General features: G+C 38.3%; 2 long non-coding RNA genes across 2 annotated transcripts; one reads left to right on the forward strand and one right to left on the reverse strand.

Annotated features, from left to right (window-relative positions):
* Positions 1-16,718: 16,718 nt before the first annotated feature.
* On the reverse strand, positions 16,719-110,308 carry LOC140845027 (uncharacterized). The gene is made up of 3 exons (XR_012123637.1): positions 110,223-110,308; positions 99,884-99,955; positions 16,719-16,908 (listed from the first exon to the last, which is right to left on the reverse strand). It is a non-coding gene; the product is annotated as an uncharacterized lncRNA (long non-coding RNA).
* On the forward strand, positions 109,864-111,506 carry LOC118972421 (uncharacterized). The gene is made up of 3 exons (XR_005061387.2): positions 109,864-109,988; positions 110,178-110,438; positions 111,228-111,506. It is a non-coding gene; the product is annotated as an uncharacterized lncRNA (long non-coding RNA).
* Positions 111,507-144,179: the final 32,673 nt, after the last annotated feature.

Here is a 144,179-nt window from a genome sequence, read left to right on the forward strand (position 1 = left end):
GAGTAGCACCTGCTTGAAGTTCAGTCTTAAGTGACTTTCATAAACCCTAGCTGCTGGCTAAAGAACAAGAATTATATATTTGTGACTGGAATCAATGGGAAGCAAGGTGTGTGCACAAACTAACAATCCTTTCATGGCAAATCCTTCCTTTTCAGATATTTTTGAAAGGCCGATTTACTTATAAAGTTGAATTTCCTCCAGATTAGTGGTCATGTCAGCACCTAACATGCTAGCAGAGGGAAGGAATCAGTATCACATTTGTCTTTAAAATGGGAGACGTAGGGCACCTGGCCCTCTGTTAATACTGGGACACTGTACAAGAGTCACCTGGGGCACAATGCAGTTCTTATTCTGAATTGGAATCCATCTGTACTCTACAGTAGGAAGACAAAAGAGGATTGTTAGCACTTAGAGGCACCTTGACAGAGTCATACTGCTTGACTCTTTTATTAATTGCCCCATCTGCTAAGTGAGAGCTCTCCGACATAGGTTGGTGCAGAACTCTGAAAGCCCTTAGTCTGCTTCCTATTGGTTCCACATGTGTTTGTATTTGTTCTCAGTAGGCAGAGATTCCAGAGAGAAAATGAACCGCTGCAGATCGATTGCAGTATCAGTCATGCAGAAGACGTGGTGAAGCGTGCCATTTGATTTTGATCTCATTTTAACCCTTGCAAGTGAGAAGCCAGTTACCCTAGCTTCTTGGCTTTTGTTTGCCTCGGTTTGTGTTTGAAGTCCCAGACGCCCAAGGTAGGAGAAAAGGCAGCATGATGTCCTTGCTAAGGGAAATACACCATTTCCCCTTTAAGTCATTTGGTCCTGAAAACCTTTCAGTCTCTGTCTGGGACAGAGCAGTAGAAGAGCCAGGAAGCATTAATGTGGGGTGTGTGTGTGTGTTACTGCTGCCATGAAAAGATATGCCTTGTTTATGTAGTCAATGATATTTCCCAACAAAAGTACATTGACAGCTCAGGCAGAGTCTGGGTCTAAGCTGACAAAAGACAGACCAACTGAACTCCATGGTTTACTTAGGCAACCATTCTCCCGTTATGATTTGTCTGTGTCCTTTCCTTTCTTACGTTGTTTTGGAGATTCAACAAGATAGAGTTAAGGATGCGGTGTCCATTTCAGCCTCAGCTTTGCAGTTTCCAAATTTAGCCTGGATTGTGTTACAGCCATCATGATGCGGGGATATTTTTCTATGTACAACTTGGAGAGAAAGAGAGAAACAAGAAAGGCGTAGTGTCTCCTCTCAAAGTTCCTTTATCCTTTAGGTCTGGAGGATGCATGGGTGTGTGTGTGTGTGTGTGTGTGTGTGTGTGTGTGTGAGAGAGAGAGAGAGAGGGAGAGGGAGGGAGAGAGAGAAGAGGAAAAGGAGAGACAGTGCTGTGCAAATAAAACAAAGCTTTTGCCCCTCCATTGTGTTCTCCTCCATTGTGTTCCTTATCAGTAAGGATATTTGAGCTCCCTGCTTGTTTCTTGAAACTCCAAGAATCAAAATGTGGAGACATCGGAGAGAGGAATGAGCCTTCATCTCACTATAGAGTGGAGAGCTCAAGGTTCTGGAATGACCAAGCACAGCTTTCGTTTTGGCCCTGCAATCTCATTTTCTGCCCTCTGCTCCTCTTTAAGACTCTAAGCCTTGCAGGCCTTTCCCTCTCCCATCTTGTCTTCCCTGGAAGGGAGAACTGTATCCCTTGGAACTTTTGCTGTCTGAACCAATAGTCCGAATTGACTTGCATGAAAAAGTGCTTTGTAAATTCACATAAAACTGGGAGTAGGGATTGAATTGGCTTTTGTCGTGGCTGAATTGGAGGACTCAAAAGTCTTCAGGAGCTGGTCCATTTCCATCTTTGGCCTATCTCTGCATTTCAAAAGTCTGGCTTCTTAGACTCCATATGTGTGTATGATGATTGCAGTAGTTCCTTCCAATTTCATGTCTGGGTGGAAAGAGAACCTGTCTTTCTCCATGTAGGCCCCAGAAATGTCTCACCAGACCTGGCTTAGATAAGTTCACATGCACAGCCATGATTCAGCCCTGTGTCCAGTGGAATGCTGTACTGTGGCCAAGACTGAAGATACCATGTTCTTGAAGCTGGGGAAGAAGTCAGACTAAAGTTCATTGGATTGAAGGTTGTTTCAAAGAAGGAAATCTAGATACTATTATCAAAGTAAGTGGGAGCAGAGGCTGCCCATTCAAACAACAGCTCCAAAATTGTCCATTCTGAGAGGTCTTAGATACTTGAAGGAAAAAAGTGGTAGTTTGGTCAATCAACTCCATAAAGTATGTATATATGCATCTCTAAGTACATGTGTGTGTGTGCCTGAACATGTGGGCAAGTATATGTGTGCTGGTCAGAATGCTGGTCTAACACACTAACTTTGTAATCAGATGTTCTGGATTCAAATCCTTATTCTAGCAGTAACTCATTCTTTGACTTTTTGAAAAGTTAGACTTTTGGATTGGTTTAGATTTATACTACAAACATTTGGGGCTGGGTTAACTTGGCATAATTCTAAAATAATAAATAACTAGTGTTTTTAATAACTTTGTTCTTGCTTCTGCCACAAATGAAAGTAATATTTCATTGTAATTTAATAATTGCTTAAAAACACTTGATATACTTTTAGCTAGTATCTTGAGAGTTGCCCCACATTCTACTTTTCTAAGTTACCCCTGTGTTTCAGGAGGAAAAACTGCTTTTCCTTCCCAAAGATGTATTCTCCACTATCAAAGACCCTTCTTGGGAGAATAAGTTTTGCTTAAGTGTGCCCAGAATGACTGTGGATATGTGAAGAATGAGATAATTTGTGTTTTCAGTGAAAACATCTTTTGTTGCATGAAGCTTATGCCCTGCCACAGGCATCTATTAGTCCACAAAACTTTCACCTTCCCACAAATGTTTCAACAGCTGGGATGCAAAGTCTCATTCAGAGCCAAATGTGTGCACCACATTTACAGTCTGAAATTCAATCTTCAAGCATCACTTGATTAAAATGAACATTACGGTACATTGTAATTCTTTTCATTTAAATAGCAGCCGATAAATTTATACCATAACCCATTCTCCATCCCAAAAGCATATTCAAAAAGGTTTCAATTAATGCCATTTTAACTAACTGATGTCTAAATATTTACTGAACTCTTAGGGCACCTAAGGCAAGTATATCCCAGTATTTATAAAGATGGTATACACACACACACACATACACACATGCACATAGAGGTCACACACATACACTCTTGCGGCAGTTATAAACACATTTCTGATTCTGTTCTTAAAGTGCTTCAGTAGGGTCCCTCTATTTCAAGCACCATCTCTTCTGGGAGTTCATCTCTCCTAAGCAATTATCACAGTGCCAGTCACATAGTAGGAGCTCAAAAATGTGAACTGTATTAAAATGATTAAATTTATATGATTTTAATTATCAAACAGTATCTTTGCTAATGTTAATTTTATTGGGCTTCTTTTTTTTTCCTGACCTGGGACATATGTGGGTCTCACCCATATTTAGATCAACCACTCAGGTCATCTCCCTGAGTCAAAGACACTGAATACGTTTATTATTATTCCTGCAAATTAATTTAGAATAAATACATATACCTTGTGGACATTCACAAACTTCCTTCCCTGCAAGTTCCATATACTCCAGCGAATGTACGTTTTAGCAAAGTGTGGATCTCGATGAATGGATAGCTCTCCTTCTCCAGCTCTGCTGAGGACAATCCTGGTCCTACCTGCTCTTCTTTTCCTCTTTTACAAAGGTTATATCACTGACGTACCAAACCATTGCCTTTATTGATCATGTGATCATGTGTATCATTCTTTGTAGGCCTCTTCCTAGAAGAATGTGAGCTCCATGAAGGCAGGCTTCTCTGTCCTCATTGTTGACTGATATATCCCAGGCACCTTGAGCACCATTTCTATCCCAAATAACATTTTTTTTTTTGATGAAATGGTACAGGTTTATAGTGTCTGATAAGAGCAACTCTATTTCAGGTAAGAGAGGGACTGAAATGTTGACCTTGGCCAACCTTCCTATGGCCATGCTGTGCCTCCTATGAACCTTTTCCTACCTTGCTGCATTTGGGAATGGACAGCTGTTCTGACCTGGTATTTGTGGAATTCAGACTACAGAATGAGAAGACTAACTGTGCAAATTCCTGTGATTTAAAAACTCCCTAGTGTGTTGGTTGTTTAGTGGGCACTGAATGGACAAAAGAGGGAAAAATGCTATCGTGTCTTTAATCACACAGACACCAGAGTTCTCTGATGTTTCCTTTCCTGAATCCTCCCTGTACTAATTTACAAGTGTAGCAACTGACTTGCATGTGAGAAAACTCCAAAATAATGGTCACTTAGTCAAGATAATAGCTTACTTTTTTGATATAAAAACAGAGCAAAGATTGGAGGGTAGATATGGTGGCACCATGGGGACATCAGGGATGCAGTCATCTGTTAGCTCTACTAGGTCTGTTGTGTGGCCCTTGTCTGCATGATTCAAGATGGTCCTGAATGTGAGTCTTCACATCTGTGCTCCAGGCTGGAAGTACTATAAAGGGCAAGGAAGAGGAGCTCCCACAGAACACGTCGGCTATAACTTAATGACCAGAATGTAGTCTTATGGTCATAGCAATCTGCAGTGGAGGTCCAGAAATGTAGCTTTTATTTTGGATGGCCATGCAATCAGAAAATTGGGGCTGTTTCTATTACTTAGAATGAGAGAATGGATGCTCAGGTAGGCAATTAGTATTCTCAGCCCAAAGCACCTTTATAATTCTCTAAGTAAATAAATACTATAAACTAAAGCTTAGATTATTACCATCACTTACTAAGTGCCTCTACTTTCCTTTCCACAAGTTTAGAATGTCAGCTTAGTTGTTTTGAAGTATATTCTCTGCAGTTCATTCTATAGCTCAAATACTTTAAATAGTTCCCAACTAATAATTGGATAAAGTCAAGCCTCACTAGCCCGAAATTTCAGGCATTGTATGACAGAGAATTAGGCTTAAGAGCCCTGATCCCCAAAATAAGAATCATCACTTCTCATGGTCCTGTGTGTGGGCTGGGTGGGTCCTCCACTGGTTTCACCTGGGCTTAGTCATGGAGCTGCATCAGCTGGACAGAGGGCCGGACTGGGGAGTCCCAGATGTCCTCACTCCTCTCTGGTGGTTACGCTGGCTCTTGGCATCCTCCAGCAGCGAGGCCAATACCCCAGGCCTCATACTGTAGTCTTAGGGTAACGTTTCCATGGACAGAACCAAAGGTCTCTTATGACCTAGCCCTGGGAGTCATGTAATGTCACTCCTGCCATATTTCTGTCACAAGTCCAGCCCTAACTCAAGGGATGGAGAAATAGACTACACTTTTTTTTTTTGGAAGCAGAGATAAAGACATATTGAAAAGAGGAATGCTTTCCAGGTCAGGAGGTATTTGTGGCCACTTTTTGCAATTTACCACAGCAACTATAAAATCTTTGACAAACCACTTACCACAGCTGAAACCTCAGCTTCCTCACTTGGAAAAGAGGGATAATAACCACCTCTAGAGTGTTTGAGAACCAAGTGATACCAGGGCTATACATTGCCTAGAGCAAAGACATTTAGTAAATATTGATTCTGCCTCCCATCAAAGCTCTCCCAGATCCTACCATACATCCCTCTGACTGAACATGGCCCTCCTGTTAATCTCTTCATGCTCTCTGACACCCCACCCCACCTCCACTGATGTTCCCATTCAGTGGTTTGGCCATTTTCTATACCTGAAGCATTCTTTCCCTTCCCTTCTTAGAAGTCTACAAAACTTTATCCCTATTTCAGGATATCAAGTCCCTCATCAAGACTTAACTCCCCTGGCCACCATGTTTTCTTGGCTTTTTAACTTCTAGCAGCCCTTGTGATTAATGTCACTACTTAGCCATTTGGTATGGGTTCCTGTGACTTTTGCACTGCCTTATGCAGTTACTTGATATTAAAAATCCTTACCTTTTTAACTGCATGTCACCAAGTATATATCCTAAAGGATGGATCTGTAAGAGCTATACCTAAAGAATGGTAAGAAACAAAAACGCTTAAAAAATGAGTCCCCAGTTTTACCTTTAAGTGCTTACAAGCAAATCACTTAACTTTTCTGAACCTCAGTTTCAAAATCACTAAAGTGATCATATTCTGGGCCTGTTTAGAAATATTGTCATAAGGATTAGATAAGATTATAAATGGGAACATTCTTTAACTGCTTAAAGTACTCCATAAATATTTGACCTGTTGTGATATTTTTAATGAACATTTGTTGAATGAATATTTAATAAATATGAAATATAGGAAACTATATCTATGGAGCTTATTTGATCAGGAAATGGATATTCTTTAAATTTACCCCCCAAAAGGAAGCCAGAATAACAGGAATATCATGGTTTTGGCAACATCAATTTGATGAGTTCCAATTGAATGACTCCAAACCATATCCAATTATAATTCCAGTTTTCAATATAGTTCAGAAGACATGGGTGGAAGTCCAGCATTATTCAAAAATACTTTCTGTTACAAAGTTTTTTTAAGAGGGAACATTATGGTGGAACCTAAATGTTCACCAAGTGTTTCATAAATGAGATGTTAGTGTGGTTAAAATTGAGTTACCCCAAACACATCAGGAAGAAATTTTGTTTTGCTCACAGCCCTACCTGAAGGATGACCATCCTAGCTCCAACTCTAGTAGATTAATTTGGTCAGAGTGGTGTTGGAATTGCAAGATTATAACTTGTCAGGCTCCATATGAAACTATTACATAAGGGCTCTAAAAGAGTTGCCTGTTTATATTAGTTTTAAGTATTTCCAGGAATAGAGTGCTGTGAACTTTCAGTGTCTATCACATTTATCTTCAAGAAGGTTGTCTTGTTGAACACCAGCTCTCACTGCGACGTGAGACATTATTTTCTTGTTTAGTCCTAAATGGGGATGCCGAACAGCTGGTCAACGTCATTTTGACAACAATCTTCATATACTTGAATTCAGTTGATAAGTTGTCTCTCTGATATTCCTTCTTTTCTCAGCTTTCTTAATCTTCTTAGAGAGGTCCTGTTTTCCTTTCTGAAACCCATTTTTATCACCATTTGCAGGGCTTCAGAATTCAGGCCTCAAACTGGACAGGAAAATCAAGTCCTGGCCAGTGTTTGTAATGATTATCTTGCCTTTCCTTTGTGACACTGATTGTAATAAGTCCTGTCATCATATATTTCATTGTTGATTCAAATTTTTGTCATGGACTGTAGCATAATTCTTTTTTTAAACAATGATTCTTCAATATATTTCTTTTTATATCTTAAAAGTAATGCACATTCATTGTTTGATATGTGGCATATATGAACAAGCACATAAGAAAAAAGTAAAAATTACACACAATCTCTCTACTTGGCAATAGCCTCCCATTAAGATTTTGACTTCACAGTCTTCAGGGCTGAAAAGGTTGGCCTTCTCATGACTCTTTGATAGGGTTGCCTTTTTTCTGTCAGAGTTCTTTCTCCCACAGAAAACTCATGGTGATGAGATTCAGCCATGGCTCTTGGTAGTGGAAGAGTGGACTGACCAGGAATCAGGTATTCCTAAAATAGTAGTTAAATTCTCCAAATGTCAGAAAATGAATATCTCTACTGAGGGATCTCACTAGTAAATGAGAATGTAGATATATATTGCATGTAATTATTAGAAATGTGTTGGGAATAAACTAACAGCTGAATGAATGTAAGTGGTTAACTACTATTATTTCAGTTGCAATAGTTCTCCTGCTGCTGTTGTCATTGTAGTCTTTGTCCTCATTACCATTAACTGCTTCCTGTGGGCTGGGGCTGGCTCTAGGCCCTGGGACACCACAGTAGATCCCTGCCTTCTAGCACTCCTTGGTTTAGTAGGAGTGACAGACATGTAGACTCCAGCAGATCTAACACAGAACAAAACAATACCCAAACTACCCCTTTACCTCTTTTAACTTCTTAGCTTGCCTAAAATACCTACCTTCAGTGTGACCTGTGGACCACTTTTAAGCTGCTCTTCAGTCAGTGTCTGCCTACTTACAATAATTTACCCACTCCATATTTCATTATCTCATTATTTCATCACCGTTGAACATTTCCATAAAGAGAGCTATTCATTGTCCATGTTTTTAATGTTCTCTGTTATCAAGTTCTTCACTCACCCATTCAAGGAGGCTCTTCTCTTCTTGACCCACTTCTGAGGCTATAATTAAGAAATGTTCCATGACTCTCATGGTATTTGCAAGCTAGCGTTTGTTATTTTACAACATTGAAACAAATAGTCAACCTTGTTAAACCAGTGAAATAAATTAATGAGGTTGGCTGTCAACTTTAAGACCTACTTTGCATTGTCATCTTTGATTTCGCATCCCCCAGATTTCCCCATGTAGTTTGGTAGATCTCTTTTGAGAATTTTCTTTATTTTAAACCATTTCTATTCTTACAGATACTTGAAAATTTATACAGTTTGATGGAAATTGGCATAGTGTTCTTTCTGTCCTTCCTCCAGCTGATAGTTGTATCAGCTATCACATAGTATAAATTAGTAAAGGAAGGGCCTTGATCTTCAGGGATGCAGTTGAAGAACTGAAATGAAATCCACATGTACTTAATAGTAAACTCTTCTCTCTTATTCTCTCTAACTCTCGCTTTCCCTTGGGGTATGTCTGTGTTTGTATTTTTTGTTGTTTTTTTATCTCATAATTTTTTTATTTATTAAGGTATTATTGATATACAATCTTATGAAGGTTTCTCATGAGCAATATTGTGGTTACTACATTCACCCATATTATCAAGTCCCCCCACACACCACATTGCAGTCACTTTTTATCAGTGTAGTAAGATGCTATAGAGTCACTTGTCTTCTATGTGCTGTACTGTCTTCCCTGTGACCCCCCTATATTATGTGTGCTAATCATAGTGCCCCTTAGTTACCTTCTCTCTCCCTCCAAACCTCTCCTCCCCTGTCTCTTTCCTTTGGTAACTGCTACTATCTTATTGTGGTCTGTGAATCTGCTGCTGTTTTGTTCCTTCAGTTTTGCTTTGTTGTTCTACTCCACAAATGAGTGAAATCATCTGGTACCTGTCTTTCTCTGTCTGGCTTATTTCACTGAGCATAATACTCTCTACCTCCATCCATGTTGTTGCAAATGGTAGGATTTGTTTTCTTCTTATGGCTGAATAATATTCCACTGTGTATATGTACCACATCTTCTTTATCCATTCATCTACTGATGGACACTTAGGTTGCTTCCATGTCTTGGCTATTGTAAATAGTGCTGTGATAAACATAAGGGTGCATATGTCTTTTTGAATCTGGGATCTTGTTTTCTTTGGGTAAATTCCTAGGAGTAGAATTCCTGGGTCAAATGGTATTTCTATTTTAGTTTTTTGAGGAACCTCCATGCTGCTTTCCACAATGGTTGAAATAATTTACATTTCCACCAGCAGTGTAGGTGGGTTCCCCTTTCTTCACATCCTCACCAGCATTTGTTGTTCCTTGTTTTTTGGATGTTGGCCATCCTAGCTGGCATGAGGTGATATCTCATTGTGGTTTTAATTTGCATTTCCCTGATGATTAGTGATGTGTAGCATCTTTTCATGTGCCTGTTGGCCACTTGAATTTCTTCTTTTGAGAAGTGTCTGTTCAGATCCTCTGCCCATTTTTTAATTGCATTATTTGCTTTTTGGGTGTTGAGAATTGTGAGTTCTTTATATATTTTGGATGTTAACTTCTTGTTGAATATATCATTTATGAATATATTCTCCCATACTGTAGGATGCCTTTTTTTTTTCTGCTGATGGTGTCTTTTGCTGTACAGAAGCTTTTTAGTTTGATGTAGTCCCATTTGTTCATTTTTGCTTTTGTTTCACTTGCCCAGGAGATGTGTTCAGGAAAAAGTTGCTCATGTTTATATTCAAGAGATTTTGCCTATATTTTCTTCTAAGAGTTATGTGGTTTCATGACTTTCATTGAGTTTACTTTTGTATATGGAGTTAGACAGTAATCCATTTTCATTCTCTTAGATGTAGCTGTCCAGCTTTGCCAACACCAGTTGTTGAAGAGGCTATCATTTCCCTATTATATATCCATGGCTCCTTTGTCCTTGTCCTATATTAGTAGGCCATTTATGCATAGGTTTATATCTGGGCTCTCTATTCTATTCCATTACCTATGGGTCTGTTATTATGGCAGTACCAAATTGTTTGATTACTGTGGCTTTGTCATAGAGCTTGAAGTGAAGTTGGGGAGTGTATTCCCACTGCTTTATTCTTCCTTCTCAGGATTGCTTTGGCTATTTGGGATATTTTGTGGTTCCATATGAATTTTAGCAGTTTTTCTGCTAGTTCGTTAGAGAATGCTGTTGGTATTTTGATAGGGGTTGCACTGAATCTGTAAATTGCTTTAGGCAGGATGGCCATTTTGACAATATTAATTCTTCCTATCCATGAGCATGGGATGTATTTCCATTTATTGGTACCTTCTTTCATTTCTTCCATGAATGTCTTGTAGTCTTCAGGGTATAGGTCTTTCATGTCCTTGTTTAGGTTTATTCCTGATTTCTCTCTGCTAGTTCATCATTAGTATAAAGGAATGCAACAGATTTCTGTATTTGAATTTTGTATCCTGTAACTTTGCTGAATTCAGTTATTCTAGTAGTTTTGGGGTGAATTCTTTAGGGTTTTTTATGTACAATATCATGTCATCTGTAAACAGTGACAGCTTAACTTCTTCCTTACCCATCTGGATGCCTTTTATTTCTTTGTGCTGATTGCCATGGCTCGGGCCCCCAGTACTATGTTGAATAAAAGTGGGGAGAGTAGGCATCTTTATCTTATTCTTGATCTTAGAGGAACAGCTTTCAGCTTTTTATTATTAAATATGATGTTGCCTGTGGTATGTGGCCTTCATTATGTTGCAGTACTAGCCCTCTATACCCATTTTGTTGAGAATTATTTTTACCATGAATGGGTGTTGAATTTTATCAAATGCAATTTAAGCATCTACAGATATAATCATCTGATTTTTGTCCTTTTTTTGTTGATGTGGTGTATGATGTTGATGGATTTTCTAATATTGTACCATCCTTGCATTCCTTTAATAAATCCTACTTGATCATGATGAATGATCTTTTTGATGTATTTTTGAATTTGGTTTGTGAATATTTTGTTGAGGATTTTTGCATATGTGTTCATCAGGGATATTGGTCTGTAATTTTCTTTTTTTGTGGTGTCTTTGTTTGGTTTTGGTATTATAGTGATGCTGGCCTCATAGAATGAGTTTGGAAGTATTCCCTCCTCTTCTATTTTTTGGAAAACTTTAAAGAGAATGGGTACTAATTCTTCTCTAAATATTTGATAACATTCATTAGTGAAGCCATCTGGTCCAAGAATTTTGTTCTTTGATACTTTTTTTATTACAAGTTCAATTTATTTGCTGGTAACTTATCTGTTTGGATTTTCTGTTTCTTCCTGGGTCAGTCTTGGAAGGTTGTATTTTTCTAGAAAGTTGTCCCTTTCATAGTATTCTCTCATAATTCTTTTTATTTCCATGGTGTCTGTAGTGATTTTTCATTTTTCATTTCTGATTCTGTTTATGTGTGCAGGCTCTCTTTTTTTCTTGCTAAGTCTGGCTAGGGATCTATCTATTTTGTTTATTTTCTCAAAGATCCAGCTCCTGGTTTCATTGATTCTTTCTATTTTTTTATTCTTCTCAATTTTATTGATTTCTGCTCTGATCTTTATTATGTCCATCCTTCTATTGACTTTGGGTCTCATTTGTTCTTCTTTTTCTAGTTTCATTAATTGTTTGTTTAGACTGTTCATTTGGGTTTGTTCTTCTTTCTTGAGGTGAGCCTGTATTACTATATACTTTCCTCTTAGAACAGCCTTTGCTGTGTCACACAGATTTTGGGGTGTTCAGTAATTGTTTTCATTTGTCTTCATATATTGATCTCTGTTTTTATTTGTTCATTGATTTATTGATGATTTAGAAGCATGTTATTATGCCTCCATGTGTTTGTGGCCTTTTTCATTTTCTTTGCATAATTTATTTCTAGTTTAATACCTTTGTGGTCTGAGAAGCTGCTTGGTACAATTTCAATCCTTCTGAATTTACGGAGGCTCTTTTTGTGGCCTAGTATATGGTCTATTCTTGAAAGTGTTTCATGTGTACTTGAGAAGAATATCTATCCTGTTGCTTTTGGGTGGAGTGTTCTGTAGTTGTCTGTCAGGTCCATCTGTTCTAATGTGTTGTTCAGTGCCTCTGTCTCCTTATTTTCTGTCTGGTTTATCTGTCCTTTGGAGCGAGTGGTGTGTTAAAGTCTCCTAAAATGAATGCATTGCATTCTACTTCCCCCTTTAGTTCTGTTAGTATTTATTGTACATATTTGGGTGCTCTTATGTTGGGTACAGAGACATTTGTAATGGTTATATCCTCTTGTTGGTCTGACCCCTTTATCACTATGTAGTGTCCTTCTTTGTCTCTTGTTACTTTCTTTGTTTTGAAGTCTATTTTGTCTGATACAAGTACTGCAATCCTGCTTTTTTCTCTCTACTAGTTTCATGAAATATCTTTTTCCTTTCCTTCACTTTAGTCTGTGTATGTCTTTGGGTTTGAGTTGAGTCTCTTATAGGCAGCAGATAGATGGGTCTTGCTTTTTAACCTTTCTGAAACTCTATGTCTTTGATAGGTGCATTCAGTCCATTTACAATTAGAGTGATTATTGATATGTACATACTTATGGCCATTGCAGGCTTTGGATTTGTGGTTACTAAAGGTTCAAGGGCAACTTCTTTACTATCTAACAGTCTAACTTAATTAGCTCATTAGGCTATTTCAAACACAATATATAGGTTTTATTTCTCCCTTCTTTTTTCTCCTCCTCCACTCTTTATATATTAGGTGTCATATTCTGTACTCTTGGTGTTTCCCTTGGCTGACTTTTGGTACTTGATTTTTGCATTTGCTTAGTAATTAATTGGTCTACTTCTTTTACTGTGGTTTTATTTTCTCTGGTGACAGCTACTTAGTCTTACATCTTAGCAGTCTATTATACTAATATACGATTTATGTTAAGCCTCTGTGTTTATGGACAACATTTACATCATAGTATACTTGCATCTATTACATTTTACTTACATCTGTAGTGGTCCCTTTAAAATACAATGTAGAGACAGTTTGTGGGAGGTAAATTCCCTCAACTTTTGCTTATCTGGAAATTGTTTAATCCCTGCTTTAAATTTAAATGATAGTCTTTCCAGATAGAGTATTCTTGGTTTGAGGCCCTTCTATTTCATTGCATTAAATACATCATGCCACTCCCTTCTGACCTGTAAAGTTTCTGATGAGAAGTCTGATGATAGCCTGATGGGTTTTCCTTTGTAGGTGATATTTTTTATCTCTCTGGCTGCATTTAATACTCTGTCCTTTTCCTTGATCTTTGCTATTTTAATTATTGTATGTCTTGGTGTTCTCTTCCTTTGTTCCCTTGTGTTGGAAGATCTGTGCCCTTCCATGTCCTGAGAGACTATTTCCTTCCCCAGATTGGGGAAGTTTTCAGCAACTACCTCCTCAAAGATACTTTCTATCCCTTTCTCTCTCTCTTCTTCTTCTGGTACCCCTATAATGCGAATATTGTTCTATTTGGATTGGTTGCATTGTTCTCTTACCATTCTTTCATTCCTATAGATCCTTTTTTCTCTCCGTGCCTCAGCTTCTCTGTATTCTTGTTCTCTAATTTCTATTCCATTTACTGTCTCCTCTACCTCTTCTAATCTGCTTTTAAATCCATTCATGGTATATTTCATTTCAGATACTGTATTTTTCAAAGTTTCTCTCTTTCTTGAAGGTTCCCCTGAGGTCTTGAATATTTTTTCTATAGCTCCATGAGCATGTTCATAATTTTTATTTTGAAATCGTTATCAAGAAAACTGGTGATTTCAGTTTCACTGATCCCTCTTTCTGGTATTTGAGGGATTTTGGTTTGTACCAGATTGTTTTGTCATTTCATGTTTCTAAGGATTACAATGGAATAATAACTTTGTGTAGGTGGCACTGTCTAGTGCCCAGAAGCTCTACTCTCTGGAGCTGCCCAGCACCTGGAGCAATTGTGGGGGTTGCTGGCAAGTGGCAACAGTGCCTGCTTGCTCCTGGCTGTAGTACCTGCCTCCACTGCCTGGGCCAATGGGCTGAGCATGTGGGGAGGAGCCTTTGTGTTTTGCCCTTGTAGCTGCTGTAGGCTGGGCTGCCCTTTGGCTGGCCTGGCACAGTGGCAGGGGCAGTAGGCTTACAAACCTGTGCAGGCTGGGAAGAAGGAGTAGCAGGCTGTGTATGGCAGTGGGGGGCCACAGCATACATTACCAGGCAGGGGGGATGGAGCATATGAAGGTCCTGTAAGCTCCCAACCTGCTGGGCTGAGTGTGCTGGGATAATTTTGTCCACCTGTCCTTTCTCCTAAACAGCAAGCTCTGTCTAATACTTGCCCCTTTAGTGCCCCTCTCACTATTGGGAAGTCTTTCTAAGTGCCCACCTTTCTTTTGTTCTGGAGTGGCTAGTTGTGGGTACCTGTTCTCTATAAGCAGCTGGAATCTCAGTCTCTCTGATTTTTCTTCCTATCTTTGTTCTCCAACCCCAGTAATCTCAAGAGCTCCATGTAATGTGGGTTCATGCTCTGGAGCAGATCTCCAGGGGTGGGTGTTCAACAGACCTGTGCTTCTGCTCCCTTCCTGCTCCATTTCTCTTCCTCCCACCTGTGAGCTGGGGTCGGGGGAGGTCTCAGGTCTCTATGGATGGGGCTTTGCTGCTTTACAGTTTTCTGTGAGGTCTTCTCTTTTCCCCAGATTTAGGCAGTCTCTCACAGTCTTCTTTCCAGTCATTCTTTCACTATTAGTTGTATTTGCTGTATTTTCATATTATACATGGTTTTGGAAGGAGGTTTCTACCTCACTTCTCATGCCACCGTCTTTTCTTTCTGTATGTTTGTGAAGATTGGCTGAGACAGAGAGTGGAATGAAGAGTGGTAGAATGGGTAGGCAGAGAATAGATAAGAACTTAAATGTATTTAATTAAATATATATGTAATTATATATTCAGATACTTATATTATTACTTCTGATTCTCTACCAATTTTTAGTGAATAATATTTGAACCCCATTTTGGAAATGAAAACACTTAGATGGAAGAGGGTGATTTACTTGCCCATGTCACACAGCTGCTCTGTGGAAGTACCCAAGTCAGAACCACATTTGTCTTTTTTTTACAGTGGCTCCTTTTCTAGAAAGCAAAGCCCAAATCTTATAGAAGGTTCCATCTTGTGCTTTCTCTAGTGTGGTGTGTTGTTCATAGAGGTGTTATGAAGATGTTCATGAAATTACTTTAAAGAAAGAATAGGGGAAATAATTTTAAAAGATACCCATTGATGAAGTGTCCTGGAAATTGAGAAACCCAATACCATGGGTGGGAAAGTCAAAGCAATTACATCTGTGAGTGCTAAAAATGTGTTGTGTGCTTTCTTTCTCTGCTGAAGGAGAAGGCTGTTTACATTATGGGAGATTGTTCCTGGCTGTACAAGGAGCTTGTTAAGAGTGACAGACAGCTTTGTTGCATGAATGTGCACTCCAAATTAGATGAATGGTGAAATTATGAAGCAATCAAATGGCAAAGCTTTTAGCAGACTACAGTACATTGCCCTTTTTGGCTACTCCTAGGCCTGTTAGCATAAAAGAGGCTATAAAGATAAAGTGCACAATATTATTCAAGTCTCTGAGTTCAACAAAAATGGGCAGCCAGCACTTTATGGCAAACATCCTCAGGATTGCTCAAAGCCCTTCACCTTGCCCACATGCTGAGTGAGCCTCGCTTCTCTCCCTGCCAGCACAATATTCAGGGTCTAGTGCCAGTTAGCAAGAGGAGAGAGAAACACCTGGCTCCTTCTGAACTTCCCTCCCTTCCCCTTCTCCCCAGTCCCCAGGGGAAGGAGAGAGGGATGTGATAAATCTCACCCTGGCATGGAGGAGTGAGTGAGAGGGGTGGTTTGTGTGTACGTCCATTGCGTACACCAGGAAGGAGAATGGCATGGCTTCTCTCCATCGGGAACAGAAAGGAAAGGGCTTTTTCTCATTATTCCTGGGCTGTGCCTCAGGGTATAAAGGGGAAGTAGTTAGCACCAAAAGGATGTCTAAGTGGTTGTTGGCCCAAACCTTTCATTTTGGAAGTGAGGTACAGAGGTGGTAAGTGACTTGTCTGAGGCTGTCCAGATTCTTATATTTAGCTCTATGCTGTTCCCTCCACAAGCATTTTGGACAGGGCTGTGAGGGTGATATCTATGTATGTTCTTGCATGGGGTATAACTCAGAAGCCCAATATGTAAAAGAGAAAGTAGCAAAGATTCTCTGGTTGATGGAGCTAGTACGTGTGTATGAGGAGGTACTGGAATGTGACCCTCTCAACGTCTTTGCTCCTGTGGTCTTGGAAGACAGGTTTTGAAAACCTCAGGGTTCGGGGGAAAACTTCAGCACCAGAACACCAGAATATCGTTTTTTTTTCTTTTTTTGCCAATGCACTGAAGGTATTTATTTAATTTTTTCCTAAAGCTTCTCATTTTACACAATTCAAACACATTCCTTTTTATTAATGCTGCCTCTGCAGGGGCTGGTGCCACACTAATGGCTGAGCAGCCTTTGTTGACCTCAATCTTGTTATCCTGGCCTGACAGAAACTAAGAGTTTGAGAGGTTAAGCGACATCGGGGCTGGGATCTGACACCAAATCTGTGTGATCCAGGATCCGTGCTCTTCTCTTAACTGTGATATCCCACTTCCAGCACAGAAGGATTGGTCTGCAGTTTTGAAAGTTGTCTGCTCTGCATCTTTGGAGATTTTATTCCTGGAGGAGAGGAAATGATGATATTAGTCAGGATGAGGTCTAAGGCCCTTTCTACTCTAATGTTCTTCAGTTCAGTATAGTTTATGGTTTAAGCTAATAGCTCACCTAAAAAGAAGGGAGATTATTCTCCTCCCAATATGCATGTATGGTTTGGAAACTGAGATTCTGGAGGCCATGGCCCATCTGTAGGAATTTTTACATGATTATTCTTTTTACAGATCACTTATAATACATAACCATGTGGAGGCTCTTTTGTTCTTTCATAATCTGTTCATATCCTGCTCTCTTTCCCAAATCCATCCACTTTACAAATTTGGTCTGTGGCTGTTCAGGGTTTGGTTTATAGGCTTTATTAGAAATAACAATTTGCAGTAGCATATCATATGGTTAACAATGGAGCCATCCCAACTACTCCCTTCTGAACAGCAGGGATGGGTGCTTCCTGATACCACACTATCCCAGGAAAAGGGAATAATTCAGTCCATCATACTGATGTTTGGTCCATTTAGCAACAAACTCCAGGATAGTTGGAAACATCTGTCTTTTGTAAGTCCTCTCCCACTCCTCTGTTGTCTCCATTTCACAAATCTGCATTTAGAACACACTTTGATAGGCGTAGTTGAAAGTGTGGGAGATGATGGAGTTTAGGGCCCAGTAACTTCCCCCACCTCTCCCCTCCTCGCAGTGGATGGAGGAGAGGCATGCTTATTACTGTTGAACTGAGCTATTTGCTCCTAAAAAACAGTGATTCATTTTATAAAACTGTGTGATTTCTCTTAGACAAAAAAGCAAAACCAAACCCAATTGCTATTTTTAGAGACCTTTTTTAAATGAAAGGGCCATGAAAGTAAGCCTACCCTGCCAGGAAGACTGTGAGCTTTCCAAATCTGTCCACTAAAGTAGGAATTTGAAAGCCCCACCACAAATTGCTTTTCACTTCAACCAGGATACTTATTATGATCCCCTGGCTCCACTTTGCTCTCCTATTACTTACGCATGAATTTACTTACCCTGTATTTTAATTACATGTGTAGAGCAAGTTTTATGTTCTCGTCTCTGACTACTCATAAACTTCACAGAGATCACCAAAAACCATACTGTTCTTAAAATAGCCTTTGCCTCCTATCCTTGCAGTGATACCAAATGACACACTAGACCGAATGACACTCGACCCAGCCCTGGTTTGTATAAGTGCGTTAAGATCCTGGCAGTCATGCTCTTCCAAACCACAGCGTAGTTCGAGTTAAACTTGTCCCTGGGTCATGGAATGCTCTGCCTAAAACACATCAGAGACATGTGATCAGCAACAAACCCAAACTGGATTTCAATGGCATCATTCAAACCCACATGTTACCAGTGTTTGAGTGAACACCATGGGCATCAGGAGTCGTGGTGATTTTGCATGTTAACTATGGTGATAAAAACAAGAGGATTTCACATGCTCCCATCCTCCAGGTATCTTTCCCCTTCTGTTCCATGCCATCATTTTGTAGTTTGAAATCCACAGGACGTACCTTTTGTAATTAAGTGAGAGTTGTTCATTTGGCTTACTTAGAAGTCCAGCCACAATATTAAGTGTCACTCAGAACCTTGCATTGAGCAAGTAACTGTTTAAAGAGAATGTTCTATGTTTTACAAGTGAGGTTGTACTGTTACAATTACCCTTCCCCCCTTTTTGCTCAAGATAATTTGAATGCAATGGGAAGCAATATAATATAAACATAATTCAGTGCCTTGTCATATAATAACTGCTCAAGTCTTCTTCTTGCTCTCATAAAAATACAGAAGATTATCATCTCCTCAGCAGATTGTTGATAAATCAGACACTAACAGTAATATTTTGGGGACATGATCATAAAATATGAGTCCTGAATGCTTTCCTTCCTTGAAATTTCAATAATTGTAACATAATTCACCAACACAATGTTTTTTTAAAAATTCACATAAACAGACCCACTCAAAAGGCTGTTTTAATAAAGGAGTAATATCACATCCCTATATTTTTTTAGAAAGCAAGTATTATTGACCCAGCTGAGTGTCATTGGTGAATAAGGGGCTAGAGATCTGGACACCGGGGTTCTGAAGTGTTTCTCTAATTCACTGTAGCTCTCTGGAGGATGAACATAGTGATTTATATCTCACATAACCCAAGGGCCATAAAAAAAATAATTTTAAACTGATAGTGAATCTTGGAGTTTTTCCTTACATCATTATACAATTGGATAGGAAGAGGCAAATCCAGTGGGTCCTTTTAACTTTTGGTGTTTCTAAGGCCAGATCATCAGCACGACTGATTTGTAACCTCCTCTCCTTCACCCGCTAATCCATGGCTTTGACAAATTGTTTGGGTTTTGCATATGAGTTTATGAATATTTTCAAATTCTTGGGTCTTCAATGGTAATTCTCACTGATGAAACTTCTTGAGGAAAAGGAATTCACAATGGATACAGATGTTTTAAAATTCATGTATTTGACAATAATTTTTCTTTAAAATAACAATAAAGTCCATAGCTCAATGTCAGGGATGCTCCTATCAGTGGCTCTGATGAAAAACACGTGGGTATTTCGAGTGTAGTGTATCATGGCAGCAGAACTGTTGATGACACCCTAATAATATGAGTTGAGTTATGGCCCTTAGTTAAGTGACTGGTTATCTAGTTTTCTTTTTCTCTGAGATTTGTTGAAAAGTCTCAGTTAAAGGAGCATGGAAGTTTCCAGGTATGCATGTGAGGTATGTGAAGATTGCCCACTGTTCAGAGAGCTGCAGACTGGAGACCATATGTGCAGGGAAGCCTGGGCTCCTGCAGTATTCTTGGCTGAAAATTCTGGGTCAGGACCGAAAGTTGTTCCAGAGCCTTTTCCTCTTGTGGTTGGTTGGTTTCTAATTTTGGTTTCTAATTGTACCAGCCGTATTACCACAGACCACAGCTGTAGGTGGCACTTGGACAAAAAGAAATAAGCCTGTTAGTTACCTCCCCTTCCTGTTAGATAGATTAAATGACTAAGTTACATGTGAACCATTCTGATTTTTAACTTGGGGAGGAATTTGCATGCCGTCTCTAATCTCCCCTGGTTCCCTTCCATACTGCTCCTCAACTCAAACACCCAAATATCATGAATGAGGAAATAATTCAAAGAATCATAACTATCTGTGCAAGTTGAAACAAGTAATTTTTTCTTTTATTTTTCGTATTATGCCGGAAAGAAGAGTAGTCAAGATCAGTTCTTACTACAAAGGATTGGGAGCTAGAAGGTACAGTTCAAGTGGTTTCTCAGGGTTTTGGTTTCCTCACATGTAGGAAGAAGACTAGAGAATACTGGGGATCTCTTCTAGCACTTAGAGTCTGTGGTTCTTTGCTTGAGGTCTGAGAAAACCAAACTGAACTGGCAAGAAAAGCCAAAACATGTAAGCAAGGGATAACTGTATTAAAGTAACAAATCTTAATGGATGAGAATGAAGATCGACCTGCAAGTGAAACCCTGAGGTGAGCTTTTTAAAATGATATGAAACTCAGGAAAAGTTGGTTTGATTCTTTGCCTCACAAAATGGTGAGAAACAATTATGAAGATATTTTAGGGAAGAACTGAAGACATGGAATAAAAAAAAATTTATTAGGAGCTTGATGAATAGGAATTAAGAATTTTTTTTAGGTCCTAAGTTGGAAATATAGACATAATTTTGCTAGGGTGAAATTTTTAATTTTTCAACAGCTTCTTAGAACTTCTATTTAAAAACATTGGAAGTACCAGATGATATATGGCTTAATTCAGATATGATAAGTGACTACAAGGGCATTTCTTGGTGTTATCATTGGAATGATGATGAAAAGTTTGATCCTTGAAAATGAATTGCTAAAGTTGTTTATAAAATTTATAGAAAGAGTTATATATGCCTTATTTTACATGCTGGCCAGCCAAACACTGGAGTACATAGGAAGACAGGTGCCTCATATCCATTCCTTTCCCACTGCAGTCACACACTCTGGTTCTGTGTACGGTATGGCACCAATGAAGTCAGAGAATAAAGTAAAACAGGGATGTATATTACCAACATAGTGATCAATAGGAAGCTCAAAACACTCTAAATTATGACAAAATCCAAATACGTAGTTGACTTTACCCATGAGACAGATTTGCCTAAATCAGTCTATCCTTTTCCTACCTTGCTCTTACAGTGCCTGACCTAATATTTTGCTACAAGTTTGGAATGGGCTGATATGCATAACTTTGCAAACCTTACCCCATACAAACCTTATCCCAATAGTTTTGTGTGAAGGAAGATCTTGGTCATCTGTCATGTATAGTCTCTCTACTTCAGCCTTTACTTATGTTAATTACTTACCATTTACAATAATTTGTTAGCTAGGTATCATTTCCATTTTATTGACAGAGGAACTGAGGCTCAGAGAGTTAATGTTGCTCATGGTACTAGCCCACTAAAGTTTGAATCAGAATGTGCATGACTCCAAAATATTTAACTTTGTAAGTTACCAAAAAAGTCAGGAAAGACCTTGAATCTGATATCAACCATTTTTAAGGTGTTGAAAACATTTCCAGTCAAAACTAACTTGTCTCTGAAGTCACTTTTCAGGAAACTCTTCATAGCTGGATGTCCAAGAAAGATTTTACTTCCACTAAAATAATTTCTTCAATGTCCTCATGTCAACAAAACCATACAAATGAATATGGCCCTATTGACTTAGAAGAGTGCTCCAAAATGTTTTGAATCCATTAATTACTACGTATGTGCTAATAGGAATGTTTAGAAGGATAAACAATTAAAAGCCATAAGAGTTACTTTCTTGACTTGTGGTTAAAATCAGTAACATCACCACCTCAAGAAAACCTCTTAAATTGCTGTTAGTATAACCAGAAGGAATAGTGTTCAATCTTGTGTATATTCATTTTAAGTAAGGAGCAAAATTTAAAAGCAGAATGCATGTAAATTGCATTTTCTGTTGAGGTTCTGTACCCCAAAGATGACAAGGAGGGATCTAAGGAAATAATAGGTTGATAGGTACTGCCTATGCATTCACAGATTGTATACTGTACACAGAACCACTTCAGGAAGCATGGGTGATAAGATTTTCTAACAAACCCTATGTTTCTCTAAAATAAAAAATAATTTCTCTAAAAAAAAAGTAATAATTTTGCAGGAAAAAATAACCTTAAATGATTTATAAATTGGAGGGCTTTGCCTCCAAATTAGAACTCTGTCACAGGTTGTTTCCTGTAACTTGGAAATACAAACCCTCCATTTTCTCAATGACCTTCACAGGCATTTTGTTGTATGTTAGGAGTCCATGCATTTGCTACGATAATTCCTTCAGTAGTGGAGAAACTCAGGAAAGAGCAAAAAACATAACATGTGTGTCTCTGGCTTCACAGCCTGACCTCAGACCATAAGTAGCTATAGTTGGAAGGAACTCTCCCAGCTCACTCCCTCATTTTAGAAATAAGTCCTGGAGAGGTAAATCAACTTTCTCAAAGCAATAGTTAGTTTATGGAAGAAATGGGACTAGAAGCCAGAACTAATGGAGGCTCCATTGAGTGTTCATTGGATTAGCATGGTGGTAGCAATCCAGGGAAAGGAAGCTTGGGGAGGGAGTACAAGGAGCCTGCGATTTGAAAGCCGATCTAAAACAGATGCAGCTGAACGAATGAGTTTATAAACAACTTTCAGTGCTGCTCAATTAGAAGGGTCTAAGTCATTAACCTTGCAAACAGAAACTTATAAGCATTGACTAAACTTGACCTTAAACCAGTCATGTCTTTCCATTTCCCAGCATCCCAAGAACACACTCACATACACATGCACACGTGCATGCAGAGCACCATACTGCAGGAAGGATGGATGATAAGATTTTCTAACAAACCCTATGTTTCTCCAAAATAAAAAATAATTTTATATAATCATTTTGCAGGAAAAAATAACCTTAAGTGATTTATAAATAGGAGGGCTTTGCCTCCAAATTAGAACTCCGTCACAGGTTGTCTCCTGTAGCTTGGAAATATAAACCCTTCATTTTCTCAAAGGCAGTGCTGCTTCCTGATGCTCACAGTGCCCCTCCCTTCCTGGGCACATGGGAGGATTGACTCACTGCCTTCTGAAGTTAGGCTTGGCCGTCATAGGACCCCCCATGGATGATAGAGCGAAAGAGGACGTAGTCTGTGTCACTTCTCGGTTACCTAAGAGCTGGTGTGCGAGTTTCTATTCATTCCCTTCCCTGCTGCATGGATCAACGGCTGCTTCATTTGCCCAAGACACATGCAGTTGATAGGACACAGAGCAGAGCATCGGTCACCACGGAGTTGACATCAAATATGAGAGAGGAGTAACGCTTTGTGTTTTTAGCCACGCAGATTTTGGGGTTGTTTGTTACCATAATAAAGTTTAGGTTATCTTGACTAAGGGAGTATTGCTGAGAGGCTCACACTTTCAATAATAATGACTTTTTCTGTAAATGTCTAATGACGAATGGGAGTTTGCACCTATCTGTTGAAAGATGGGGCGAGGTCAAGAGTTGGTTCTCTCTTTGTGCCCCCCCAAATTACATAATCACATCTTCTTCTCTTTGGATGGTGCTTTAATTTTTAAAGCCCTTTATCATCTTCAGTATACATCTGTGAGATAGATTGGGTTATATCGCCATTTTTTTCCTGGAGGGAACTAAGATTTGGAGAGTTCAAATGACATGCTTATGATTGGGAAGGTACAAGAGACTTGTGTTGCATTCACTACAATATTCTGCCTCTGGTCTTCAAACAGGGTGAGACATTTTCTTCAGTTAATTTTCCTTGTGGGATGGTGGAAGTTTGGGGGAAGTAGCCAAGAGCAAATATATTGTACCTTAGGGAAGGCGAGTGAATTTTATATAACCCCACCTGCCTGGTGCCCATCATAATGACTAGTAGAAGGTAGAACTCTATAAACACGGCTATGTTTTCACTTTTACCACGAGTCATATCCTTGCCCTCCTCCTTCCCACATTATTTCCTACTGCACCACCTAACTTCTGCCTTCATCAGATAAGCTTGAAATTCCTTCCAAAGTGGGCAGAAACTAGCCTCCCACAATTAAAATGAACACCTGCTGTGTTGTGATCTGAGTGTATGTGTTCCCTACAAATCCACTTACTGAAATCGTAATACTTCTGTGATGGTATTAGGAGGTAGGGCCTTCTGGGAGGTGATTGATGAAAAATATTAATGCCCTTATAAAAGAGGCTTGAATGAGCTCCCTTGCCCTTCTACTGTGTGAAGATACAATGATAAGTCTGCAGCCCAGAGAAGGGCCCTTACCCAAACATGCTGGTACCTTGATCCTGAACTTTCAGCCTTCAGAACTGTGGAAAATAAATTTCTACTGTTTATAAGCTGCCCAGTCTGTGGTATTTTGTTATAGCAGTGTGAATGGACTGAGATGCCTGATGAACACTAACATCTAAAATTCATACTAGTGTGTAAATGATAGCTGTGGTAGGCAATCTCTAAGATAACTTCCAGTGGTCCCTTCCTTCTGGTATTCACACTTCCAATGGTCCCTGCCCTCTGGTATACTGTTGTGTAATTCCCTTCCCTCGAGTGTGAGCTGATCTGTTAATCTGATTGTAACACATAGAATATGGCAGAAGGTGATGAAATCTCACTCTCAAGGATAGGTATCAAACGAGGCTTCTGTCTTGGGCATCTCTGGCTCTCCGTCACTTAGACCAGCAGCTTCCATGTCACAAGGATACTCAGCTAGCCTGTGGGCAAGTACATGTAACAGGAAGCTGAGCCTGGCAACAGCCAAATGCGTGAGCTTGGAAGCAGATTCTTCAGCTTCAGTTATTCCTGATGTGATAGCTGCCCTGGCCAACAGCTTGACTACATCATGAGAGACCCTGAAAGAGAGGTGCTTAGCTTTGTTGTGCTCAGATTCTTGACTCACAGAAATTATGAGACTCTTTTTGTGGTTTTAAGCCACTACGTTTTGGAGTAATTTGTTATGCAGCAATTGATAAATAATAAAAAACCAGAACCTAATTAAAGGGCCGGTTTTGATGGACAAGGACCTCATGCAGGGCAGGGCATGCTCCAGAACAGAATTAGTTTCTTTATGTTGACTTAATTGTTACTTCTTTTAAATGAGTTTTTATCTAGTATCCAAAAAATTAGCAACTCCCTCAAAACAACAGCCTCCGAAATCATATCAATCCAGATAAAATTATGCTGAATCCTCTTCGTTCTAGTCTTCCAGTTGGAGGGGCCATTGAAAATTTTTCATTTAGGATGTTGAGGTGAAGCTTAAGGCCTCTTATCTGGGAATATATCTGAAAGGCAAGAAGAAGCAGGCTGTGAGTTCTGAGGTGTGCTTGAAAATAATTTTTGCAAACCAGTGGGTCTTGTTTGTAGGGCCCTGCCTGTCTTCTGATACAGTGAGTGTATAATGACAGGAGATGAAAAAATTAAAAGACTGGGAAAAACCTACAAAATAGGCAAACAGCAGAACACTTCTGAAAAATCCTGAAAAGGGGGAGAAAGGAGGTGAGGAAGAAACTAGCATTTCTTGAATGCAACTTACACTAGATATATTCAGTTTTATTTCATCTCCATCCCAGTGAGTTGGATAATGCTAAACATATCTTGCCGATGAAGAAGCTGAAGCTCAAAGAGGTTAAGTAATGGCCACCAGGAAGGGAAGCACTCTTAGCTGGGATCCAAACAAGGCTTCCCCTGCTTATTCAGAAGCCCATGGACTCTCCAGTCTGCTGCCAGTTAACTCTGCCTCTACTGCTGGTAGCCTTGACTGACTGTCTTTACCAAACTGCAGAGTTAGTTCTAAGGAGCCACTGGTAAGTCAGATTAGTACTGAAAAATGGCCATGAAAATGTTGCTGTTATATTGTGGTGGGGGGTGGAGAGTGGAACACACGGGCTGAAAGAAAGAAAGAAGGAAAAACCTACAGAAATCACAAGAGACTGAGTCAGAGAAAAGCCTTTAAGCTTTTGAAAAAGTGTAGAAAGAAGAAAATGGTACTTTTCAGGTGTGTATTTTCCAAGGGATAGGTTTCTGATTCTAATAATCCTATTAAAAAGCAGAGGAAAACTCCAGGAGATCTCAGACACTCTGTTTTTTAAAGATGGCCACTTTTCTCCTTTTGTCATTCCCACCCAGCTCTCTTTCCTTTGCTCAGGGTCACTGGTTTGGGACCTTTCTGCTTTCCCTGAACCATGAGTTAGTCTTTGACTTTTCGCCTCATTTTTTTTAAAAAGTAGTCTTGGGAAGATCAAATTGCCCAAGATTTTTAGGTCAGTGGTCACTGAATGCTGACCCACAGGTGGAACATGGACCTTGACAGGGTTGTCAGTGCCCTGTGATGGAGTGAGGAGTACTGGATAACCCAGTAGCCTTGTATAATGCCAAGTGCATTCAATACTGACTTTCATTCTGAGATTATGTTCTTTCTTGCTTGATGTTTCAGTGTTTCGTGTTGTATGACATGATTCCTCTTAAGTACCTTAAAAAAATCTAAATGGTCTGTGAAATCCTTTCACAGTCAATTTCAGGTACCAATTTGAGAGGCAAGCCTAGTTCATTGGAAAGAATCTGGTGATAGATACTGATTAAGACTCAGAAAAACATCTCAGGGGGAGAGCTGTTAATATATTTGGTAGAAGAGTTCACAGGTTGTTTTAAATTAGATTATATGTCAAAGTTCCTATGTCAGTATCCAGCATATTGTTGGTGTTCTTTTTCTTCTCCCTCAACTCCTTTCTTTGGGACAGGTCTGTGAATCACTTGACTTTAAACCTTAGTAGTTATGGCCTACTAAATACCAGTAGTAACCCCCAGTTTTAGTTTTGATAACAAAAAGACCCTCACAATTTTATCAAGCTTTCCAGTGGGGTGGTATCATCTTCTGAATGAGAACTACTGAGGGCCTGTGTGGCATTCCTTAGAGCAGCTTATGATGACCTATCACTATTCCCCACTCCCATCATAGATACAAAAACACATGCAGAGACAAATGATATTGCCCAATTTCGGTCATCCAGTGTTCACTACAGTTCTAAACCTTACCCAGCTGATACCCATGACACCCTTAAAATAAGAAGGAACATGTGAATCAGGCTGGGTCATTTTTCTCATAAAATGTTTAAAAATACATCCAGCTTTGCTACCTTTTAATGTCATAACTAGTTAATGGTCTTTCTTTTAGGAATTGTTTGTACTGTGAGTCCTCCCTTGACAGAGTCAACCATTTCCTCTCCTGTCCTACAGAGCCATATGTATTAGAATGTGCTGAAGTATATGTGACACCTGGTACAGTGTCTGGCACATGGTAGTTGCTCAGTACATTTTACTGGATAACTAGGTGAATGGCAACTGCTCTGTATCAGATCTGTTGTACTGGGGAATGTCCAAAGGATGCTCAAGAGGATGCAAGAGAAGAATTCAGACTCATTAATGTACCCTTCATCCATAATTCCCCACACCATCTCCAGGACTAAGAAGGTAGATTTACTTCTTCTCCACATAGTTCTTTAGTTGAATGTTATATCTTTGCTTGTTTGTTTGATCTTATTTTCCCTCTTTATACTCAAACTGATTCTGTTTTGAGCCAGTTTTGCCTGTACCTGGGATTTTTCTGGAAGAAGAAAGCATACATTAATTTCCTTTTCCTTGAACTCCTTAAGAGTTGATCCTTTCCTGTCCTGAGCCTAAATCCTTTTTACCATTTTCCTTTTCTAGGTTGAGGCCAGGGGTGTGAGCATTGAGGAGAAATAATTTCTGAGGACCTGAAACTTTCTCCTCCCTCCAGCCCAAAGTCCATATACACATTCATGAGTTTGGTTCAAAGGTATTTTTTTAAACAGTCTCTCATTCTGTCTGCAAAGAAATCTGGGGTGTTATCATGGGAAAGTAGAGGAGAGGGAAGCTGAAGACTAGCTTTCATTGAAACAATGCAACTAGCCCTTGTTGGCAAGCAATTTTCTACATACTTTTTTGTAACTTTGTGACTCTCAGAGGCATTTATATGATACTCATTTTACAGATGTGGAAACAGAAACTCTGAGGGGTTGAATCTCTCATGCAAGATCCCCCAAAATGGAGAAGGCCAGGTTCTGAACCCCATTTGCTGGCTTCTGCACTTTTAACTGTATGTTTTACATGCTTACATAACCCTTTGGTAGTAAAGTAGGGAGGGATTAACCTGTGTTCATCCATGTCGCCCTCCCCCAGAAGTCCAACTCCTCTCAGCCCTCAGTCTTCCTTTCAAAGGTACTGGAGTGGCAGGAAAGACAAGTGTTGTCCATAGGGCTGGCTCTGCTCTGGTGCCACTTAGTAAGTCCTAGGGAAGTGGCTGACCCATAATTCCTTGAAAGTGGAATTTGGGGAATTTTACTGTTAGGTGCTCAGCTGGGGCCTTAGTTAAAATGCAAAGACAGCAGGTAAAGTCCTATTTGACATCATGATACATATTAATAACAAATACCAACTTTCACATATACAACATCATCAGCCACATAGGTAGCAACAGTCATAATGCTTCAGTGAAGTTCTATAGTTTTTTGTTCTTTACCCACCTTTTAAAAGTTTGTTTTCCTTCATTTAAGGATTTTAGTTGCAATTTAGAAATGGAGAAGACTCCTTCCATTATATCACATTAACAAAAACACGTTTTCTTTTTTTGATAAGCCACTTCAACCAACTGACAATGTTTCTCAAGAAAATAGAAATAAAGTATAGACCTAAGAACTTCTTATTCTGAAATACCATCAGTCAACATGGCCAGATTTCATTCCCTTATGATTTCTCGAAAACTAGATTAAAAATTCCTCAAATGTCTGGAGCCATGTCTTATCTGTCTTTGCATTTCTGGTAGCTAACACAATGTCTGACACCTTACAGTTGTTCAAAAATCATTTGTTCTCTGGTTCCGTTTCTATTTTTACCATTTGAAGTGCCTGGCCCGATGTTGTGTATATAGTAAGTGCTGAGCATTTTTATTGTTGAAATATTGTAGCGTCCCTTGGCCTCATTTTTCAGGTTGCTTTAAGAAAAAAAGAGTTCATTTAGAGAATGGGCCATTTAGTTTGAACCACATTTCTCAAAACTTTGCTTTCTTTGCACCAGTGCCAGAACATTATCACAGGAAGAGTCTTGACTAGGGCTCAGAAAATGAGCTTCACACCTCAGTCCCTTTTAGAGACCCCTTGGATGCCAGTGCTCCTGTCGAGGCAGCCATTGGAATGTTCACGTTTATGAACTTTTGTGCGCATGCTCCCTCCCTGTTGCGTGCCTTGCCCTCCTGTAGCTCTCCAAGCCTGTGGCTCTCCCAGGTGGGCTACGGCCTGGTCGGGAGTCAGGCGCAGGACTTCGGCTGGACTCATAAATGTGGAAATAACAAAATGTGTTCCCTGAAGCTTTGCAGCATTGTCAGGAAATGGGCTGCTTGCATGCTGCACTTCCACAGATCTGGAAATTCTGCAGAGCTTGGGTTGACTCCAGAAAGAAAAGTTTACAAGTGTTTGGGGAAGAGAGGAATTAAAGCGGGCCATTAGTTGGAGACCCCAGCGCCCCTGCCGAGTCTGTGTCTTGGCCGGCTGTTTGGCAGGGGGCGACGCTGGAGCGTGTGTTGTGTACTGTGGCGACGACGTTTGCTTTTCTAAGGATCGGGGCTTGGCGGAAACTTTCCTTCCCACATTTTTCATATCTCAGAAATCCTCATGTTACCCTTGGGAAGGAGTCGGGGGTAGTTATACAGAGAGGTCTGAACTCCTAATTCCTCCAGGATGAGTTTTGTATCTTCACCATCTTAGGTTCCAGCTTGTCCCAGGCCCTCAATAAATGTGCATGGAATAATGAACTGGGTAAAAGGGATTTCTATAATGCTTCGCGCGCCAAAGCCAGGACCTGAGATCAGCGTTTGGACTCTATGGGTGCCCTGAGCTGTACAAAACGTTCATTCCATGAAGGATGGAGCTCAGCACCGGTTTTCTTTGGTTGTGTTGCTGACACCAATCTTTCTCATTGTTCTAAACTCAGAAGCAATTTTCCGGTATTTGAAAAGGTTTAAATTGCATTTCTAGTCGTGCAATGGAGCTGTCATACTAGAGAGATGGAGTTTTGGTTGGAGGAACGTAAAGTTCCAGGATTTTTCCTTCTTGATGGCTTTGTCTCTGTGCTTCTGGACCAGCAGCGAGTGCTGTGATAGCCGGAAGGTAGGCCTTGTAAGGGCAGTGGCCCTGAGGCATAGTGGTTTCAAGTCCCTGCCCTAATTCAGGCCCTAAGATGATGAGGTAAAAAGGCTGACTAGTCACCTGGGAGAGCACAGCTAATTCTGGGCAGTGGGTGTTGTTTGTGTCAGCTACCCCTGGGAACATTCCTGGGATACTAGAAAGGAATTTGATCACCATTCGAGTAAAAAAAAGAAGTGACTAGAGTTTAGGCTTATTTTAAATGTATTTCATTATTTTTCCCATGATGCAATTTGGGGAGGATTTTTTATTTTTCTTTTTGATGGGGGTGGTGGTAGTGGTAAGGGTGTTCTTTTCCCCACTGTCCCAATAATCTTCTACTGTGAATGTCTTTTGATCTACAATACCTGTGTTCAAATTTTGGCTCTGCCAGTCACATGCTATGTGATCTTGGGCAACTGACTTGACCTTTCTGAGTTTTAGCTTCCTGAAATAGAAAGCAGGGGTGGGAGGGGGATGATGATAGAACTTAAGTCTAGATTTATTAGGAGGAGGAGGCTTTAATGAATTAATGCACATAAAGCTTTTAAAAGAGTGATGTGCTAGATACAATTGTTGTCATTTTGCCTAAGCACCATCAATCACTAAATTTGACACTGGGGCCAAAACAGATATTTTTCATAAGTGACTCTGTCTGATAAAAGAGTCCAGTCTGGAGGCTAGAAAATGAACTGGTTGAACTCTCAAGGTTTTCCTTACAAATAATAGGATCCTGTGAAAATTCTGATTTCAATCTTCATTACTTTCACAAGTAGTTATTGAACTATTCTTGAACTATTCTTTACAAATTCTTTGTAAAGCATACTGTACTAGTTTTCCATATGCATTTTAGGACAATGTGAGTATGTTGGTTAATGTTTTTGAAATCTTAAAATGAAAGCCTCTAAATGTCTTTTCAAGCACACACCTCCATGTACCTCTTCTGCTTTGAGCTCCAGTTATGAAATTGAAGCTGGGATTAAACTGTAAAATGTCAGTGAATGGTTTGGAGTCTTCTGGAATAAATTCTTGCACTGTAAGCACTTCATTACTTGTCTCTAAATTATTAAGAAAAAAAATAGTGGGAGGGAGCTGGCTCAGATCACCTAGGCAAAGCGATTTTCCATGAGCACTGCTATCCCAGTGCACAACAGGAAACTTATTGAAAACCTAGCGGGTTGGAGAAAAACAGTAGCTAGCTCAACAAAGAGTGTCAAGAGAAAATAGGGAAAGAATGAAGAGGGCACAAAATTACCCCAAAGTGCCCTGAGAGCTGAACATAGCTTTCTGTAAGGAAAACTTTCCATAAAGTCATGCCTGGGAGTGTCTATAACTCTTTAGTGGGTGGGGAAGTTCATGTATACACACACATAAAAACACATACGCCCACATGCACAGACACATCTGGCCCTTGAATTGCAGATAACCTAGCATGACACTAACCTTGGCATAGCTACAGAAGTAATATTTTTACCGGGATGAACTGTGTTGAACAATTTCTCCAATGCATTAGTCATGCTTTAACTTTAGATATGCAGGTTTTCTTTCTTTTTAATTCATTTTAATGCATACTTTCTGACTTGGTCTAAGAAAGAGTATTATCATTTCTGAACACCATAGTTATTCATGCAGTCATACAAAAGCAATCAAATATCACCTGTATCAAGGGACTATAGTAGAAAAGGTGAACCTATCTCTTTCATGAGTACCATTAAATCACCAGAATTGGGAAATCACAGAATTACCTGTAGAAACGGGAATATAGTGCAATGGTGAAGTCAGCATATTGTTTTTCATAAACAACAAGTCGCTGTTCTGCCTGCCAAATCTATGATTTACTGAATAAAATAGGAATTAAAGTACATCTGATATTGTTATTTTATCCTTACTTTCATTAGAATTCCTTTTGAAGACCTGTAAGTAATTTTGCATTTACCCATATAATTTCAATAGATAATGAAATAATGATGACTTTTGGGGGTGAGGCTACTATGCCAGCCATTATATTTAGTGATTTAACAACAATATTAAACAGTAGTTCTCAAAGTTGGTGCCCCTGGATGCGTCAACACCACCTGAGAACTTGTTAGAAATTCAAATTCTCAGGCCTCATTTCAGATCTGCTGAATCAGAAACTGTGGATGGGACCTAGTAATCTGCATTTTAATAAGTCTTCTAGGCAATTCTAATGCATGCTAAAGTTTGAAAACTAGTAGGTTAGAGTAACTAATTATTCTGAATAATCGATAACTAATGACTTTAACTACTGAAGTAGGCGAGGTTAGTCTGCTTCAACAGATTTAACAAGTATATATCACCTTATTTAAATCTTGCCCAAATGAATGGCAAAGGATCATGACACCCATTTTATAGCTGAGAATACTGAGACTTAAAGAGATTAAATTCACAAAGCTGGATTCCATTCCAAGGTAACCTGCCTTCAAAGCCTATCTCCTTTCCCACTAGTCTGTGAGACCAACTGTAGCCCTTCTCTGCAGACAAGTTTCATTTTAAAATGGTCTACAAAGATTCTTAGATTTGGAGGTGATCAAGATCAGAACTGGATACACCATTTGCCTTCAATCTCAAGAATCTGTTTCTTTCATATTTGCTATATGAACTCAGCAAATCACTTAAGAATTTTACTTTTCTCATTTGAAACAGGATAATGGTGCATTTCATTATGTGTCTGGTGAGAATAAAGGAAATGGTTTCAGGGGACTTGGAGCTCCACAGAAAGGACTGTCATTCAGATGTACTTTACTAAATGCATAACCACCTGAAAAGTGAGGTGAAAATATGATTTTCTCAGTGAGGCTTACTTTAAATATACCAGGGAAATCTCAATGTAAAATATTACAATCCCTAATTGAAGTAAAAATAACATTTTTGTGATGCAAACCATATCCTGAATTCAGTATGTTTTGTCAAGGAACAATAGGAGAACCCTCTGGAAAACCTGCTTCACAGAACACTGCTTCGATGGGAAAAGAAAACGGATTAAGGATTATGTATTTCAGAGGCACAATAACAAACCTATTACTATTATTTTTGGTCCAGGAATTTCAATGCTATAGGTCTTTTACAGCTGTAAGTATATAGCTGTAACACCTTAGCATCGCTGACTGTATCCAATGCTTGATTACAGTGAGTTTTTTCCTACAAATAACAGTCTTTATTTTCCAAACATAGCCAGAGCTATTATTAATACAGGCTCTTTCTTACAAACTTTCAATCAACTTTTTAACCCTTTGTTACACACAATAAAGCACAATGCTCTTCAAACTAGATGCTAAGCTGTGTATATTTAAAATGTCTTTTTCTACTTCCGTGTTAGTTTCCCAAAGAGAATCACTTTAAACAGTTATGTTACTTTTTTTCAATCAATTGGATTAAAATCAATTAGGTAGGTGAAACCTTGTATTGCAGATAAAAAAAAAAAGACCTAAATACGTTTATGGTTAGAATCTGCATTATTAAGTGCTATACACCTGTGTTTTAAGGCTATGGTTGTATATAGGGATACTTTGAATTTTTTAAAGTATACAAGGTAAATATTGGGACTCAGATTTCCTGAGGTTCTCTGACTGAAGCCGCTTAGCTGTTGTTTTTTGTTTTCATTTGCAACTTAGCCCTTAGTGAGCTCAGAGAAATGGTGCTTTCAGAGGCACAGGGGAGAGAAATACTGGAGAAAGGAAGCTGCCCACCCAGAGGCCCATGGAGGCTAGGGAGCTCAATGTGTGATGTGGGCTGAGTGAAAATAATGGAGTGTGGTGGGGACTGTGGCCAAGCCAAGAGGGCTCGTAGGGAATTTTGCATCTCAGCTCCAACTGATTTTTGCCATGTGGCATGCCTGCCAAGTGTTGCCAGATTTTTTTTTTAAAGAAGAGCTAAAAATGTGAATTTCTTTGTGATGTCTCCTAATTTTCAAATGTCAATTAAAAGGCTTTTATAACAATAGGATCTCTAAAATACAAACCAAGCAAAGTTCATCTGTGGGCTGAGTTTGTGTAATGTCCAGCCAATTTGTACCCTCTGAGGAGTAGAGATGGTGTGTGTGTGTGTGTGGTGTGTGTATGTGAAGGAGAGAGAGAGAGAGAGCAGGAGAGAGCAAGAGCAAGCTAGGGTAGTGATAGTGACCAGGTTATATTTACCAAATAGGTTAAATATGTTTGTTAATAGCTTTAATGACTGGAAGCAAATATGACATGGCCTTGAGTGTCACTGTGATTTTAGGAGTGGGTATCTAAATTCCAACTCACCACTCTTGTGATATATTCCCATGGAGTCCCAAAAGAGGTGGGTTGGGCCATTCTTCATTGTTTTGGCTGACTAATCGGGGTCATATCAGTTGCCAGCATTTAACCACAAATGAAGCCCCAAAAGCTTAGCCAAAGTCTAAGTACATTTAAACTGGTTTCAAGTTACACTGATAATGTTAGCAACTGTAGGTGCAACCACTACTTTGTATTTATGATTGAACTGTCCAGCAGACATCATTACTTTATCATGAGAAGTGAAAGTGGGGACAAAATACCCATTTAATTTTCACTCTGCTGGGGAGACCTACATAACTGAGTCATGGCCATGTTCTACTCCTTGTGGTTGATGTGGTTCCATATGCTCATAAAAATAAAAACCATTTCGACAGTCTCTTCAACAGATGGTGCTGGCAAAACTGGACAGCTACATGTAGGAGAATGAAACTGGACCATTGTCTAACCCCATATACAAAGGTAAACTCAAAATGGATCAAAGACCTGAATGTAAGTCATGAAACCATTAAACTCTTGGAAAAAAACATAGGCAAAAACTTCTTAGACATAAACATGAGTGATCTCTTCTTGAACATATCTCTCCGGGCAAGGAAAACAACAGCAAAAATGAGCAAGTGGGACTACATTAAGCTGAAAAGCTTCTGTACAGCGAAAGACACCATCAATAGAACAAAAAGGAACCCTACAATATGGGAGAATATATTTGAAAATGACAGATCCGATAAAGGCTTGACGTCCAGAATATATAAAGAGCTCACATGCCTCAACAAACAAAAAACAAATAACCCAATTAAAAAATGGGCAGAGGAACTGAACAGACAGTTCTCCAAAAAGAAATACAGATGGCCAAGAGACACATGAAAAGATGCTCCACATCACTAATTATCAGAGAAATGCAAATTAAAACTACAATGAGGTATCACCTCACACCAGTAAGGATAGCTGCCATCCAAAAGACAAACAACAACAAATGTTGGCGAGGCTATGGAGAAAGGGGAACCCTCCTACACTGCTGGTGGGAATGTAAATTAGTTCAACCATTGTGGAAAGCAGTATGAAGGTGCATCAAAATGCTCAAAACAGACCTACCATTTGACCCAGGAATTCCACTCCTAGGAATTTACCCTAAGAACGCAGCAATCAAGTTTGAGAAAGACAGATGCACTCCTATGTTTATCGCAGCACTATTTACAATAGCCAAGAATTGGAAGCAACCTAAATGTCCATCGGTAGATGAATGGATAAAGAAGATGTGGTACATATACACAATGGAATACTACTCAGCCATAAGAAGTGGAAAAATCCAACCATTTGCAGCAACATGGATGCAGCTGGAGAGTATTATGCTCAGTGAAATAAGCCAAGTGGAGAAAGAGAAATACCAAATGATTTCACTCATCTGAGGAGTATAGGAACAAAGGAAAAACTGAAGGAACAAAACAGCAGCAGAATTACAGAACCCAAAAATGGACTAACAGGTACCAAAGGGAAAGGAACTGGGGAGGATGGGTGGGCAGGGAGGGATAAGGGGGGGAAGAAGAAGGGGGGTATTAAGATTAGCATGCATGGGGGGAGGGAGAAAGGGGAGGGTGGGCTGCACAACACAGAGAGGACAAGTAGTGACTCTACAACATTTTGCTAAGCTGAGGGACAGTAACCATAATGTGGTTGTTAGGGGGGACCTGATATAGGGGAGAGCATAGTAAACATAGTATTCTTCATGTAAGTGTAGATTAAAAATTAAAAAAAAAAAAGAAGAAAGAAAGAAAGAAAAGGGGGATTACTCCTTAACAGGATAAAACTATTGGTAAATCAAAGATCAACGCATGCTTTAAATATCCTTAATGTTGATCACTTAAAGGGTGTCAGATGATCAGCTATGGAGGTACTCTTTTCTGATAATATTCCTTTCTCTTAATTAAAAAAAAAAAAAAAAAAAGCAGTTACTGTGTGCTGACCTCCAATGAGTTCTGCACAGTGGTATAGAGGGCATGTGAAAGTGTGGGCAAAGGGTCTGTTTGTTTCTATGCAGAAGATCAAGGCCTAGCTTGGATACCCAGAAAATGAACTAAGATACGATATGAGGAGGAGCTTCCGGCATCAGCACTCTCTGGAGGACTTGTGCCGGGGGATGATCATCAAAAAGCCTCCACAGGGATCCGGACGATGCTGCGGTTGTGGCTGCATCCAGCCCACCATCTCCTGGACTTGCCATAGGAATGAGGAGGGAGATGTCTAGGCTGGCATGTGCATACAGTGAGACAACGAATTTGACCGGATCTGTACTGTTGGAACTCAACCAGGAGTTGGGAGGGGTGCAAGTTGTAGCACTCCAAAATCTCATGACTATAGACTATCTATGGTTAAAAGAACATATGGGATGTGAACAGATCCCAGAAATGGGCTGCTTTAATTTGTCTAATGGTTCAAGTACAGTTGGACAATATCCATCATATCATAGATAAATTTTCACAAATGCCTAGGGTGCCTAAATGGTTTTCTTGTCTTCACTGGAGATGGATGGTAATTATAGATTTGCTTTGTTTATGTCACCGTATTCCTATTATGTTAATATGTGTGTGCAAATTAGTTAGTAGTTTAAAACCTATACATACTTAAGGTACTATACAAGAAGATATGTCAAAGAAATAATCAATCCTCCCATGTTTCCTTCATATGCTACATCTATAGCTTTTCTTCTTCCTTCCTAATTACAACCCTTAAATAGAATTCGTGCCTCATATCGAATTTACCGAGTATCATAATTCCTCCAGGGGTAAAGATACCTCGAGACAAGTGCTGGGCATAGAAGCCACAAGGCATAAATCTGCCAAGAAGTAAAAAGCTAACCTTTGCAAACAATATGGCTTCTCTCTCACTTACCAACTTTACATTTCCCTGTATGGCCCCGGAAGATGACTGGTTAGCCAGAGACGGGTAAGATTCCTCAAGGGAGGAACAACCTAAGACAGGCACAGTCGCAGGGGGGCCATCAGGTGAGAATTTGGGGATCAACAGAGGTTAGGCTCAGAACCTCACCCCCCCTGCTTTGAGAGAAATCTTCTGCATCCGTGGATGTCTTGCTGCCCTTGTCTAGCCTGGATTAATACTTGGGCCATAGGCACACACCTGATCATCTGATCATCTACATTTGCCTTCTTACAGCACTAAACTATGTTTTCTACCTTTATCTTGCATCTACCTACCACTTCAGCATTTTATTAAAAATAAAAATAATAATAATAATAGGAGAAATGTGGGATCAACATATAAATCAAGTACAAAAATCAAACGAATATTCATATTTGACCTGATTGTTTATAGGTCATATTGCATGATCAAAACCGAAAGTTTCTGTGATGAATGCCCTTGTACTGTTCACCATGTAAGAATTTATTCACTATGTAAGAATTCGTTCACCATGTAAGAACTTGTTCGTTATGCTTCAGAAGATTGGAGACTGACGAGAATTAGGCTTGAGATGGATTAATGATTGTACATTGAGCGTTGACACCCCTATACTGAATTTTATTGTTGTTAACAACCATTTGATCAATAAATATGAGAGATGCCCTCTAAAAAAAAAAAAAAAAATTCTTTCACCTTAGAGAAAACTTTGCAAATGGTCAACTCAAGCCACAGACCCTGCTAACAATCCTGGGAAAAGCAGTTAATAAGGGGAGCCTTGGCATCTAGCTGGTGACAGAGTGACAGAGTACCACCCTAGAGGGGCTCCTGTTAGAGAGCTCTAGACCAGTGTGAATGGGCCAGACAGATGGTATCTGGTTGAGGAGCCCTGTGTGTTAATTGGTTATTATTTGTAATTAGCATTATCTTTACTTAAGCTGTCAAATGCATTTTTAAATCTTCGTTCTTTGCAGTTAGTCACCAACATAGGCTAGAGATTCCCTGACCTTTTGGAAATTGCAGTAACTTCAATAGCTCTCCCCATTCTCCATCCTCAAGCTTAATCAAAAACCTACTCAATTAAATGTGGGATTCACATATAAATCAAGTATAAAAATCAAACAAATAATCATATTTGACCTGATTGTTTATAGTTCATGATGCGTGATCAAAACTGAAAGTTTCTGTGATGACTGCCCTTGCACTGTTCACCATGTAAGAACTTATTCACTATGTAAGAACTTGTTCACCATGCAAGAACTTGTTTGTTATGCTTCAGAAGATTGGAGACTGTTGAGAATTAGGCTTGGGGTTGATTAATGATTCTGCATTGAGTCCCCTATACAGAATTTTATTGTTGTTAACAACCATATGATCAATAAATATGAGAGATGCCCTCTCAAAAAAAAAAAAACTACTCAAAAAAATAAATAAATAAAATAAAAAATAAAAAATAAAAACCATTTCACGTCATCTCTCCTTGATTGTCTTGTAAATGTAAATCAAAGAAGGGAAAAAAAGCTTAATGCAAACACAAATACCCACCAGATAGGCTAAGAAATAATGGACTGGGATTATTCCTTAACATATTTAAGTCCAGTGCTTTGCATAACAGCTACACATCTCCTTAGGCAATAGATGGATTCCTGAAAAGTTACTTGTAAATCAATTTTGCAAAACGAAATCACATTTTAAAAGCATTAGATGAGTTTACTATTTGAAGAAAAGCTAGCATGAATCTTTTTGGAAGGCAAGAAATATATTTTTTAAATGAAATCTCAGTTCTAATATATTTTGGCTCCATGTTCATGAGCCACTGAGTAAATTTGTTTCAACCGGCAATCCTCATCTTGGGTATTTCTCCAGTACAAAGCAAGACCTCAAAAACCTCTGCAAGGAATGGGTTTGGAGTATTGCTTTTAGACCCAGCTTTGATTTACATATCCACAAGGACTAGAATCAAATACAGAAATGCTTAATATGTTTGAAAATCAAATGAATTTACAGGCAGGGGAGAGGCTATCTCTGAATCAAGGTTCTTGGTGTTGCTCACATAAGGCAGAGTTCAGTGGGTTCTAATAAAATGGTCTTAAGTCCCTGTTTCACACTATGTAGAAGTTTAGACCAAGAGATCATGCTCACTACCTGGGTTCCTGCTCCCTCATAGTTAATTCTATACCATAATAAACAGGTGTGAAACTCAGCCCATTGCTTGATCTCTAAAAAATCACACATGCAAACAAAGCATGCATGGTATAGAAGACAGGAGGGTGGGGTGTAGGCAAGGGAAGTGTTTGCCTAGCAGCAGCAAACAAAGAATTTCAAACTGAACATTAGCCATCATCATGCTCAAAATGCCTGACAACTCCACCAGGGGATTTTTTCAATGTAGCCTGGAGCCATCTTAGTAACTGTATTTATTCTTTCCTCTGTTTCTTCTCTTTATCCCCTCTCTTAGAGAAGAAAAAAAAAACCCAGGTCTGTGGAGGAGTTAAGCGCTCTCCTTTGTAGCCTGAACACCTGCCGTGTCCTCAGGTCTCACCTTTTAATCCAAGCAGTTCATCAAGGTATTTTCCAAAACAAAGACAATTTCCTCTTTGGAAATTTTCAAATAAAACTTTCACCTCCATGTCAAAAGAAACAACAGTATCCACCCCCTCTCAATTTAACAAGTAGGATTAATAAAACCTTAGAAGTTTTGATTAGATCAGAGGGAAATCTCCCTGAACATAAAAGTATAGGAAGAATGGTCCCCAAAGGGCTGGAGGGAGAGCTGGAATGAAGTCCTCTGGTCTTTTCTTGCTCCTTCTGAGGACGCCTGCCTCTTGTATTATATTCTCTATTGAGACTTCCTCCCTTTTCTCAGTAAACAGGTCATTTCTGTTTCTTTACACACGTAGCTGCTCCACAGCTTCCAAATTCACATAAGCTGCAGACATCATCTCAGGGTTTCCTGCATCCTCAGTTCCCTTCCAAATTCCCTGGTGAGAGAATCTGACTGACAGCCTTGGACCCCATGCCCTTCAGCCATGGGGGATGGGGCACAAGAAAGGGAGTGACTGTGCAAAAAGAAAAGCTGTGTGCACCTACTTTGAAGGGTAGAGAAGGGACAGTTTTTTGATAAAAGGAAGAGCTGGGTTCCTTCTCAAAACAGGAGTCAATTGCAGGTTAAAATTCTAAATACTTATATTGTATTTGGTCTGCAGCTAGTATTAAAGTATTCGTTGCTACAAGATACCCAGTACAGTCCAGAGCATGGTGCATGATGATGGATCCTGAATGTCAGAGAAGGCAAAATGAGAGAAAAAGAACCCTGATTCTTACTAGTGGGCCATGTGAAGGTCGTGTCATTAGAGGAAACAAATTGGAAGTCCAAACGGTAATATGATTTAGGGCAAAAGGAGCTTGGATGCAGACATGAATTAACTGAATCTTAACAGTGAGAAACAGAGGGAATGATGTCTCGTCTGTGTACCTAAGTGTCCTAGGGGATGACGGCTTGTCATGGAATAGTACAGTGTCAGAGGCATGACACGTTGTGGGGAGGGGCCTGGTGGAGGCAGAAGGCTTGAGGAAGCTTTGTGATGACATTTAACCTTTTTCTATCACCTCTTGTATAACCAAAGGAGGAGATAAGCATTGATTGGGGATGAGAAAACATTACTTAACAGTGTAACAAAATAGCCAGAAGTTAATGGCATTTCACCTCTTTAAAAATGGGAGAAATTCTCTTTTGGATTAATGGAAGCCAGAAGAAGCTAAGACAGCTACATGAACTTACACACAGGCTCTGGCCCACCATCTCTTAGTTGACATTAAATCTGTCTTTTCACAAACAGAGTCACCTATCTTGAACAACAAATTTTGGGGACAAAAATTCATAAATTTCTCCTAGAGCTCTCCCTTTGTTGAATATGTTCTTTTAGTAATATTTAAAAGTTCCTTACAAGCCACATTTAATTTTTATGGCAAATGGACTGGTGAGCCCTAGGAAAATAACGTAGTCCTCATTTTACTCCACCGGGGATTCTGCCTGGTGTATCTGAACTTGAATGTTGTCTGGGCTCAGGTCACATGAAGACATTATCATCACCTAATTGTTCAAAGCAACCGGCCCTAGAACCTGGAGTGTGAACAATTGCTGAGTGACAAATGCCGTAAGCACTGGCCTGGCTTGCCTAATTATACAGCTGTCATGGTGTGCTGGGCAATTTTTCTTTCCAGCGTCTCCTCCCCTCTGCCCAGCTTCAAACCACATAGTAAAGAGAAGAATCCACAGAGCTCTGCATTAGAGCTTTTAGAGCAACCACAATGCGATCAAAGTGTCAGGCTGCAGGAGAGGCAGAAGCCGTTTCTGGAGTGCGGTTGACCCATATGTTGCCTTTGGTTTGTCACAGGGGTCAGCAAGGGTGCTGTTCAGCGGGCCACATGTGAAGATGGTGGTGACTCAAGCTCCCTTGCTCACTTGTTCTGATGTCTCAGTTCCTACTTCTGTCCTCTAGCTCTTTAAATGGGCCAAAGGGAGATTGTGAATCGTGGAGGTCCATCACAGAGCTACTGTGGGGGTGCTCAGATGTGAAGCTCAAGCCCTGAGCTGTCTGGGGGTTGTTGGGGTCAGTGAAGAACGAGATACTTTGATAAGAGTGCAAGGAAGAGTAAATCAAGGGAAGGAGAATAACTTATTTAGAGATAAATTTAACCTGTGTTGTGAAAGTGGATCGTTTGCTGTCATTGGAAACCAGCGTAAATACCTGAGGGGGCTCAAACCATAATCACAGTAAGAAAAGTCCCTACCACTATGTGCAGCATAAAGAGGCCATTGCAGGTAACTTATGCTACAAGGTTACCATTTTTATAGACTCTAGCCAGAAATGACCAGTGGGAAGTAAGCTGACTTTACATTTCTTACACCTTCTCCTTTTCATTGAACTATGTAATATATTGGTTCATGGCTGGCTGTTGGCACTCATCTCAGAAATTTGTTGGAAGAAGATAAGCCTGGTGATAATATTGGCCTTCTGACCATGGTTTTAAAGTGCTCCACAGATGGCCCGATTTTAAGATCCAGGACAGCAATAATTATTCATACATATAAATATATATATAATTTCCATTTACTTGACTATTCATTTAATATAAATTTGCAAGGCTTCTACTTGTACTAGGATTTTTGCTCAAGCCTGGGAGATATTAAGTTGTAAGAAATTACTCTAATATTGAGAATTGGGTTTGACAGAAATTATGTAATACAGCAATTTACATGTATATTAACCAAACTACAATTACTTATGCAGATGTTACACTTATTTAGGGGTCGCCATTTTGTTCCTGCATTAATATATCCAAACACAATTACAAAGGGACCCAGAGAATGGAAGTTTAGTTTTCTTGTGAAACAACAGATTTCCCATCCCTTCTCTTTTCTGCTTCTCTCTCTATTATCTGGTTTTGTTCTGTAGTTTTTAATCCCATGGTAGATCAAAGCCTGTGAATCTCAGAGTCATATACTCTTTTCTTTAACTTTTTATAAAATAAGTTTACCATCCTTAGAACCACTCTTTTTCATATCATCTCTAAGGAATTTTGATGAATCCAGTGTTCTCAGATTCCCTCGTAGCTCAGTGAAGCCAAATAGCTAAGATCAGATCAGTGAGATGTAAGGAGAAGTGAGTGCTGCCTTAGAAAATATACTTTAGAGGGAATGTTCACACAGTTCCTTGATCCCTCCTCCATTCTTCTGCTTGGAACACAGATTTGATGTGTTGAGTCCTAGCATCCAGTTGGGATCATGAGTAGGAACTCTACTTCCTAGGGATGGCAGAGCAATGAGATGAAAGGAACCATCAAATCAGCTTAGAATGCCTACCTCCTGGCTTCTTCATGTGAGGGAGGAATGAACTTTTATCTTTTTAAAGTAACCTTGCTTTGGGTTTTCTGTAACATGCAACTGAACCTAATTCTAACAGGTACTTACTGCCTCCTAATTTATGTTGACATTAATATTTAGATATCCCTCTGTGGAAAAGACATAGAAAATTTTAAAATTCATGAAAAAAGGTGTTCTTCAGCACTGACAGCTGGGAGATGGAACTACTCAAATGCCAAAAACCGTAAGAAATTCTTACTGGATTCAATGGAGGTCAAAACAAAAGACCTCCCACCTCTCTGCTACCCACCCACCCCTGGGGTGGAATACTATCTGCATGGGAATTTTGTGCTTTGTGAGAAGCAAGAGGAAGAAGTATCATACCTTATGAGCAACTTTTGAACTTGGAGAGACCAGAGTGGAGACAGAGGAGGGTGTAGGATGATAGAGAAAGCAGCATTTGGAGTCCCTTTCCCACCCACTGTCAGCAGAACTGAGGTGAGAGTTTCGGGTGACTGGATGAACTGAGCAGAGAAGTCTGCAGAAGCACTGGTGACAGCAGCTCTGGAAAAGTGATTTCCTGAGGCTGAAATGATCATCATTATTGCAGCAGGGAGTGGTCTGGAGAAATCTGACCTGTAGGCCCATCAACATGCCAGCTTCTGCAGTAGCAGTAGTTATAGAGGAGCAGACCCCTGGGAAAGCATACTTCTCCGATGTACTGGGGAGATGCTGGGGAGACTTGGGCCTGGGAACTTCAGGGTGTTGGAAGCAGAGAGGCAATGGTAAAGAAACTCTCCTTGAACAGTTAGGGAGATTATTCCTACTCCTGGAAGGAAGCCACCCTGCTGCTGGTCTAACCAGGGAAGAGCAGCTCTACTAGGAATGTATGTAGAAGAAATTTCTGTGTTGAGACCCCATCGCCCCTCCGCACCATCGTTTCCAGACCTGTCTCTCTTCCTATGTCTTTCAGGCTCATCACTTTGAAATCTGAAAGGTGTCCTCTAACAGCAAGCTTTTGAAGAATCTCCCACCCTATTCCTGAGGGAAATACCAGTCCTGAATTACCATTTCAATTTGAGAAAAATAGAAAAAGAAATAGAGCCTGTGAATAGTTTTCAGAATCGTAAAGAAAAGAGCATATAGTGTAAATAATCTGAAAGAACATATTTTCAGTCTGTTCCTTCATTTTCCCATATTGTAAATTGAAATTTATATTTTTATCAAAATAATGTATTTAGTAATACTTTAAAAAGTCAGCTGAAAGACTTAGAATGTGAATCTCCTTTCCTCATTACCAGTTCTCATTCCTCTAAGGCTATCCTTTAGTAGCTACTTCTGAATGTAGCTGATAAATTCTGTTGTTAATTTGTTAGGTGTAGATATTATTGCCTATTATAGGAAATAGGTTCTTTCCCCCACATCTCTCATGTAATCAAATCAACACTTTATTAATTGGTATTTGCATTATAATGATTATGTAAATAAATAATGTTCACAGTTGAGCTACTTCTGTATCCTTTGTATTTCCTTTCTTGTATAACTTTTTGTTTTGACTAGAGTTAATATTGCCTCCTCTCTATTTGTTTGCTTGGTTTCTGTGTACTTATTACTATTTCACTGCTAAATTCTCCAAATTAAAAGTAAGTCTTATTACAGCCAAGCCATTTTGGTATAGAGCTCCTGCGTACTCCACTCTCCTGTCTCCATCTAGGCTTCGGCCTGACTGTCGTCTTAAGAGCTCCCTTCACCATTTTTCTAATTTCCCCTGGTCTCTATCTATGTGGGCCCTGCAGTTTCCTGATTTCCATGTTTCCGTCTAATGGCTTATTCCCTTGTTTTGGTGGAACACATCCACAAGTGGCTTCTGCAAAAGGAGTATGTGAAGAACATTTTTTGAGACTTTGACAGCCTGGAACTATCCTTATTTGGCTTTGACATTTGACTTATACTTTGACTGGAATTAAGGTTCTGACTTAGAAATAATTTGGAATTATTTGGGAGACCTTGGCTTACTTGGAAGAATTTGGAAGACCTTGGTCTTTCTATCATTTAGCTTCTGATGTTCTGATGTTGCTAAGTCCAGTGCCATCCTTATGCCCCCTCCCTCTGCAGTCACCTGTTATTTCTCCTGGGAGACCTGTAGTTCTTGTCTTCATCCCTACCATTCTGAAATTTCACAAAGATATTCCTTCTTGTGGATCTGTTCATTATGCTGGGCACATTTTTTATTTTCCTTCTTCTTGAATTCCGATTAGCTTGATGTTGGTCTTCTGGGACCCCTTCTCTGGTTTTAATATTTTTTTCTTCTATTTTTCATCTTCTCTTGTGTGTTTGCTTTACTTTCTGGAGGTTTTCTTAGTTATCTTCCCTTCTTTTTTAACATTTTTATTTAATTGCCCTCTGAAAATACCTTTTTAAAAATGCCAGCATGTTATTATTTCATGAAACAAAAAACTTCTCTGATTACTTTGAGACTATTAATATTATTAAAAAAAATTTTTATACATTTTTCAGCTTGCTACATTGTCTTTGTTTCTTCCAAGTGCATTTTATTTGTTTATTTTGGCCTGACTTTCCTGTTAGAGGCTTTTCTCAAATGTGTGGTGAACTTGGGCCATATGTTCATATTAAAAATGAAGACTATAATTTCTAAGTGCAGAGGCAGGGCCTGTCAGCTGGTTACCTCTGAATGTTGTTATACAAAGGACATTTTTGGGGAACCATTTCTAAAGAGGAAGCCTCCAGTCTCTTGCCTGTGTATTGGGGGAAGATGTCTCATAGTTGAATGTGTTGAGTTTGCCTGGATCCCCAGTATCGTTTTCAGATTGATGTCTCACCTTCACACTTGGCTATATCTGAGGAACCTGACTTGGATTCTCACTGATTTTGTCTTCCCAGGGATATAATCTCCCCAGTAGGGCCCTCTAGGATAGAATAAAGTTATTGGCTGGATAAATGGAGTGTCAGAAGAAAGCCTTGCAAAGATTTTCAACCATTTCTCCAGTTTTTAGCCTTACCTTGCAATTACATTTTTAGAAGCACCTGGAATAATTAGTTTGTCAGACTTTCTAGGGTTGTGTGGTACAAATTATCTTGCTGGTTCATTTTGTTCTTTTCCTTTAGTCCTAGGTTTTAGCTTTTTGAATACATGCATGCACGAGCACACACATACACAACTAGGATCCTATTATTCCTATAGAAAAACATTTAAAAATTATTGACGAAAACAGAATTATCTTTTATAAACTATTTTGTGGTTTTGCCAATATTGGAAAACATGGTAAAGCCTGTAAGATTTGATAAACATATTTGAAATTGGAACAGATTTGAAAGGCAAGCAGAAAAATAACTATTTTAAAGTAAACATTTAAGAGCAGAGTTAAAAAAATACAGTAGGAGTAGAATTAACACCATAGTAAATCAAATCAAGAGTATAGAATATAAATTTGATAAAAATCTCCCAAAAGGCAGACATAATGACAAATAAGGACAATCAGAGATGAGGTAAGTGACTGGGAGAATATATTACTGAGACCCTGCTTATAGAGAATGAGTGTTACTGACGGGGATGTCAGAATAAACAGAAGGGAAGCAGCATTTGAAAATTAAAGAACACTTGGCTAGGCTCGTGAATAAAGTTCTGGATTTGTTAACTTGAAGGAACTCAACAAAGCCCAGAAAGCGTGAGTGAAAAATAACTCAATAAATAGATTTACTCTGATAAAAGTCTTAAACTTCAGGAGGAAAAAAAAAAGCAGTCTGACAGGGAAGCAGACAACAGTCTGCAAAACAACAACAAAACAAGCCACCTTGCCGCAGATTTTTCCTCTGTAACAGGAAGCACCAGAAGACTATGAAGTCTTTTCCCAAGAGTTTTAAAGGGGAGAAAAAATTGTAATTCACTTCTATACTATGAATTTCTATAATACACACATACACACTCAAGAATAGGGAAATAATAGAGAAAGAGGAGCACTGTTATCATAAAAATATAAATCTTAATAATAAATTAAGGAAATGATAAAATGTGAATAATTCTACAGCATATATACATATTTTAAAGTGAGATTTGAAATTATCTGAAAGCAAAAAGCTAGACCTCAAATCCTGACTATATTACAAAAACTCATAGGAACAAGTAAAAGTTGTCTTTTTCTCATCTAACTAATCTGTTTCTACCTAAAGTTAATAATTGGAGGAAAATAAATTTTTATATGCACTTAAAAAAATGTAACAAGTGGGAGGTTGATTTCTTATAAATTATAAACTATAAAATTATTAATTTCTTATAAATAATAAACAAGGGGAGGGAGGGAGAAATATAAATTGAATTGAATAAAATAGAAAAAAAAGTAAAACATCAAGAAGGATTGTAAAAGTGGAAAGCATCCAAAGTGGTAAGAGAAAACTGTAGGGAAATGTGAACTTTAGTGGAAAATGATGTCTTTTCTCCAGAAGCATATCCTTCCAGGTTTTCTAATTCTAGCCTCATTTTTTTAAGTTATTTTACAACTGTAAGTTGTAGCTGTTAGCAGTGCAAATTAATTCCTATTTATAAACATGCAAATTCTGTTCTGACCCCATCAGTTGAACTACCTCCCTACCGCCCACCTCTCACCGCCCAAAAACAGTTTGCCTCTGGTTTTTGACCATTTGACCATTCAAGTCAATATTCCAGATCCTCTTTTGAACTGGTCATGACATCTGTCTAGTTCCCTTATGAGTTAAATAACATCTTTAACATGTGTTCATTTCTATATTTGTATGAGAGTCATTATTGAACTTCTCTGGAATTTTTCTTTTAGCAAAACTGATCAGTTTTGGTTAGTGTAATGAGTTAAATCCTGAGCAGAAGAAAAAAACCAAAGAGATCAGATAGAATTAAAGCAGTATAATAGTTTCTACTGTATTATAAGAGCTCAAAAAAAAAATGTTTGGGCAACAATATCTTGGGCAAATTCAGAGATATTAATATATGACTGAGTAGAATTTATGTCAAGTAAAATAAATTGGACAAAGAAAGTCACTGTAAGTATTTGAAATTTCAATCTGCAATGGACTTATAATAGATTCTAAATACATCATTAAAATAAATAATGCATAAAATATCAGAAAACAAGGAAAAATTGTCAGGTCCAGAGTAGTAAGAATCTCTATCAGGTCTCTCCTTTCTGCTTGACACATGGGGCAGGCAAAGTAAATAAATAAGTAACTAATTAAACAAACAAATAAATATTCAAGTAATATAATTGACAATATTAATTTATTGGTTCTACATTGAACTTTGCACCTTATAACTGGGTAGATGACATAACTATTAACATTTTCCTCTTGCAGAATAGGTTTGTAGTCTCAGAAAGTTTAATGTGGCCAGAACAGACCATTAATTTCATTAAAAAAGAGAAGAAAAATATACTCAGCAGACATCCTCATCATATCCTTGAATCTTACTTTGTCCTTGGGCTTTTACTTTTAACACACAAAGCTGGACCTCCAGTGAAGCCTGCTTAAATGATTGCTACACTGATAAATAAATACAATAGACTCTGAAAAAAAGAAAACAGACAAATTCCTAGATAATTCAATAAAAATAAAAATTGAAATAATCTAATTCAAGAACAGGTTATTGTATTGAATTTTATATTTATTTAATCAACTCCTTTCCACCATTAAGAAAAATATTGTAGAGTGATACTTAATAACAGAAAACATTCACAGTAGGTTATTAAGAGGGAAAAAATGACAGCAGACAAAATGCAGAGAATAATTTTATATTTATACAGAGTGTAAATATTTGTATAACATATATGAAAAATATGTACCAAAGTATTTAAAATCTATTTTTTTCTGAGTAGAGATTAGAGATTAGAAATTTTTTTCTTTATGCCCAGCTAACTTTAGATTGTAAAGATGTATGATGGAAAAGTTTAAAATTTTGATATCTTCCTTAGGAATGTCTTCTGTCTTCTCCCTGCCCCACTCCCCTTTCCCCAGGTGGCTGCCCAGGCAGCTCATGAACGAGGGAGTGGGCACTAAGGTCACCTTGTGGAGTCAACAGCTGACAGGGTCAGAGGGACACCTAGGCTCCAAGCCGGTCTCATTAGATCCTCTCTCATGAGAATTCTAAGTCATCAAGTGGGATTCCGAATCACCAGTCAGTTAACGGAGAGAACAAGAATCATGCAAACAGACACACCTGAGGAGCTGGAGGCTGTCATTTGAGTGTGGCTTGAAAAGAGAATTACCAGTAATAACAATGTAAGCCGTATATTGTGAGCTCATTACGTGACAGGCATTCATCTAAGCACTGTATATGAATGAATGCGTTCATAGGCACACAGAATGTTTAATACTATCATTTTCCTTATTTTAAGTGTGAGGAAATCAAGGCACAGAAAGATGAGATGAACTGAAGAACAGTGCATAGGGCAGAGAGATGAATGACCACATGGTCTCAGAGAGACCGAGGAGAGTCACTCCCTTGGGCCTCAGGGCTTTGTAGATCCTTGTTTGAGGCCCTGGTGGCACCCAATTCTATTTCCTGCCAGTTGTTTCCAGGAGATTACTCTGACTCCTTAAGCTAAATTCCTTGTCCTTCATAAGCTTGAATGGGAAACAGTTTATTGCAGTCAACCCATGGCTAAGAAGGAATAAATGCAATGGGTGGCTACATATAAGTGTCTTTGATATCTTTGAATTTTTTCATGTTATTGAAAAGCAGTCCAGCCCAACAGAGGGAATAAAATATTGTTGAAATTCATCCTATACAATCCCATACAATGTGTGGCATCTATTCTCCCAACTCACAAATAATATTAGAAAATATTAAAAACATGTCCATTAAGGAGAAGGTGCTCATTGAAAATAATCCTTAAAAGATTAAGGACGTTTCTAGGCACTCTTTCTCCTTCCCACAAAATGTATATCTATGTAAATGTTAATTAACAATTTCAGGGAGAGATCACATGTTTTAGTGTGGCTACAAACTTCTGGATTAGAGGCTGTTGTTTTAAAAAAATAATTGCATTTTCTTGACATATTGGAATAGTTTTGAGTTAATGTTATCAATGCAGAGTATTGAATGCCTTAATATAACCACTTCTTAGACTAACTTTCCAGTCTTTGGAGGCAAGAAAATTGGTGGGGGCCAAAAGAGCATTTCTGGGATAGGAATGCAAAGACAGGAGCCTCCAAAAGACTTTCAGTGGCAACAACAATACTTCTGTAAGGTGTGGAAACTAGATAGGAACTTCCTTCTCTGAGATACAGTACTTGAATTCTTCCTGGATTTTAAAATATATTGGGTTGCAAAGTTTTTTTAATGAAAAGATTTTCCTCTGGGAAGTGAAATTATTGAAAAATTATTAACAATTATTTAAAAACTATCAGGATTTGCCTTGGAGCTATAAGATGTGTTTCCCCCTTATTTTGGCATAGTAATGGCTGTGAAAAAGAGTCAGATGGGTATTTTTACCCAGAGGAATCAAAGAAAATTCAGTGAGTGGTCAAACATCCTGATGAAGAGAGAAGCATTCAGTTTATCATCTGGATGTTTTGTCTACATGAGGAAGAATCTGTGGATGTTTCCAAATATTTGAAAAAAAAAAATATTTTGGAACATCCAGATGTTTGGCTTTATGCAGCTCAAACAGCCAGATGTAGGACCCCATTTCCCCTTTTCCCAGCAAGATGTTTTGGCATCACATCGCCCCAGCCATGGTTCTAGTAATTCCCAATTGTTAACTAGTGTCATGGAAAATTATTTGAGGGAAATCCATGACACACCAAAGTGTGAAGGTTATAGGTGATCATAAACATTGCAAGTGGGGAAAAAAGGAGGGGCGTGACCACTGACCAATCAGGTTGAGTCATTGCTATTAAAATTTGCATATCATAGTGGTCTCTTGCAGAGGGCTTAATAATTAGGAATAATAAACAGAATCTGGTGGCCTTTACTGATTAAAAGGAAACCAGTAGCCCTTGCAGTGTTTTTACAAAACGTGAAAGATGGGGCAGGGGACATCCTCTGCTTTGAAACAAGTCGAAAATTCTGAACTGCATGGAAAGGGCTTCAGAGAGTTCAGTTTCCTCTTCTTATTTTATTGGGCTCAGTCTAATGTGACCCCGAAGTGTCTCCAATTACAATGTTCTTAAACTTGTGGGAAGCAGCCTAATAAAAATACTGCAAAGAAATACAGCTCATCCCACAGCTGTGGGCCGGCTGTGTTGATTACCACGGTGCAGGAGCTAGGGTCGACCTCCAGAGAGCAGATTCCATTTTTCTACATGGCAGTAACATGAACTTGAATGGAGGCATCAAATGAGAAGACAATGTTTTGATTCTGATTAAGATTCTAAAATCTGATTTTTAGCCAACTTGTTGTTGGCGAAGAACAGCAATCCCATAAATAAAATAGCCACAGATGGGTCTGGATATCTGTTATGAACAATGATAAAAAAAATGCTTTTATTTTAATTGATTGATATTGAACAAAAGTGGTACTAGCCAAAACCTTATTTTGAGTCCTGTTATAATTATTTTTTTAACTAGTTCGCCACTGCCTTGCAGGGGAATGTCAAGACCTCCTACAGAGGGTGCCTGGTACAACGTCTCCACCCTGACGTTTGGCTTTGCATACCACGCCTGAAATTGTTCAAGAAATTAATCTCTTTCTTACTTGCAAAAGCATAGCTTGTTGAAAAGTGACCTCCATGTGGTCTGGGTTTCTCTTAAAGTTAACGATCTTCAGAGAACCTGGGTTGAAGTCAGGAATAACATGGGCTGCTGTTATTTGTAGGATGGGAATGACTGTTTGAATGCCAATGCCGACTTTCCAAGGAATTTATCCTGAGAAAGGAGGAAGAAGAAGCAAGCCTTAAAATCTGAAGAAGGATTTCATATTTTTAATTACTTTCTGAAGAATTAAACTCTGGCTGAATTTGAGAAAGCATCTCAAATATTCTTCATACTAGAGGAAAAGTTACCCAAGTATGTTCCAATTTTATATATATGTATATAAAATTGGAACATACTTTTTTTTCCTTGAGCAAACAAAACCACTTAAATCAGACAAGGAAACCTTAGTAATAGCTTATTTTGCAAGACTAACTTGCCCTGGGCCATTTCTGGCTTTTGCCTTTGTAAACCATAAGCAAAACTTGAAGTTTCCCAAAGTTGATATGAGGTAACCATTTTTTAATTCCCTATCATTCAAGAAAATTCTAATATTATAACCAATCACTGTAAAGAATAAACAGTCACTGCTTTCTCATTATATAAAATACTATATATATATATAATATCAATGATAGCACCCAGTATTGCTCGGTTTTGATAAAAAAATATAACTTTGGCTCTGAAAATGTTTTCAAGGCAGGTGGAGGAGGAAATATAATTACTATACAAATTGTATGGAACCAAGTGAGGAGCCAGCCATGATTTCTTCCTCTGAAGAGAGTGATAATTTACACCTTTACATGCAAATCAACAAAAAGAATTCCTATAATGGTATTTGGAAATAATCAGTATCAATTAGAGAAATCATGAGCATCACCAGGAATGCATATTTGTAGTGGATAAGAGCAAATTAGAGGCAGATGGCTTGGGTGATAATCTGAGTTTTATCTCTTCTAGCTGAGCTCATGGAAGATACATATAAGCTTTCTATGCCTCAGTTCCCCATCTGCAAAATGGGGATGATAATAGCAGCCCTAGTGCCTAGGTGTATAACCAGGATTACATAAGGGAGTATATGTATAAGATCAGTGTCTCTTATGCAAATAACCTTTGAAGCCAAATTACATGAACCAAGAAGCATTGAATCAAAAGGTGCATGAAGCTTCGAGATGGGAATGGGAACTAAAGAAGCCATATGATAACATGCTGCGATCAGAAATAAAATGAGACATGTTTTGACACTTAATGACATTCTCAAAGATTGGGTGGAAGCAAGATGTACACATGTGTCTGCAGAAAATGTGTTGAGGAGGTGGGGGCTGGGCAAGGGAGATCAATCTCACAGCTCTCAATTAGGATCCTGTGGGCGGAGAAGACTGGGGTTCACAGGGAAGGAACTGGCTGATATTATTATTATTTTTTTTTACTGCAGCATTCCAGAAAACATAATCAGTGGCACCCGTCCAGTTCCCATTTAGTAACCAAAGAACTAGCTGCAGCTGTTTTTTATGCCTGGTGGTGCCAGTTTGATAGTGTATAATCATATTTGCATAAAGATAAAAAGGAAGGTGTTATAGAACACAGTTAAGCCTATGGTTTCACCATGAATTAAAGGTAATTTCAGACTAATTAGGTATAATTTGTTAAGGAATTCTTCCCAGCAATGATGACTCTGATTTTGTAATTACAGGACAATGCTTACTGTGGCTTTCAAGGCAGGAGAAAGCACACCCGAGGGGGTCGTGTCCCACACTCGGCAGAGCTAATGGTGCCACAAAAGACAGGTGTTTTGTCAGATTTCAGCCACACACTTTCACACCTGCAACGCATTAACTACAGCAGCAATGTTAATGAAGACCAGGTGCCTGTTTTCCAACTTAAATGAGGAACTGGCATGAGGGTGGCTGTTTGCTACCTGACGTCTTCCTCTGCGTCTGTGAACATCAGGCCTCAGGTTGATGGAGAAGCTGAGCACGGTGAGTAGGCCATGGGGCAGCGTTGCCTGGTCCTTTTATGAGTGGAAGGATGGAGGTGGCCTTCGGCATTATGGTGGTTATCTCTTTATGCACCCTTGGAGCCCCCAGTTATCACCCTGAAACAGTTGGGGAAAAAGGTTTCTAGCACAAAGTATCGCGAGGCTTTCTGTGCTGCCACCCGTTTTGTGCAGAGTTCAGCCTCTAAGATCCCAAAAAGAGCTGAGCTGCCCAATCTACAGAATGAATTTCTGGAAAGTGCTGTGCTGTCAGCTGCTACCAGGGAAAGTTTGATTGTAACTACTTGAGTCTTTTCAAACTTGAAGTTTTGCCATTCTATCCGGAAATGAGTAATGGAGGCCTTGAGCAAGCTTTTTCATTTTAATAACACACAAGGTTTTCATTGTGTGTGGCTACAGCGTTGTAATGCTCTGTTATGAAATACAAAATCCTTTTCTCCCATCCTTAAGAAAAAAAGAAAAACCTCAACGGTGGAGCTTTTCCTCCTTTTTTTTCCCTCCTTTCCTTTGTTTCACCACTTTGAGCTGCAGTCATCTGCTCCGTTTCCGGCAGTTATGTAAAAAGTTAATATTGTCTCAGGATTAAAAAAAAAAAACCAAAACACAATAACTCCGCACCCCACACAGACACTGGAACTGAAAGTGGGGAAAAGACTGACTGGGCAGATCTAGGTTTTCGGCAACAGGAGTCCAACTATTGCACTCGGCACCGGTGACTTTAGTGGGTGAGAGTCCCTGAACAAAACTGTGTCTTTACCCTGGAAGATGGATGGATGGACAAATATCCAAATGTTTGATGCTGTATTTAAACTCCCAGCCCTAATTGGGTTAGAAAAGAATGGAATCATACACTTTTAGAGTAGCAGATGTAAGTCTGGCAGTGGGAAGTGCTCTCCAGTCTAGAGTTCTTTAACTCTTAAGTCCCTGAAATGAAAGCATTGGTACCCCAAGCCAAACTTTCAAAGACCAGCCATTGACGCGATCTGCCAGGAACACAGATCCAAATCATTCATCCCGTGTGGTTTTGAAATGTCTTCGTAGGTACATTCACAGTGAGCTTCAGAAAGTTTTTCAAGAGGCACCCCTGGGGTACCAGTATGGCTTGGGAGGGGTCTTCCAGAAAGGTGGGATTCTGGTTTTCCCTCTCCACATTTCCCCACCCACAATAAAAGAATTTGAATTTTTGATTTATTTATTTGTAAGACTATTTTTTTAGAGTGGTTTTAGCTTCACAGCAAAATTGAGGGGAAGGTACAGAGATTTCCCATGTGCTCCCTGCCCTCTCCAACCAGCATCACCTCCTTATTATCATCATCCCCCATCAAGGTGGTACATGTGTATTTGGTTGTATTTGATGAACCTCCATTGACACATCAAGATTACCTAAGGTATGTGGTTTATGTTATGGTTCACCCTTGGTGTTGTACATTCTGTGGGTTTAGACAAATACAGAATGACATGTATTGACTATTACGGCATCACAAAGAGCAGTTTCTCTTTTGCCAAATCCTCTGGAAACCACTTTTTTTTTCCTTTTAACTGTCGCCATAGTTTTGTTTTCTCCAGAATGCCACAGAGTTGAAATCATACAGCATGTTGACTTTTCAGACTGGCTTTTTTTACTTAGTAACATGAATTTAAGTTTCCTGCATGTCTTTTAATGAGTTAATAGTTCATTTCTTTTTGGCACTGAATAATATTCCGTGGTCTACATACACCAGTTAATCCACTTACCTTCTAAAGGACTTCTTGGTTGCTTCCAAGTTTTGGCAGTTATGAATAAAGCTGCTAAAGATATCCATGTGCAGGTTTTGGTGTGGACATAAATTTTCAACTTCTTTGGGTAAATACAAAGGAGCACAATTGCTGGATTGTATGGTAAGAGTTTTACGATAAACTTCCAAGCTCTCTTCCAAAAATTTTTCCCTCTTTTCCTTCCTTTCCTTTGTTTCACTGTGTTAAGCTGCAGTTGTCTGCTCCCCACAGTTTCCAGCAGTTATATGAAAAGTTTATGTTGACTCAAAAAAGAAAACCAAACCCCTGAACTCGGAAAACAGACTGGTGGTTGCTATAGACAGAGGTGTGGTGGGGGTAGTGATATGGGTGAAGCTGGCTAGGAAAAAAGTGACCGTATCACTTTGCATTCTCATCAGCAATGAATTAGAGTTCCTGTTGTTCCACATCCTCACCGAATTTGGTATTGTCAGTTTAATTTCCTTTTCTTGTCTAACTGTGTTAGCTAGGACTTCTGGTAAAATGTTTAAAGGAGTGGTGACAGAGGATATCCTTGACTTGTTACTTTATTGATTTTGGCCATCAAAGATTTAATATAAAGAATGGTAATAGCTGCCAAAGAGTAGCTTGAAAATCCTATCATATGGAGGAAAACCCTTGGGCCTGTACTATGTACTCAAGTATTCAAACAAAGCCAAATGCTTCTAATGGATGATGTTGACCATGGGTGTAGTTTCTCCTGAAGGCCATCACATAGGTGCTGAGGCCCTCCCACCCAGCAAGAAATCAAGTCATGGTTTAGTGTTTCTAGCAAGCCTAGTGTCTGAAGCAGATGAGCAAATGATTAATGATTAATTATAAATTAATCTTTTCAATTAATACTAAGAGTTCTAAGAGTTTGGGTGACAGATACTCACCGAAAAGCTCAATTTCAAATGAACTACTCCGTTATTTGATCAAAAGTCTCAAACTGAGAATCGGGAGATTATCTCAGGCCTCATTACTCAATATATGTGTGGTCTGTGGACCAGTAGAAGTGACCTAACTTGTGAACTCTCTAGAAATGCTGAATCTCAGGTGCCACCTCTGACCTCCTGCATCAGAACCTGTATTTTTAGCAAGTTCATCTGTTGTTGAGTTAGTCTGTTAACTCATTTTTCTTTTAAATTTTGACCAACATTGTCTAGGAGACACTGTAACCCCTAAATTGCTCTAGCACAGAAATTTTAAATTTGGGATCTTTTTAAGCCATGGGTTTGCCTTAAGTTTATCAACTCCCTGCACAATTGAAGGCTAAATTAAATCTGTGTGAGGGTGTGTGTATTTGTGTTGCAACAATAAGTCCACTTTCTAGTGAAAAGAGCTCACAATTTTTCAGCTTTTAAAAATATTGCAAACTATGCAAATAAAGAATTGCTGCTTTAGATTTGCAAGCGCTACTCCTATGCTGGCTCTGAAATCCAGACTTATAAATGCTATTATAAAATTATAATTGAATTGAATTTTCTCAGTTTCTGTTGCATGTAGATAAAATGAAATCATTTTGTATCTTCAAATGTTGGTTGTGTGTTGCCAAAGCATGTTCTAATATCGCTTATCAGAGCTTTAGGTCCCTAAAATAAGTTCCCAATTAAATATAATAGTTTTATCAGACAGTGAGTACTGTGCAATTCACTGCTCCTCCCTGCCCGTCCTTTTTATTTATTTCTTAGAATGTTGGAAATTGGAAGGAAGCTCACAAATAAATATGGCACTTAGTTAACAAAACTTTCCGATGGTGAAATTTCTGCCACAGATCTGTGGAATAGTTAATTTTGCACAGAGGCAGGAACAATTGAACTGTGCTTGAAGGGTAAGAATGGTCATCAAGGATGGAAAAGTTAAGGGATGTGTGTAACCAGAAACTAAGAACTGAATCACAAACCTAATGAGGGTTGGGTTCTTTATATCTTCTTGCTGCTCTTTGCCCCAAATCAAGTATAGTACCTGGCTATAGGTGCTTGGTAAATATCTTTTGCCAAACAGACAAATCAGTTACTTATTGGGTGCCAACTGTGTGGTAATGTGGAATTATAATTAAGAAAGTCTTGAGTCAATCTGTCTGGGTCTCAATTCCAGCCACATAGAGCTGCATGATTTTTGGTAAATTTCTTATCCACCCTGTGCCTAGGTATTTTCCAACTATAAAAAAGGGATAATAATGCCACCTAACACATAGTGTTTTGAGGGTTATTTTAGTCAATGCAAACAAGTTCTTAAAACAGTGCCTAGATCATAGCAAAAATTCAATAGTGTCTATTACAATGCAACTGGCACTTTTCTAGGATGTGGGAATATGGTGATACAAATGCCATTACAGTTCTAATAGTTCTTTTATCTTATTAGGAGACAAATGAACTTCAAAATTAACTTCATAAATATTTACCTTAAATTGGGATACATTCTATGAATGGAGAAGCCCTAGGTGATTTAGGAGGACCTGGCCAGGGTTGGGAGGTCAAGAAGGCTTGTTTGGGGTAATGAGTTGGGGTGAAGAGGGTTGGGAAATGGAGAGAGGTCCAGGAGCAGCATCTGGATCCAGCCCAGTGGAGGGTGTTGGCCTTTAGTCTCAGAACAGTGAGGCATCCAAAAATTTTAATCAAGGGTATGAGATTGGGGGGGTTTACTTTTCAATGTATCACTCCAACAGGCATGTGTGGAATGGGATGAAAGTGAAATAAGAGCAATTGTAGAGAGACAAGTTAGGAAACATTTATAGTAAGATGTAAAAAATTGTGACTTTCTGTAGGATGTTGGCAACAAAAGACAGAAGAGGATGATTTGGAGAAATATTTAGATAAAGTTAGGAGGGCTTGGTGATTGATGGATTCCTTATTAAATTGTATTGTGCATTTTCTCTTGAAGAAAAAGCAATTCTAAAGTTACTTAATTCCTAGATTTTCCTTTCAGTCTATAGAAACAGACTCATCTACTCTCACAGGCTTTCCTTTGCCCTATATTTGACCCTAGAGGTCCCCTCATAGATCCCTATATAATTCATACTGTATATACTCCTCCTTATAAGACTACTGTTTATTCAGAAAGAAATTCATTTAGGCTTATAAGACAAAGGTTCTGTTCTTCTCTGTTGACAGCCCTTAAAAACTTTTGAAGTTCTTTGAGGTGTCTGGGGTGGGGCTGGATGAATTCTTTGCTTTCCTTAGAAGGAATACAACATGCAATATATTTTGATGGCTGGGATATACAAACTTCCTTGTTCTCTCCCTCCACCCACTCTTAAACTCTAAGCAGGTGGTGAGGGAGAATAACTAACACCATGTGTGTACAACTTGGCTCTTGTTTGCTCCTGTTGCTGCAAGCAGTGAAGAGCCCAGGTATCTAGGATCCCTAGTTTCTTGCTTTCTACAAAGATTGCAACATATTTCATCTTAATTCAGGCCTTCCTTTTTATTTCATTCTAGAGGGGGTGGCAAAATAACAACTGTTATTTCCCACCAAAGTAAAGGACTGCAGTTATAATAACAAGAGGGGCTTAAACCTTTAAGTGTATTGTACTATTAAGAGTAATAAAATGGTGATGATTGTTTTACAGGTTGCCATTTATTGACCACCTACTAAGTGCCTGGAACTACCTTCTATGTATTATTCCCACTTTCCTAAGAACCAAGACATTCTAATGTTTATTGGCTTTGACCCTAAAGCAGTACCTTCCCCCTAGGCTTTGCAGGGCCCTCCCAGCTCTGCTCCACCCTCCCCCAGAATCCCATGCCTCTTGTGTTTCTTTTTTCTATTTTTAAATATTATCTCTTCCTCTTTCTTCTCCAGACCGTTTTCTTCTGTTCTTTATCCCATTCCTTTGGGCCCTCCTTCTTAAGGTGATAGCCAAGAAATCAGAGAAAGGAGTGAGTGTGAATGGCTCTCTTTTCTTTTGTCTAGGGATTGTCTGGGAATACGCTGAAGGGACCCTAGGATGTACCTCTGACAGGCCGTCTAGCATCTTGGGAAACACAGGAGGGCAACAATGTTTTTCAGACCCAATTACATGAGGCCCTATGAGTGGTACCAACTGGTCAATATGCAGGGTTGTCCATGGCTCAACAATCTGGTTTTACTTTGTTTTCCTTAAGTAAATAAGGTGCAGGCCTTGGGCTCCTGGCCGTCACCCAGATCAGGTTTTCACACCCCTGAAGTCTGAGCTGAATTCTGCCATCTCTCTGGCAACACTTAATTGTTCTTAATTATTTCTCTACTGAAGCTGAACCACCCCTCACCCAGGTCACAGCACAGAACATGGCTCATAAGTTTTATGAGCCACCTTGTGTATCCCATCCATGTGTGCAGCCACCTTTACCAACCATGAGCAATCCATCAGCCAGGCACCCCTGCCTCTGACAGGGTGTGGATGCTCAGAGCAGGAATGGGCTGTTCTTGGTATCAGTGTGTTGATAACCATTGTACTAGAAAGGCTGGGTGCTGGGATGGAGACTTGAATTTCAAATCTCAAGATGGCTTGTTATTTGAAGTGTGAAATAGTCTTTATTTTTCTATCAGACTTGGCCAAACTAATGGGGCTTGGGACTCCCTAAGCCCAGTTCTTCCTCTCCTAAGCAGTGAGTTCTCATTCTGAATTTCTATGGAGAATCTCAGGCACTAGCCTTAGTCCTTATCTGAGCTTTGTAAATACTTGTGAAATAAATGAAAAGTGTAATATTTCTGGGCAGGTTGCATAGCAAGGGTCCTTATATGTGGATTTGGCAGAAACTTTTAGGATCTACAGTGTTTTCCCATTGGCCCTGATCAGTATCTGAGATATGTGTATTCATCCATCAGTCTTCAGAATAAAGCTTAGAGAGGGGAGGTGGGAGGTTGCCAGTGGTATGAGCTGAATGATTTGATGCTGAGAATTTGGACTTTTCTACCTTTCTCCTCTGGATTGACCATGCTGGCATCAGGGAATAGGCAGCTGTTATATGGAAAGGATGCTATTTAAAAGCACAACTAGTGGATATACCTCACCTCAAATAAATTGATTAGAATGGCTAGTTGGCTCAAGTAGGCCCAGATAAGAAGAGTGCTTCCCAAAGAGGGGGACAGTTTTGTAGATGTTAATTAAGATGGCTTTCCGTCCCTGATCAATGCTTTTCTTGTATTTCTCATCTGGTATTTCATACTTTCTTCTATTGTTTGCAAGTGACACTGACTTCTTTTTAATAGTGTTGAAAATTTTCCATTAAAAATGCATGTTTTTAAGTTAAAAATCAAGTTAGTAAAAGAAATACTAAATAATAATTGGCATCAGGGATAACTGAAATGTCAGAAATCATGAAGGACAGTACATAAGTGATTGAATTTTGGGAAATGTTGGGATGGAGGATGAGCTTTGAATGAGGGCTAATATAAAGGAAGCCCTAGGAGCTATAGGTGGAAGGTACCAGGTAGAGGATGTGGGATGGGAATGAGATGCAACAGAAAGATACTGACCCCTGCCAGCACAAGAGATCTAAAGGAGTCCACAGGAGACTGATGTCTGCAAGCATGTTCCCTTCTTGTGGAGTAAAGTTAGTTTCAGAAGGGAGGCAGTCCTGGTGTGATGAGAGAAATCCCTATTCACCTGGACACCCAGAAAATATGCTTGCAGCAGCCTCACAGCACAGGGCCCTAGGACTTTTAGCTGGCTGCTTTCCCATCCTCTCCTCTATTCCACCCTTTGTCATTTCCACCAGAGGTAGAGATTTGTCAAGGCCTCAAGTGCTTGAGATGAAAGGATTTTGACCCCAAATTGCTCTTTGCTTCCATGCAGAGTTGGTACTTGGCCCATTGCCACATCCAGAGACTGGGTGAGTTGTGGCTGGGCCTGAGGAGATCAGTGTAAGCTGGACATTGCACAACAAATGATGTCCTCAGAGCCTCCTCCACCCACTTCCACCTCTAGCCAGCCCCTGAGGGTTTCTATGAAAAATACTCCAACATTTTTACTACATGTGTACTTTTCCTGTTTTATAGTAACAAAACATTTTTTACACTCATAAGACCAGGGAAACTTCATAAAAAATGAAGCATATATTGTTTTGAGCAGATTGAAATGCAGATGAAGTGAATGCAGTTTCCTTTCCTGCAGGTAGTGCACAGTCACACCTGTGGGTGCCTATGCTGGGCCTTAGTTTCACCTGGTGCCAGCGAGGGGCTGGCCCTGGCTCCCTGCAGGCCCACAGGTTAGAATGTTCTCTGGGGATGCAGACTGACAGGTGCCATCTTCATGCTCTCCCTTTGCTGTGCTCCAGAGCACCACTGTTTCCCAGAAGGGAGCCTTTACACACGTCTGGTGCTGCAGTTTTGGGGGCTGCCCCCCAGGGTACACCTCTTGATCATATGGCTCTGAAGCCAGGAGAGCCTGTGTTCTTGGTCATATAAGTCTGCTGTAATCTGTGTCACCCAGAGAGGAGCTCATAACCCTGTCCAGCACCCCGATTTTTGTGATTGTTGCCAGGAATAACTACATTTTCTGGCTCTTGGTGGCTAGTGGGTCTTACACTTGTGGGTCCCACAAGACTAAAACCAGTAGGGAAAGAGTTCATAAGTATCTACAACCTCCAGGGCACAGCAAGAGGCAACAGATCTAGGTGCTTGGTCTTTCTGTGAAGGAGACCTATTAGCTAATTTCATAACTGTGGCCAGAGGTGCAGGCTTCTAATTAAACATGCATCTAGGGGCTGACTGTAATCCTTTCTGGAGATTTAGGAGGGTGGGTGCTATTTTTGTGTTTACTCTCTGCCATGCTCCAGAGCACCAGTGCTCCTGGAGGGGAGCTTTACATGTGTTTAGCGCATGGTTTTTGCAGCAGATACCCAGAGTATGACACTTGATTGCCTAGCTCTGGTTGTCAGATGGTCATGTGTTCTTGGATCCTAAGGGACTTGTAATTAGACAGACTGTTCTTTGCAGGCTACTACCCTTTGGACACTGCATAGACAGTGGACTGAGGCAAACTCCCAGTCCTTCTGTAAAGAAGGTCACATTGGTTATCTTAGAGCTTTGGACTGAGGGGCAGGCTTCAGGTTTGGCACACATCTAGTAGACTATGGAGCTGTTCTTAAGGAAGGCAAACTATGGATGCCATCTTGGCACTCTCCCTCTGCCTTGCTCTAGCTCACCAGTATCTCCCAGAGAGAAGCTTATACACTCACTGGAGCTGTGAGTTTTGCAATTGCCTAGTTTTGATTGTCAGTGGGGCTTCTGGACCCTCAGGGCTGAATATATTTGCATACTTTTAAAAGCTGTTGCCTGAGGGTCTGGCATCCAGTCAGCCTGAATCTAGGTACTGACTAAGATCCTCCCCTTTGGGACACTCACAAGACCTGGCACATCCTCAGCTATTGGGAGCTAGTAAATAATAGGCAACTTGAACAAGCACAGAGGTTTGAGAGATGACCAAGAGCTGGGGCAGGGGTGAATGAAAAGGTTCATCTCTTCATGATGCCACTCCTTCAAGACTGGAAGAGGTGGTTGTTTCACATATTGTATATAAATCAACACAGATTCCTGTTTCATTTTGTTTGACTATGTTCTACATGAAAGAACAAAACCTCAGAAAAAAACCTTCATGAAATGGAGAAAAGTAATTTACCTGATTAAGAGTTTAAAGTAATGGTCATAAAGATGCTTATTAAAGTGGGGAGAGGAATGAATGAGTACAGCGAGAACTTTAAGGGGATGGAAAATACAAGAAAGCACCAACTAGAAGTCATATAGCTGAAGAATACAACAACTGAACTGAAAAATACACTAGATGGATTTAACAACAGACTAGATGAAGCAGAAGAAAGGATCAGTGAACTCAAAGACAAGTCAGGGAAATGCACCCAATTAGAGTAGCAAAAAGAAAAAATAATGGAAAAAAGCATAAAGAAAGCTTGAGGGACTTATAGAATAATATCAAATGGGCTGACTCACATAATAGGGTTCTCAAAAGAAGAGAAAGGAGCAGAAATCTTATTTGAAGAAATAATGGCTGAAGATTTCCCTAATCTGGGGAAGGAAAAAGATCCCTAGATCCAGGAAACCCAGAGAGTTCCAAAATTAATAAACCCAAAGAGACTCACACCAAGACACAGTGTAATTTGTCAAAAGTTAAAGAAAAGAGAATATTGAAATCAACAAGAGAAAAACAACTTGTTATGTACAAAGGAATCCCCAGAAGCGTATTGGCATGTTTTCTTAGTACAAAGGCCAGACCAGAGTGGCATAATATATTCAAAGTGCTGAAGGGAAAAAACTTCCAGCAAAGAATACCCAGCACAGTTATCCCTCAGAATTGAAGAAGACATAAAGAGTTACAGACAAGGACTGCTAAACTGGCCTTACAAGAAATAGTAAAGGGATTTAAGACACCTAAATGCATAGAGCAAATATTAGCAGACCTAAAGGAAATAGACAGTAATACAATAATAGTAGAGGGCTTTAATAACTCACTTACATCAATGAATAGATATCTAGACAGAAAATCAATAAGGAACCTCAGGCTTAAAGAGCATGTTAGACCAGATAGACTTAATGGATACTTACAGAACATTCTATGCAAAAGCAATAGAACACACATTCTTAAGTGCACATGGAATGTCTTTCAAGATAGACTATATGTTAAGCCACAAAAACAAGTCTTAAATTTAAGAGGATTAAAGTATCAAGTATATTTTCCAACCACAATGATATGAAACTAGAAACTAATTACACAAAGAAAATTGGAAAATTCACTAATACTGGAGATTAAACAACATGCAACTGAATGGCCAGTGGGTCAAAGAATAAAAAAAATAACTGAAAGGTTTCTTGAGACAAATGAAAATGAAACTGTAACATATCAAAAGTTATGGATGAAGCAAAAGCAGTTATAAGAGGGATGTTCATAGTGACAAATACCTACCTCAAGAAATAAACATCTTTACACATCAAGGAACTAGAAAAAGAACAAAGACCAAAGTTAGTAGAAGGGAGGAAATAAGATTAGAGCAGAAATAGAGGTTGAAAACACAATAGAAAAGATCAGTGTAATTAAGAGCTGGCTCTTTGCAATGATAAACAAAATTGACAAATCTTTTGACAGACTAACCAAGAAAAAAAAGGACTCGAATGTAATCTCTAATTTCTGATTTTAAATGATACCACAGAAAATCTAAGGATAATATGAGACTACTATTAACAATTATATGACAACAAATTGGACAACTAGATGAAATGGATAAATTCTTGGAAACCTACAACCTACCAGGACTGAATTGTGAAGAAATAGAAAATATTAACAGATAGATTACCAGCATGGAGATTGAATCAGTAATCAAAACCTTCTCAAAAACAAAAGTCCAGGACCAGATGGCTTCACTGGTAAATTCTAACATTCAAAGAATTAAAACCAATCCTTTTCAAACTCTTCCAAAAATGTAGTAGAGGATGGAATGCTTCCAAATGCATTTTATTAAGTCCAGCATTACCCTGATACCAAACCAGACAAGGATGACACAAAAAAAGAAAATTACTAGCCAATATCCCTGATGAACATAGATGGAAAAATGCTTAGCAAAATATTAGCAAGTGAATTCAACAATATATTAAAAGTATCACGCACCATGACCTAGTGGGATTCATTTCAGGGATGGAAGGATGGTTCAGCATCTGCAAATAGGTCAATGTGATTCTCCACATTAACAAAATGAAGGATAAAAATCATACCATCATTTCAATAGATGCAGAAAAGCATCTGACAAAATTTAACGTATTTATGATTAAAACTAAATAACATGAGTATAGAGGGAGGGTACCTCAACATAATAAAGACTGCATATGACAGATCCACAGCTAACATCATCCCCAGCAGTGAAGAGCTGAAAGCTTTTCCTCTAAGATCAGGAACAAGACAAGGAAGTCCCTCGCCACTTTTATTCAATTTAGTACTGGAGGTCCTACCCATGGCAGTTAGACAAGATGAAGAGATAAAAGGCATCCAATTTGGTAAGGAAGAAATTAAACTGTCACTATTTGCAGATGACATGATACATAGAAAACCATAAATACTCTATCAGAAAAACTGTTAGAACTAATAAATGCATTCAGTTAAGAGGCATAATACAAAATTAATATGCAAATATGTTGTGTGTCTTTACACTAATTAACAAACTCAGAGAAATTAAAACAATCCCATTGACAATTACGTCAAAGTAACAAAATAAGAATAAATTTAACCAAGGAGATGAAAGACCTGTATATTGAGAACTACAAGACATTAATGAAAGAAACTGAAGAAAACACAAATGGACACTTGTGCTTATGGATTGAAGGAACTAGTATTATTAAATTGCCCATTTTACCCAAAGTAATAAGCAGATTCAATGCAATCTCTATCAAAATTTCAATGGCATTTTTCCACAGAAATAGAATAATCCTAAAATTTATATGGGAAACATGAAAGGCCCCAAATAGCCAAAACAATCTTTGGAAAGAACAAATTGGAGACATCACACTCCTTAATTTCAAACTATTTTGCAAAGTTGTAGGAATTAATATGGTACTGACACAAATAGAAATATATCAGTGAAATAGAATAGAGACCAGAAATAAACCCATGTTTATATGGCCAATTAATTTATGACAGGAGCCAAGAATGTATAATCGGAAAGGACAGTCTCAATAAATGGTATTGGGAAAAATGGAAAGCTACATACAAAGGAATGAAACTGAACCACTATCTTGCACATGACATGAAAATTAACTCAATCTGGATTAAAGACTTGAATGTAAAACCTGAAACTATAAAACTCCTAGAAGAAAACAAATGGTAAGCTCCTCAATATAAATCTTGATGATGGTTTTGTAAATCTGGCACTAAAAAGCAGTAAAAGCAAGAATATAAAAAAGAAAAAAAAACCCAATCCATTTAAAAACTGGTTAAAAGATCTGAATTGACATTTTTCCAAAGAAGATCTATACCAGGGCAACAGCTACATGAAAAGATGCTCAACATCATTAATCATCAGGGAAGTACAAAGTAAAACCACAATTTGGCTTCACCTCACACCTGCCAGAATGTCTATTATCAAGACAAAATGAACAAGTGTCAGCAAAGATGTGGAGAAAATGGAATCCTTGTGTACTGTTGGTGGGAATTTAAATTAGTCTAACCATTATTGAAAAGAGTATGGAGCTTCCTCAGAAAATTGAAAATAGAACTTCCATATGATCCAAGAATTCCACTTTGCATATTTATCTAAAGAAAATGAAAACACTGACTCCAAAACGCATACACCCCCATGTGTTTATTACAACAGTATTTACAATAGCTAAGATATGGAGACAACCTAAAAGTTCATTGATTGATAAATGGATAAAGGAATTGTAGCATATATACACAATGGAATATTATTTAGCCATAAAAAAAGAATGAGGTCTTGTATTTGTGACAACAGGGACGGACCTTGAGGACATTGCTATGTGAAATAATTTACACAGAGAAAGACAAATACCATGTGATCTTTCTTATATGTGTAATTGAAAAAACAAACAAACGAACCCAAAACAAACCCATCCTCATAAATGAGAACAGATTGGTGGTTGCAAGAGGTGGGGTGGAAATTGGTGAGCTGTTTTTGTTTGTTTTAGCTTGAATAAATCAAATAAAATACCAAAATAGCTCTTTACTCAGCAGCAAATATCCCATCTGCTGGAAATAAGGCCTATTCTAGCTTGCCCCCATTGTCCTTCCAAATGTCACTGACAGAGGGAAGGGACTTGGCAGAAGAATGTGTTCTGTTTTGGCAGCAGCATTCAAAAGCCCTGGTTCCCCTGACTATACAAGCCATGGGAGTGTCCTCTGTCTTTGAGTCCACATGCTTCTGTGGGAGAGAGTGTCTGAGGGTGTGGGTGTGTGTTTGTGTAAGAGGTGAAAAAGAATCTTTGCTGGAATAAAGAAAGGAATGCAACAGGGATCAGTTAGACAGCCAACTTGATGGAGTGGGGGAAGGGAAGACTGCAGCAGACTCCCTTCCAAATCAGTAAATGCATATTGCAGCAGGAGGCTGACCTTTTACTGTAACTGATGTCAGCTGCAACTTGTAACCTCATGCCATTAATTATAACCCAGAGTATCTCTGGAGGGCTCTCGTATTGGCCTTGGTTTCCCTCTTCCTCCCTCCTCACCACTGCCCTCCTCATCCCACACCACCAAAAGGCTCAGGTTGCAGGCTGCACTTGGAGATGAAATGCTTTTAAAAATAATGGGTCTTATAAAGCCAGAATCCATTCCATGCATTTGAATTTTTTTACAAAAGGAGTTTTCCTGTTTTGGTGTCTGAGATGGATTTTTTCCCTCCAAATTAGCAAACACTTAGACAAACCATGTCCATAACAAAAAGTAAAACATTCATCAACTGGGACTGGAATTGAATAAAGCTCCCCTCATTCTCCTTTCAGGAAAAGTTTGCAAGCATGTTACATAATTGGGAACCTGGAAAAATAAAGTTTAAAGGTTGATCTAAAAGGGAAATCTAATCCAGAGAGTCTATGCATAGTATTAGACAGACTTGGATAATAGGTCTGATAGGAATTTTTAAATTCTGGGCCCCTATTTCTGTTCCAGGTTTTTGTAAGAGGTTATTAGGAAATCGGTATTCACTTTGTATGAGAATCGCTGGTTTTTAGCTCAATGTAAAGAATGGAAAACTACAGACAGACATTTTATACAGACATTACTGGCTTCATGGGCATGTGACATGCATTTGCTCAGGGCCCTTTGCCTAGAGGAGCCTTGCGCTCAGTTTAATGCTCTGCTGTCATCATCCTGAAGCTCTGAATAATTTTAAATACAGGGCTCCACATTGTCACTTAGTGCGTCACATAGCCATTCCAATTTAGAATCATCGAGAGTAAAGAATATAAATGGTAGGTGGAGCCAATGCAAAACTTTGACGAGGTTGATGTCTCTTGGGCCAACTGTTTGTGGGAATAGTTGTAATTTTAAATAAAGTGAGTATATGCTGACTCTTCCCCCAAAACCTAAAATTGCATCATTATCTCAGCTGTATTTTGGTACTTAGAATAATTTACTTAGCATATAGTACACTCGATTTTCCAGTTTGTTTACCCTGCCCAAAGCCTTTTAATACTTTTCTATTTTAGTTCATTAGTTTTTCCATTACATACACATTTAGTATGATCAGGATGCTCTTTTAAAATTCCATGGAAATAGCAAAGACTTGAAAATATAGCCATGACCAAACCAAAGAAGGTTTCTCTCTATGGAAAATGAAACATTAAAAAAAAACAAAAAACAGTTATTACAACAGCTGGAAAGACCAAAAAATGCATTAATGAGGTACAGCATAAAGTTTTAAGAAAGCAGAGGAGGGCAAAATCTGATTGGGAGGAGGAGGGATGGCAATGAAAGACACCTAATATCAGTTTACAAAGAAGAAAGCAAAGGACATCCTGAGAACATGGAATGTCTTAGGATGTGGAAGTGAGGGAACAGTTGGTATATCTGAGCAGCAGTGGCTGGAGCAAAGTGAGTGTTGTGTGAGGTGGTGATGGGAGGGAGAGGACTTTGAAAAGGGGGCTGAGGCCCATTGTGAGGCAGGTAGGCAGGCAGTTCAGAGGCAAATGATAGTGGAACCAGGTAATAGAATGGGAGCAATGCTTATATAGGTCAGCTAGCTTAATATAGAGAAAAAAACATATCAGAGATACTGGAAGTGCAGCATTGCCAGGTAATTGACATTATGAACCCAGAGAGACCAAGCAGAGAAAGTGGAAATCCTGACACAGAGTTATGGTGCATTCCTTAGTCGTGAGGATCAGTCCACAGTGTGGTCTTCCTGGGAGGAAGAGAAAGAACTACCTCACAGCCCCTAGGCAATCTTAACATTGACGTTCAATTTAGGACTTTCCCATAGGCGAATAGACCTTAAGAAATGTCCTTAAACATCTCCTTCATTGGTAGCTTTCTCTCTATTCTGGAAATAATATTCCACCTTCTACAGCAACTTCATGTGAGTGGTCATGACAAGAATATGTAAAAAAAAAAAAAAATGCTTAAAGTTGGAAATATATGTGTAATATATTTGTATATAAAACATAAATAGATGGAGAGATGAATTTATGCTGGTAAGAAACAACAAAGTTTTAGCAGTGACATTTTTGGATGCTAAGATTTTTATTTTTGCCTTGATATTAAAAAAATATGGAGATTTGTTGGAAAAGAATACATTACTACTATGGTTAGATTCAAATACCACTTTTTTCCATATATGTGTATAGCATTATATCTATCCTCAAAATGAACTGTTTCAATAAGTATTTGATATTGTAGTGTTTCTTTCCTGAATTTTCAGAGCCATGTGGTACAGTGAGTAGAGATCTGATTATTAGAAAGACCAATAGGTACAACACTGAGTAATGTGGTGTTACTTGGCTAGTGTAGGAATGTGCCCAGAATTTTTTCTCTTTTTTATATTATTTGTTCTACCTGTTAGTTCCGTGAAAATAATTCACACAGTATTCTTTGACAGTGGAATTTCAAATTGTAAAACGTTCCTTCCAAATTTTGGGTATTTTAACGTTGAACATTGCCCCAGGATTACTTGGAAAAGAATGTGTAGAGTTCTGTTTTTCTTATGCAATATATCCAGGGAGATGAATTACTTTTCCATGACATGAACTGAAGTAAAAAGAGAGGTGCAGTATCAGCAATGATGTGACTGCTCATTTGGGGATGAACCCCTCAACCGGCTCAGATAATTTCCTGTGTTGTGTCTTGGGCCAAAAAGCTATTGAAAGGATATTATTTCAAGAATGCGGTGTCTGCTGTGAGAATGTCAACTATTGACAATATATTTAACATGTTTATATACTGATTTGGATTTCATCAGATTCACATACTGTGAACTTGATCTTGATACTCTTAATAGTATTTAATAAGTCGTTTCTAGTTGATTATGTTGAAAAACATGTACATATTGAAAAAACCATGTTGTATTGTTGGTCGTTTAACTTTTAAAAACTTCTCTGGAACTTACTTTGACATACAATCAAGAATTGTTTGCATTCTGTCCCATTCTCTGTATATTTGCACATATATATTCTGAATGTCCTTAAGAACGAGGACATTCTCTTATCATAGTGCCATTAGAAAATTTAACATTGACACAATGCTATTTAATTCACAGTCCAAATTCATATGTTGTCAATTGTCTCAATAATATCCTTTATAACAGCTTTTTTCCTGGCCCAGGATTGAGCCCAGAGTCATGCTCTATTTATATCTGTAGTCTACTTTAATTTCAAATGGTTATTTAGCCTTTCTTTGTCTCTCTTGACCTTGTCATTTTTTTAAAGAGTTCAGGCCAGTTGTTTTGTAGAATGACTTTCAGTTTGGGTGTGTCTGATGTTTCCTTATGATTAGATTCAGGTTTTGCTTTTGTAAGAAATACCACAGAAAAGATATTTTGTCCTTTTCGGCTCCTCCTACCAGGATGCACATGACATACGTTTGTCCCAGTATTGGTGATGTTCGCTTTCATCATCGACTAAGTTGGTATCTACTAAGTTTCTCCACTCTAAAGTCACTCTCTTACCCCTCATAATTAATAAGGAATTTGTGGAGAGATGCTCTGAGACAACCATGTAACAGTCTTGGTCCTCATCAACCTGTCATGCATCCATTGATGACTTTCTAAATCATTCAGCATATCTTTATTGATTGTAATTGTACTGAAAGGAGAGTTTTTCTTCTCCTCCATGTATTCATATATTCATGAATTTGTATAAGCATGGTGTTCAATAAATTTCATATTTCCAAGTGAGAGTTTTATGTGGTTCAACCTGATACGGTGCTATGCTTTTAGGATTGGAGGCATACCATGCTTGTATCTTCACATCCAATTATATTTTCAATAGTTAAAAAATATATATATTCTTCATTGGTAAGTTTAAAATTATTGTACTTTTTCACTCACCTAGTGGCTCTGTCAATCTGTCAACAATTTCACTTATCAATATAGAAATCTCTGCCCATTCCCATAACTCACAATGACACTTTTCATTCAGCCTGTGTTGAAACAGCTGCAAGATGGGACCTTCATTTAGTCTGTATTGAAGGCAATGTGAGTTGCGGATGTAAAAATATGAACAATATTTTTACTGCTCATTCAGATATTTTTTTGTAAGATCTCAGTTTTGTTTTTTTAAAACTTAATAACCAAGAGCTAAGGGAGGCTAGAAATAAGTTGAGCTCATTTGGTAATAAATGTAGAACACAAACTTCTTTAGTCAATTTACCTGCACGTTTACTTTAGATGGTGTTCATTTTTTTTTTTTTAAATAGCAGTGGCAAAGATAGAGCATTGTACTCAATTGTTCACCAGAATTGAATGACTTTGCTTTGAATTCCATTTACCTTTTGTTCTCATGTCTACAATCTAAGTTATTTAAAAATTTTAGAAGCATTTAAGATACTTTTTGAAGATTCTGCACATGGTCTTTAAAGAGATTTCTTCAGAGTTATATATCTTTGATAGAAGGGTTTATGTATTTAAGAAAACAAAGTCAAGGCAAAAATACTCATTCAGGATATGAAGATAATAATAGAGCCTAACTAATAATTTTATAAGGAATAAATGAAGTATTTGAAAGGCATATAGTTCAGTGCTTGATATGCAGCCATAAAATGTTAGCCATTTATTATTATTACTCTCATTCTTAATGTAATAATTTGCTACACATCTCAATTTCTTTTTAAAAGCACCAAAAGGTGATTTTTGTAGTTATTTAATATGGAATTGATATAAATAACTGTTGCATGGACAGTTGAAGGTACATGGAGTTTTGGTGTTACTTTGCGTATTCCACTAATCTAGCCAGGAAAGGTTAACAGACAAGGGAGCCTACGGTGATTATCCTGAATGGAGAAATGAAGCAAAAAGCAGGGAGGAGGTCAGAGAATTAGGAGGGGCAGGGAAAGAAAGAGCAGGGTGTCCTCATCGCTGGCAGTAGGTGGTTCTTACTAACTGTGCTTATGGGAAATTTGCCCTTCACTGAGGTTTTGTGTTAGTCTCATAAATTTCGGTGGTACACTAGCTCCATTTAGAGACTGGCTAAAATTAGACTCTCTGGGACTTCTGAGCCTCAGTTTCCCCAACTGTTTGACTGAGAAAACATCTATTTACAGAACTGTTGTCAAGACTATGTACTTGGTACCTATTAAACACTCCAAAACATTCTTTTCCGCCACCCACTGGAAGTCAATAGCCTGGATGGGTTTTCTGACTCACTGCATTTCCTGACATGGCTGATGTCTTAGCTCAACAAAACACACACGGTTCGGTGTGTTGGTGGGCCCGGTTGTTGCTTGCCCTGGCTGAAGGCAGTTTGCATGGGAAGCAGTGGCATGTGTCCAGGGAAGAAATTGGGAAGGGACAGCAGTGGCATTAGGCAGGAACCTGGATGAGCAGCATGTGAGATTTGGTAGTGGTTTGGCAACAGTCCCTCAAAGGAGGAAAATTCCATTGTTGGGAAGGTCTTTGGAAGATTTAAAGATTATCTGTAAGCTTGTTTGCAACAGTAAAGTGGGATGAAAAGGAGGTAGAAAGATAAGGAGCTGGACAATACAGGAAACATCTTAGAACTGCTGGAGGAAGTTATTGGAGGCAATAAACTAAAGAACAGAATCAAGGAAGAAGAAAAGAGATGGAAACCTCTCTGAGAAGAAAGCTTTAATCTTGGAAATTAATTTATTTCAATTTAACTCCCCAAGCTAGTCCTTATTGAATTCTTAACAGCTGATATTTTAGAGCTTGGGAGGCATTTTATTTAAGTATCTATATTTTCTAAGTACCCAAGTTTTCTATGAAATATGCAAGGCTTCAGTGTCAACATGACAAACAGAGCCAGATCTCATCTATTGGATTTTTTAATGTTAACTTTTTCTATGGCATGGAAATGTATTTTACAAAAAAAATCTTTGTATCTGATTTTTGTCAGATTTTTCTATGAAACTGAAATTTAAAAGAACTTGCTGAGAGTGGAAAAATACTGTCCAGATTGTAGAACTTCTTAATCCCCATTTTTTTTTTCGTTTTCAATGACAAAGTGAAAGGTATTGGGGAAAGACTGAGTATATCTTGGGAGCCAGAAGGACTAGATTTTCGTGCTTGGGCTGTTCCGAACCAGCTGTGAGATTGTGAATGCTCTCCCTTTTGTAAAATGAGGGTGATGACTACAATGTGGAAGACCCTTTCATATCTGATCATTTAAGATCCCATGGCTGTGCTCCTCCTCAGTGAGGATCTGCAGACAAATGTGATAAGCATACTAATATAGGGAATATGCCAGTTAGAGGCTCTGCTCCCTTTGATGCCTCTTTATCAACTTGGGCATTCTATTTATTTTTTATTTTTATTAAGGTATTATTGATATTCACTCTTATGAAGGTCTCACATGAAAAAATGTGGTTACTACATTCACCCATATTGTCTTCTCCCCCCATATCCCATTGCAGTCGCTGCCCATCAGTGTAGTAAGATGCCACAGAGTCACTATTTGCCTTCACTGTGCTACACTGTCTTCCTCATGATCCCCCCACACCATGTGTGCCAATCATAATATCCCTCAATCCCCTTCTCCCTCCCTCCCTACACACCTGCCCTCCCACACCCCTCCCCTTTGGTAACCTCTAGTCCCTTCTTGGGGTCTATGAGTCTGCTGCTGTTTTGTTCCTTCAGTTTTGCTTCATTGTTATACCCCACAAATGAGGGAAATCATTTGGTACTTGTTTTTCTCTGCCTGACTTATTTCACTGAGCATAATATCCTCCAGCTCCATCCATGTTGTTGCAAATGGTAGAATTTGTTTCTTATGGCTGAATAGTATTGTGTATATGTACCATCTCTTTTTTATCCACTCATCTACTGATGGACACTTAGTTGCTTCCATATTTTGACTATTGTAAATAGTGCTGCAATAAACATAAGGGTGCATATGTCTTTTTGAATCTGAGAAATTATATTCTTTGGGCAAATTCCTAGGAGTAGGATTCCTGGGTCAAATGGTATTTCTATTTTTAGTTTTTTGAGGAACCTCCATATTGCTTTCCACAGTGGTTGAACTAACTTATATTCCCACCAGCAGTGTAGGAGGGCTCCCCTTTCTCCGCATCCTCACCAGCATTTGTGGTTCTTAGTCTTCCTGATGCTGGCCATCCTTACTGGTGTGAGGTGATATCTCATTGTGGTTCTTATTTGCATTTCCCTGATAATTAGTGATGTGGAACATCTTTTCTTGTGCCTGTTGGCCATCTGAATTTCTTCTTTTCAGAACTGTCTGTTCATATTCTCCATCCATTTGTTTAATTATTTGCTTTTTGGTTCTTGAGATGAGTGACTTCTTTATATATTTTGGATGTTAACACCTTGTTGGATAGGATATTCTATTAAAAAAATATTTGGGGTAGAAAAATTATTCTCTAGGTGGTCTTATTATCCTTTTCAAGTAAATTTACAACTGTATTGCTCATTATCAGACATCTGAAAAATACACGGTGCAGAGTTTAGGGGTCACGCACACACCACTCACACACTCACTTGTTCACACATACCCTTGCTCCATATTCTGCTTAAATGCTTTAGGGAAATTGGGAAATTTCATTAGAATGAGTCAGAAATGGATGCCTTGGCTTGTCTACTAATTGACAGCTAGTCTAAAAATAAAATTTTAAAGCAGCTGTTTTGAAATATATAATATTTATTGTGATTGATTTTTAAATAAAGGGTATGAAATATCAACACTGAAAAACAATGAAATCTTTAGAAAGCCTGGGGAATTTAGAGATTATCACTTACAGGTATGCACTCAGCATTATGTCACTTTTTCTTTGCAGCAATATACAACCTTTTAGAATTATCTACTTTGCATTAATTAATTTTAACATTATGGTTTCAAAATAACAAGTGAAACAACCACATTCTCCATCTTTAGCTTTTGAACATGATTTTTACTCTCCCAATATTAGTCATTCTTCCTTTGCACAATTTGTTAACTGATGCTGTGTAATGTGGAATGAACTAGCTAGGAGATTCAAAGAGTTGGGTTCTATTTGGACTCTGCTCTATATCTTTGAACAAATCATTTAAATTCTGACTGTCAGCTTTCTTATCTCCAAAATGGTATGATGGAAGAAGATGATATGTATGGTTCCTACTCTTCTGACATCCTATGATTTCAGTAGTCTTTGGCAGTGGACAAATTGAGCAGAGTTTCATAATCAAAAAGGCAATTTAGTCAATATGAATGGCAATCTGGATAATTTATCTCCACATTGCCTTAATTCTTAATAGCATAGTGGAAATTCTTTTTCCTTTTGGTTTCATTGGATAATTGCTTGAATTCTATCCAGGACCATTTCACAGCAGAATTTCAAATTTCAATTTCCACATTATCTAATTGTTTTTCTACTTTGTTAACTGCTAATCCTGGTCTGCAGTCCTCTTTCTCTTTGAATGTAACAGTATTCTGAGTCCATGAACTTGTATGGAATTGGCAACAACCTGAAGAATAAACATGCCCATTCCCTGGTGAGGGTTGGTGCCTGCTTTTAATTGCATGTTAGAAGTCTGTGCCGTCCGAGTCCATTCATGGGACTAGTGTGGAGGATTCTGTGACTGCTTTTAAACCAGCTGTTTCTTTTCCTTCATCTCTTTTCAAATCCATAGGGGAATTTCTTGGCACGTCAAATTTATTTCCCAGATATTCCTGGCATGGGGCAATACTGAAATAGAGTATGCATTCAACTTTCCCAGATGAGGGGAGTAAAACTGTATAATAAGAAAACATTGATACTGTTACGAATAATTTTTTATTGTGGTAAAATATACCACAAGTTTGCCATTTTAGCCATTTTTATGCATTGAGTTCTGTGGTATTAAGTATACACATATTGTTGTACAACCATCACCATCAGGCAGCACCCAAATTTTTCATCTTTCCAAGCTAAACTTTGGGTTCATTAAACAATAACTTCTCAGTCCTCCCTCCTCCAAGCCCTGGAAACCACCACTTTATTTTTTATGTCTGTGAGTCTGACTACTCTAGGTACATTGTGTAAGTGGAATCCTACAGTATTTGTTCTTTTGTGAGTGGCTTATTTCTCTCAGTATAATATCTTCAAGGTTCATCCATGTTTCTACATGTGTCAGATTTCATTTTTTTAAAGTCTGAATAATATTCTACTGTATAGATATACCACATTGTGTTTATCCATTTACTTGTTCATGAGTATATGGGTTGATTCTACCTTTTGGCTATTATAAATAATGCTACTATGAGCATTGTTTTTCAAATACTGTTCGAGTCTCTGCTTTTAATTCTTTTGGGTACATTCCCAGAAATGGAATTTCTGGATCATATGGTAATCCTATGATTTGAACTTTAGAGGAGCTGCCATACTGTTTTCCACAAAAGTTGTACCACTTTAAATTACTACCAGCAATGCACAGGGGTGTGATTATTTTAATTGTTCCTTCACTTCCTCTTTCCTTACCGCCCTCCTCAGTTACCTCCCCACCCTGCTCCCTCTCAGCCAAAGCCGACAAATTACTTACCACTGAATTCAAGAAGCTGAGTTTACTTTTTAGCAGAACTCAACAATAAACTTTTTATGAAAATGGTCAGGAAGGAGAACCCCAGGTTTTGATAAAACTGTGGAATCAGTCCATACCCACTATTTTCATGTGCTCAGTCACTTAGCTAGATCTCAGACTGCGTTAATACTGCAGACCCAGAGAGAGAACAGTTTATAAAGAGCTTCATTAGGGCTATAAGATAGTTTGTTTTACAACCTGAGTATTTAAGTGAGAGTTTTGTACCCAGTACCTTTCAAAATCAGTTACCAGTAAGTTTTGGAGTATCAGTTATTCTGTGTGTACTATCTGTTTTCTCAACAAATGAGAATACTTAACTATGTAAGGAAATCAAACTTTGTGAAAGTGGGAATTCAAGGGAGGGGTTCATGATGACCAATTCCTATAAATAAAAAAAATTCCATCTTGCCGAAGTTTTAAGTGATCTCAGGATGTTGGGCTGAGAGGGGACTTCAGAGACAGCTCAATCCACTCATTTTAAGAATGTAGAAATTGAGACTCAGAATGAGTCTAGTGATAAGAGTTCAAACTTAAGACTCTGCACACTAAGTCCAATGTTTTTTCCTGCCAAAATACTCAAGTTTGAATTAAGAATTCTTATATCAACTATTCATCTCTTTATTATATTAGTACATGACACCTGAAATGTATGGTTCAATGATATATCGAGTGTCTTCCCTTTATAAGGGCAGAAATAGAGAAATCAAGGTGGAAAACTACAACTAGTAGTTACACATGCAAAAGTCTATGGAATTCCCTTGAATCCTGTCAGTGTTAGTCTATATCAGATATTTGATGCTGATGCAGCTGTGTCATGGGAACTTTTCTCCAGGAAAGCTGTACAAATGTAATGATGACTCTGGACTTTGCTCTGCATGGGAATTGCAAAGAGTGCTAGCCTACAGACACAAGCTAGTCAAAGGGTCATATTTCTAGAAGATTTTTGGGAAAATTGCAATGGTATGAAAATAAGAATAGTTTTAGAATGAGGGATTGAGGTAATTAATTTGGTGAGGGTTTTAGGGTAAATTGCTCTTTTAAATGTGATCAATTCCAGTAATGAGTTTTACTTGTGGATTGTGTCTTTAATTCTTGCTTATTTGAAGGAAGCATGATACCCTATTCAATGACTATATTGAATTAGCAATGGTTGGAGCAAGTGGAGAAGGAAGTGCTTATCTAACTAAAAATTTAAAAATAAGAGTGAAATACATTATTGAAAATATCGACAGCTTAATTTAAAAGTTTGTAAGTGATTATAATAAAGCTCGTAATTTTTCCATTCAAATTCAGCCTTCTCAAGACATTAGACATTACTAGTATTTATTCATTAATACTAAAAGGAATCACAGAAACTCAGAAGGAATACCTGGTATCTCCAATAATACTAGCTTCAAATACTATCTAGGCTTATTCTTAGGTGGACAATATTTTAAATAAAAAGATATGCAGGGCATTTGCCTGATACTGCCAATAAAAAGGTAAATCAAACATGGTTTTATAATCAATCAGAAATATCTGTCTCAATACTACAGTTCATTTGTTTTGTTTTTTTAGACCTAGGTGATCTTTAGACAAATCTCCACATATAATTTTTCTTCAACTATGAAAGAGAAATGACAATATTCAATAAAGTTTTCTCATGAGTATGAGTGAATAAATTTAAATCCTTTTTCAGTGTTTTGATAAAAGATGCTAAGAAGCACAGGAAAAGAATCAGTTAAGATTATAACCTGTTTTCCTACCAGAAAGTATCAGCCTTCTAAATTACATTCTTGTTTTGTTCTTGTTTTTACTCTTCTACTTTTCTATTTTCATTTTCTGTGTTACTGATTTTGCCAGTTTTTATTACCACTGATCCAAGAGATCTTACCCAGGTTAATTTTTGCTTCTAACAAAGGTAAACTGAGTCTAGTTTCATTTGCCCACACATTGTTATTTATTTTATGTTAGTCAAATTGCATATTTCTCTTGGTTCTCTCAAGATTTAAGCCACTTTAAATGTCTCAGATCATTTTTCAGAGTAGTCTGTTGATACTATTGATAATAGCCAGAGTGTGAACTTTTTTAATTTAATATAAAAGCGTGTTTCAGTTTTATATTTTTTCCCTGACTTTGAGTTATGATTGACAAATAAAAATTGTATCTATTTTTACATTTTAAAAAGGTGTACAATGTGATGATTTAATATATACACTGTGAAAATATTACCACAGTCAAGTTAACTAAGACCTCCATGTCCTTTTTGTGCATGTATGGTGTGAACACTTACAATCTATTCCCAGTAAATTTCAGGTATGTAATACAGCATTATCAGCTATAATCAACATGTTATAGATTAGATCCCCAGAAATTCATCTTGTAATTTAAAATTTCAGTTTTGTATTTTGTATAATTTATGTAGTCAGGTTTGATGAGTGTTGGTATGTTGAAATTTATGTTTGGTTTAATGACACCATTTGAGGCATGTCCAGTTAACATAACTGATATGGAGAACAAGAAAAACAAAATGTCTACTAATTCAAGTTCCTATAGAAGTAGAGAACTATATGCTTGGGAAAGTAGGAAATGTAGACTATATGGTTGACTATATTTTAAGTATCAGGGGGAAATTAGAATTATTCTTACCATATTTTTCTCCCCAAATCCTCAAAAAAGGTCAACAAGCATAGGAATGTGAATTTGTCACTTGATGTATTTGGTTCATATTACTCTCATGTACACAGTTGACATCATTATAGTTCAATAGATACTCCATCTTTATTGCTGAGATGATTTCTAGTTTCTGTATCCTTAGCCAAACTCACTGGCCATTTTAGATCTTTCTTTCAAAATTTCTACTATGGGCTTTTCTAATGTAATGCTTTCATATATAGCTGACAGTGACTGTAGCTTTCTAAAATTGTATAATAAACAAATAATTTTCCTCCAATATGCTTTTAAAATTCTACAACATCTTCAATATGGGGAGGCAAAGTAACATACCTAGTTTTTTTTTTTTCCTTTTACTGGATATTACTTTTTCTTGGCACTCTCTTATCTATACTTGGCTAGAGTTCCTGAATTTTCTTAACTGCAGAATCAAAATCTCCAAACTGCTTATTCATTCTCCCAGATTCTTTGTTTTTAATATTGTGGGTTTTTTTTAAATTTTATCATTAACCTATTTTTCCTGCTCTGAATTGAAAGCAATACATTCTTCTCTTTATGTAATTTTATTTGGGTTCATACCCTTAACTGTTCTTTATACCTTATTTTATAGCATTCTTGTCACATTTTTGTGTTTCCTCTTATTACATATCAGTGTTCACTGTATTCAGAATATACTGACTCGCTAAAAATGAGTCGTTTGGAAAGCAGGAGCGAATCTACTGTTTCTATCTTGTAAAGCTCTGAAGACTCTATTGAGGCTCGCATTACTAAGAGCTGTTTTAGATTCCTTGAGGATTTTATTTAACCTCATATCATTTATTATGCTTGTCCCCAAGCAGGAAGCCATATAGGAGCACTTATATGGAACAGCTGAAATGTTTATTGTAGCAAGACGGGATGATATTCTTTATTCATGGATGGTGTATCTTGGCAATGAGTATTTTTTTCTCTTTGCATTTTTCTTCACTGTCAATATACTTAGTACCAAATGTAGATCTTAGGCTGGAATATAGTAAGTTCATATCATATCTCTTATTTGGAGTCAGAGCTCTTTATAGGTTAAAAGGAAAGTAATATATAGCATTTCTCATCAAATTAAAGCATCTTTTTAGCACTGCTATTAAGCTGAACATTCGCTCATCCGTTCCTTCAATAAACATGTAGTTTTCCTAGTATGTGAAGGGCTCTACCATAGGCATGGTGACATAGAGAGATTTAGGATATTGTTCTTGTTTTTAAGAATCTTCATAGTCATGCACAAGTACAGTGCAATGCAATGGGATCCCCAAATGGTCAATATAAGCTGTCACAAGAGCATATCTCTGCCCACATATTTTTGCAAAACGCTTCAGAGTATTCTCAACTCACAGGTTCAACTAGGAATTGCCCTGTGGAGCCTCCAGTTTGAATGATTTATGATCTTTTAAATTCTTTATTTCAAAGCTCAGCTAAAGCCAGACAAATGTGGGGGTTTGGAGATTGGTCTGTGGGACTGGATGCCTGTTAGACAGTAGATGTCCTTATTCCTGCTCATGCCTGCAGCCATAACAATTCCCAACCTTGTGTTGACATTGGCTAGAGTTTTGTGTCTGTGGCAGTTGGGCAGACCCCAAGTTGGTTAGGCTTACTTTCAGAGTTTGGGATGATCACAAAGGTGAAGATCTGTCCCTGCAGAAGCCATTAGAGAAGCAGCTAGAAATGCCTGCTTTCCCCCCTGCCAAGTCCACAATTCCCATTTCTCTTGCCACCATTTAGTTAGGGTGACCGCTCCCCCTGCACTTGGCATCCTTGTTAAGTTCCGCTGGCCAATAACTAAATTTTATTGAGGGTCTTCTAGGATGTGGGTTGAGTTTTTATAAATGTGCTGACTTAAGGGTTGGGTTAACCTTTTGTGTCTCAAAGAAAAGCAGCAAAAAAAGAAAAATGGAGTTTTCTTTGAGACAAATGTTTCTGGAGCTTTTCAAAAATGAAGCCCTCTAACTACAGGCAGGCAGAACCATCACTGCTGGCCTCTTCATCCAAAAGGCTAAAGTTTAACTAAATACATCATTTCACTTTGCTGAGTGATAAGAATAATCAAATTTGATTTCATCTTCAAATTGAGTGTAGAAGATCTCTTAAGAAAACTCTACCCCTACCTCCTCCCCTGCTGGTCATTTCACTTCTATTTTTAATTCCAGTGCCAGATAGAGGTTAGTGAGGGACAGTATCATCAGTGAATGGTCTGATCCCATAGAATCACTTAAATTCCAGAGAAAACCAAACAGAAAATATTTGCTCATTTATTTTGGTCAGTAGAGCTATGCTTTGACTCACCTGGCTTTATTCTTCTTGCCATTAGGGATTATGCCTGGAGTGTTTGGGAGATTCTGGGATTCAAACTGAGATACTTTTACTGACATCTTCTCACATGGCCTCATAAGATATATATTTCAATGTGTACACAGGTTATAAAGATTGTAAATTTCATTATATAAGGAGACATTCAACACTACACCAAGCATGGGTTTTCCTGTGAGCCAAGGAAATATTCTGGTTATCAAATCCTTTCACGGAAGGTCTGTCATAGATGCACCACAGTAGCTAATCTAGATTTAGTATGGACAGACTACATATCTCTGTAATGGAATCATTTTTTTAAAATTGTTACTATCTACCATTTGGGAAATCCTGTTACTTGTTTAATGGGATTTATCTCACCCCAGGATTCATCTCCATTGTCCTAGCAATATACAGACTGAACCATATGAAACGGCCAATATTCAGCAAGTGCTGAACTGGGAAAATGGCAACATCATGTGTGTAAAGTTAATACCTGCTGAACTCTGAGCTCATCTGTGTGGTCTGTCCAGAGTAGTGCTCCAGATGTCACACAGAACAGTTCTGCATGGCCACTGATGACTCCACATCCTCCTGGATGGTTGAGATGACAGTGGCCTCTCCTAGCCTGCACCTTTCCAAGGTGTCGCCATCATTGAGAGTTGCAGACATTTGCGTGCTCATGGGTTATGTCCAGCCCCCAGCTGTTGGGACTCTCTCTCTTTCTCACACACATACATATTTCGAGAGCAACTGTTAATTCAGTAATAGAGAGCAAGAGAGACCACCCCATAACTTGAAAGGCAGCTTTTTTCATAAAGAAGTTAGTACCTAACATATTTATGTAGAGCTGTCCTAGTTCCTTATATTCATTTCCTTGCTTTCATAGCCATTCCCTTGGCTACACAAAGGCCCAGCCAAAATGTACAAGCTGATGGATCTGAAGGGAACTGTTTATTATTTTAGACAGGGCCCATCTACCACTCTGATTCCTGTGTGGTGGTGAGGATGAAACTGACTATGGGGATGCCTTCATTACTTCAGTGTGATAATAACTGCTGTTAGCAGTTGCAGTTCAGCAAAGAATTGGTCCAACATAGCAATACATTTTCCCTCCCCATTTATTTCATCAGTTCTTTTCTGTAGTGTGAGCAAGGAGGCTGGTGTTTTAACTTTTTTTTTTTTTTGTCACTAATAAGAGCATATGGCCACATGCAGAGGGCGATTTAGATACTGAGTGAACAGAGGTCCCTAAGTCCCCTTGACTGTATAGCAATGTAAGGACACTTTATCTTAATCGGGAAGGACCATCTGACACAGTACTGAGTTTCTCTGTACACATCCCATCTTTTCACATAACAGAAGCAGCATGGCAAAGTAGAAAACAACTAGACTTGGCATCATAAATTTTCTTTGGGTTCTGATCCTTCTAATTGCTAGCGGCAAAAAGTGAACGATGATTTGCCTCAGTTACTTGACTCATTATGAGGATTAAATGAGAGAATAATAATGTCTAAAATCTGTTGGGCGTCTCCTACTTGTATATTTTGACTCACTGAATCCTCACTCAACCTTATGGAGTAGGTACTCTTATTACCTCCATTTAATGGGTGAGGAATGTGGGGCACAGAGAGTGAATGACTCACCCAGATGAAGGTGAGGGGACCAGGCTTTGACTCTGTATGTCTAGCATTAAAGTCCAGAATTTCACTACTCTATTTTGAGTGAATATAGAGTGTATACCACATGCCATACAACAGATATTAACTTGAGGTATGGACTCTAGCTTAACCACTAATAAGAAGAAACTGAACAAAACAAGAAGCAGCTCACCTTCCAGCTTCCCTTAGTTGTCATCTTCCTTGACAAACTGTCTGACTTCTTAAAATAATTTTCTCCTCTATCAATTTGAAAAACTGGTGTGCTTTCAAAGGTAGTTCTAGGTCAGGGTTTGAGCTTCTAACTCAAGTTCATGTCTGAATTGTTATGACTCAGGTAAAGAGTGCTTTCAACACTACCCTTCCTGTCTTTGGTGCTCAATTCTCAGATGTTCCCAGTGTCCCTTAACCAGTGGCCCTGGACAGTCTAGCTCCCCCAAGGTCCTTTGCATTCTCTTCTCTTTGAAGTCACATTTTCTTGGGAACTGGTCTTGTCATTCATTCTCTCCAACTCTGATGGCTTGCCTACTTGCTTGCTTGTATTGTTTCAAGGCTACATACTTAGGTTCCTAAGTCAGAGAGTCTAAAATGTGGTGGCAGAATTTATACACTTCCAAGCAACTCCTGTGAGCTTGTGAGAAGGCTTGTGAGTAGTGGAAAGAACACAAGCTTTGGAAGCAAAGTTAGGTTCAGGTTCTGTCTCTGCCACTTCCTAGCTCCAAGCCCTGAGGCTGACCACTTAATTTCACTGACTTTCAATTTCCTTATCGGTAAACAGCGGATCATAAGAATAGTGGTGAAGGGGATTAAGATGTACAAACTTCTGGTTACATAATAAGTCACGGGGATGGAAAGTACAGCATAGGGAATATGGTCAATAATATTGTATTAACTTGGTATGGTAACAGATGGTAACTACATTTATTGTGGTATTTCATAATATATATATATATATATATATATATATATATATATATATATATATATATATATATATATATATATATATATATATAACTGTCAAGTCCCTGTTTTATACCTAAAGCTAATGTAATATTCTATGTTGCCTATACTTGAATTAAAAATAAAGAAATAACAGTGGCTCAAGTATACTGAGTATTTGTCAGGAGGTAGGAACTGGCCTATGTATGTAGGTTATTTCATTTTTTCATCACAATATCCTATGCTAGTATAGGTCTAATAAACTGTATTTTTGAATAAACTCAAGATCAAGCCTGAGCTTTTGAGAGGCTAAACATATTTAAGTCTGACAGCCTTTAAACCTTGGAGCTAGAATTCAAACGTAGGTCTATCTGACTGAGAGGTTACATTCTTATCTTTTACTGAATACTTTATTGCCCCCTTTATGTTATATGCACTAATAAGTTCTTGCCTTACTTGTAAAATTTAAATGAAATAATGTATATAATGGATCTAGCATAAAGCTAAGTACATTGTTCTTAAGAAATATCACTTGCCTTTCCTCTGCCCCCTTTCCCGAGGCCCTCCAGTGATGGGAAAATCAGCTTTGGCAGGCAAGATAGGGGAGCTATTTTTGGGTGGGTGAGTGGGGCTGGAGGAGAGGAGAACTGGGATCTTTTCTGCATCTCAAATCAAACCAGGCTGGCAGCTTTCAACTCTGTCTATACATAGGCCTGGCTGGCTGGCCTTGTTGGTTATGTCTGTTTTTAGAATCTCATGTCCCTTTTTGAACCTTGTAACCTGAGAAAGAGTGAACAACTGGAGGAAAAATGAAGAAGATTAATGGATTAAAATATATTTGCAAAAAATTCCTATAGGAATTGGGCTACTTAGCTTATTGAAGAGAAGGCTGGGGGATTCTTTGACTATGTAAAGGATTATATTATTGATAGCGGCAACATGTATTTTTCTAAAGGTGAAGGGTTGGACATGATTAACATCTAAGTCCTTTGAAAATCTAGAATTTCACATCTATGAAAGTAGAGAGTGGAGAGTTAAGATTAGAAGAGAAATTTCAGAACCACAAGGACTTAAGGACAGTGAAAACCTCATACTGAGTTTCCTTGTTCTTTGGGTACTTCAGGCATTATAGGTATTTTCTTCTTCTTGTGATTGCAGCTCAGCTATTCAGGCGGAAAACAGTCATCTATATTGTGTGTTCCATAATTGAGCTGTTTGAATCTTTCACTGATGTAATAAATTCCATGATTGTTTTTTCAGATCAAGCCATACATTTTCCTTTTTAGAATATGAATATCTATTTTGTATTCTGTGAAAAATGGTCACACAGAAATGAACCATTGTAGTCTTTTACACCTTAGCATCCATTAGTTTAACAGCTCTGTTCAGCTGAATAAGCACAGGTTTTAGAGAAAATGAAACAGAAGTATTGTTCCAATAGTATTACTTTGGGAAGACTGGAGGAATTAGTATAATAAAGACAACTTGGGCAGCTAAGTGGCATCGCAGAACAATGGTACCACTCAGGAGAGAAGATAAAAGGAGCTGAGGGGAAGACAGGAGAATACAAAATGGCAATGATGTTTTCCTTTAGTTTATCAGTCATTTAACCAACTGTAACTTTGTACCAAACACTGAGGCAGATGCTAGAAGCACAAAGGTTGGTAAGACATGGTTCCACACTTGACAAGTATATTAATTAGACTAGCTAATTGGCTGTTGCAACAAAGAAAATAAATTTATAAATTTATATATTTATATATATATTTATATATATATATATATAAACACGCACACACACATACATACATACATACATAAATATAAAACTGTTCAAATGCAAAAGTATATTTCTTGCTTTTGTAACGGTCTTAGGTGGATGCTCATAGTTAGTGAACAGCTTCTCCAGGTGGTCCTTGAGGGACCATGTCTCCTTCAAACTTGTGTCTCCACCATCTACTGTGGTACCATCTTCAATGACATTCAGCTGGTTGAAGGGGGATGGGAGGACTTTCCTTTTCCTAAAAGTGACCCACCTCACCATGGCTCATGTTCCATGGTGACAACCAGTTACATGGCCACAGCTAACTGCAGGTGTGGCTAGGAAATGAATCATGTATGTTTGATTATGAAGAAATGGCAACAGAGTTTTGGTGAACCGCTAGCATTCTCTGCTATATAAATGTAGAATAAACATGAGGAAAGGAGTTACCAGTGCTCACGTGAAGTTCCCTCTTTCTACCATGCCTGTTCTACATTCATAAAAAACCCATAATCCCTGTGCAAGGGCATTGTAATATTTCACTTCCCTGCAGATTTACATATTGTACCTTCCTAACCATCACTCTTCCTTTCTGCCTTCCTCTACTCACCTTGCTTGCAGCCCTATGGCTTGGGGCTATTCTCTACCCTCCAAATCCTCTAGGCTAAGAGTCAGCAAAATGTGAGTCCCTAAGGCCAAACCCAGTTTGCCACCTACTTTAGTATACCTCAAAATCTAAGAATTGTTTTTATATTTTTAACAGTTTGAAAAAAATTCCAAAGGGTAGTAAGATTTCATAACATGTTCAAAGTTGCATGAAATTTGAATTTTAGTGTCCATAAATAAAGTTTTATTAGAACACAGCTGTGCTCCTTTGCTTATGTATTGTCTATGGCTCCTTCTGCCTATAGCCACAGAGTAAAGTAGTTATAACCCATAAAACCTAAAATATATACTGTCTGGCCATTACAGATAAAGTTTGCTGCCCACCCATCCAGGTCATAAGACAGTAGAGAGTCTCTGTTGCGGACAAAGGTATAATAAATAAGGTGTAAATATGGTAGAAGAAGAGACAAGAAAAGTTGAGACCAGCCTCTAGATCTCTGATATCAATAATTAAGAGACAAAAAAGAGTAGGAGATAATCAAAGTTAGATGAAGAGACTTGTATTATGTTCAAGGCAGGACAGGAAAAGAGATCAAGAAAAGGGAAAATAAAGAGGGGGTTCCAGAAGAAGTTTAGAGGTGGGACCCAGAAGCTGGAGCCCATTCCTAGTATGTCATCTATGTATCTCTAATCCTTTTTTACTATATATTTGTGTACATGCTTAATCTCCCCAGACTGCATTGTTGTATCTTTTGCAATATCTAGAACAGTGTCTTCTGCTCAATGGCTACTCAGAAAATATTGAGGGGCTGAATGAATGAAAGAAAGGAATCTGGGCTGCTGCTTATTTGTAGGGCACCTTGGTGAAAATTTGGCAAATGCCTTGGCATGCACATGATCAGGATTTACCCATCTCTCGCCCTCCAGTCTAGCACCCTTGCACAGTGACCCTGAGTAGAGTAATGTGTACATTTCTGTTGGGCAAGACCTAGAGCACATGTGCAACTTAGCATGATCCTTGATTATGTTCTCTTATATACAGGGCAGCTATCTGGCCCCCTAAAATGGTCCAGAGTAGAACAATGCAAATTAACTGTCAGGTCTTTTTTTTTCATACAGCCACAAGTTGCTTGGTATAAATATAATTCCTCAGATATTCAGAAGCTGATCAACTTACAGTTTAAAGGATGACCAAACACTCCTTCAGAGGGAAAGGTTATGTGCCATAAAAATACTTCATGCCAGATACTGGAGTAGTATAGAAATTGGAGCCTACATAAACACCTTGGTGCTATTCCATTTGGATACATGCCACAAAAATACCCTAGAATAGTTCTGAAGAAGTGTCAATAAATCATCCATTTAGCCTGACACTGCAATATACTAATTTATTTCTTTTGTAAGCATAAGTGCTCTTCAAAGCCAGGCAACTTTAAAGCCATAATTTTAAATTTATCCTTGTGTAGTCCTAAAGGATGACTAAAAACTAGCTCTAAAAAAGATTAGGGCAGGGGGCTCAACCTTGCTAGACTAAAATAATTGACATGTCATTCATTCCAATGTAGTATCCTTGAACTTAATAGAATTTTGAATCAAAAGGCTTATGCAGTTTCTTCCAACATATATCTTCCCATATATATCCCACCCGTTTGAGTCATTTTGTCTTCTCTCCTTGTTTTCTTTTCCTCTTCTTCTCTATTAACTTGTCTTCTTTTTTGTTTGAACCCCTGTTATTCTAATTAGCTAGTTAGTAGCCTCTGGATGCATTGCTAAGCCATGTGACAGTGACCCCAGAATGAAGAGGTTGGTGATCAGCTCACTATGGGATTATGCTAGGGAGAGGAAAGGGTTCCCTGGGGTGGAGGAAACTTGGAACACACTGGTTTAAGCAGGTTTCTTCACTCAAGGCCTTCAATGTACTGAAGACCACTCTGCTGCTTGTGGGTTGTGAGCACACGTGTAGTATTCAGTGTCAAGCTTCAGAACCTCTTTTGGTGGAAACGGCAATGTCCTGGAGAGCTGACTTCATGAGACTGTGCTCCGTGTGACAGTCCCTTTTTCAGAGCCAGGAGAAAACAATGTATAAAGACAAAACTCCAACTGGGACAAAATTAATGCTCATTTATTCACAAAATTGCAACAAGAGAACCCATCTCTAGTCACTTTTATTTCAGATGTGTACAAAGGTGTTAAGAAGGTCTGTGTTTTTTTTTAAATTAAGGAATCATTGATATACACTCTTATGAGGGTTTCACAAGAAAAACAATGTGGTTATTACATTCACCCTTATTATCAAGTCCCCCCCCACTCCATACCCCATTGCAGTCACTGTCCATCAGTGTAGTAAGATGCCACAGAGTCCCTATTTGTCTTTTCTGAGCTACACTGTTTAAGAAGGTATGTTTTATAGAAATTGGAGAAAAGAAAAAGAAATGAGACACTCTTTGATTGGCAAGCATTCTATCAGGGCGAGATTTGGGGAGTGGGGAAGACTAATTGCCCTTCCTTTGTTCTCCCCTGATTGGCTACAAGGGGCAAGTGAGCAGTGTGAGGACATCTCAAAACAGGAAAAACAAGTGGGGAGTCGCTAGGGAACTTTACCATCAAACTGTCATACTATTCCTTAATTGAGACAGATATGTGACAATGGATCAGAATATTTGACACTGGATTAAAGTGAAAGGAACATTTCTATGTACCAGGCACTGTGCTAAGTCCTTACATTAACTTTCCATATGTTATTTTACTTCATTTAAGTATGCCAAATTTTGAGGGAGGCATTATCATTTCCACTTTTTACATGAAGAAAAAGTTAAGTAACTACATTTGTGGCAAGGAAATCATGGAATACAATCTCTAATTGCTTTGGTCTGCAATATCTTCCTAATATACCAACTTTGTCTCCTACTGAATCCTGGAGTTGACATTATTATATCTTCCACAAGTCAGAAAAACAGTAAACGCCAAAGGAAGGCCAAATTCTGGTCATGATGAAATGTTGAATTAAGAATTATAACAGCTGAGATACTCATCTGATTTTTGCCCCAATGAAGCCTCTCTTCAGGACGAGGTTTGTGTGTGTGCTTTTGTTCTAATGACATTGACTGTTATGGTATTTGGTCTGAATTGTTCCTCAGGCCTTTCAAGGTTCTCAATAAATAATTCAGTGGTGGACTAAGGTAGAGTTTAGAATAAGGAAAAGGAAGTTGTTCAAGGTTTGGCTTTGAAGGTTCTTAATGGTTGAATTTAACCCAACTTTTATAAACTAGTTTACGTCTTCCCCTCTCTTCCACAGCTCATATCCTCTCTTCAAAAAGACATCTACGTTTACCATATTGAAAATCTATCCTTGTTTCTATTCTGTTCCTAACCCTTTCTGTATAGCTTTTTCCATCATTCAGACTCAGCTCAAGCCTTTAAGAAGGCAATGTGGAGTAGTGGACAGAATGAGGATAACTCTCCTTTTATAGAGTTGCAGTGTATTTTCAGTTATGGAAGATTCCATATATACATATGTGTGTGTGTGTGTGTGTGTGTGTAGAGTGAATAATACAATTGTCATCACAGTAGTCAACCAGCTTTAGCATCGATAAACATTTTGCAAATCTTGATTCACCTGTTTGCCCCCACCCACTCTCTCCCTCACTCTGCTAGAACAACGTTGCATAGAAGTAGTTGGAGGAGATAGTCTTTGCTTTTTCTCAATCTCAGGAAATTGTTCAATATTTTATCATTAAGTAGATTGGTGATAAGTTTTTGTTAATACTATTTTTCCAGTTAAGAAAGATTCCTTGTATTTTCAGATTTCTGAGTTTTTTAATCTTAATGGGTGTTGAATTTTGTCGAACACTTTTTGCACATCTATTGAGTGATCATAATACTCTTTTTCTATAGTCTGTTAATATTGTGTATTTTATTTTGGTAGTGTAAACTAATATTGCATTCCTGGGACAAACCCTACATGGGCATAATGTATTACCTTTTAATACATTGCTGGGTTTGATGTACTATTTTGTTAAGGATTTTTGTGTATGTGCCATTCTATTCATCTTTAGTTCCATCCTCTTGTGATTTAGTATCAGGGTAACATTATGGGAAATAAAATGAGGTAGGAAGTGTTCCCCAAAACTTTATTTTTTGAAAGAATTTGTTCAAGATAAGTACTATTTTTTCCTCAAATCTTTCATATAATTTACCCACAAAGCCATGATGACTTGGAATTTTCTATATAAGAATGTTCTAAAAAATTATTATAAGTTCAGCTTCTCTATTACATGTAAATATATTCATAGACAAATAGATATAAGGCTATTTACATGTACATATTTTTCCTATTGTCATTTTTAGAATGTGATTTTTAAGCAAATCACTTTATTTCATCTACGGTGTCAAATTTATTGGCATAAAGTCATTTTCTTTTGCTCACAAAGCTAGTAGGTGGCAGATGAGCAAAGCAACCCATCTTTTGAGCTCATGTCCAATGCTTTGTTTACTGTTTCATCATATGACACGAGTGATGAGTTAATTGACAAATATCTTTTGATCTCTTTCCATGTACCAAGGTTTTTCTATGCCATGGAAATGAAGATGATTCAGATGACAGCTTTGGCTTCAAGGATCCCATAGTCTGGCAGAGGAGATAAACTTACACCTATGATACTTTCTTGATATAAAATATAAATGATATAAATACTGATACAAAGTGGTAAGGGCTACCATAAGTTGAATATCCCAGAAGAAGAAATGATTAACTCTGAAAGTGGAGAGATCAGAGATAGTTTTAGATAGAGGGGAATATTTACATTGGGCTTTAAAGGAACTGCTGGAATATCTCAGGTAAAAAAACACTTCTAAGTAGTGAAAATCTGAATGTGTAAAGGAACCAAGGCATGAAAAGGTGAGCTGTGCTTAAGGAAGAAGGACAAATCTGGGCTAGTGGGGGTATTCTCTGAGAAAGAGAGTTTAAGAGGTAGGTGGAGGTCAGCTTTTGAAGTGGGAGTTGGTCTTACTTGCTTGAAGTTAATATTTGGGAAGCCAGTGGGATTCTGAAAGTAGAGAAGAAACATGATCAAGAAGTAGAGGTTGGCTAGAACTGGCAGTATTTCTCAAAAATGAGTTTGGAAACAGCTACATTGGCATCACCTGGGAATGTTTGTTAAACATGCCGATTCCTGAATACAAGCCCAGCCCTATTGAACAGACTCATTGGGAGCAGGCCAGGGAATGTGTACTTTAGGCCTCTCAGATGATTCTTGATGCACACTGAAAAGAATTGGTGTAAAGCTCTGGTTTTCAAACTATTCTCTGGTCCAGGTTCTCCTAGACCTCCTTTAAGCAAAGCATCTCCTTTTCTGTTTTCCATATTGAGCAGCCACATAAGATTTTGGATTAACAAAGGGTTTCCATAGCTAAAATAGTTGGAAAGCCATGGAACTAGAGGTTGGAGAAACTAGTGTTTTATAAACCATTTGGAAGCTGAGACAGTGATTTTTAAGTGTCTGTGAGGAGTAACTGGAGGAATGGAGAAGACAGAGATGGATTCAAACATCACTTCTAAAGTAAAATGAGCAGAACCTGGAGGGGCTGTAGAGAGTGAAGAGGCACAGGGAGTATACCAGTAACATTGCTGGTTTAAATCCCTAGACCCACATTTGTGTATATTTTCCACATTTTGACTCTTGTCAACTTGATGATAGGAGAAAACAGCTAAGTATAAACTGTAAAATTCTCATGTATTTCCAAGTTGCCAGTTAATTCACCATAAGCCACTTGCTTAGTGGGTTAATCCTTAAACAGATTCTTTATCATGCAGTATTACCACCTCACTGTAAGAAACATAGATTTGCTTTAAAAATAAATGTCTCTCTAATCAAGAGAATGGGTAGGCATGAGCTGGAAAATTATGTTGTTCTAATGATTCAGAGCCAAAAATTCTGCTCTTTTCTGGGACAGTGAGCCAAGTTTACTGCTCTGTTCTTGAGCAGAAAGAATTCATAACCAAAATAAAATAACAAAAACACTTATGAGTTCAAAATAAATAAATTAAAAAGCTTAGAAAAGAGACTGTTTTCATGATCTTCAAGTCTTTTCATTTTGTTTTGTTTCTTTGCCTTTTATTTTTGAAAGAAATTTAACAGTCGGCCGTACAGCAAGTTGGACCCTTATTACTTTGGTCCACTTACTGCTCAGAGGTTCCTAGCAGCACCAATCTGATAAAATAAATAGCAATGACTTGCACTGGATCATGACAAATAAGCCATCCCTTCAGAAAACTGATAAGCTACCCATCAGCTAACTGGTTTGAACAGGTGAAGGAACACAAAGCAGAGGAGATTCCTCATGCAAAATTAAGTAGGTGGGCTTCTTGCATTAGTGTTACTGAAATCAATGCAGTCAATGGCAAAAAATTCTGAGATCATGAAAATCTCGATGGCATGTGAGAAGAACTAAGAATCTGTTATTATACATCTTTCCATAAATTACCTTTACCAACACTGTTAACTGAATTTATTATCAAAATATGACTGACTGCAAATACCTAGAGGTAGTAATGGGATCACCTTCACTCTATTCTTTCAGATTAATTTAAGTGTACCAAGAATTTGGTCCAAGTACAAGGGCAATCAGGAAATTAAATGTTACCACATCTCAGAAGCAGGGTTTGATAAATGCAATCCCTCCAGATATGCATTCTGAAGGGGAATAAGATAGAACTCTGCTGCTTTTTTAGAGGTGTGATCTCGGGAAAAGCTCTTGGTTTAACCTTAGTTTCCTCATCTGTGAAATGGAACTAATGCGCTCTTTGAAGAATAAAGACATTATAAATCATAGAAAATGAAATACATAGCTTTTATAGGTAATATAAAATATTAATGTTTGACTGAAATGTATATGTGAGTGTGCATGTTTATTAATGCCAGGCTCAGAGTAGCTAGATTGGTGACTCAGAAGTTGAACATAAAGGTTTTTGTTCTTGTTCAAGTCTGAAGACAGATCCAGCTATTTATAATGAAGTTGTAATTCCCCAGATCTTCAGTTTTTATAGTTTTTTTGTTTTTTTCTTCCATGTAATTTATGAAAAGCTAAACTAGAACAATAATGACTGCCAACAATTGTGAGAGTTTACAATCTATAAAGCACTTTCATAGACCTTGTCTTTTTGGATCCTCACACAACACTTTAAGGGGATAATTATATTTCCCAATTTATAATGTGCAAACTGACGCTCAGAGAGGTAATAACTTGTGTAGGATCATATAACAAGTATTGAGTCCAAGGCACTCATATTTTCCCACTGCAGTATAAAATGTCTCTTCTATGCATGTATTCAGTATATATTCTAGGTGACTGTGAAAGTTATCCTCCAAATAGGGACATGTTTAGTAACGAAAGGAGATGGTATTAAAAATTTCAACAGGGAAATGGAGAGAAACTAGGACTGTTCTAAGCGAACAGGAACATGGGTCTTTCCTGAAGGAATCCAAGTCTCATGAGGCTGGTTGGTCTATTGGGAGACTTGGGGTCTCCTGGTGAGTCTCATGTTTAGAGCATCCTTAACAGATATTCAAACTGAACTTGAGAGAAAAGGTTTCCGGGAAAGGAACATAAATAAAAAGAGAGAGTATTGACTTTTTGGTCATAGGGCAAAAATGCATGAAATAATTGTTGAATTTCAAGTCACATTCTATCTCATTATATAAGAGATTTTTGTCATTTTCTCTCCCTCAGATTCCCTGTGATGTAATTTGGGTCAACCCTGAAAATGCTCACAAAAGGAAAGAATCATTATATGTTAAGGAGATGACTAAAAAACGTATTCAAAGATTTTTTTTTTTAATGTAGCAGACAGGATTTCCAGTGCAGCCTGAGCTGTTTAGCCAACGAACAAGGTTCCAGAGAACCTACAGCGATCTTTAAAGGTTAAAGGCTAACGCATCTGATTGCTGCTGCTTTTTTTTCTCCCTTTTTTTGCCTACCTTCATTGATAACTGGCCTAAGAAACATGTAAAATCTTTAATATCATAACAGAATTTATAAGGATAGTGAAGGAGCCTTTCCTTAAAATTGTTTTCAGTGAGGAAAGGAGGGATGAGCTGAGAAGGGATTTCAACCTCCTGGGGATGCGACTAAGGGGTTTGATCCCCCACTTCCTCTCTTATCTCTTTCTCCCTCCCTTCCCCTTTCTTCATCCTTCCCTCTCTCTTCTTCCTTTCTTGATATTTTTTTCCCTTTTTCTCCTAAAGCTTAGACCTGTACTCCATATTTACTAGGATTTTAATAGCACTTGCTGTTTGATTCCTTTTTTCTTAAATGACTAGTTGACTGACCTTCCAAAAAGTACCCTTCCAGGCCTCACATTTTGTCATCCTTCCTATCAAGATGGGCAGAAGAACGCTGTTCAGCACTTCTGATCTCATGCTGGTGCTGTGAAGCTCCCTTACGTGTGTCTGACAATTACTTTGCATCTCATCAAGAAAGATCTTAGGCCCATACCACCTATTGTTATTTCTTGGATATTGGACTAGTCTTCATAAAAATAAAATGGAAATCAATTTATAAAAGGTATCCCAGATGTTCTAGGCCATGGGGTAGAGAAAAGGGAGGAAACTGTTTCTAAATTTAAAAAGAAAGAAAAATGGGAAATAAGTGAGAAAGCTTCATATCACACTTTATCTGTTTCTTTCCTCTTTTTGTAAGTTTAACAGTACATAAAAGGGATCAAACAGATCATACTTCTAATACAGCGTCTACTTTGGTTTTTGAATCTTAGCTCCACCCCTTCCTACCTGTGTGACGTTGGCAGGTGACTTACACTCTCAGCAAGATGGGGAGAACAAGAATCCTTCTCTCCTGACATTATTACTGGGGTTAAAATGAGGCCTCCAGAATGGTGGCTGGCCCAAGGTAAACACTGGAAACTTGTGGCATTATTTGCCACAAGATGGTTGTTCCTCTGGTGGTGGTCACACAGTTCTTGGTTGTCTTGTCTTACACCCAGGCAGACTGTCAATGCCTGGAGGTATTCTTTTAGAGATTCTCCAGGGAACCCCAAATACTTATGCCATGTGCTCACCTGTGCCCACAGGCCTGTAACAAGGAGAAAAAAACCCCTCTCACTCCTCAAATGCAAAAGAGGCAACCCTTCAGACTGTCTAAGTCTAAAAAGGACTAAAAAAATCAGTTTTTGACACTGCAAAAGCCAGAGGGTCTAGGTGCTGCCTGGGAGGGAGCACAAAGGTGGAAGGAGAGACAGAAAAAGGCAAAGAGCCACCACAACTCAAAGCACCAGAGCAAATGTGGAGGTCCTCAAACTTTCACCAGCATCTCTGCACCTCATTTGTCTCATTCACCCAAAGCTTTGAATAAAGACAAGAAAGTAATGGCAGCCTATAGGGCATTTTCAGGACAAAGAAGATTCCTAGGGTTGCAAATTTCCTAAGTAACACCTGGGGAAAAGTTGGTACACATGAATGAATATTCCATTGTTGTTTTGAGGATTTCTTTGTAAGTATCTTGCTTCAAGAATGAAGGGTGATGTCAGTCAGGAAAAAACCCCAGCAAATTCTGAGACTTACTGCTCCAATTAGGCAGAAAGACACGTTAGAGCATGAAAGATTGGGTAATATTTCATACCTGTTGTGCTTCAATGTGAACTGTGAGACTAAATGTAGACTACCTTCCTTTAAGCATGAAATCTTACACAATAGCTCAAGGCCTTGAATATTGAATAGCATTTTTTTCTCTAAGAAAATTACTTATAAGGAAATGGTGAAAAATAATCTCCCTGGAAGAAAAAGTTCATACTTCATGAAAAATAAATTTGGATAAATTGAGTTATGAAGGATCTATTCCAGTAGGAGCAGAAGCTTTGAAGTCCTTTTCCTGTTTAAGAACAAAAACTCTACTTCCCAGACAATAAATTAACAGCACAATAGGCTTTTGGGTATCACAGGAGCCTGTAGTCAATCTAGGCTTCCAGGTCATTCTGGGTTTAAACCTGACTTACTGTCATTCTCCCTTAAAAGGTCTTGGCACGTCTGTTGAGAAGCTTTTAGAAGCTTTAAGAACTTGTTTCTTTTTGTGAGGAAGAATCTTGCTTTTTCAGACCACAGCAATTGGCTGGTTTGTGGATAAGCTGTGCCTGTGTTCTTTCTAAGAAGCGATTGTTGGAATAGGGACCTGGAAGGCCTCACTCTGTTGACTGGGCGGGAGGATTCTACAATGGCTATGAGCATGGAATTTGGAATCAATGACTTGGGTACAAACTCAGCTTTGCCAATTCCTTACCAGGGTGATCTTGGGAAAATTATTTCATTCTTTAAATCTCAGCTTCCTGGATTGTAATGAGGATAATACTGCCTAATAAGGTTCCAGTGGGGGTGGGGGAGTGGTTAAAACAGAAAAATGCAAATAGGCACATAGCATAGTAGGAGCACTCAAGGAGAAATAATGATTATGGTTAATCCTAGATATCTTGGGATGTAAAATATTTGGGAAGATTCTTTTGATCGATAGTTGAACTCAACTACAATCAGAATAGATTCACTCAATATAAACAATTTATGAGGATCTTCTAATGGCAAGGAGCAAGGGAGGAAGGCACTATAAAGAGTTTGGGGGGACAGTGCCCTCAAGTCCTCAAGTAGCTTGACCTAGTTGAGATTAGACATGCACTTAAAACACAACAGTACCCAGCAGAAAGTGGCAAGTCTATGAGAAAATGTAGACAAAGTACTCCTGGAATTCAGAGGGCGAAGAGATTATAATCTAGCTGAAGGAAGTCTGGGAAGACTTTTCAGATGCAGGCCCTGTGGACATGTCTCTGTATTCTTAATGTTTTGACAACAGAACTCTTCTATTGCCTTGAAAATTTCAGGTTGATCAGACTCATATTTTATAGGGCAAAAGTTTTGGACATGTCTGAGAGCATTCAAGTTCAATGTGTTTTCTCTGATTACAGTGACCCAGGACCATAACGTCGGTATCAATTTGAAATGAGATTCAGGCTTGGCTTTCCCCAGAGGACAGTTGGCCATTTGCCCAGTGTTCTGCTCAGTAACATACTTTTATAAACTTCCCTAGTTCGGGAACAAGGCAAGGGCAGTTGGAGAAGAATACGGGAAACAGTGCTGATTTTTTGTCTGTAGACACTACTCTATGGCCTGCTGTCTAGAGAACTTGCTCCTGTTCTCAGGACATGAGGTCCTGCTTTTAGTGACCACAGAGTGAGCTTTTGTCTTCTGTTTTCCCCTTTCCTGTTCTAATTCTCTCGCCATCTTCTTCCATGTTATTTGCCATTCTGTCCACTCCTTTGTCCACTCATTCATCACACATTCACTAAGTTTCTAGTTAGGTATTGTTGGAGGAAAGAAGATGAATAAAACATAATTCCTTATTCCAGTCACCCTAGCAATAAGGGCCAGGAATAGCTTTCACACAGACATGGAGAGTGGAGTCCCTATAGGAAATGCCCGAAAGGCTGACTTTTCCTCTATTTCTAAATGTCTCTACACACTGTTAGGTGCTAAATCTGCCCGTGCCTTTGAGTTTATGTGCTGCTTATTCATTTGTCTAGATCTTCCTTAGGAAGCAGTTATGCTTATGTCTAAAAGCATTTAAAAATTTTCAGTATAAAAAATGATTCTTCTCTAATTGGGTGAAGTTACAAGCTGAAAGGGAAATGAGGGTAGTATTGGGGAAAACCTGGTTGTAAACATATTCTGAAGCAACACAGAAGTAAAATTTGGTTGGGTTGTAGAAGGGAAGAGTAAGTTCAGTTTTTCTCTCTGTTCTCTACTTCCAAAGGCTTCTCACCATGGCTAATTTTATAGGTGGGCCTCTATACATGGTATATTTTGAGAGGATTTGAAGAGTAAAAGAAAGGCTCCAGTCTAAAAATATTTCTCCCTTTGGTTCCTGAAATCTAAAGATAAGCAATTTAATTGTCTTAATTACTGCCTCCTTTGGTCCTATGTATTTGGAAAATCTCCTCCTCTTAGCAGGATTATAAGAGAAATCCCCAAATCTTGAGGGAACTCTTTTACAATCACCTTCCTCCATAACTGAGAAAGATGGACAAATCAGAATTCTGCTCTTCATAAATACAATTTATTCCATTCATTTGACTATGCATAACTAGGAAACTAGAGGCTCTTGGGTACATTCTACTTCTTTTGTTCATACCATGATGAAAAGTAAATAGAGAAAGGAACACTTAACTGAAGAATACAGAGCTTAACATGTTCATCTGAAATATCTGGACAATTGGGGTACGAGTGCATTTTCTGGCCTCTGATTATCAGGATAACTGCCTCATCTGTCTCCTTCATTCTACATGGGAGATGGCACTGGATTCTAACAAGGATTGTTATGGTGTTCAAAGCACAAATAGAGAGCTTGTCCAGTTTTGCAAGTTGGATTAGTTGACACGAGGCAGAAAGCTAGAATACATTTGCATTCATTGGTTCGATGGAGTTGCTCGCAGAAGTATGTTGTGCCGCATTATCTCATCACTGCTTTGTAACTGACATATGCCCAATTGCCTTATATACTTTGGAAGCAACTGTCATTTTATCTTGAAGAACAATTAAGTCTTCTGAAGGCTAAATGTTTCCAAGGAAAAAATAAAAAAAGCCAGACTACAGTTTAATTTATTGAAAGTTATTTATAATTTAGTACTTACTGTCCTGAAAATGCCTGTCCCCTTGGAAATATGATTCAGATGCTCTGAACTGAAGAAACATTTTCCTTTTTCCTGTGTAAAATATGAAACAAAAGACAACTGAAAAACACTTCATTAAAACAGTTCCTTTGTCCTTTTGACAATGAAAGTTGAAAAGAGACATGCCAGTTTGGCTATGTGGGTGGTCCTCCTTCTATGCTAACCTTAACCTGACCTCGCAAAAATCACTGAAAGTTATTTGATGGTTCTAGAGATTTAAAAAATACCTGTTGTAAAGCAGCAGTTGAGGTAACTAAGGGGTTTCAGAAATGCCACCTATTAAAACGAGGTTCTGAGAGCTGAAGGATCTGCCCAAGAACTTCTGTTCTGTCCAGACCTCAGTGACCACAGTATCTCACACGGTCCAGGGAGAGCCTTTCTCTGGTCAGGCCATGCTCCTTGGTCATGTGGTCCATTCTTTCAAGGTCCTCCCCAGGCTGATTTTGCCATCAGCTGTATGTTATTGGTCTACGTCAGTGTTTGCATGATAGGTATCAAGTGAACTTAAAGTATGTTGCCCATGGAAAAGAGTATCTCTGACATGTTTTGGGTTTAGGAATTCTAGAACATTCCTCAGTGCAGCAAAAAGGGAGGTTTGATTACAACAACAAAAAATTAGGTACCGTGTTCTTTGTTTCTTTTTCTTTCTTCTTTCAGAGTTCGTTTTTAATTTCCTAGGACTATCTGAGAAAAGTCAGGCTAGTTACCAGGAAAACTGCTTTCTGATCTGATTTTGCCAGTCAGACAATTCAGTCCAACAGCTTTGAGAATGGAAAAATGAACCATGTACCTTTGTCTTTCTCTGTTAAATGAAATTTGATATTTTACCTGTAATTCTACTAAAATGATACTATCTAAAACTATTATGTGGTAAAAGTCATTGTCTTTTTGTGCTGCTATAAAATAGCTTTGTCTAGTTTGGCTGTAGAAAAACCAAAAAGAATAAGCAAAAGGATTCTTGTTTTAATGATACATCCTGCTAAGTAGCACATACGGAACCTGTAGTGATAGTCTCATGATGTCTTACGAGACATATCTTCCTTCATTCAACTGTCACAAGATTTAAAAATAAAAATCACTCCACAATCTTCCTGTGAAATAGAGTTACAGTAACCTGTACTTTTGAGCACATTGCACACCTTTTGTTATTCAGCTTGGTGTGAATCATGCTTACAGAATGTTTGGCAGGGCACTGAATTTAGTTCCCAAATGAGTGTTCAACTTAGATTAATTAAGACTGTTATTTCACGGAGTATAAATACAACTGCTTATTAAAACATATTTATTGAAGATAAACAATTATGTAATAGAAACCAGCTACAGAATATAATAATATGACTAATGAAAAAGGCAATTGATTACAAATGACATAATTACTGAGGGTTAAAAGCTCTGCTATTCATATGACCTGTTATTCCTTGAGTAGGTTTTAATAAGCATTTTGATCATTATTTAACATGCAATAACTGACTGACTTCATTGAAACAAAGAATTTCTTTCCAACTTGGTACACGTGGCTTTAACAGTGCTTATGGGAAGCAAATAGCTTTACCCTTGGGATTGAGGAAAGACATTGACAAGGAATGTTAAGTGTTACCAATTGTATTTTATGTTAATAAATGGAAAGAAAAAAACCCAAGGTTTGTGATTAGAACCTTTTGCCAATTCTCTCCAATGAGCCCTGCACTTCACAGATGCACCTCAGTTTGCAGAGAGAACAGTGGTCTACCATTTGAATTTTTTGTGACTTGCTCTCTCCTAAGGAATTCCCTAAGAAATCATTTCATTACCATTGTCACTCCTGAGGGGTTTTACCAGGGATTAGTAGCTTTGTTTGGATTCTGACATTAAAATGAATATTTTCCCTCAATTTCTCTGTACTTCCTTAGTTTCCACAGTAATGTGATATGCACAGTGGTATTGAGAATGGGGAGAGATTTAGAGACACAATCACTTATTCATGACCTCAGCTTTAGGCCATGGTAGTTAAGGGGATATATTATGAAGTTAGAATACAAATACCATGCATAGAACTAGGCTCTTTCCATGGGTTTGCCAGGGCACAGAGCGGGGAGCTAGAGTGGGAAAGGGCAAATGTGCTGAAGACAGCTTTCTTTTCTATTTGGTGCATCAGAACCCGCTATCAGTAAGTATTTTTCAAGAAATATAGCAATTTGCTTCCTTAAGCAAAAGGTTTCCTTTGTTCTCTCAAATCCAGTTGTGGATACTGTTCTCCAACAGTTTGGGGTTTCTGGATCATTTCCTAACAGAGGTTCTCTGTTACCTGCTGTTAAGTATTATTTACTGATCTATTCCCAAAGGATATATGGGTAGGGCTGACCTCTGTCCAGTGGTGAGGGGGAGCTGTGTTTTTGCATGGGTGTGTATCTAGAGAATGTGTGGAGAACACCTTCAATTAAAGTTGTCTTTCAGATGTAGATAGTCACAATCCCTCCACTGTAGTTTGACAGTGTAGATGGAGTGGCCTTGACCTTACATTTGACCAAATACTTCGAGGAGTCTTAGAATGGTTTCTCATGAATGTTCATTTGCTCATACCTTTGGTGTTTGATGGGGGTGTCATTTGGCACAATTGTGAGATTGAGTAGGTAAGCGTGTGTATGTTTGCGTGCATGTAGCATCTCTGTGGTCCTTTTTCTCATTTCATCTCTGTGGCTCTATTTACCTGCAGATGCTAACAGCTTCTATGGGATTAGCGTTCAGATCACCATGATCTTGCTCTCACTTGTCATGTTTACACACATGCCTTGTGTGCATGAGCGTATTCATACACTGAGTAGATAACTCTTAATTATGTCTAGACTTTCTTCCTCCATACTCAAGTCATAATTTAAAAAATGTATCTGTTTGATGATGTATTCCCTCTGGGATTTGCAAAGGGTAGAAAAATATTGTAGGGGTGTGGTTGAGAGCATTGTTTTGGGTAGAAGTGCTCTGGGATTGAGTCTCTATTATAATACGTGTAACTTTACTACCTTGACAAAACTGTTTAAATTCTCTAAACCACTGTTTTCTGTTTTTGTTTTTTTTTCCTGCAAGTTCAGAAATGTTTTTAAAAAATCATGTCTACTACTCAGTGTTGTTATAGAAAATAAATTAGAAGAGTCACGTAATGCACTTACTTAGTGCAATGCCATCCATATAGTAAGTGTCCCATAAATTGTGGAACAGTTATTGCTGCTATTATTGAAGGAGAATAAGCTACCCCATATAACTGCCTAACATAATCAGATCTATATCTGGGTGTGATAAGCTAGGTCAGTTGCCTCTATCTCATCAAAGCATCAAGGCTTATAGGATCTATTGTTCTCCCTGACTTCTGTACCCACCTCTGACTTCACAGGTCCAACTCAATTCATTTTTTCGGCTCTCTTCGTGGCCTCTTTATAGGTGCACTTGATTATAGGGAAATGCTTAACTCTTCTTTGACTTTATCCATATGTGAAAAAAATTTTAACCTTCAAAATTGCCCATGTTTCATTTGACAAATGTCTCCTTTTGAAAAGTGTAGGAGCAGGAAGGAAGGCTGGGCAAAAAGGTGCAGAAGTAAAGAGGCTGACACCAAAGTTTATTCAGGGTGTCTTATATTTTAATGCACAGTGTATTGCCTACAGCTGGTGCCTGGGTGCTTAATAAGTGTTAGTTGCCCTGTGGAATGAGCAAATGAATGAATACACCTCCAGACTTACCAGGTAATCTCACAAGGGGCAGAGATCATTGCCCTCTGAAGTGGCTTGTGACGCTTCCAGCAAAGACAGGCATACCCCCACATACTCAGCGTGGCATTGTGATAGCAGAGAATAGGGCCATTATCATTTTTCTCTGCTCTATAACATCACACCATATGAAGGTCATTCCTGTAAAAAGTCCTAACCCGCTGGCTTGGTGTTAACATAAGAAGGAGAATGGGAGTTGTTTTGTCTCAGCTTCCTTTTGAAAGCAAGAAAGGTTAACCTGTGATGAGAAACTTCAGTGGTTCTCTGTGTCCGCTGACAATATTGCCAGCAGTTTGGATGCATGTGCATTATTCCAGGGAAAGGAATCATAGCTTTCTCAATCTCAGAGGACCTAGCTACCTTTAAAAGGTCACCTTTGACATTTACAAGCATTTTACTTGAAGTCATGTACAAATTACAAGTCCCTAATTCCAGTGCCATACAAAGGACACCTGTCATTGAGAGTATCTCAACTGCTCAGGTTTAAATTTCAGATGTGAGTATCTACTGAATTATTCTATCAATGTATGTATTTCTTGAAGTATGGTCTGTAGGCAAATATTGAGTCCCAGAACTCATTGGGAGGGTTTTGTGTGAATTAGATAGAAGATGGGGTGGCATTTTGGCTAATGTCTCTAGGAGAAAGAAACCAGATTTTGGTGAAAAAGAAATGTTAGAACTAGAACAAACCGAATGTGGCTTATGGAATGATGAGACCAACAGCTGGTGTCAACTTGAGAAGCACGTTTGTAGGCCACTCACTCTGAAGTCCCTTCTGGAGGCATAGTCAGGAACTCTTACTTTAAAAATGTGATATACACTGTTAAGAAACTTCAGGAAATTAAAAGTTATTAGAGGTGGTAGGGGGTGCTTATGATAATTGCACCTCAGCAAATGATGATAGGAATAGCTTTTATGTTTCTCAGCTTTCACGCTAGGGCCTCTGGCCATCATTCTGACACTGACAGATGAGAGAACCTGTATTTCATACAAACAATTTTCACAGATTAGCCCAAGTCTATGCCAGGCTTTTAAAAAATATTAGTCTATGTTTTGCAAATAAGCTGCATGAGCACCTATAAAAACTATTTGTCCCTAAGTGGGAAAAAATATGGCAACTGTGGTTCAGTGAGAGGTGTATAATTTTTGGAGTAAGAAAGAGGTAGGGTTAAATACCAACTTCACTGCTTAGCAGCTGGGTGGAGCTGGGAAAGAGGAATTCATGCCAAACCTCAATCATTACACCTGTAAATCAGGGATATTAATACTCAATTTGGGAGTTGTTGTAAGGCTTGGTTCTTAATGTCTAGCTTCATGGATAGTAGGTGACCAAAAAATGGTGACCATTATTATTGGTAATATGAAAAAGGATGTAATTCATTTGCATGCCATTAGGCAATAAAGAGGTTCATATAAATGAATTTCAAAGACTAGAAGCTTTCGTCCTGAAATGTTCAACTTTCAGCTACTTTTTAAAATATATATCATAAAACTTTCCCTTTCTTGAGCATACAGGAATGACATATTTTATCTTATGATTCAGTGTCATTTTTTAGAACATCCATGATGAATTATTATATTCTGCAATAGGAATATTTGCTCCCAGATCATTCAGGTTCCCAAAAAGTGAGATAAGCAAGAAAAACATAGAGATGGGTGAGTGCTAATAAGACAATCCCTTTTTTTGTGGAGGCAGAACCGCTGAGTTGAATAAACACAGAGAACCGTAGGTTCAAGCTCTACCTTCAGCATTTACTGACTTCACCTTAGTTTCTTGCTCTGTTTTATATATCTCATAGGATCAGTTTAACCATTAGTTGAAAATCGACTTAGATAACTGAAAAATGGCCTATACAAATGCAGGGGAATATGGTAATTGAGTTTTCAGAAAATTCAGAATATAGGACAAGAAGCAAGCATAAATCAAACACAATCCCTCTCCCTACTGAATTCATATATACCACTTCTAGGCCAGCTATTTTTTTAAATTGTATAATTGGCACGTGACATTATGTTAGTTTCAGGTGTATAACATAATGAATCTATATTTGTATACATTGCAAAATGATCACTATAATAAATCTAGTCAACATCCATCATGATACATAGTTATAGAGTTATTTTTCTTGTGAGGAGAATCTTGAAGATGTAGCAACTTTCTAATATGCAATGTAATATTATTAACTATGGTAGCCATGCTATATTACATCCACATGATTCATTTTGTAACAGACCAGCTAGTTCTGAGAGGATTGCAGCTTGGTTTTGAAATGATTATTCTCATAGAAAAGAATCATGTGACTTTTATCTTTAAAAAGGAAAAGGCACACTGTACACACTTAGACACTGGGTAACCCAGATAGATTACTCCTTTTGACGGTATTGTCTTGGGTAATTGGAGGTTCCCTGCTCAACCCCTTCATAATCCATTGCACACTATGATCCCGCAGGAAGAGGTAGGGGAAGCCTACTAGGTTACATCTCAGTGTGGTCTGATACAGCAGTGTTCCAGCTCTGTCCCTGAGCATTGGAGGGTTCCACAGGGATGATTCAGGGCATGTGGTTAGTATGAAAGGCTCCAAGGTGTCCAAGATGGCAGAACTACCAGAGCCCTAAGAGTATCTCCACTAGTGTCTACCCAAATACCAGGATTTTATATGAGATTACATTTGTAAAGAATGGGTTCTTGGCTTAAGACCATCTATGACATTAAGTAGAAAGTGCTTTACCCATTAAGCTGTTTCTCTGGAGAAGTTGAGAAAATTACCACGATAAAATGTGAACCCAGTAAGTACATTCACCATCCATCCTCCTCTCTCATTTCTGCTCAACTGAGTCCAAATACGAACACCCGAAAAAGCTGCTCTGATCATTTCTATATTCAAAGACCTTTCCTCTTTTTCTAATCACCAATTTATATCCCTGTATTGGTCAAGATAGGCTGATGGCTGTAGCAAACAGTTCCAAAGTTCTGTGACTTATCACATTATCAAGACCATTTCTCCTCTAGACAAAGCCCAGGACCAAACCTTTTGTCAGGTGGCACTCTCTGTTGGCTGTGCTCCTCAATGAGGAGGTTGGATCCTCCCACCATGGCATCCCCTAGGCCACCTTAGAGGTCTCAGATAGATTTTCTGCCATCCGTAGAGCAAGAAGTGACAGTGTGAGGATGTCATTGGGCATTTGAAGAGCTAGATGTGGAACTGGCATACATGACCTCCTCCCACATTCCGTCGGCCATAACCAGTCACATTGTCTCATATAGAAACAAAAAGAGCCAATGTAGAATTGGAAATAGGAAATAGAGAATTCCTTGGTGGTTAAAGGGAAAATGAAATTATTTTTAAACAATGAGTATTATCTTTTCTGTACCATTACATTAACTCACCGTTGTCAACAATCTGAACTGCCTGGGGGTACAGATACCTAGGCATACATCTTAAATCCTCAACTAGATGCAAGCTCCTAAGGATAGAGGTTATGCTTTATATGCTACTTCCTGTAATTCTTGAATTGCCCAAGTTTATTAGTTTAAATCATTATAAAAACAGACTCAGTGACAATTTCATACCTTCAGAAATATAGACCACCCCCCCTCCTTCTTTGCCTCAATATAGTTATTGGGAAGTGTTACAGCCCCACAGCAATGTCCCTCAATAGGCTTTTATTCAGGGCCCTAGGCCAATGGCAACCCTGTCATCCCCAGGCCGGCTTTGTGCATTGCGATGCCAAGTAGCAGAAAGATGAACCTGGTGGAATGTGCATGCACATTTTATGGATCAAGCTGGGAAGAAGCACATATTTCTACTCATATGGCACTGGGAAGAACTCATTGGCATGGCCTCACTTCCCTGCAAGGGTTATTGGGAAATTTAGTTTCTAGCTGGGTAGCTGCAAACCAACTCAATTACAATGGAAGAAGGGGATAATGCATATTGATGATAAACTCTGTCTTCCCCACACAGGGAGAGGGAACTTTCGCTCATTCTAACAATTCTTCAAATTAGGCTTTGCCATTCCCTATTTCTGAAGTTAGACACTGTAACTTAAAGGTGAAGTAAGGTGCCCAGTGGGATACATCTGCTGGATCTTACCATTGGGATTTGCACCTATTTCTTGCTGGCTCCCAAACCCACTTTTCTTCTGTACTTGCTGCGTCTTGCTCATGGTAGGATCACAGTAAGTATAGCAGGATGATTCCTTATACCTGTGCCACTATATTCTTCTTAAATCCTCCTTCTGCTTCCCCTGCCTTTTCAAAGGTAGTGATGTGTGAAGAGTGACTTCTGTTGGACACTCAACACAATGCTGTTAAGTGCTTTTAACATTCTACATTCTGTTAAGGGGAAAACACACGAGTCAGAAATTCAAATCAGACTCTTCCTTGTCTCTTGACATATTCTATTTTTTTGGTAACTGTTTCTTCTCATTATGTTTGGCTGGAATGCTGAAAAAGTGTCTACTAATGTTCCATCTCTGCAGAGAAACTGATGATAATTTGATGGGAAGGACAGAAAACTCACTTTTCTTCCACCTTGAGGAGTGTGAAACTAACAGTGAGACCTCAGGGAATGCTAAGGAGGGAACCGAGGTGACAAAGTGAGCCCTTGGCTCTGCTGATGCCGTCTGGTGATGGTTCCCTCTGCTCTTGAAAGGGGTGTTTGCCTTTTCTGGGTTCCATTCTGCCATGAAGGGGCCATGGGAAATGCTGTGCTAAGTTATAACTATACCACCTAAGGAGTGGGGATTAATTAAGCAATGTTGTGAGTAGTTTACAAGCCCAGAGTTCTGGTCTCTCAAAGACTTAATGTTTTATAGCTGTACTAATAACAGAGCAAAGAGGGCAAGAGCAGCTCCCTCAACCTCATCTCTCCTTTCTCACTTTTTCTTTCTCTCCCCTCTTCTCTCCTCTCCTCTCTGTTTTGCATACACACATAATCTCCAGATCACTCTGTTTAAGAGTCTAAGTAGGCATAAAGATAGCCTTGATTTGGATATAATTCTGTCATTGACTAGTTCTATGCCTTTGACCAATCCACTCAACTTTTTGAAGCCCCATTGTCCACATATGTAAAAATAGGGATGTCATTTGCACTTATTGCATAATTATTTTGATAATGAACTATATATATATATAAAAATTACACTATACATAGAAATTTAATGCATTTGATACATTTTAACCATCTCATTTTAATCTTAAATTTGAAATGTCTAAAATCTTCTCTAATGTATACCTTTTCAGACTAGTGAAAGCTGAGTGGATTTTTGTTTTGTTTTGATTTCCAAGTCCACAGATAAGAGAAGAAAGAAGGAAGTACATGATTACAAGTTTTGCTTTCTTTTTTTCTTTTTGCTTCTTTTAAAATTTTAACTTTAGGGCCACCATATTGCTTAATTCAATCCACATTTACCCACATTTCATCACAATGTAACTATAACGACTGTCCACCTATTATTCCTGAAGTGAGCCAGTTAGACGCGACTGCATACATAACTGTCTGGTAACGCAGTGGTTTAGCTCAACTCCACAATGTTGAAATAATGATTGCCAGTGTTTTGATTCTGGCTGGAAGATGAAGAGGAATCACAAGCATCCCATGGAGGGGGGGCTTGTTGGAACCTCAATACCCATTAATTGGGAAGAATGTAGGAGGAAAATGCCAAGCCCCCAAAATAATTTTGTTTTGACATTTCCCATATGCAAGTCCCTATGTCTGCTGGAAATAATAGAGATCTATTCTATTTGAGATCAGGTTTCCCCTGGTGCGATGTTGTACACTGTGGAAGAAGATTGGTAGGCTTTGCAGTTCAAAACACTGTCCTTTTTAGAGGCCTGAGAGTGTTGACAATGGGAAGTTTTTTAGGGTGACTAATGCTCTTTATGAATAAACTAGATCCTTAAGTTGTCCTCTGAAAGCCTATTTCAGGCTTAACCAAGACCTCTTCTTGGAAAATTAATCTAAGTTTTTCTTAAGGTTCAGAAAAACCTCATTCTTAAAGTTGGATCAAAAATCCAGATTCACCTAAAATATATCAGGAAACTCTCTGCTGAGTCCTTTGCTAGGAGCTTCTACAACCCTCATGTCAGTGAGTTATCGCTGCTGATCCCCTCCACTCCCATGGTTATACTGAGGTGTCATTTACTTTTCAAATTAAGACATACCACCCTTCTCCTTTAGCTGTCACTCTTGGTGCACCTATGTGAAAAATCACAAAGTATTTCTGCTGATGCAGACCTCACCAGGGAAAGATCAACTCATTGTTTGAAAACCACTTCAGCCAGCAAAGGCACTTCAGTCAGGGATTGTCATTCTGAGCTTTCTTAGGTAAGACTTTCCCCGGGAGGTGGTACTCTAAGACTAGAGGCATTTGTGAAACAGGGTGGGAATTAACAATGAAGACTATACCCTTGGCTTATATTTCCTTTTTGCATAATTTGAAATATCCCTCTGGCTATGTAAAAGGGGAGAAGAAATGAAAGAAAGCCTGGGATCTAACCTCTGTTGTCATTTCAGTGGAGAAGAGGAAAGCACGGGGAGTTTACAGCTCTCCTGGTTTACCTGAAACACTGGAAGTCTGTCTGTCAACCGGAGGATCCTTTCTTGTCTTGTCTTGTTTTGGAGCTAGGATGAGAGCTGATAGTCTTCACCCTGTTTAATTTATGTAGCTTCAGAAAGAAGAGTTGTCAGGGCCAACATAATGAAAAAAGAAAAAAAGCACACGAGCCTGGGACATGTCTAAACCTTCTCCAGCAGCATTGTCACCTCGCTCGTCAGGTAGGAAGAAAAACAGATTAAAAAGCAAGTTCTTTGTTTCCAAATTCCAGGCTTGCAAAGGATGTATTATGATACTCATTTCAAAATATGGTTACATCTTGAAAGCATTTTTGTTAGAAAGGCATATTATCTTTAACAATGAGGCAAGGGGAAAAAAGAAGTTGTGTTACAGTAGACTCTTAAAATACCTTAGCAGATCGAACTTTATATATATCTTTTTACATTAGCTTTCAGAAATCCTTGGCAGGAACAATAGGAACGGTTCAAAGTTCAATTTATAATCATAAGCAGACTTCTTTCCCTCTTCTCCCCCACGCCTCTGTACTGCTTCGGTTTTTGTGTGTGCTTGGAACGGGTGGAGAGAAGAGAAAGGGTCAAATTTGAACATCTTTTTTCCCCTCTCCTCCTCAGGATGAGCTTTAATTTCATAATAGGATGGTTTTATTCAGAGTCAACTACTTTAGTTTGGGTTCAGAATGATAATGGTAGAAAATACAAAGTAATGTTTTAAAAGCTCAGTCTGTGAAAGAAAGGAATAATGCCACTTAGTAAAAAGCATATGTTGCTAGTGGGACCTCACAACCACATTCAAATCGTGCTCTTGCCAAATCACGTTATGTTTCTAAAGCTTCTTATTTAAATTTCCCAAGCGGGGTTCATATGGCATGTTCTGTGTTTTCGCTGCACAGCATTGAAGGAGGTCCTCAGAAATCTTTCCCCTTAAGAACCAACTTTTTCTTTTCGAAATAAAAGCCCTAATTAAACCTCGTTTACATTTGTGGAATGCAGGACTCCATGCCACTGACAGCAACAGGAAAAGAAAAAAAATCTGCTCTTGGCACTGTGGCAGTTCGGATAACGGCCCGGGGTGCTGGAGAGCAACAGCCCGTAGGCTCAGAGGCCGGCCCACGCTCGCTGTGTGCTGGCCCAGATGAGATGGTCCCGGTCACATGGCCCTGAACCGCCTGCTGATCAAGTCTGCGTCTCAAGAATGACTGCATTAAAGCCGCTCCAGGCCAGAGTAGTCTTTACTTCAAAAGATTAAAAATAAAAAGTCACTGACTTGCCGATTCTGTTACCTATTTGTTGGAACGCATTTCAGTGCTTTACAAAACCTGGAGTCCGGAATTCAGCCTGAAGTTGAATGTCGCCAGTGAATGTGTAATGTTGCCTCTCACATTTGAAGACGGTTTCTCTGTAGCCTGCTTTTCTGTTTAGAAAACCTGATTCATTTTGCTTCTCTTTAGGCTCAGTTTCATCATTGTTTATGATCTTAATAGTTCTCTCCTGGCACCTCTGAGTTCTTTACAACTTAATTATCATATCTATCCCTACAATGAATACCGTGGTATCCTCCTCCCTACCTTCCAGGCTTGGTTGTTAGCTTATATGAAGCATCAGCTACTATAAGTCGGAGATCTGAGTCACTTTCTAAAATACGGACAACCGGAGAGAGATACTCCCTGTTAAGGCCACATTCCCCAGTGGGTGCTGAACATGCAAGCTCTCCAGTTTTGACTGTCAGTTGCTATGTGGGTCTGCTCAGTCTAAATATCTGTCTCCTGAACTAATGGGGTCATGATTCAGCATTTTACTCAGAAAACAAAAGGATTTCTTGAGAGTAACAGAATTATGGGGGCCACAAAATATGGTTTATGAAATATAATTCTACAAGTGCATTGTAAATTCTATATTGTGAGGTCCTGATATTTATTTCTAATGTCACCCTCCCCTGCCCCCTCCACCAGGTTCTCTCTTTTTTACTCTTGCCACCCCATTCCCCTTTATCACCCCTGAACTAGAAATTTTTTTGAAAACTCACATACAAGGTAAAAGGATAGCTTTGTTCTTTCTTATCCAGATCTTTCTTCATTCAGTGTCTGCTGCCATTCTAAGTGCTTTACCTGGCTTATGCTCTCTGTTCTTGTCCATTGAGCTTTCATATTCTGTTCAAATTTCACTTAAAATAGACACTTTTTGTTCCCTGACAAACAGCATAATGTGGTTCTGAGCACTGGATGTCTAGGTCCATCTTGGCTCTGTGATTTGGGGCAATTTATTGAAGTTTTCTGCAAAATGAAGATAGAAAGCATCTTTATATGTAGTGTTGTTAAGAGGATAAAATGGGTTAGTACATTTCAAGCACTTAGAATGGGGTGTGGCCATAGAAGTCTTTCTACATTGATACTGGCTATTATTATTCAATTATATCACTCTGCAAAATGTTTGGATTCTTCTTCTCTCTGCACAGCCTGAAGTTATTTGTCTCCCTCTAATGCAAGTGCTCTGTATTCTCTTTTTTTTGTTTTGGTCAAAGATAGATCCTGCCCCATGTTTTAGCAATGAAAGGAGATGTATAGTTTGTTACTTTTGTCGGGAAGAGCAATGTCCTGATTTGAGTTCAAGATGAACCCCTTCTCCTTAATGAGAAAAGACACCAAGGCTCTATTTCTTCCTGTGAATTCCTAGTAAACAATGTCCTAGCAATTGTAACCATATTCCTTTTCTCTGAGGTGGATTTACTTGAATAAGACAATTCGTATATGTGCAAATATATTTATTTCAAAAATTCAGTTCCTGGGCCTTTGCCTTATGTACATTCTTCTAGTCATTTTGAGTCTCAAATAGGATTTCTGTATCACTTGTATCACAGGAAATCTGAGGAGAATGTTCTGACACTCAAGTTATTTTCTTAAGTGGAAAAGTATCAGGCTGAGAACTAGTCCCCAAAGAACTCTACATGATACTGATGCGGCCCTTATGAATAATATACATTCTAAGTTGTGTAATATGCAGCTGTAATCAGTAATCAGTATAGAATGTACTCAATCTTTGATTTTGCTATGTCTGCAAGTCTTGTCAGAACATAATGAAAAGGAAACAGATTTGGCTGAAGGAAATACATTAGAGAAAATGGATTCATTTGCCTCACAAAATATCTTATCTAGTATCCTGTGATCCTCTAGGTGTTTGCAAATTCATTTTTCTATGTTATATATTAATAGGAAAACTTAACATGCTGAAGGCTGAGAGAGCAGGCTCAGGAATCAGATTGCTTAGGTATGCATGCTGCCTCTTCTACTTATCTGCATATTGGGTGTTTATGCAGATTACTTAATCTCTCTAAGCCTCAGTTTCCTCCTCTGTGAAATAGGGATGATCATAGTACCCACTCCATATAGTTGTTGTGAGGATTAAATGAAATCATGTCATTGTGTTTGCTATATAGATGCATTGAAGAAGTAATAGTGTTTATTAAATGTGACCAACATTGTTAATCATCTTGAATATTTTCTTTGTCCCTTAGTCTGAAAACATATAAAAATATAGCTGTCTTTTGGTCCCCATGCTTGTTTCTTATTACCAGCTATCAGAATGTAAACAGGATTCTGATAGGTTGCCTTTTCAGTGCCACCACTTGAGAATTTTTCTTTAAATCTGCCTTTCAGTCTTCTCCTGTATGCATTCCTAAAGAATTCTGAATGCTCCTTGAGTGCAACATGCATACTAGGCACAGGCAATACTTTTCTCCTTGTCTCAACCTCCCAGTATGTAGAGTTTAAGACATTATAAGAAATAATTTAGCAAGACCCTAGTTCAATAACAGAACATACTAGGGATATTAGGAGGGTGCACATATAACTATTATCCAAACAGGGACACTCGACAGGGTGAACCCAGCACTATTCATAATGATGTTGGGACACCAGGTGTGTGCTAGGGCTGACCATTTGGGCAAACCAGGGCAAATGGTCACCTATGAATTTTTCTCTCATCTAGTTTTGAATAACAAATCACCTTAAAATCAAGTGCCAGAAATTAGCCACTATTTTGTTGTACTTAGAATTTTGTGGGACAGAAATTCAGGAATAGCATAGGTGGTCAGCTAGTCACTGCTCCATGATGGTTAAAGCCTCTGCTGGGTGGCTGGAATGGCTGCAGATGCAGGGATAACTCAGCTGGGACCATATGTCACGGGCCTTGGTTCTGGCTGTCCACTGGCATTTGCTGTTGCTGGAATGGAGTAACTATGAAGAATCAAGCAAGAAGATAGCTGAAGACTATTAAAAAGGTGCAGGGATCCTGGCAAAAGGAAGACCAGGCTTGTGTTAGGAAATATCTAACACAGTGTCTCCAAAAGTGTAATATGCATCATCAGTGGTTTTAAAAGGAGTTGATGTTAAATAATATTAGTGAATTGTATGTTTGAAAAAAAAATCACTTTCAATTCTTTTGATGATTCATGAAAAAGGGGAAAATCTGTTTGCTACTGGTATGTGCTCAACTTCACATAACCCTCAATGACTTCTCTCTAGCAAATGGAGCAGACCTCAAATACAAAACCTTCAATAGGCAGCAGTTTAGCAAAAACTAAACAGCATGGTTTTGTTTTCATTGTAATTTTACTATTACCTTCTAATTATGACAATACCTTTTTTTAAATGTATAAGTTTTTCCTTTGAAACAAATATATGGAATGGGGATGGTTGTACAACATAGTGAATATACTGAAAACCAGTAAAGTGTTTAGAAACGGGGGGGATGCTGTGGGATGTTTTGATGGGAGCCAAAGTCAGATGGACGTGGGAGAGAATGTGCTGGAGCTTCTCGGCCTTTTGTACACAGAGATTCACAAAAAGCCAGAGAACAGTCAGCCAACCCTGAGAGGGCATTTGCAGAACTAGGCCTGAAGTGGAGTTACGGATGTGCCCTAGAGCAGGTCACAAGCCCCAGCCTCACCCCTAAGCTAACAAGGTCAAGGATAAGTGAGAAGAGTCTGAGTCGACATTGTCTTCCCTTCTTTATCTTCCCCAAACCAGTAACTTTGGCAGCTGTGGGTAAATCAAATGTTTCCATGGGATAGAAAAAGAAGGTTTAAGTTGGATAATAACTACTAACTGAAAATGGAAAAGTACAAATTTAATAGCTGAAAGTGCCTGAGAGATTTTTGAAATCTGCCCAAGATGTGATTCAGTAATCTTGTCCACAGGATCAGGAGATGTGACATAACACAGGGGGCGGTGATTTGTGAAAAATAAAACTGTAGCATGATTTTATCCTGCCAAGCTAAGGCAATTTAATAAATCACTTAGCTATCACCTTAAAAAAAAAGCACTGGCAAATATATATCAGTGAAAATTAGGGTAGGACAAAAATACTATGCCTGTAATAGAATATGGCAAAATCATAATGGTGGGGCAGGGATAATTAAAATTTGGGAAATACTTAAAATGCAAACAATGAGGTAATTTTTAATCATGATGCCTGACATGGGTACCACTTGAGTTATTTTTCTCTACTAAAACTTTCAAAGTTCTATTGAAAGCCAAAGAAATCATCTGGGAGTGAGGGAGAAGAGAAGTTTACCTTTAGCTCATTGCTAGTTATTATCACTAATGCATTCAATTATCAGATTAATGGGGAACTGGTTGTTGTAGAGTTGAACAGTGAACTTAGGGCATCTCTGGAGCCAGAGGCCCTGCCTGGCAAGTGACAAGTTAATCTGACTCAGGGAGGGCACCAAACACTGCCCAATGAGACAGATGCTGGAGGAAAAATGCCCTTAGCAAACAGTTCCATGGCTTTTGCTTCTGACTGTTATAGTTTAGATTGTGTCATTGCCGTGCTGACTCCCCCTTCATTATTGCTCCTCACTTCTCTAGAAATCCTCTTGTTTAATTTTAAAGCCGTGACTTATGCCTGTTCCTGCTAAGGAATGATGTCCCCTGTTTGACCAATGTAAAAACCCTTTATGGAAATGATTCTTTTGTATATACTCAGGGACTGGTCTTTGGGAGTTAGAAATCAACATTCATAATATTAAAAGTATAATTTTAATTTTAAGAACAAATTGCACACATAAATGTGTTGTGTGATTATTTTTCCAAGGAACATGTTTTGGGAGAGAGCCTTGGTTTTTTTCTAGAAAGAGATGAGTTCAAGTCCTATTTCCACCTCTTACTAGGATATTGAACTTTGTCACAATACAGAACCTCTGTGATTCAACATTCTCATCTGTCACCTAGGGATAATGGTTCTTCTTTCATTGTTATAAAGTTACAATGAGACAGCATATAGAAAACACACTGCCCAGTGTCTGTAGTCACCTTCCCTATTCACTTTACCCTTATAAAAATCATTGTAATCAGAAGAGAAATACAGGAGAATATGTATAGGTATACACACACATACATACACATATATATTTGTGTGTGTGTGTATATATATAAAAATCACTACTATAGCTATATATATAAAATAAACATGGGAGATACATGTATATGCATATATCTGTAGATATGTATTAAATATATATACATGTCTCCCATATTTTTTTTTACTATTGACTCTATTTTTTTACTGAGATACATATACATATATGTATACACACACACACACATATATATATATGCATGTATTTGATTTTTAGGTGATAAGTGGTTTACTGAAGTGTCTCAGGATGGTGGGGTAAAAACATGCTACAGTTTTATTTTCACAAACCACTGCTGTTTGTGCTGTGTCAAATCTCTATATCCTGTGGACAAATTATTGAATCACTTCTTCGCAGATTTACATATTCTCCTATGTGAATGTGTATGTGTATAGGTGTACATTTATCTATATGCATTTATGTGTGTATGTGTGTGTATCCCCAAGTGTAAACAATCAGATATGCCATATAAATTGTAAATACTGCCTAAATTTCTGTGAAATTAGAAATAAAAACTTAGTTCCTCATGTTCAGAAATGAAACCAAATAATCAAGTGCATAATAACACAGTAATACATAGGCAGATTTTTTCCAGAAGAGTCAAAATCATCATTCCCTTTAGAAGACAGTGTTGCCTTTAAGAATGCATCAGCAATTTCAGAGAATTCCACCTCACTGAAATTTTGTCAGGTCTTTTTGCTTTCAAAGTCTGTCCTGCAAATCTCTTTTTCTTCCTCATACTTCCTCTCAAATCCTCAGTGACTCGGACAGCTGCAACCCCTTCCTCCCACTCCCCTGTTGGATGTGGAAGTGCGTTGCCAATGGAGACCTCCCCAGCTCCCAGAAGCTAGCTCTGTCCAAGAACTTAGGTGGGGGACTTAAAGTAGCAGAAAGTAGTCAACAACTAGAAAACCAGATTTTCAGCCAAACTGAGTAAACTGGAGCTTGGAATTTCATATCTGAGATATTGGTTTCACTAACTAATTAGCACAAAAATAATGGTCTTTGGGGGAACATAGCTTTATAAACTTTTGGCTGGGACTGTTACACATGAACAATGTGCACAGGAAAATGTTACGAGTTGAGCAGAAAGGCATTTTAACAAAGTTTTATAGTATGTGGTTTAGGGTCCTCAGGGCAAACATATGCATTACACATCTAACCCCACACTGAGAAAATAATCCCTAATGTTGGTTCCTCTGCTAGTCCTATTAAAAATTCCCCCCAAATGTAAAGGCTGCCAATTTCAGACTAAGAATAAATGGCTCGTGGTTCCTTCTGAAACAGCATCCAATATTCATGCTCTCAGTGCTGCTTACAAATCACTGGGGAGGAATGGCCTGGTTTCTGGGGTACCAGAAAAGGCCAGTGTGTGGATCCAACCCCATTTATTTCAGGCAGGGCACCCAAAGGCCACTTTCTGTAGGAGATGTTTAGAGTGGGGATTTCGTGTTAAAGGAGGTCAGCTTGTGTTTGCTTTCTGTATTATGTGGTCAGAGCATGGGGCTTGGAACCCATAATGGGAACTTTGAAATGCTGTGCATTTTGCGGGACGTTGCCTCTCATAGAATTTAACATGCAGTACAAGGGAGGCCTCAGCCAGTCTACAGCACTGGCCGTTTTTGCAAATGACTCTCGTGCAGTGTTGGCGGTGCTGGTGTTCAGGTGAGTGGTTTCCTCTGGCCCTAAATATTTAGATTATTAAATAGTTAAATTACCATGTGAAGGGACGTGGAGTGGGGATGTTAGTGAAGAAGGCATGGAAAAATTTAGAATTGATTCAAGGTCATTTTTCTTTATTGATTGGCAAAAAAATCCCCACTGATTTAAAGGTCCAAAAGGTAAGGTTGTAATCTTAGCTGTGATCTCAGGAAGTTCCTTTAGCTTTTGTGGCCTTCAACTTTCCCATCTGTAAAAAATGGAACTAATAGTCCCTGCCCAGACTACATGGAAGTTGTGATGGGATGGTGCTCTAAAATGCAATGTATGTATAAGCTATTAATTATTTTATTGGGGGGGTGGATATGCAAATGTTTAATAGTGGTTGAAACCATTCACCTTTGTTGAGGTGCTCAATACCAGCTCTCACTTGAATTCCCATGTGACTTCTGGTTCTGGGTTGGTGCAAATTCTGTATATCATCAAGAATTCACACCTTCCATGTGCTGAACTAGGTTTTAAGAATTAGGCAATTGAACTGGTTTTAGTAATGAAGTGTGTACTGGAGATGCTGAAACCAAGATGACAAGCTGAGTCCAGTGCTTACTTCCTAATAATCTTTTACCCCTCCACTCAAGCTTATGGCCTAAATGCTGGCTCATCTCTTAGTACTCAGATGTCTTCCAAGTTAATCCTCCAGTTGTGGGGACCTTGATCTTGAAGGCACTTTTAGGCAGTCTGTGTTGCTCTTCCAGGCTCCTACGGTATTTCTGTTCATGATCTCTGGATTTATATGTCCGTGTACTCCTAAGTCCTGTATTCTCAAGTGCAAGAACATTTAAATACATTCCTGAGGATTCTTAGCCATGGAATTTGACCTGAAAAGAGAATTGCATGATTTTTTTGTTTGTTTGTTTGGCCCTAGGCTTGTGTGTTGCGATGTGCAGTGATATCTGAGTATATGTATAGAGGAGTGATTGGCATTTCTTAGAATAAACAGTTATGCACATGTAGACACTTTCTTTAGACTAGGCAATTTCTTTGGAGTGCTTTTTGAGAGATCACGACTTTACAAATACTATCTGGTATTTTCATTGATTCTAAATTGGCCTTTGAAAGTGTCGTTTCATCACAACCCTATTCTAATTGCAACTCCTTCCAATATGACAGTGTCCCTTTTTATTTCTAAACCCAGCCTGTTTTCCACCTTTGCCCACTTTTATGTATGGCAAAGGACAGTGTAAATTGGTTGTGCATCATATGGTGACAACTTGGACTATGCATCCTTGGTGAGTAGATGAGGGGCTGGCGTTAGGTTACATGTACACTCAACTCTGTTTGCTATGAGAAGAAAGGCTGGACAGATTTGTTCCATAAAAGCTTCTGAAAAAATAAAACTTTTTTTCCAGTACATTCACTGGTAGAGTATTGTTCTGAGCAACCAAGGATCTGATCCTAGCAATTAAATCTGCTGTCACATTTTATTTATAATGGAACTTCAAAATCAGACTAAGAAGTATAATGTCTAAATTTTCCCAGCATTTGCACAGCTGAGGGAATAGAATGGGAGCTCTGTGGCTATATTAGCGTTAGTCTCTTTTAACAAATAGGAATTTAGAGTGTGTTTGTTTTAAGGCTGCGACTCCAAGTGATTGTCATAAGAATAAAGGAGGCAGAGACATTGTTGGTGTGATGTTAGAACTGTGTAAAAGGAGCTGGGGATCTTTGTGTGTGGGGTGAGGGGCTATAACAAATAGAAAATGGGGTATTGGAGATAAAACTGTATGTCATATTGAGCTCCTTACACTGATCTACCCCACATAGTAGTCTGGATTTTCTGGAAAGATACAGCGCAGGGAAGAGGACAGCAATAGCATTTATTGTTGCAACATGTGGAAAGAAGATATGAGAATGTGTGTCATGGTGGGGTGAAGGCCTGAAAACCACCGTGCTGGAGTATAGAATATATGTTCTTCATTTGTGCTGGGAGGAACTAGATGGAAAAAAGTGGAAAATAGTGACATTTCTTTTGAAGCTGGACAAAGAAAAATAAAATGTTGTCACACCAGATAAAGACCTTTATTCTTGGCCTCTGACAAATAGAATATAAGGCAAAGGAGACTGGTACAGTTTCATGGGCACATCCAATAACAAAATGATGCAATAGACCTTTGACATGGCTGCAATTCTTCCCTCTGTTCCAAATTGCAAACAAACTAGTCCTGAGGGAATATTATTGTGAGAAAAAGGTAAAAAGGTTTAGTCATCATCACCTGAGAAAGGTTAAAGGCACAAAAATATATCAAGGTACAACTTGGCCTTGTAATCATCTGGGAAACTCCTTAAAAAAAGAAACAGATTTCTGAGTTTCACACTAAAGGGTTTCTGATTTGATAGACCTGATATGAAGCCCAGAATTTTATGAAGCTCTTTAGGTGACTAATAATGGATAATCTTTGAGAACCAATTTTCTAATTATGGTAAAGTCTCTTAAACTGGGACCTGGGACACCTGATGCCTACCCAATTAGAATCAACTCAACTTTCTGTGGTAATAAGAAAAAGCATTCTTCATTTCCTCATAGGGCATTTTTAAATTTTGTGATCATAGGTGAAAAACAGGTCATGTGAAAGTGTAACTTTTTTTTTCTTTAACTCCTTTTGTACTTATAGAATTAAGAGTTAGAAATATCTTCAAAATTTTGAAAGCTAACTCCTCTTTCTCTTAAAAAATCTCCCAGCACAACAACAAAAAAAATAAGGAAAAGAAATACATAGTTTATTTTAGAGAAAACTAGGTAGGTGATATCTACAGTCTGGAATAGGATTTTTTAAAAAAAAAATACAATCTGAGAATGATATGGAGCCTTGGGAATTAAAAATATAATAGCTTCAATAGAAAAAACACAAGTTTTTGGATAGTGTTACTCAGAAATAAAATAGGTGGGGGAAAAGATTTTTTAAAAATTAGAGGGTAAAGTTAATAGAAATTGTGAAAAAAGCCAAGAAATATGAAAGACGAAATGGATCAAAGGGGAAAAAAAAAACAGAGGGAAATATTTTCAGAATGAAAGAGCCCCCTGACTACTCTCCCCAATACATTTTTGACACAAAACAGGCATCCAAAGATTTCCAAAGACTAGAAAATAAAAAGTTCACACCCGAAATGGATCAGGTATTAGAATGCCATGAGACTAATGATCGACTTACCAGCATTTGTTGAAAGATGGTGCTTTCAAAATTCTGAAGTGATCTTCAACATCACAAAAACTGCGTATCAAAAGTGGTGGTGGTTTAACGGTGTTTTCAGACATCATAAACCTCCACCATTTTTGCACCAAGGTACTCTTTCTCAGTAAATTACTAGAGGATGTTTCCCACCAAAATGAGTAAATCAAGAGAGGAAAAGATAACAGAACTAACATTCAGGATAGATCAAAAGGAGAGAAAATTTGCAAAAAGACATTCCAAAATATTATATTACTTGAATAGTGCAATCTTACTAGTTAAAGTCTAAAGAGTAACGTGTAAATTGGACTACGTGGATGGAGAATCCAAGCAGGATTATCAACATTAAAAAAAAATGGAAGTGATCAGTTATCTATTGGACTTGATCATGTGCACCTTAAGGGACATATTTCAGAGAGAACCCCAGGAAAAACAGAGTTGTGCAAGAAAAGGTGTGTAACTATATAGTAAGTATAACTATGTACTTGATTAAGCACTGAACAATATTCACATTTTCTAATAATGAAAGATATGATATAGCTATGTGGGCGAGGGGAAGGGAGCATATAAGGGAGCTAAAATTCTCATTAAAATAGGAGTAATAAAGTCTATGATGAATCAAGAAATATGAGTAAATACCTGTGGTTCTAGGAAAATGGAGATAAGTTCTTAAAGAAATGATTTTAAGAAGATAAAATTGGTTACCTCTAGGGAAGAAGAGATGAAAGAAAGCAAGGAGAGGAGACTGAGTGTTGTTTTATAAGCTTATTGTCACAAATTGACTTTTTAAATTGTATATAGGTATTCTTTTCATAAAAATCACTATAAATTAAAAAAAATCACATGTCAATTAGGATTGAAAAGGTTTAAAAAGAGATCAAGGTAATTCACCAATTTCCAACCTGCTGATCATCTTGGGGTTGGATAGTGCTGCAGAAGTCCCATTGCTGGTCTCTACCCTTTTGTGTAGGAACCGTCAAAGGTATGGAGTCCCCGGGCTTACTCCAGGACCCCATTTTCCAAAGGAAATTTGTTTGCTAGCTTATTTGCTCCATAGCATCAATCACAAACTTTTTATACTTTGAAATTACCATCTTCTTAAGATATATGACATTCAATTCAGAGATTCTGATTCAAGAGATCTGGGAGGTGCTGGTGAACCAATTTTAACAAGTATGTGAGATGAACTTGTTAATACTTCCAGAAACACATTTTCATTCATCCATTCATCCTTTTAATATTTATTGGAGCTCATTTTGGTTTCAGACAATATACTAAGAGTTCAAGAGATGATGCATGCTTTCAAGAAATTCATAATTTAGTCATAACAAGGCAAAGCCTATGTCATATGACTAAATCCCAGAGGTCAATGTGGAAGAAATACAGGGATAGAGAGCAGCTTCCACTTAATATTCTACCTCAGTCAAAAATCAGCTGTGCAATTAGCCAGAGCATCCTTCATCATGAGGCACTGGTTTGAGAATTGCACTGACTTGGTTTGAACTAAAAATCCTCTCCTTCCTAGTGTGTTATAAAACCTTATGGGCATCTGCCACCTGGATACAGTAACACTTTATTCTGCAAGATTAGATTATTTGAAATAAACAAAATAGAGTGTCAGGTGCATAGTAGGTCCTCAACAAAGGTCAATTCCCTTGGACTTTTCCATTATACTTTTTGCCTTTGAGCAAGTAATTCTGTTTGTACCTTGACTGGCAGTACACTGAGGTGGACAAACACACACACATATTGGGGAGGGGTGTGTATATATATATATGTGTGTGTGTGTGTGTATACATATGTATGTTTTTATATTGAAGTATAGTTGATATACAATATTCCATTGGTTTCAGGTATACAGCATAGTGATTCTACAATTATATACATTGCAAAATGCTCACCACAATAAGTGTAGTTACCTTGTCACCATACAAAGATATTACAATATTGTTGACTATATTTCCTGTGCTGAACTTTTCATCTCCATGACTTATTTATTTTGTAATTGAAAGTTTGTACCTCATTATTCCCTTCACCTATTTTGGCTGTTCCCCCAATCATACTCCTTTATAGCAACTATAGTTTTGTTCTCTATTTATGAGTCTTTTTCTGTTTTTGTTTGTTTTGTTTTTTAGATTTCACATTAGTGAAATCATATGATATTTGTCTTTCTCTGTCTTATTTCACTTAGCATAATGCCTTCTAGGTCTATCCATGTTGTTGCAAATGGCAAGATTTCATTCCTTTCCATGGCTGAGTAATATTCCATTGTATATATGTACCACTTCTATATCCATTCATCTATTGATTAACATTTTGGTTGCTTCTGTATCTTGACTGTTGTAATTAATGCTGCAATAAACATAGGGGTGAATGTCTTTTTGAATTAGTGATTTTGTTTCCTTTGGGTAAATACCCAGAAGTGGAAGTACTGGGTCATATGGGAGTTCTATTTATAATTGTTTGAGGAATTTCCATACTGTTTTCCAGAGTGGATGTACCAGTTAACATAATCACCAATAGTTCCCTTTTCTCCACATTCTCATCAATACTTGTTATTTCTTATCTTTTAGATAGTAGCGATTCTGACTGATGTGGGGGGATATCTCATTATAGTTTTGATTTGCATTTTCCTGATGATTAATTTCTGTTGGCTAGCTATATGTATTCTTTGGAAAAATGTCTGGTTAGCACCTCTGCTCATTTTTAAATCAAATTATTTGTGTTTTTGGTGTTGAGTTGTATGTGTTCTTTATATATTTAGATATCAATCCCTTATCAGATCATCTGCAAATGTGTTCTCCCATACAGTAGGATGCTGTTTATATTTAAATCCCTGGTCCCAATTCTTATTTTGAGTACATGTGTATGTTATATTGGCAGGTTATTTGATCTTGCTGAGGTGCAGATTCTTTATTTTTAATGTGGGGATAATTAGGTCATTATCAGAGTTTATTGAGATAATGTATTTACTAATCATCACATGCACTTAAGAAATGTCAAGCCTAATTATCATGTATATTCTGTCAGAGAAATTTGTGAGTGTGTGTGTGTGTATAAAAGCATGAACTCACAAAGATAGATGAGATGGTACATCAGTATATCTCTGAAACTCAGAGTCCTGTAGAGGGGACTCAGGTCATGATGAAAAGGAGAATTCAGCCTTTAGGATACATTTTCCAAAGCATGGCATAAAGGGATCTTTCCTCACTTCTCAATGAGTGGCTTCTCCCTTTTTCTTTCATAGAGACACACATTCATTTTGGATGTCCCAAGCTAGACTCTGATGCTTTCATCTTTATTATTAGGCTAAATATTGTTAAGAATGTGACTGAAAGACAGAATTTCAGGCCAAAGAAGAGTACAACCCAAACCTTTCATATATAAGTGGGAAGTCTGAACAAGGATAACAATTTCTGACTGCATTCCAGGGCTAGATAAAAGCTGTTGAAGTAGGAAATGACATGGAAATTTGTAGTGAGCAGCAAAAAAAAGGAAAACCAGACTATATTACTGTACCTATGAGGGGAAGTGGGTATGGTGGGTTGACCACACACCATCTTCCTGGGCCAGCCTCCTCAAGGAGGAAGCTGGTAGCCACAAATACATTCTGTGAAGAGAAAGGACAGGATGCTTAGAGAGCCAGTCTGTATTGTGAAGTCATCCTGAGCTCAAAACGAGAGAGAGTGTGGGGCCAAACCCCCTGCCGGAGACAGAAGGATGGTTCCCCTTCCTCAGACACACAGACATGCATGCTCCTAACAGAGACTCAGATTTTAGCTGACTGCCTGCTGCTTGGGAAGGGCGTTTGGCTCTGGAAATCTCTAAGGGAGCCAGGTGGGCCTCAGAGGAGAGAGAAAGGGGATTTGGCTGCTTCAGGCTGGCTGCAACCTCAGCAAGGAGGCTGGCAAAGGATGCTCCAGTTTCCTTCCAGGTCGGATGAGTCCAATGTTACATATACCATATCAGAGGCATTTGTTCAGTCTTACCAAGACAGGAAAGGAAGCAGAAATTCCAAACCAAACCATTTTCAGGAAAAGAGACTGGATACATACAGATTGTCTAAAGAAGAGGCTTGTTAGTCTGGTGGAAAGAGTTTGGATTTTATAGTCAGGTAACTCCTGGCTCTGCAATTTACTGTGACCTGGGTAAGTCATCTAGCTTACCTGGGCTTCACTGAGTCTCCTTCTCTGAAAAACAGTGGCTGACGATGCCTCTCTTGCAAGTTACCGTGACTAGAGTACTCCCTGCAAATCCAACATCAATGAACCTGTCACGAAGATAAGTGTTTGACTGGATGATAATTTGCTTTAAAGTCGATAGTATTAATAGTAATCAGACTCTTTTTCTATTAAGTTATGTTTTCCCAGCATTGCTAACAATATTAAATTATTGGGGGTAATGATAAAGTCAGAAGTGCTGGAGAAGGTGGGAGGCAGCAAGGTGTAAAACAGCAAGAGGAATGCAGCAATGGGTCATGAACTCGAGGCTCCTGAAAGCTCCACCCACCGACCACGTTTCTTGAAACCACAGTTGCGTCTTACTCATTTCTGTTTCTCGTGTACCTGGCACAGACCTACCCATCCCTCACAGAGAGCAGGTAAATGTTAGCTGACTTACAGATTTAATACAGTAAACCTTGTTTAATTTGTACTTCTTGTTATTAGTACTTGGGCATCTTTTGATTTTATGTCACGCTAGCAGAAGTGAAATGAATGATAGTCTAATATTGAAAGATCTGAAAGATGAAGGCTTGAGTGATGTAAACTAAGAATAAGAACTTAAAGGCCTGGGTGCCAGGCTCAGAGCCCAGCTGCATGCACCCTTGTGCTTTTGACCTCTCTTTGCCTCAGTTCCCTAAGCTCTAATATGGGAAGAACTATAGTACCGACCTCATAGGTTGTTGGGGGGAATAAATGAATTACTCTCTTTGAAGTGCATAGAACAGTGTCTGCATGTAGTAAGTGCTCAGTAAATGTTAGCTTTTGTTGTTATTTTAAACTTTTGACTATGGCATTGTGTATAATATTCACCCATAATATAACACTTATATGTTTTTTCAGGATATTATTCCTAAAACTGTTAAGACTATAAAGTAATAGGTCAAAGTAATAAATTCCCTAGTAAAAACTTATATATAAATTAATGAGCAGACCTAAAACTGCTACAATTCTAGGTTTGCTATACCTTCATGAAGCTGGCTTGAAAATGGTCCCCAGTCCCTGGTTATCAGAGAAAATTTAATTCCAAAATTAAATCATCTTATTTTTCCCCCACCACAGGGTGTAATTATAGATAGAAAGTCATTTTCTGCATTTTTCAACCAATTTGATTTGATTCTGGAATTTTATCTGATTCTTCCCTTGGGTGGATCCCAAGAGCTGCCTTGGGCCCCAGGTCCAAACCAAGTTCCTCTATTCCAGGGTGTTTGCAGTAACGAGGCTGATGGTTTGATGCCTGAAAAGAAAATGAATTTGTTTGCCTTTCATTCAGTGAAGTCTAGAGAATTTGGGCAGACAGTGGAAAGGGTGTGTATGAAGATTGAGGAATTGAAAACTGGAAGGTATGTTTGGGACTTGGAGAGAAGTCTGGTGTGACTGGAACAAATGGAAGACAATGCCAAGTTCCGCTCTAAAGCACTTCTGACTCCTTACAAGACATTAGCAGCACTAAGGAGAAGAGGATAGGTGCTCCCCAGAGCCGTTCTTCTGGGATGTGCGTGGAATGAATGCAATTTCATCCAGGATAAGGAAATGGATGGCCGGTTACAAGCCCACACACTCCTGCAAGGTTGGGTGGGAGGGCTGCTCAATTAAGGGGCGTCTCCAGCAGCTGAGGGAGGAGGCTTACAGATTCTCAGAGTGAGTCCTCACCCCCCACCATCCTTGAGGAGAGTGCTGGCTTCCACTTCCTGATCGGTGTTGGGGCAGAGACTTTTGAAGGAAAAGAGAATATTTTGCATTGTGTGCAAATACTTGGCCCATAACTCTTTACCTTCTGGGTGCAGCTAATACATACCAAGAGATTCAACCCTCAGACCTTGCTGACTTCACAGGTCTAGTAAGGTGATTCCTTGCTGTTCTTGAAAATACTCTCTGATTGGACCACTGGGGCTGGAAACTGCACAGCTACAGATTAATTAATTAATTAATTTCTTTGGTTTAAAGAGTATATCCCCATCCCAACTTGCAAGAAGTTGTTGGTTTAATGGAACATGCCCTGGCTTTGGAATCAAGCTGACCTGTGTTTGAAACCCTGTTATGCTACCAATTGGTCCTTTTTCCAGTTCTTAACCTCTCTGAGACTTACTTTTCTCATCAGTAAAATGACAATAGTAAAACTTGCTGAGTTTTTGTTTGGCGAAGATTAGATATTTTTTGTAACCCAAGAAGCACCTAGAAGACTGCCTGGCACACGTAACCACTCAATAAATATCATACATGATGAGAGTCTTGGATTAGGTGAAGCATTTCATGATCCCCTCACTGATTTTTTTCAAGAATACTATACATTAGGGATCCGTAATTTTTCTGTGGAACCGTTGTAGGAAAAAAAATCTGAACTGCTCTCCAGACTGGCGTGGAGCCTTGGCCGCTAACCATTGTTTTTCTTTACTAACCTCCCTGATCTCTGAGCTCAGCTTGTGGAGAGTCTGCAATGAATAGGGCAGAGATCTAGGGATAATGGGCAGTGTTAACTGACATCCTCAGTTGCACACTGGGAAAAAAGAGAAAATAACTGTGCATCCCTGGCTTCTTCCCATGACTGCTGGCCGCCCATCGCACTCCCACTTTCCCCTCTGAGCTTTTATTTAGAAACCTTGTTCATTGTCTTCCTGTTTCCTATCATTTCTGATTTTCACCATTTTGCTGTTGACATGAACATCTGAACAATTATTTGTATGTTAATGATCCCCAGAATCCTGGTAGATAGTAATTAAATATTGTTAACTGTAGGGTTGCTTGACACCTTCAGTGCTTGGTGAAAAGATCTGGAAACAGTACTGCTCCAGATACTCTCATACCTGTCTCTGGCCTTAGATTTTGCTGATTTATCTGTCCTGGGTTAGAAATTTCAGGTGACCTGACAAGCCCCTAGAGCTCTTTTAGTAAGGACTGTTTGCTTAAGGAAAAGCTGGCCATGTTCTGGAACATTTTTGTTAAAGGTATTTGCTATGGAGTTCCAGCACGCCCTTATCGTAGGAAGGCAGGGATAGTTATATATCTGTTGGAAATCATTGTATCCCCCATGCCAGTTCCAAATCTCTCTTCTTTGTTTCCTGGAAAACTCTCCAAAGATATACTTGTGAGAGTTCGCCTTCATGGGATGTTTTATGTCTGTGGTTTACAAAATGCATTTATGCAGTTGTAGAAATAGCATGAGGTTTGGACTCAGACTTCAGTTTAAATCCTAGGTTTGTCCTAAGAAGTTACATGAATTAGAGCATGTTATCTAATATTTCTGAGCCTTGGTTGTTCTATGCTGTGTTTCAAATTGATGTACTAAAGTGTGATTGATCCCACAATCTTTGATATTAAATTAATATAAATAAAGCATGTGACAAAAGACATTAAACATTAGCTCCCTGTTGTCTTCTTTTCCTGAGTCATTTACTTCATTCATTCGTTCATCCTAGTTCATCCACACACACATACACACACAAGTTAACAGGAGGCAATTAAACAAAGAATCCCAGAGAACCAGGAACTCTTGCTGAAAGCCATTTTCTTCCTGGCAAAGGGCAAATGGGTGTTAAATATCTTCTATTAGAAGAAGGGAGATTAATTTTCATTTCCCTTCATTTCTGTTTTTTTGCCACTCTGCTCATCCGTTTTTGCTCATGCGAATGCAGTGGCAAGAAGAGACAGAAAGGTTTACAGCAATAATGATTAACTGTGCAATCTCAAAACTAGATTTGGAGCCTTGGAGAGGTAGTCTAGAGGTCAGTGAGATCCTCTTGCAAAAGCTGCCTTTACTTGGGCTTGGGAATAGTAATGAAGTGTTCCCGAGAACATGACTGCAGGATCCAGGGTCATCACTAACAGGTGATGGTGTCTCTTGGTCTTCTGAGGTGTATAGTCCCCTTCTATATTCAAGTCTGGGAGGAAATGGAGTGGAGCCCTCTTCTTTCAATCTCTAGAAGTCTCACCCTTCAGTATTCACAGGCACATGCAAAGTTATTTACTGAAAAGTTAGGTTATTTCAGGGTGATATTATAATATAGGAGAAACAAAGATTATAGGTCTAACCAACTACCTCTTACATCTCAAAGGAAAGACTCCCTGAGCCTTCTGTCTCTGCAAGGAGATGGCCATTGCCGAGAATTCCCTACATTATCAACCAGGCTCTCCTGCCTTAGGGTCGGTATTCACACTCCGTGTGTCTCCTTTCCAAGTCTCTCACTTTGACACTTTTAATGATTCCCTAGGGAAATCACCACCTCTTTCATCCACAAAGTCTTGCCTAAATACCCTGGCTTTAGCCAGGAAGGCATTACTCTTTGCTATCCGCAAAATTGGGAGCAGAACAGAGAAGGATAGTTGGGCTATTGAATATTTTCTCAAAAGCAATCATTATTTTGTTCTTGAAGACAAGACCATAACATAACATAGATGTAAACCATGTTGATGAAAGAATATTTCTTCTCTTACCAAAATGCACATCTTGTTCTTTGAAACAATAGTCTTTGTCTTTTGTCTGGAGAGGTTTTTGTCCCTTCTGACCTTGAGTTCTTGAGTGTTATAATAACGAATTAGTTTAGTGGCTACTCTCCTTGTTAATCAGCCTGGAACCGTTCTCATATACTTTTTTGATGAAAAAAAAAATGTCTTCTGGTGATGTTGCTTCCCACGCCACTCTCAATTTCCAACTGAATGTTAACTTTTGAATTGGATATATAACATTTTAGACAAAAATATGACTTATTCCAAGGGGCCAGTATAGATCAGAAAGGGATGTAAATTTGTAGGTTAAAGATGAGTAACTTATGCATAGAACCTAGGATATCTAATCTATCACTGGGCTATTATATCTGTACTATTCATTGCAGTTTAGCTCTGAGTTGCAGAGCTGAAATATGACACTAACTGGTCCCCATTAAAGGCTTTACCATCTTAGAAAGATGGGATTGATAGTTAATAATAGATTCTCACTGTTGATGACTTTGATTTTTTTTCTTCCTGTATCCACACACATTTAAGCACTAAATAGCTATTTGGAGAAGCAGTGTAACATAGCAAATATGCACCAGCATTTGGGGTTGGACAGATTTCTGTTCAAATGTCCACCTTGCCATTTTACTAGTTACATTGAATAATTTATTCACTGAGCCTTTTTTACATATCAACAATGATGTAATACTAAGATTTTTATAAAGGTTTAATAGTATAATGGATATAAAATGCCACAGTAAATGGCCATGATGAACGGCAAGTACACCTACAGTTTTAGTAAGTCGCATATATAGTTTATTTAATAGGTAGGTTCAGTCACTCACATGAATATATTTAATGTCTTGACTTAAAAACAAAAAGCTTTGCAGTTATCATTAAGGAGAGGTTCCTGAGCCAGGTGACTTCCACCTCTCAGATCATGATGCCAGAATGGAAAGACTGAATACTGGGTCTCTTTGTCTGAGCACTAAGCTTAAATAACTATGGCCTACTTTTGTTTGCACTTTAGTTAAAAGCCAGCTCTAAGATTTCATACGAGTTGGACCTAGGTTAGTAAAGTGAGGAGACAGCTCTCTGTTTTGTCCCTTGTGTTTCCGCATGTCTTGCATACAGATGCACTAACCATCTTTATTCTGAACTCTCTCTTCAAAGATGTTTATATATAGTGAACATCCTTGGAAGATACAGTGTCTCCCTCCAGAGTAAAGGACATTTTTCTTTACGGTTTAGTATAATAAAAGTGGTGTTCCCTCTAGAGCATGCCTGGAGGGCCGATATGTGTATTGCACATTATAAAAGATGTGGTTTCCCTAAGCTCAGGGTTGCTCTTCTGAAACAGCCCACTGAGTCCATCTTTGCCACTTCTGGGATACTTGGGGGCAAGGGGAACCATTTCAAATATACTGTCCTTGCTGCTTGATGTATGTTATGAATAATAAAGCCCTTTATCTCTGACTCAGGAGTCATATATTCTGCCAGCATCTATGAAACTGTGACAGGCTAATATGTCAGCTTGCCAGTAGAGCAAATCTCAGACCCTTCACTGTTTTCGGAAAGTATTAATGAAGCAACTACTCCTTTTCTCAAGGTGAACACCTAAGTACTTTATCCTTTATACAAAGTACCTTAGATAGACTATTCCATAATGCTTTTTCCAGTATAAAACTGTCATTCCACATTACTCTCCAAGAATGGGATTAATGCATGAAGGTAATGGGAGACACACCAGGCACAATTCCTCTATTGCCTAAGTCAGGTCTGTGTAGCTTTTATTCTCTAGAGAAAACTATTCAAGTCTGCAATCACCTTTACAGGCCACTGGGCTTCAGCTCTGCAAATTATAGCATTAGGATTTCAAATGGGAACCTGAACAACCTGAAGGAATTTTTGGCACTATAAAATGTATATTTCTCATTATCAAGGCATACATAATATATTGGGAGAAGGTGACAAAACACAGTTTATCCCAAGCAATTATTTTGCTAATGAGGAAGGAGAAGGATCTGTGGCTCAATCTCAAGGTCAACATAGGTGCTTGAAATATGGGAGCTGGTAATAATTCTGCATAGGAAAAGAAAACATTCCTAGTGAAATGTGAATGAGAGCAGGGAATAGCTATAGAATTATGAGACTTAATTAACACTGTGCTTTGGTAATGTGGACTGCCAAAAAATTAGCTTGCACCCTGCACTATGTATAACTTTTGGCCATAGTTTGCTGTCACGTCATGCAGAACAATTAGGCCTGTATTTCTCTGAGTACACAAATATCTTTTGTGTTAATACACTCACACTGTATTGTATGTATAAGAGCCAGTACTTGTCAATATTTTGCCTGTTAACAATATTTACATTTCATTGTACATTTCTGTTTATTTCTAGTAGTAGAGACAGCTTAAAGCTTCTATGACTTCCCAAAGTAACTATTGAGATAAAAATATAGAAGGCCATACCCCTTGATAATGAGAAATGAAGACCAGCAAGGAGGGGAAATACAAGTAAGGAGTTCCATGTGAAACTATTTGTCCTGAAATGGGAAAATATTTGTCTGGGGTCTAGCTCAGTTTTACCTTATTTTGCAGTGAGGCTGTATTTTACTGTGCTCTCAGTTAGAATCACTTTGAAGAGTTTTTCTCAGATCAAGGTAATCTGAAGCTTCTCTCCATGTCCTTCAAGGATCCTCACCTTCAGAGCAAAGGTTGCCTGAGTTGGAGACAAATAAAGGATTCTAATTAGGACTCCTGGGAGACTGAAAAGCAATTGTCTGAGACTATTACTCAACTTCATGAGTTCATTAATGGGCATCTCTGTGTGATTGGAGAAAGAGTAGCAGGTTCATTTTGGCCAAACAGGCCTGTGCCTGAAAGACTCTGTATTTGATAACAGAACATTGCTTACTATTTCGGTTAGGAATGATTGGCTTCAAGCAACAAAAAGACTCTGGCAGTTTCAGAAAAAGGAAAGGAATTTTTTGAAGGCGGTAGAATTAGAGAAAATGTCCAAGACTAAGACCAGCCCTTGGAAAGGAGAAGCAGCAAGGAAGCTCTTGGGACCTAGTGGCAGATCACACAGACAGTCTTTTCAAGTTCAGGATGTCAAGATACAAAATGAAAGAGCTCTACCATTTTGAATCTTTTGTAACACTGCTCAAGGTTCAGATTTTAAGGAGAGAAAATAGTTGGTTTAGTTTGGGTCAAACACATAGTGGTTGGTAGGGAGGGCAGAATGCATTAACTGAGAACTCCATTAGGCTACATCCAAATGGAAGGTTCATTCCTCCAACAGGCGCCCAGACAGTGTTAGTGGAGGCATAGGGGAGGGATGCTGGGCAGGCAGCTTAAGTCCTGTTTAGGAGACTGTATTCTTAAAAGCAGCTTATGTGTTCATTAGAAGCATTCTTAAAAGAAGAGTAACTACAGACTAATAGCTGTGGCATTCAAAACGTTCTTTGTAAAATTCTAATGTGGAGTATTTTTTAAAAGGTGAGTTATGAATTTCTTGAAGTGGCACACAGATATTTTTGTTGAGCCCAGAGTTCATGAATTTCCAAAGTACTGGTGTTTGATAAAGCTGATTCTCTATCTTGTATGTTGATATTTTCCATGTAATGGAGACATTGGTATTATTTGCCATTTGAGATAGGCAAGGCCAGGAGGGTATAGTATAAATGGTAAGGTTAACTGAAATACATTAAAAAACCAGAGTAGCTTGATGGTTGCAGTTCTAGAAGACCATTTTGGGTAACTCATGGGATGGTAGATAAAAATGATGCAATCTCAATCCTTGGTTCTCAACCTAGGGCAAGCCTGGTAAGAGTTGTTATTTACACTGCTTTTGATGAAACTTCAGTGTTAACAAACCCTTGAGATTCAGATGAGGTTAGTGGACATAAGAAAATATTTGCTGAGCACCTACTGAGTGCCAGGCATTGCTCTAAGGCTGCATGGTCCACATGGCTGGTGAACTCTTAAAAAGGGCATAGTGTGACTGAAGAACTGACCTTGTAATTTGATTTAATTATTTGTAATTTAAACACTGATGTTTAATTCCAGTTTTTTAGAACTTTTAAGTACTTTCAGAACAACTTGAATATGTAAGTCTATTTTTTCAAATAGAAAATTTAGAAATCTAAATATAGATCAGGCATTCTCTATGAGAATTCAGGGTCTGAACTGAGATGTGTTCTAAGTATTAAATACACTGGCTATTGAAGACATACTAGGAAAATAATGAATGTAAAATATCTAGTTGGTGAAAGTTTTTCTGATGATTAGTTCTTGAAATAATATTTAACTATATTATATTAAATAAAATAACATTGTAATTAAGAGTTTCCTTTTAAAAGAAGTGTGGCTACTAGAAAGTTTAAAGTTACATAGGTGGCTTGCATTGTAGTTCTACTGGACAGTGAGCTCTAGTGGCTTCACATTTGCCATTTTACTAAATCATTAAAGTAACCGCACAAATGGGGCACTACTCTTCCCATTTTTACAGGAAAGGCAATTGAATGAAGCTCAGAATGTTAGTTAAATCTCTCCAGGGTTATGGAGTTTGGCAGGGAGAGCCAGTACAGGTCTGCCTGTATAGCTCCATCTCTTCTGTACCCACTCTGGCAAACTCTTCCCTGTTATTTCTTCCAGTGATGCCAGGGGTTGCTCACAGGCCTGCACTTTTGATTCTTTGAAGTAAATAAAGCTTTGATAATCCCATTTACGGAAAAGAGGCAGGTTGAAACAAACTTTCCATCTTCTCTTCAAATGGCAACAAAAAGAATATTTGATTTCTTGCAAAGTGAATGAGCAAAGTCCATTGGCATGAACAGAGTCTTACAAGGTAAGCCTAAAATGTACTGTATCTGAAATGCCAGAGAGAGACTTGCTTAGCCAAGGGACCTCAACTATTTAATATTTTGGTTTGTTTTTCTTCTTTAAGAGAATTTGAAATTCTGGGACCCATCCTGAGATCTATCATCTAATCTGATTCTATTAATTTTGTTTTAAAAATGCAAGTAAGTTTTATTTAACAAACACAGGGTTGATTCAACACTGGGAATTCTCAAATTTGTGTTCATCATATTAATAGCATACAAGATATGATTATCACAGAGAATGTGGAAAGGCATTCACTGGCACTAACCTATGATGAGATTAAGTAAAAATCAGTCTTGTCCCCTTTCTACCTGATCACTTTCTCTATATCAATTGGAGCTAACTCAGGACGAAGCCTTTGATCACTTGCACCACTGATGACACAACATGGCATGGAGTTGATGGGAAAGGGACAAGACTCTAAACTGGAGGAGAGGAGTGCAGTGTTCTCTGGGGGTTCATGAGCTCACTCACCCTGCCAAGGAAGATGTTTTCTCGGAAAGTGAGGCAACTGCTTAGCAACTCTCTGCTTTTGCCCTACTAGGAGTCAGCTCCATGTCTGGAAAAGTAGCCTCGTCTCTCTGTACCTGCATAAGCACTTGCCTCTCTAACTTTGCTTGCCTTAATCGCAGCAGGAGCACATGGGTTCAGAATTTCAATGATACTTTGCTTTGAGGAAGGGTAGTGCTGCCAATGTCATAGCTCAAAGCGGGTCACTCTAGAACAGCCTCTCCAGCTCCCCTCAGAAGTTTCTGTGTTATGCCTTGATGCCACTCTTAGCTGCTTTCCTCCTGCCATCACCCTGCGGAGAGGGGAGGAGGGGTTCTTGCGGGACCCTGTGATTGGCATTCTCCGCCTGCTCCCTTGCCTTCCCCTTGCTGTCCCCTCCCTGCTCCCCAGAGCACCGGGCTGCTGCAGAGCCTTGCTATTTTTACTTCTCTGTGAGGAGAGCTCAGGTTACAGATTATATGCCGATGAGGTAAGTTACAGGTATGCAGACTCATGTTTCTAATTTAGTTTGGCACTGGTTTCAAACATTAAACAGTCTCTTGTTGGCTCTCCCTGTTTCCACTCTCTCCTCTCAACTTTGGCATCTCATTTCATCCTGATTCTGAGGTTCCTTTTCCTTTCCGGCAGGATCACCCAACTTTCAGGCTTCTTAGAAGCGGAATCCAGGGATGTTAAGTTTCACATCGGATAAAGTTCTGCACTTTATTCCCCATGAACTCTGCTGTAGCAGTGCTACTTAAACACACATTCTTTTATGATAGGTGAATATTTGTAAGATATTTTAGAGGTTTTCCATTGCTATCACACATGTCATAGATAAGCCTTACAACAGCCCAGAAAAGTTAAGATTATTGCAATTATCAACAATTTATAGAAGAGAAAATTAGGACTCGAGGGGTTAATGATGTGACTAAGAGTTCACAGTCAAGATGAAGTACAGAAGTGATGGATGGATAAGAAACAAACCTCTGGTTGGAAGTACACCCCTAAGAACAGCACAGTCTGGAGAAGTAAAATGCTTCTTTCTTTTTTCTTTCCCCCCCTTTTCTGGGCCCCAAACCAATCTCTTGGTGTTTAGCTTGAAGTGATTCTCCCTGAAGCCACTTGTGTGACAAGCATACCATATGTTTTCTATATTGTGTCTTATGAATTTGAAACTTTAGTGTGAATTTAATTAGAATATAGGTGTTAGGGAACAAGGGACACCAAAATTAGATTAAAATAAACAGGGGTTACTAAGAATCAGAACCCAAATGTCCATGTATTTTTGTTGTTAAAAATGCGTTCATGTACTCAATTAGCTTTTGAGCAGTATTTCCATGTTAACTTTAAAATAAGACATTGTGGGGAATTCAAAGTACTTATATGGCACTGCATCTATCTTTAAGGAGTATATAATCAAAGAAATAATATGGAAATTTTCAAAAAATAAAGCAGAGCTATTCCATGAAGATTTTTGCAATGTACTTCATAATCAGAAAGATTTCTGGAGAGTAGAAACACTTGTAATTTGAGTATCTAGTTTTTGACTGGCCATTGTATTTTGAAGGGTGTTACCACCTGTCTGTTTAGACATACCTGTCAGTATACCTACTTGTTACATATTTGTACATATACTCATACACTTACACTCAATGTGGTGTTTATTCTCTAAGCCACTATTAGTGCTTGTTTTGTGTTCTTAGACTATAAATTTGTGAACTGCTTTAAGGCAGAAAATACCTCTTATTTATTTTAGCTATTCTCATAATATCAAGAATGTACAATAAGTAACATAGCAGAAAGAGCATGGGATTTATGCATGGCTTGCATGAATTTCTTCTTTTCTCTGAGCCTCCATTTCCTCAGCTGTAAAATGGGGATAATAGTATGAATGTATAGGGTTGTTGAGAGCATTAAATAAATAATTTCTGTGAAGCATCTACAATGGTGTTCCACAGATAGTGTTCAATAGAGACTGGCATATATGGTTAGAATTTTATATAATAAGTATACCTACGTAGCCCCCACATCAATTTACATTTGCTTGCTTACGTGGGTAACTCCAAAGTAGCCCCATCTTCCTCACGTTGCCTGCAACACTCAACACTGATTAAATTTTTTCAGGCGATTAAAGCAAAGACATACTAATGATGAAAGAGTTATAGTGACATTTGTCATCCATGACTTTCCTTTCTGATTCAGATCAAGGCAGTACTTGGGGAAAGGAGTTTGTACTGTGTTTCAGAGTAGCAAAGAATTTGATAAACTACTTCACAAGTGCCAAAATAAAACCAGAAAGAAACCAGGACTAAAAAGTTATTTATTTTCACATGCTATCTCAACTTTCTCTTTTTCTCTAAATCGTCTGAAGCTTTGGACATAAAATAACTAATTTGTACTCTACGTATGCTCCATTTTAGTGTGGTGTCATTTGTGATGAATAACTCATCCAGACTGATTCATTTATTTCTAGTAAAGAGAAGGAAAAGGTGGAGCTTAGGCTCATTCAGGCATTCATTGATATTTTTCCTTTAACACGAAAACAAAATAGCTTCAGAATTAGTCTGATTTTGCACATTTCTCTTGTATGTATCTTCTTAGTTCTTTCAGGTATAATTTATGTACAATAAATTGTCCCACTTTAAACAAGCAGTTTGATATTAGCAGTTGCATATAGTTGTGTAACCAATATCATAATCAAGTAAATTCCATTACTTCAAAATGTTCTCTCTTGCCCATTTTGCCATCACCATCACATCACCACTCTATCACCCTCATGTCTGGCTTCTCTCACTTACTATAATGCTTTCATGACTCATCCATGTTGGTGCATGTCCCTGTGGTTTGTTCTTTTCTATTGCTGGATACATTCCATAGTGTGGACATGCTATAATTTATTTCTCTATATACTATTTGAATTTGTGTTGTTTCCAGTTTTTGATTATAAATAATGCTGCTATGAACACTTATGTACATGAATTGTTTTGATGTGCATGTTCATTTGTCTTGGATAAATGTCTACAATAGTGGGGTGCTTGGTCACAGAGTAAGTATATATTTGACTTTTAAGATATTCACAAACTGTTTTCCAAAGTACACCACCATTCACATGGAACCAGCAAAGTATGGGAGTAGTAGTTCTCTACATCCTTGCCAACACTTGAAATTATCTTTTTAGTTTTTATATTTCTAGTGACTGTGTAGGGGTATGTCATTGTGGTTTGAATTTGTGTTTTTCAAAGCCTAGTGATGTGAAATATCTTTTCACATGTTTACTGGCTATTTATCTTCTTTTGTAAAATGTCTATCAAACCTTACCTATCAAAACAAATTCTTAGTGTTGTCTTATTATTGAATTGTAAGTGCTCTCTGTATATTTCTGGATACAAACGTTTTGTCATATATGTTTTACAAATATTTTATCCTTGTATGTGTCCTGCCTTTTGCTTCCTTAATCTTGTTTTCAAAGACAATGTTTTCAATTTGGATTCAGTTCACTTAGTCAATTTTTTATCTTATGGTTTGTGCTCATTGTGATCTGTTAGGAAACATTTATCTCACCCAATATCACAAACATTGTCTTCTGTTTTTTGTTTCTTTAAGAAACTTTATGGTTTTAGCCCTATGTTTAGGTCTATGATTCACTTCAAGTTACTTTTTATATACAGGTTGCAAAAGGGTGAGGAGGGGCTCTAGTTTCATTTCTCCTCCCTCATTGGAAAGAACATGTTTTGTAAAACATCCCTTCCTTATTGAATTACTTTGGTACGTTTGTTAAAAATCAGTTGATGGTCCAAGTCTGAGCCTGTCCTATGGCTCTGTAGACTTATCCTTAGGCCAATTCCATACTTCCTTCATTAATATAGCCTTATACTAAGTTTTAAAATCAGATAGTATAAGGATTCCAACTATTCTTCTTTTAAAAATTATTTTGCCCATTCTAGGTCTTTTGCCTTTCCATATGTAGTACAGAACCAGCTTCTCAGTTTCTCTCAAGAAACTTGCTAAGATAATTAGAGTGTTTAGTCCAATAAAATGTAATTACTGATTTCATTGGGGTTTAGGTCTGCCTTTTTCTTATTTTATCTTAGTTTCCTTTCTACTTTCCAGCTTTTATTTCTTCTTTCTGGCTTTTTTGGAATTATTTGAATTTTTTTTTAGAATTAGAAAAAATGTTTCCATTGGCTTTTTAGACTGTATAGATATCAATATCCTGGTTGTGATTTTTGTACTATGGATTTCAAGAGGTTTCCTTTTGGGAGAAGAATTGACTCAAAATGAAAAATTTAAGTTTAAAATTTCACCATTAATATCTGGATATAGTTCAGGCTTAAAATTTTTACAAAATATATACCAGGCAAAGGATTTGTATACAAGATTTATAAAGAACTCCTACAACTCTATAATAAAAAGACAATTGTCCTGATAATAAATTAATAAACAATTTGAGCAGACGCTTCATGAAAGACACTTCATGAATAGCCAACAAAAAAAGAGAGAAGTGTTCAACATCATTAGGTAAATGGGAAGAACAAATCAACACAACAAAATGCAACTACACATCTACCAGAAAGGTCAAAGTTTAAAGACTGGCAACACCAAATGTTGGCAAGAATGTGGAGTGACCAGAACTCTCATACACTGTTAGTGGGAAAATAAAATGGTATAACCACTCTGGAAAAAGGAATGGCAATTTCTTATAAAACTAAAGATGCACCTAACTTATGATTCATGAATTCCATAACTAAATCTTTTCCAAGAGAAATGAAAATACATGTCTATAAAAAGACTTGTATAAAAATGTTCATGGCAGCTTTATTCATAATAGACAAAAATGGACACGGTTGAGGTATCCATCAATAAGACCTATAGATAAGCAAACTAGAATAAGAAGAATGGAATACTGCTCATGAAGAAATTGAACAAACAACTGATAGATACAACAAGGTTGAATCTCAAAAATATGCTGAGCTAAAGGAGCCTCATGTACAAGACAGCATATTGTAGATCCCATTTATATGAAGTTCTAGAACAGGCAAAATGGTGGAAAAGAAAATCAGAATAGCAATTGCCTGCAGAGGTGGGTGGTGGCTGGGCATAGATTGGGTTGGGGCATGAAAGAACTTTCTGAAGAGATGGTGATGTTTTCTATCTTGACAGGGCTTGGGAATGCACAGTTGTCTGTTTGTCAAAGCTTATTAAATAATATGCTTAAGATTTATGTATTTGGTTGTGTGTAGAGAACTGTAAACCAAAAACCATTCGGTTAAAATACTGCGTATTTGATGATATTAAGGAATCATTGTTTATGGGTTGTTTCAGCTTTTTCTGAATAACAAACAACCACAAGTATCAGTGGCATACAGCAGTAGGCATTTATTTCTTGCTCCCATGGTTGTGAATTGTCTCGGGTAGATCTGTTTCAGGCTGTAGATTTATGAATTTGTTCTGATGGCTCCAAGCTTAGGGTTGGGTCCAGGATTTCTCCACGTTTTTTATCCTCCTTTAGCCAGTGGTTATTGGAGGCATGTTCTTCTTATCCGAGAAGAGTGAGTGAGGGTAAAGCCTGAACATGCAAGTACATTTCAAGATCTGCTTGGCCATGTCCAGTAACATCTCTTTGATGAAAGCAGTTCATATAGCCAAACCCAAATTCAAGGAGTGGGAAAATATATGAGGCCAAGGCAAGGGTATGGATGAATAATTCTAATAAAGGGATGTGTATAAAGAATTATGACCATAAATTCAGTCTACCTAGGTGAATCATAAGATAATGGCATAGTGGTAGAGATTTTGAAAGAGGTTTTATTGTTGGAGATATATACTGAAATATTTATGGATTAAATGATAGAATATCTGGAATTTGCCTGTAATCTGAAGAGGGAGAAGTGGGTAAGAGGTATAGAGGGAAAATGTTGGCTGTGATCAATAATGATTGAAGCTCAATGTGGGTGCTAGTGAGTTCATTATACCATTCTTTCTACTTTTGTATGTTTGGACTTTTCCATAATAAAATGTTAAAAAACATAGGCCAAAAGAATTCATGTGTTAAATTTGCCCTTTTTATATATATGAGGAAACTGAGTTCTGAGAGGATGTGTTACTTGTTCCATGTTGAGATAACTAGTGGTCAGCAGAATGGAGCTGGAACCCAAGACAATCCTTTCAACTTAATGTGGCTTTCAGACTTACATTTTTATTTAATACTAAACTCCACATAAGGTGTGTGGATAAAAAGGTAAAGGTTTATCTCTCTTTAAATCTCCCAGTCTAGTTGGTCAATGTTCATTTAAACAGAATGTAATGATAGGGATGTTAAAATGCTAACATGAGAGTATATGCAAAAATCTTGAGGGTATAGAAGAAGGTACTGCTTAATCTGAATGAGGAAGTCAGAGAAGTCTTCATGGATGAGGTAAGGTTTGGACTGAGATGTGCAGGACTAGTTGTATAAGCCAGAAGAATGCTTGACAGTGAGCAGTAACAGCATGTGCAAATGTGCTGAGGTGTAAGAGAACATGACATTAGAACACTTTGGGGGAATTAAATGTGACTCACTTTAGTTAAAGGCTAACTTCTCTGTGTGTGTATGTGAGTGTTGAAGGGTCCTGGGGAGAAAAGACAGGAAAGGTAAGGCTGGATTTTTATGCTATGCAAAAGTTGATATTTAAGTCTGTGAATCAGTGTTACCTTGCTTAACTGTAAGAATTTCCTTGGGCTCTCATTAAAATACAGGACCTTTAGTTTTAGTGCTGATTTGGGGACTCAGAATCTCTAAGGGAGAGGGAAGTTTGGGAAACATGATTAGGAGCTACTGAAGAATTTTAATCAGAGGAGTGATGTGATGGGAGTTGCATGTTAGGGAGACTACCTGGCAGTAGTGTAGTGATTAGATGGGTGAAAAGTAGGTGCACAGAGCTAGTCAGAAAGATGAATCAGATGGCTCCTACAGGCATCCATAGGAGGCATAATGAGTTCCTAACCCATGATGGCAGCAACAATGATTGAGCAGAAAGACTATTGAGAGGCTGGGATTTGCAGGCTCTAATGAATGTTTGCCTCCATAGAGTAAGAAAGGAGGATTCCAATTAAAATGTCTGACTTGATGGGCAGTAGGATAATGTTACTATGGTTCACTTTCAGGCATGGAGCTCAGGTTAAATAGTGAACTAACTCTGGGTCTTTTGAACTTAAGATACTTCTGAAACAGCACAGAGAGAAGTGTCCAGAGGAAAGGTCTTGGGCTCAAGAGAAGAATATTATCTTGAGCTAGAGATTTAGAAAGTGTCAATTCAAGTGTTAGTTAAAATTCTAGGTAACTATTACATAGATCATGTAGTTTGGGAAAAAAAAGTCAGAGCCCAGGAAAACAGCACTATTTAAGGGAGATACAGAAAGGGAACCCGCTTGGAAGGAGAAGAGAGTATTATGGGCACCAGGCAGAGGACGGTGAGTAAATAGTCACAGGGGGGAGTGGAAATATGCTCACTAGATTTGGCAAAACAGGGGTTGATTTTGGTCTTAGCTAGGAGAGTATCAGTGGAATATTGAAAGCAGAGACTATACATTTGAGATGAGAACTGAGTGAGAAGAAATCAAAGAACAAACATAGGCAACTCTTTCTAGAAGCTTTGAGGATAAAGTACACCTTTACTCTTATTTGAGTATGAAAATGGCATCTTGCGGGTGAGGTGCGGAATTAAGTATCTTGCTATGTTTCCTGTGGTAAGTTCTGTCCTTGACAGGTGTGAAGGTTTACTGGTTCACATGTTTAAAATAACATATGAATACTTTTTTGTCTTTTTGTTGAAAATTCATTAGCTAATCATTCATGGTTAATTCATGGCATAGATTTAGTAATTTAGAGTAAGTTTGTATGAAAGAGTCCAGATGTGACTACAGTGTATATGAAAGAATGCATATTAATATTATTCATTGAGCAACTAAGTACCTCTCATGGCATCTGTTTCTGTGTTGGTGACATTCATGTGTGTTTGGGTGCATCAAAAGGGATTTCATGCATGGTTGTATAAATTTTAAAATAAATGGCATACTGGAAATTTATAAGATTTTCCCCAATTTTTCAAAATAAAAGCTTTTAGAGGATATTGATTGACTACTAAATGTGAATTTTGAGACAAGCTTCAGAAAGACATATGTTAATGTTTTTTTTCTCTTGATTAGATTTTTTGCTTCAAGATATCTTAGGGGTCTGAGGTAAGGTTTTAGAATGCCTATCTCTTTATTTAAAAATCCCATTTTATATGTTTCTGTTTATATCATGACTCAAGCACCTTTTTTAGGAAATGCATGTTTGATTATGTATTGCATTCTATTTCAGCCAAATTTTGGACATTTATTAAATTTCTTAATCCCATGTAACTTAGCTGACTTTAAGCAAAATTGAAAAAGACAAATTTGTTATTAAATTCTGTTCTAAAACTTGTTGACACCACCTCCTCCCCCTTTCTCTCCCATATTCATCTGTGAATTTGAGAACATCCTTAGGCTGACAAGGGTCAAGGGCAATAAATGAAATTCAGATGAATTTTAGCTGTGCTATTGTCAAGTCCTTTCTTGCCTGAGGAAAGAAAAAATTTTAGAGAAGGGCCT

The sequence above is a fragment of the Manis javanica genome, chromosome 2 (genome assembly GCF_040802235.1).
Source record: "Manis javanica isolate MJ-LG chromosome 2, MJ_LKY, whole genome shotgun sequence".
Taxonomy (NCBI): Eukaryota; Metazoa; Chordata; class Mammalia; order Pholidota; family Manidae; genus Manis; species Manis javanica.